The sequence below is a fragment of the Idiotropiscis lumnitzeri genome, chromosome 18, assembly GCF_059441095.1.
Source record: "Idiotropiscis lumnitzeri isolate Australia: NSW breed Sydney's pygmy pipehorse chromosome 18, RoL_Ilum_1.0, whole genome shotgun sequence".
Lineage (NCBI taxonomy): Eukaryota > Metazoa > Chordata > Actinopteri > Syngnathiformes > Syngnathidae > Idiotropiscis > Idiotropiscis lumnitzeri.
Genome location: NC_142408.1, coordinates 10,162,640 through 10,268,819, shown reverse-complemented (window position 1 = coordinate 10,268,819; position 106,180 = coordinate 10,162,640). Strand labels below are relative to the sequence as shown.

The 106,180-nt window shown below is 39.8% G+C and overlaps 1 protein-coding gene across 1 annotated transcript; it reads left to right on the top strand.

The window, feature by feature from the left end:
- The first annotated feature begins 36,605 nt into the window (after positions 1-36,605).
- On the top strand, positions 36,606-104,495 carry LOC148319459 (matrix metalloproteinase-17-like). Its single transcript, XM_088281904.1, has 10 exons — positions 36,606-37,125; positions 72,831-72,963; positions 74,109-74,244; positions 85,657-85,943; positions 94,753-94,929; positions 95,355-95,457; positions 97,378-97,460; positions 99,175-99,327; positions 99,431-99,688; positions 101,804-104,495. The coding sequence occupies exons 1-10, from the start codon at positions 37,042-37,044 to the stop codon at positions 102,127-102,129; spliced, it is 1,740 nt and encodes a 579-aa protein (XP_088138030.1). The 5' UTR covers positions 36,606-37,041; the 3' UTR covers positions 102,130-104,495.
- Positions 104,496-106,180: the final 1,685 nt, after the last annotated feature.

Below are 106,180 nucleotides of genomic sequence, written 5' to 3'. Positions count from 1 at the left end.
TGAAAACTCATTCATTCTCTTTGGCTTGTCCGGGGGCGGGTCGTCTTAAACATGGCATCCCAGACTTCTCTCGCCCCGCCACTTTGGAGAAATACCCGAAACACCTGACTAGGGAGATCGTCCAGCTGGAATCCTGACAAGATGCCCGAGCCACCTCATCTAAAAATAATCCAATTTGACGCATCGCCTGAAAACTCGTTTTTCTTCTCCCTAAAGACTTCCGGGTGCATTCAGTATTTGAATGTTCTTTGTGGACTGCCGTGATATGTTTAAAACCTCAATTCTCTTCTTTTTCGCAAGCCCAATGTGTTGTTGAGCTTCAGCAGCAAGTGATCTTTATTAAAACAGCAGCCCCAACATTCAGCTCATGTTTGACCTTTTCACAACAACCCGTGGAAGATTGCAGCTCAATTGTTTGACACCTGAAGATACCTCATCCTTGAAATTGTTGGGTTCCAAGTTCCAAAATGAATGTTCGATCTGTCTGTGGTGGAAAGAAAAGTGCCCGGTTTCGACCATACTTGTTAGCAAAATCAATTGCATCACAAGGTGGCTATGTATTGCGAGCACAAGGTTATTTAAAAAGTTTGTGTCCATGTTGAGCCAGAGAAATTGCTTTTCTTTTTGTAGGCAAAATATGCTGCTTTACCTGTTTGTGACACTATTTATTTGCTTTTTTTTTTTTTAGATCGAACTCAGACGTGATGTTGATTTACTGTTTCACCAAAGCTTTTAGAGCAAAGTTCACTTCTAACAAGGTCAAAATTAAATTACAGCCGAGCATATCAAGTCGTACATCATAATTTAAAGCACTTAAGGGCAAACTTCAGACCTTTAATTGTTTAGTTAATATGCACATATTACACCATTAAAAAACATGTTTACAAATTGTTGGGGCGGAACAAAAACTGTAAATATTATTCGTTTTTAAATGAGATGATCCACATAATATGAATGTGACATGACGGAGCTCGAAGTGTAGCATCCTGGTGAAAAGCAATAGTCTGTGAGTCTCCTCTGGATAAATAAGGTGAATGTTATTGGTTCTTTTTTTTTTATCCTGCTTCTTCTGACCAGAGAGAATTGTGACTCCAGTCAAACATTCTCATATTACACTGTTGGCCTTGGCTGTAATAATGACACTTATGGTGCCCAGATGATGTGGTTGTCCTCAGGACTCTCTGCTGAGCTGCTCAATATCCTGGCTGGTATTAGTCTTATAAAACTGGTTGCACCTTAGGCATTGTGTGAGGTAATGGAGAAGACGGAATGAGACTTTTCGAGAGCCGAATTGAAAGGGACTGAGTTGGGGAAAACAGCTTTTATTTTGGCCGAATATCCATTTAAATGGATTTGACAGATGCCTCTTAGTGGCCACCCGGAGGCATCAAAGGCTGCCGTTGCAGCCTACTATTGGGAAGCTCCTCAAAATTTAAGCTTAAACTACTTTATTATTTCTTGCCGTTATTTATTAATATTCCTGCATCGATATTTCAAATGCAAAAAAAAAAAAAATTTTCTTCGAAAGCTTTCAGAAGAATTGTCAATGTGATTAAGATTCTCAATGCTTGCATTTTCATCTTCTGTTTGAAGTGTGTGCAGATTTGTGCCAAGCCCTTTCTGGGATGAATTGATTGATTGTTTTATCTTATTTTTTTCAAATCAACAATAATTAAATAACACTGAACTTCTTTACACACATGTATGTGTGTGTGTTTATTACGATCCATTTCAATTATTTGGTGGGGTATTTAGATAATCATCATTTTATTAATACGATCATGGGGAACTGAAGGTGCCATAATTAAATAAATAAATACACCATGAAGTGTTTAATTAAAATTAATTAATTGTTCCATTTATTACTTAAATGTGGAATTAACGACATCCATTCATGTCCTAAGTTGAATTATCACTGAGTATATGTAAAAAAAAATATCTAATTATTTCTGTATTTAATTAATTATGCATGTATTCAATTAATTATGTATTTAGTTATTTCATGGTCCCACGCTGCAGCGTTTCATAAATTAATTGTAGCAGTCAAACTCGCCCATCAAAGTTAGTGGGCGGGGCTAAACACTGACTAACTCACACCTTGTCTAAACCGTTTCTTTGGTCTTAAGTAGTTGCAAACATGGCAGCTACAAGAATGGAGGACTTTCATGAGCTCCCTCGATTGAGCGGTCGTGGCTTGTATTTAGTTGTTATGCTTGAGTATTCAAACCAATGTAGAGGTGAATAGTGTCATTCACTGTATCGGAGTATTTTCACTCGACACTCGGTTGGCATCAAGCCATTATTCTGGAATTGATTTGCCTTGACCTGATGAGCAGCCCAACCAATCAGGTGTTAGGACCTGCCCACCATACCTTGATGGGCGAGTTTGACTGATAAAATTAATTCATGAAACACTGCAACGCAGGGACCATGAAAAATTAAATACATGCATGAATAATTAATTATATACGTATATATTTTTAAAAAAAAAAGTTTTTTTTACAAAAAATCATTGGCAATTTAATTAATTACACATGTATTTAATTCTATATTTAAATAATAAATGAAACATTGAATTAATTAATCACAATTTTAATTAATCATTTCATGGTGTACTGATTTAATTATTTAATTTTGGCACTTTCAGTACTCCATATATGACAGGTTCCAAAATAAGGGGTAAAACAAGACCCTTAGAAATGTATTCTCGTAATGTTTTGCTGCGTAGCTGGCTGCAGTCGTCCTCAAGCTATTTTCTGTCAACATTTACAAGCCGCTCAGCTACGCAAACATGGTTCGAGCTGAGAAATCCAACTCTTGGTCACTATCCAGATGTCGTCCGGTGGAGCGTCTCCTGCAAGTTGACATCGTTGTCACTCAGCGAGGATTGATGCCTTGAATGTCATCCTTCCCTTCCCACCCACAGAGCTTTTCATTTCCCCAAAGCCACTTACGGATAAGGGAAGTGGGAGCCGGCGGCTTTGCTTACCTGATGCATGAAGCAATCCCCAGCACTGCTGATGCCTTTAGTTGCCACCAAAGTGGGATCCTTCCTTCCTGCTGCGAGGGCACAGCTGTTACTTCCTGAGGTGTGGATTGGCAATGCGGGTGTCCTTGCATGCTGCACCAAAGTCACTTTCTTTTGGGAGAGATGTAGGATAACTTTGGTTTAGGTTGCCTGCTGATTTGATCATGTTTGCCGATGATTCACCAAAATGCACCCGAACTTTAACAGGGCTTACTGAGCTCACTTGGAACACTTTGAGGACACTGAGATTCCCTCAGCCTTTTTAGCCTCCGGACTTGCCCATGCGTCAGTGGTGTTTTTTTTTATTTGTTATTTTTTTCAAATAAATTACTACATGAAAAGTATTTGTGGGGAAGGCAACCCCAAAAAAATTTAGCAAAAATATGTTCTATGCGCCTTCACCAGTTTTAAACATGGCATTCTGATTTACATACAGAATATTAGTTAAGCCGTAAAATCCACCTGTTTTTAGCACTGTCTGTGGGCGGCCATTTTAAATTAATCTTAAATTGAGAAAATTAAGAAATAAATTATATGCCAACCGTATTCATTGTTTTTTTTTTTTTTATCAGCTTCCGACAAGATGCTTTGCTGCTCCACTCAACATAAAAATGACAAGTCAAAAGGGCACACCAAAAATAAATAAAAAGCAAAATCTTCTATGGGAAGGATTTCCTGATTGTTATGAGTATTAGCGAGAGAGAGAGAGATTCTCTCTAATAGCGTTATTTTCAACCGTTTAACTGCAAGTACGAGCTCAAAATAAAATCCTTAGCGCTGAGAACCACCATTATGACTAACCGTAAGCTATCGTACAATATTCGTGTTTTATCCCTAAAACGTGGATTTAATCTCATTTTCAAACCAACAGACCATTATGCGGCAAAAAAAAAAAATGCCCCAAGATTCCAACCTTTTATATTCCGCCTTTGTCACGCGCTTATGGATGAACCTCTCTGTCTTATCATGCTCTCTAGATCCTCTGACTCTTGTCCCCTTTTTCTCTTTTTGTTGCCGCCACCGCCCCCTCGTTTCTGATTATTTGTTTCTGTGTGGAACTTTGACTTTCCTGTACCGTCGCATCATTCACTCCCTTAGTCTCGCTCCTTTTGTATTCCAACAGCAGACGCATTCCAATCCATCTCGCCGTGATTTATTGCTGCGGCGCTTTCTTTATCTTAAAGTTTCTTGTTACAGTCCCAGCCCGATACCAAGCTGCTGTGAATTTTTTGTTGTCGTTCTCCTTATCATCTTCTCCCCCTCTCCCAGAGATGGACAATGTGGGGGAATACTTTGGTTTTTGCCAAGGTGAGAATACGGCAGAAAGATAAACAGCTGCAATGTTGTTGCGGTTTGAAGCCCACGTCCATCCTGCTACTCTCTGATTTGGTCTCTTGGCTTCTTCTCACAGCCGCAGCCATCCCCATTTCCCCCCTGCTCTCCACTCTAGGAAGGACATCCATTGTTCCCCGACAGCGTAAAATCCTTCATATCCATCCCCTTAGGTTCTAAACTCCGGAACACCGCTCTCCAAACAAAAGCCTCTGGAATAACTGTGACGTTGGAATAGAAACAGGCAGCTCTTCTGTAATTGGTAAAACCTCTAATGAGCCAAACTGAATGGCTGACCACGGGCCTCGGAGCCTAACGCCCCGTCGTCGGTATTGTCTTTCTCGTCTGGTGGCTTTGGATCGGACCAGACTGACATTGTCTGTGCGTGTCCGTTAATGGACGAGGATATTCATTTGGGCGAGCGGGTCTTTCCCGCAGTGCCCAGCCAATCCTTTGGTCTTGCCTTGTTTGTATTCACGCTAAATTCATCCATCTTCAATGCTTTTATCCTGTTCAAGGTGACAAAGAGTTGGAGTGTTTCCCAGCTGATTTTGGGCACAAGGCAAGACTACGTTTTGGTTTGGACTATGCACTGGTCAGTCGTCACAAGGTACTTATAGAGACTAACAATATTTCACAGTCACTTAGTGTGATGTGAACCACCAGTGCTGGGCTCAAGGATAAATGTTTGCATCGGTTACACCTGTGCACCCAACTTTTTGTCTTTGGTGCACCTGCACAAAAGTTGGGTGCACCCAAATTTGGATTTAATCACAGTTTTATTAGCTCATTTTTTTATTTAAACTTTATATTTATACATATATATATATATATATATATATATATATATATATATATATACTTTTTTTACTAACTTTTTATTTAAACATTAAATCAAATGTATTTGGTTAAAAATGTCACTTAAAAAAATGGATTTAAGCAAATTGTAATTTTTTGGTACAGAAGCACAGAGAGTCACGCATACCTTTCTCTCCCACCCCTCGAAAGGCTGGTCGCACCGGTGCAACCTCTTATTATTTTTAGGCGGCATACCGTTGAGAAATTACTGTGCCTGAGCACCTAAATTGGTTTCAGTCAAGAGCCCTGCAGTGGCTTTCGATGTAATATTTGCGATGCTAAATCATGTGTACAGCCTTGTTACCTCCAAACACTACAGTTCAGATCACTTACATAGCATCCAGTTTTTTTTATTTATTTATTTATTTATTTATTATTGTCGGTATTTCTGTTTTTTTTTCTCAGAAATTATACACGCAACCAAAATGTACCAACACCTTTATGGAAGGTTGAGGCCAAACATGAAATATCGTATGTATCGCGTGCTTTTTTTTTTTTTTTTGTCCAAGGGAGAATTAAAGAAAATTATAATAATTGCTCGTCAATGTGGTGACTCGTGGTTGTCTTATTACCTTCTTGATTGACAGTTCAGCAGCTGTTAACAAGTGAATAGACTTTAATTATAGAAATTTCCTCGCTCCCCATTTTCCAAGCCGGCTCCTTTTTTATTTTTTTTTTTTTGCTCGGTCACGACCGACATTGGAAGCTGGCTGTGTTGTATACCTCTTGGTCCTCAAAGATCGCAAAGATATTGTCCCCCATTGTTTCACTACCCTGTGTGTGTCTCTTTGTGCGTGTGCCGCTGCTGCGCATGACACAGTAAGTACATTCTTGACGCCAATTGGCCGAAATTCTCAGCTCGCGTTCAGTCCGGCCGCAGCATGAGACATGAATTGAATTGGAAGCGAATCGGCGCTTCCCTGTGGGAATTAAAAGGGAAAGAGGAAAAAATGCAATTCAGAGAGAATGTAAAGCAAACGTCGGTACACAGCGCCGTATCGTATTGCAATCCATTACTGAGAGATTACGGAAATAGCCTTATTTGTATTTCATTCAAACAGGTGGCTATTACCTGACTGCTGTGTTTTCAGAAAGGCTCGGCGTATATTTTGATGTTTTATGAGCATGCAGCAGTGAGAGTCAATAGCAGCTTTCCCTGCCACCTACGTGGCAGCAAAGCAATAAGAGAATTGTGACATCGACCGCCCTCTGTGTGCTCAATATCCAGAGTGGATTTTTTTTCTTTTTTACTTCTGTAACTGTCAGCAGATGTCGACCTGCTTCACTTCCTGCTGTCCATTTAAGGCCTCGCCAACTCAAAGCTTTTGTTACCTTTATTTTCAAGTGTGGTGTAAAGTTCCTCTCCTATCCGTCCACGTATGATTTCCCTTTTCCATAGCTGTTATTGTGATTTTTTTTTTCTTTCTTAGAAACAGAGCTGGGCACTTGACCCTTTTTATTCCCCCATTTTTTGTCCGCGATCTCTGTCCCGTTCCGGCCTCGACCCTCCAGCCTTATTTATAACTATAGTTGGCCCCCAAGCCCGTGATTGACGCCGCCGTGGGAGAGATGCTAACGGGAGAGGTTTTCATTTATTTTTTTATTTATACTATAATAATATAAAAATCCGCTTAGCATATTATTCTCCTTCTTCTTTCTTCTTCTCCATGAACGTGCCCAATGCAAGTAAATTCGCACACTTGGTGTTGTGGTTGGACTGCCCAGCTCTGCTTAGAAATTACTTTTTTCCAGTTCTTGATTCATATGGAGGTGAACAAATAGACGGGTAAAAATCAAAGTATTGATTCAGGTCCGGTACTTCAAATTAAATAATCAAATTAAATGCTGTCAATTATATAAAAAAATAGGGGGGCTGGTTTTCAATTTAGCGGTGCTTGAGCACCCCCGTAAATAGGCTTAGATTCACCCATGCTTTGCATCATTTCCTCAGAATAAAAAAAAAAAAATGTAACGAGCGCATTTTGACAAAGTAATGGCCAGAAAGTACAGATACCTGAAGATCTACTTAAGTACAGTCACCATTTGTGTTTCGTTACGGCTCATAACTTGAGATATGGCAACACTTGTTGCTCTGAAAATTTGTTTTCGTGTTGGCAGAGATCATTTTCAAAACACCATTGAGGGGGCTGGAGATTTATTTTATTTGTCAAATTCTGGAATTACGTCACCATGTGGACCTAAAGCGATGATGATGTCTGCAGTCAAAATATTGTCGTCGTAGCTCCTCATGAGACCTCCTTAGAGTGAGGCGAAGTATTATCAGTGCCCCGCAGCAAGAGCAGTGTTTTATATGAGCAGGACCGCTGAGACTTGAACCGCCATGGTGGCGCTTAATTAGAGCGCCAGACCAAAAGGAAGCGTCTCGTGTTCCTTGTTAAACATGCCGAAAGCCATACGAACAGCGACTCTGAGGGTCGGCGGGTCTCAAGCTGGTGGTGACGCCTGCTGATGAACTGTCTGCAGATTCTTCGACCTAAAAATTAGATCATGTCTGCATTCTCGTCAAGCACTTGCTTATCAAGAGGAATCCATAAGTGGGATTGTCAGGCAAGCAAACAAACGAGTCCTAGAAAATTAATTACCGGCAACTGATTCTGAAGAACCGGTTTTCGATTCCCATCCCTTGTTGTCATGGTAATAAAAACATCTGTATTGTGCCTGGGTTCCGTAGTCCAGAAGGCAGGGTTACCAGTTGCTTAGATTCATGGGGGATTACCGCCCCCCCAAAACGAGCTAAATTTTGAGAGGCTGAAAAAAAACAAGCACTTTTTGAATTCGTGCCTAATCTAAGAAACATATATGTTCCATTATAACCTTTTACCAATTCATTTATTTTCAAATGTGTCATTCAAATGGAAAATGAATTAAAATAATCTAAAACTGAAAAATAACATGACTCTACCATAATAGTGATAATAATTATATTGCATTTAATGAGAGTGATCTTGCATCATGTTCAGCTTCTGCTCTATATTCTTATCTTTATATGGTCGATTTAGAATCAGAGTCAGTCCTTTTTTGCCACCTTTTTTGTACTCTGTATAAAACGAGATTGGAGAGTTCCCCTATCCAGTGCAATATAACACATAATTTAATTAAATATATTAAATAATTTAATTAAAGATTAAATAATTAAATAAAAAATAAATATGAAATTAAATAAATAAAACGCTGATGTCTCAAATGATGTCCTTCAACCAGAAGCTTTGAATTGCAACGTTTTTATTTTGCCCAGCAAAATTCTCTCCATCCAAATTTAGCACTGACCGTTAATTTCTCCTCCATAACAAAGGTGATACCACAGTCGTCACTGTTTCATCAGTGTGCCAGTCGCGGTGTCGTGAAGTGAGAATAAACTGCCCAAATATATGCATCGCGATGTTGATATTTCACTTTCATCAATGTTTATCTAGCAAAAGAGTTTGAAGAAGAATCATAAATGCAGTATTTCATTATTTAAATCGCAGCGCTGTCTTTTTACAGGCTGTGTTTGACCAGCGTGATGGAGTGCACGGTGAGGTCAGGTGAATGTGCCAGACACAAGCAAATCATTGAGAGAATAGTACGGCGGGTTTGATCTTGCTTCTCCTGAAGGATGTTGAAAATATATTTTTCTTTTTTTTTTTCCTTCCCTCTCAAGACAAAATTGAATTATAACTCAATTTTCTGCTGACCTGTAACATCGTTAATATTCCCCTGAGATTTGTTAGGGATTTTTTTATTAAACTTTTTTGGGGCTGTTGTAAATATCTGTTTATATCCTCAGGCTGCTGTAAAGTGTTGTATATTCCCCCAGAATCGGTTGATGGAATAGATTAAAACTTGACTAACGTTCAAGATGATCTTTCTGAAGTTGTGCGTTTAAAAAAAAAAAAAAAATTCCATCCATGTGTCATCGTGCTCGTCTTTATTTGATTTGCTGGTAAATTGGATCTTATCCTAGACGACTGGCGGGATGCACCCTGGACTGGTTGCCAGCCACTTGCCGTAGTTACCAATGATAATAACTGGTCAACATATTTTTACAAAATATTTTCATCAGAAGTGCAAGTATTTTTTTTCGAGATGAATTCATCACCCAGTTTTCATAATGCTAATATAATTACAATACTATAATGTGGAATTTATTTGGTAATATTTATGAATTAAGGAATAGTTTCAGCAAAAGGTGGATTTTCTTTTTTGAATCCTCATAGCTATAAATTATAACTCATGGTAAAATATGTACTGTGCATGCTATTGTTGGTTAAACTTCAAAACAAAAAATTAAAATATCAAAAACATGATTCACTAGAAAAAAAAATAGATACAAGCGATTTTCAAATTTCGTGGCACTTAAAAGGCATCTCTGCTTAGAATTTGCTGTTGACCAGTGTAATTTGACAGTTTACGACAGGTTTCTTTTGTCTTCCCTAAGATTATGGAAGTTTTCAGCCTTGTCCCCAAATTGCAGGCTGAGAGTCGCTGCTGTGATTCAAGTGGTAAGGTTTCATTTCCACGGACGCGTCTGAAGCGAAGCTGACTGATCAGTTCATCACAGACAGAGCAGAGACGAGTGGTCAATCACGAGCCGTTGTGAGAGATCTCCATAGGCCTTGTGATTGTGAATGCACGTCATCAGTGAGTCTCCTCCACCTGACGAGTGGCCAGTCAAAGTGCGTGCGTGTGAAGCGTTCAACTGAAAGTCTACGAGGGTTCTTGAGGAGCTGGAGGGAGTGTTGAAGTAATACGATTGGAGAGGATGAACAAATTGTTTCAAAGGGGACACGGGGGCACCATCCCTCTCGAGTACGAATTTCATTTAATCGAGGGCTGAGAGCTTAACATTTGCAGGAGCCCGCCTGATTGTGACAGAAATCTCCAAGTGCGGTTACACTTTCAGGAAACAACCAGGGATTCGAAAAATTGGGTGCCTACCAAAGGCGAGTTCACAGCTTTGTTGAAATGGTCTGCAATCTCTTTAAGCTCATTTCCTGGGGTGAGTACCAATTAAACTGTCTTTAAGTTACACCTAGTCTTCATGAACGGACAGAAATGGCTTTGAGGTGGTTTCTGAAGCAAATTGGAGGTCATGAAGTCTTGTTGACATGCCATGAATCACACCAAGTTGGAGCCTGCCAACCTAGATTAAGTCCTATATGGGGAGTATGTAACCATTCATGAGTAAATTCCAGTACCTGTAAGAGTCAACTTAAACATTTATCTGGAAGTCAGTCGATCATGTGTAAGCATTTGTTGACTGTTTTGAAGCAAAGCGAGCAACATAAAGTGGACTACTTGACTTGATTCAGTCTAGTTAGCCGTCCTAGCATGTTAGCAATTTAAAGTTGAGCTGCATCCATGCAAACCTGTGGGCAACTCACCCTGAATACAACACGAGCGTCAAGTTTAGAATATTCACTGAGTCGCTCATTCCAAGTATCGTCCGTACTTTAAAAGCAAGGGCATTTGGTTAGACTAAATACCATCCCTACCTGCTAGCTAGCTAGCTAGTAGCTGTCCGTCAGGAAACAGAAATTCAACTGCCAAACCATTTAAAAGTGATCATATCCTAACAAAACTCTAACTTTAAGGTGAAACAATAAGATTCAACTAAGTATTGTTTTTTTTTTTTTTAAATCACCAGTTTGTTGTAGTTTTCCCAAAAGATTTAGTATACAATGCAATACATTTTTATTTATATCGCGCATGTAACATAGTTTGCCAGAAAACAGGCCTCTGTTACTTTGGCCAAGTAATCTAGGTTACATGTTACACTCGAGACTGATGAGAAATCGGGAAGTTCCCAAAGTGAGCTCTCGAGGGCCTAGCTCAAAGCGTTATGGTACAACAATCAAAAGGAACATGACTCTCGGCAGTCTTTTTTATTTATTTGTCTATTTTTTTTTATATATTACGTGTATGAATGGCATGAAAAGATTTGTTTCCCCTTTATTGCATCGTCAATATCCCACATAATACTACAGGGACCCGATTGGATCATCCCGTTTCCAAGCACAATCCCCCAATGAGACCTGTGATGTGTTCATGTATTGCAGATACTCTTCGACTCAGTCATCTCAGTGGAATATCGAGCAAACTGCTTCTTTTGCAGTCCTGTATGGAGCTCGGGTAGACTGTAAAGTTTTACCATGGTCACCATTTTGGTTGAATGCCCCATACATGAAGTTCTGATTTGGGATCATTTAATTTGACTGTTAAAGTGCGGCCACTGAGCTGTCCGTTGTGGTGTTTTCTAACACACAAACTCTCATCTTCAGGGAGGGGACAATTGTTTTCACCTAACCGAAGCAGCTCATCGTTGGCTCCGGTTGCTGACAGCCAAAAGTTTGTAATCATTTTCACTTTTAACAGCAAATCCAATCAAACGATGATGAACACATTACAAATGTTGTGTTCAAGGTGAATTGGTTAAATAATGCTGTTGTATAAATTGTCTTATAAACGCTTTTATGAAAAGAGGAAGCTGTTCGAATTGAGCATTAAATTAAGTTTTTTATGTTGTTGTTGAGAGGCCCTTGGAAAGATGACTACATTGTTTTTAACGTCGATCTTCTCATGTGTCGTCCTTACAATGCCCTTGCAAATGAGACTGCTTAATAGCGCGTATGACAATGGCTCTTATCCGCTCTGTATCGGGGGGGGCAGTATCCACAAGTCAGATACTACCACAATCGAGGAGTCGCCCAATCCTTTATGCTGATCCCATCGGTGTTTGAGTTTAACCCTAATTGACGATGTGCTCAGTTGCCCCAGGAACCCCCCCCCCCCGTTACCCCTCCCCTTCTATTACTCACTTAAGCAGCTTCTACTGAGCTGGAAATGATGCCTCTTTCTCCCCGGTGTCCCGCAGTCATCTTTTAAAGGATCACTTTAGAGGGAATAACCCTCAATGACTTCTTCATTGATCAGCGCATTGGACGGGTGGGAGTCGACAGATCGATGCATTTTAGAAAATGAAGAGGTGCTTGTTGTGTTTACTGCTGAGGTCAAATGAAATGCTCACACTTATTAATGATAGTGCACTTACTCAAAGGCAAGCATGAGACCTTTGCTTTTATTCATGCCTTGTGTCAGTAGGCCAACCTTTATATTTAGGCCCGAGCACCAAGCGCTGCCCTCATAGGAGAGCTGACGTATGAGTCGCCCCACTAATTTTTTGCAAATGTGTATTTGGACCATTATGTTTGGATTTTAGGGGTTCCGACATCCACTTTTAAAGACCAAGTGTAAAGGAAACTTGACCAACCGTATTTTGAGTAATAAATCAATTTTATAAAGCCTCAGGTTGTTATTTTTAACACAAACATCCATAGCGACACCCTAACAACGAAAATGCTTTTGTTCGTCAATCTCCGGTATTCTTCGTGAATGACGTCATTCGCAGAACGACGAGTCTCCAGTCGCCATTGTACTGCATTGTTGATTGTCTGGTGAGCTGCTCAACTGCCATTGTTGTTGCTTTATTCTACGAAATGCCTCGACGTTGTGTGGTGATGCATTGTTCACATTTTGGGAAGCATTTGTTTGAGTGGCCCAAAACCCCAAAATAAGTCCAATTGTTCTAGAAAATAGAGGAGAATTCAAGCCAGTGTCGATGAGTGTTTTTTGCCACAAGCACTTTGAAGATATGTTTTTTTCAACAGTTTTGCTTATGACAAAGGGTTTGCAAAAAGCTAAGTCTGATTACAATCCATTATGAAAAATGTGGTGTGTTGCGTGTATTGTGACAGGTCGTGTGTGACTGACGGCTGTGTTCTGGAACATAACCCCCCTATCTTCCAAACACTGGTATGATGCTAAATTCGTGGGATGCAAAATCAATGCTAAAAATTCAATGTAGTTGGAAAAAAATGTTTTTTTATCTCACTACTAAAACAAACCAAAGTTTAGGACACAGTACCATGGAACTCCCTACTAGAAATTAGAAACAAGTTTAAAAATTTCCCTTTTTTGTGGACTAACTGAGTGACAATTCACACCCAAAATCCCCGTTCCCTAATCGTGCTGACTTTCTTGAGCCAATCGAAAGCAGTGGTAGTCAGGGCAACAAATATGTGACGTATCGCTAACTCAGCATTTTGCTTCTTTAAGCCAGAACAAGAATTTACAGCAGTAAAAAGCGCAATAAAGAACCATGATTATAAATGTAAGAAAATTAATTATTGTTAAGGTCAGCCATTTTAAACAAAATTTTAAAACTTTTCTGCAGTTAGAATCGGAATTTTCATCAAACCAGAACTCGTTCGCTGTTGTCAACGCGTTCAGAAATTCACCCTGATGCCCAAGCACCGCTCGGAGAGTGTTTGTGTTCAGAGAGGCAGAGCACGCTCCCCCCTTCCATTAATTTTCCGACACAGCATATGTTGTGAAGCTCATGCTTGAATTGTTTGCGTCTGTACTGCTGGACTCCACCGCTCCTTTTTTGGAGCACTCTGACTAACCGGATGGCACGTTTGGTCAGAATGAATCAGTTATTTCCAAACGCACCAACGACATGAAAAGGGTGATTGTATGTACTAGTTCCGGCTCTGCTGCTTTTGTTCTGGGCTTTTTTGTTTTTTCTTCTTCTTTATGATGCATTATTTGACAGGTATGCCTTATATTCCAGAGCGACTAATTGTCCAAAAAATACAATAATAGGGTGATTACATAAATAGTGACAGTAAAGAATTTGCCCTCATTCTTGCAGCAGCAGGTAAAACTAAAAGGACTTAATCAAGAGTAGATTAGCCCAATATGGGGTGCTCCCGTTGCGGGCAATATCTGCAAAGTGCAATCAACGGCCTGCGTATTTGCAGTCAAAGTCAAGTAGTTTACAAGCCCGCCATCACGACATTGACGCGTAGCACAAATCAAAGAACTCGTCCTGTCTAGCAGGCTGCAACTCATCTCCGGATTAAAGGCTTAAGGGCTCAAAGGTTGTGTGTTTGCGCTTGATAGCATGTTTTGACTACGTGTGCTACTATCCCTGCGCTTGTGCCAAGCTTGCACTCGTCAGATCTGACTATCACGTCCATATTTTATTGTCAAAGAACAGATTAGGGAAGTCTTTTGGAGCAGTTGATTCAGTTTTTCTGCTAGTGTTGTTGTATATGGCACACTGCTCTCACCGCTAGTGAGGCTAAACTGGGGCTGAGACCTTGCATATCTATTATTCACAAAAGCATGTGGTGGCAGCTGTTTCCGAGCTCATTATTTGGCAGTCATTGCGATACTAATTCAATTTGTATTTATTTATTTGTTATATAAGCAGCACGGTGGGGCTAGTGGTTAGCATGTCTGCCTCACAGGTTTTTGTCAGGTACTCCGCTGTCCTCCGACTTTGAAGACTCCAAATTGTCCATAGGTGTTAAAGTTAGCTTGAATGTGATAGTTAGCGGCTCAAGCTCACATGTGACCCTTACGAAAAGTTGAAAAGACGCGACATATATATGGTGCTGCTTTGTAATAATCATTAAACGGGGCGCATTTTCTGTAAAAGGTTGTTTGTAAATCCTATCGCTGTTTTAACTCATTTGAATGACAACACATCTTGTGCATCACAAATAATCACTCTATGGCTTCTGATTGCCTGTTGTTTTACGAACGAGCCGATGCTTAGACTTAGTTAACTGCAGTATATAGCACACACATTGCTCATCTTCTGCATCTGTAACTTCATTTACAAGTCCAATAAGTCTGATTATTTTCAAATTAAATATTCATTTAGTCATGAAAATGCCACTGGCAATAACGCCAACTACCATAAATGTGCTGAGGACATGTGAGGGGATAAAAAAAAAAAAATAAATCACACACAAGGTTAACTAAAATTCAACACAGCAATAAAAGGACAAGGAGAGTAATAATGCAGCCAGACACATAATCATTAATTTATGTCAATACAGATGAAAATTTGTTCACAAATTAATAGAATTTTAGAATGTAACCACAACTTGACCGAAAATAAATAACACAATGCTATTTCATTTGGTCGTGACACAGTGGTACCTGTGACACGCGTCTATCGCCTTAAACAGTTTTGAAGCTTGACAACAGTTCACCCGAGGCAACTTTAAAAGCCTACTGTACTTTCTTTGACGTGTACCGACCAAGCCGAGAGTCAAACAAACCATCCCCATCATCCATTTGCAAGACAGCCACTCCAACCCTTGAGCGAATTCGCTGCCCCGCTGGGTATTTAATCACATTCGGGGAATATCATGTCATTGAGTGACTTTCCTTATCTGCCGTCAAAAAGGGGGAATCCTGTCTTACCTTTGTGTTAGCCAGTCATACTCTCGACAGGCCTACAAGGGAGTATGACCCCAATTACCTAAAAATGTTGGGGGCAGATTCATTGGCGCATACCAATAGGGAAAGAGTGACATCAGGAAAGTAGAAAGGCCACTTCATGGAAAAAATCTCAATTATTACTTTTTTTTTTTTTTTTTTATGCAATTCCACTTGCGCTTTGGCATCCTTCACATCTGGTCACGTGTCCTATATGGCAGGGTAATTAATGTAAAAAGCCCCAATCGTGCCCTCCTCCCATCCTCTTGAGTCACTTGTGGTGCTCCACGCCTTTTCCAGTTTCTACTGAAAGAAAGCATTACATAATCAAATCAGTGAAGTCATAAATCAAACACTTCCTCGTCCTTTGGGGCGGCTCAACCAAAAAGATTTAAAAAAAAAAGTCCAATGAGAGGATGTGGACGCTTACATTTGTTAACACATTTGCGGCAAAGCCATTTTGTAATATGTTGAAATATGTTTGTGTACGTGCGAGCCGCATGTTGGCAGCCTGGTGCGTGTTTTAGTCTTTGACACAACTGCGCAGAGGCCAGGCCCATTAACCAGATTAATTCTAGAGATTGGACGGATGTGAAAGGATGGACACACACAGAGAGGAAAGAGAGGATGTTTCAAAGAGGAATAAAAAAAAAAAAAAAAAAAAAAAAAAACTTGCAGACGGACTCAACTGAGAAGCAAATTTCCTGTTGTGATATTCATTAACATTTTCAAGAAAAACTCTTTTTTGTGGTCGCTTTTTTGTTTTGAATGGTTATAATGACAAAACATGAAAACTCCTTGTCATGAGCTTTCAAATGTATTTTGTTACAAATTGATTTTTGTTACAGTTTCCTTCCAAGTGCTGTATTCAGAAATTTTAAAGGTCTTTAGTTTGCTAAAATGAGTGTAGGTAAAGATATTTTTGGCACTTTTATATTTTTTTCCGTATACATTATGAATGTTTGTTTATTATAAGGGTGGTCTGGACACATGCAGCTAGGTGATAAAGAAAAAAAAGGAAAAACTTTTTAGGATTCTGTGGTGTTTCTCAGCCCCTGTATCCTTTATGTTATTAGCAAAGGCAGAACAAGAAGAAAACATTTTCTTTAATGAAATGAAATGAAAACAAAAATGAAGAAACAAAAGAAAAATGAAACGACATTTACAAAAACTAACTGTTGCAAACTGAAATTATAGCAAAAATATAAATTCATAACCTACATGAGCTTTGGGGATTAATTTTTCTCAGTATTGCTGTTCGTCCATTCCGAAGAAGGAAGGTCAAACTATTGTTTGAGTTTTATAATTTACCTAATTACACAATACATGGTGACCTTTTTATTTATTTATTTTTTATCTTGCACTCATTCAAATACTCCAAAACATATTGGAGGGGGGCTAATAAATCTAAGAAAAAATAAACTACAACAAAGCATTTAAAAAATTAAATACTGAGAGAAAAAAAACAAACCTGATCTAAAAATGAATTAATACCAACTAAAATTAATAAACAAAAGTTTTTTGGGGGGATATAGTTTCATTGCATCTTTACAAATCTAGAAACACTCTATAAAACATTTGTTATTGTAATTATTATTAATAGCCTAATAGCAATCAGGATTGTCGCAGCCAAACAGGAGAATAACACGGGCTGTGTGATTTCTTAATTTTAGTATGTACTGCTGGCTGAAGAAAAAAAAAATGGATGGTGTGCCATAAATAGCTTGGGCACTCCTGGTCTAGCTCATTTGCCACTAAAAACTAATCATCTGAGCCACTCTTTACATAATATTTTCCCACCGAGTTTGTAGGTGATTAGATAAAAATGGCATCATAAGTCATTTTGGTTTGTGAGTTTAATAAGCAGTGGAGATGGGTGAGCAGGCGGCACAGTGGAATAACAGTTAGCAGGTCTGTCTCAAAATCAGGAGCTCCGAGAATGCGCGTGAATGGTTGCTCGTCTACTTGTCGACGAATGTACGCCCCAAATGACAACAGGCAATATAGAAAATAGATGTTTGAGATTTTTCTGATGTTGTCATCATATGAGGTCATACAGTTCTTTCTTTCCGAGTGAATTTATTTATTAATTAATTAATTTATTTTTTACCATGTTCATGGTTAACTTCGATCTGAGGTTGGCACCAAAATCGAACGAGCCAAACTTATACCTAACTATGTATCCAGTAAGTTTTAAAACGGTTCAAAGAGACTAATTGGGCTCTATTTTTGGGACCAGCACAAGTCTAACTCCATGTAGGTGCAAGCGAGACTTTGTTTTGGTATTTTGACAGACACAGGCTTGATGCAGTCAAAATGGGCATTTTGCGCTGTTGTGGGTGTGAACACAGCCAAGTTGTAGCCACTAGGAGCGACTCGTCTCATTCCCTTCAGAAACGAGAGCTTCTGTCGCACACCTCATGAGATGGCGGAACGAGAAACTGATTTGTTGGAGTCCTTGCAGGAAGTCGAAGCATGCAAAGTAGCCTATGTTTATAAGAAACCTCAAGCAGACCTCAGTGGGTGGGTAACCCTATCGTATGTGTCCATAGATCATAAAAGTAATAATATAACATTGAAGTCATTGATATCTGTAATGAATGAGAGTAGTCAATGCACGCTGTTGTAAAAGCTATGAATGAAATATGATGGCATCTACCACACATATCCGCGGAGTTCATAATCTGTCTGCCTGCAAAAGTCATATGACACCACTTGCGCCAACATTTAAATCTTGACATCATGATCATCTTGAATACTGCTCAGGGAACATCTTTTACAATGCGGTAAAACGCCACCATTTATCTTGCCAACTTGCAATCGACTGGCGCCCAGTGTACCCTAGCCCAAAGTCACCTGAGCCCGACTTCAGCTCACCCGTGACCCAAATGAGAACAGGCCCTATGGAAAACGGCTGCATGGATCGATGGACGCTATCTTGCCTTCGCTTGCACTTTGGTGAGATAAAAATGCAAAAAGGGAATACTTGCAGGTAGATGACAGAGGAAGATTAAAAAGGAAGACGGACGAGAGGCAGGCAAGTGAAGGGATATGGATATGGATCTTCTGCAAGATAATGGCCCCCCCTCTCCTCCATTGCTCACTGAAGGGCACATAAGTGTCTGTGGCCAAGCATGCCGCGCAGTCTGGGCGGCTCAGGCAATTTCATGGCGCTCAAGAAGACGATGATAATCCAGTTAAATTGAAAAATGCGAATGTCTATGGATCCGCGTTCATCCCGTAATTAATCCTTTCATACATTGGTACGCCCTGATACTTTATACGATTAGGATTGACTGGAAGAAATACTCGACCGAGCGATGCTCCTTGATGGCTTCCAGGGATGGACGCCTTTATTGTGCATTGCAGTGCACTTCAGCGACATTTCTCCACGAATAAATCAGCACTTTTGTAGGAGCTCTGGTTTTAATGGAACACTTTGATAGGAAGTAGACTGGTAAAACAGCACCTGAACTCCGATTAAATTAAGACGAGGGTTGATCAAACAGAACCAACGTAAAATATAATTGTAGAGAAACAGTTGGCGCCCAATATTTTTCAATTGCTTTCCCTCTTAGCCTCGCACGAGCGCTTTGTGAGCGAAGCGTGTAATGGACATTCTGTTCATGGTTCAGCATTTTGGGAAATGTGCTTGTATGAGCCCGTGCTCCTTGCAGTGAGACGTAACGATCAATACCACTCAAACTAAAGTAAGGTTAGATGAACTTGCTTTCAGAACTCCAAGTAGGCAGAAAATAGTGTTTTTTGTTTTCTCCCTCAGTCCTATAGACGAAATATGTCATGACCTCTCAATGCGTACTCTATTGTTTGGTTCAATGACTGGAACATTATTGTCCTTCAAAATCTTAAGAGTTTCATTGAGAGTGTCAAGATGGTCCATGTTTCACTAACAAGCACCATTTATATATATATATATATATATATATATATATATTTCAATTTATTATTATATACATTTCAATTTACAAGCATTAGCTTGACTTACCGATTTTATCTACCTCCAGTGGGTACACCCGCACCACTCACCCATAAATGACACGTCGAACGCGGCCAGAGAAGTCCATCCATTCATCTATCTTATTTTCTGCACCGCATAATCTCACCAGGGTCATGCACAGTTGACATACAACTCGGACAGAGTGGAATTCGAACAGCTGACCCTTCGGTGACCTCTTGAGTCATTTTAATGTAACTTAATAAAATGTTCCCTTTTTTTTCAATTTTCAAATTCTACTTACTAATTACAATAAAATGCCAAGGCTACACAATAGCTGGTTATTAAAAAAATCAATTTGCTCTTTGTAAAAAGAAAATAAATTCATATTTAAACAATTGAGTTGCATGGCCCATTTGGAAAAAAAAATTGCCCACCCTTGACCTGCAGTATGGGAGCGTTTGATTAGCTTGCTTACTTCGCACAGTTCTCTCCAACAGCATTCTGTTGCGCAATCGTTTTTGCACTACAGACCGCTATCACGCAAGGATATATTTTAAAGGACCATCAAAACTGGCGCAGCAACACAGAGATATCTGTTTCATCGGCGGCCCTCCGGCAACATTTTCGGCTGCCGTCTCACGGCAATTTTAGCCGTTGGCCAATCTAGTCAAGGCAGTCTCCACAATGGTTCTTCATGAGCTACAAGTTCTCACTGAGTTTTTGTTTTGAAATTGGCCACCGGAAGCAAACGTTATGGCGGCTGACTTGACTTGGAATTGAGGTTGGCCTGACCACAGTCAAGCTGCAATATTGTGAGTGCGCAAAAGCAGGGTGTCAGACTTGAACTGGAGCGTAATATTTAATTTCCGGTGCTCATGCGCACCAACGCACCACTTATGTGCACCCCCAATCATAAAAAATGTTGCATTGTACCGGGCACTAGTTGTAGTCGGATTCACTTCTTAATCTTACTTTACAGCAAAATGTAGGTATTCCTTTCTTGGCCTATGTCAGATTCTTGCTGGAACACAAACGGAAAAAAAAAGTCATTAGAATAAATGCTCCTCACAGTAAATGATAAAAACATAAATTAGTTATTACATGTTTTACTACTTTGAATCTCAGGTATTTTCCAAGAAAAAACTTTCAACACAAGACTCTTAAAGTTTTTAGGTGGTGATGATCTCAGAACAGAAACCTTTGGCTGGAATACTCACTGTGTCTCGACACTCATTTAGCTCAGAAGAAAAAAAAACAAAAAACATTTTGTCGATTTACGAGGACCAACAACTCCTTCAAACAGAAGCTGTTCGGAGATTGCAGGTGGATTATGTTACACTAAATCCAAGAGGTGACATTTTGAAGGTCTGGCTCTTTGGAGGGCTGTGTTTATCTTTCCGATGGCTTCTTGAGGGACATTGTGTGTGCTGTAGGTCTCCTGTCAGAGGATATTTGGAGCCCCTTGAAGTGGCATCTACTTCAAATGCCTGAAATAGAATTAATGCCCAATGTACAAATGAAAATTAAAAGATAAAAAGACCAAATAAACACTTCTTAATATGCCGTTTTATCAACAAATACTGAGATCACATAAGGTGCTTATTATCTGAATATTGTAACACAATTAATGAAAATCCTTGCCTTAATTAGGATTAATCTGCATATGAAAAAACATACTAAAACTGCAGACAATGGAGACATTCACGTCTTTAAGTCATGAATATTCAAGTGGAATAATGACCCTAATTCCTGAGTATAAACAGTCACAGTTGGCGCAGCACGTGACCATTAAGACAAGCATGGAGATGGGGACAAAGGAAATAAATAGATTCCAATGTTGTGGACACTAAATTGTGCATGGCAGCTCAAGTGCAATTTGTTAGGCACTCAGGGATGTTGAAGCATGAGGAGAAGGATTTCTGGCTTCAATGCAAAACTCGACATTTGCTGCAAAATGTCCCAATGCATGAATCACTCTAGCACGGCACACACATGAAGATAATTCCTCTTTACGACCAAAATCAGCAAATTATCTGTTGGCTTTTAAGATTATCCTGACAGGTTTTCTCATGGTGTGGCGTGAGTTAAGCGGAAAACGGTCAGGGCCAATGAGAGTAAATATTTTAGGCCTTGTAAAGTGGGAAAATAAATATATATATATATATATATTAACTCAGTTAACTCAATTTGGTTTACTTCAAAAATAATTTGCATACTTTGCAACTATTGTGCCATATTAGCTGAACAAAACACTGTGTTTAAGTTACCACTAGGCCTTGGAAACCAACACTGCTGGAGTGTGGCGCTTGTGGGCAGTTTTGAGAAATGTTTCGAAAATAACTGTCTGCAAAGATGTCTCCATTTAGATCGTATTCAAGAATCCAAGAAAGCTATTAGAACAGTCTTTGAATTTAATATACTTCATATTTTGTGATTTTGCATCAATTCCAAGATATTATTCAAGTAAATATCTGTTATAAGCTTCGCAAAAAAATAATAGTTGAAAAATGGGAGTAATCATGATTTATCATGGAATTTTTTGTGATTAATCAGTTAAAATAATTAATCACGTCGCAGCACTAATATATATAACTGTTAACTAATATATATAAGGTAACTGTTTTTATTGTATACTAAATGTATTCATGCGGGGTATCCAAATTGAGGTCACCCATACTTCATTGGGAAGAGGCGCGTGATATAAATGCAAATCATACGTACATCATTTTTAAATGAAGATGCTCACTAAATAAATTCAGCACACAAAAAAAAATAACAGTAGATGTTGTCAAAGATATAGACTCCACAAAGAAAGTCTTCTTGGCTACAGGAGGATTTCTGTTCTGCGACAATTAACCCCCAAAATATATGATTTTTTATTTATTTATTTTTTGCTCTTCCTTTATTCCCTCCAAGTAGCCTGGAACAGTTACATTCACTGAGCACAAACACATAAACAAGCACAATTTATTGTTTGGACCAAATGGAGACAAGAAAGATTCATTTATCAGGCCAAATGGATTCAAGGCACGATGGCAGCTCGGAGTTTCAGCATAGTGTAGCTATGGGCTGCAGAGAAACACCACACTGTGCCGTTCACCTATAATTTGATGCGGTCATGTCATGTTGCGTGCGGATATAACATTCATCACATCCTACCATACCTCTAACCTCCTCGATCAGAGATATTTTTTTAAAAAATAAAATAAAATAAACTACTGTTTGTGTTCTGACATCAGAACTGCAATCTTTTGTGACGAGTACAGCTGTGAAATGAAATTGATTTGACCTTAGATTCTTTTGTCAGACATCTGAAATCAATAATAACAATTATTGGCAACTTACTACTAATTGGTGCATCAGGAGCGACCCCCCACACATGCCTTTTAGAAATATCAAGACATTGCCTTTTTTTTTTTCTTTTTTTAAGTGCAAGCACCCACAGCCATTGCAGCTGTGTGCATTCGTATAATGACTGTCGGTATCAGCACGACAGCAGCGGTTGATTTCAACTCAAATGGCTGTGGGGAGTGATGTCAGGTGTTAAATGTCACACCGGCCTTACACTAAACCAGTGATTCCCGACCGGTGTGCAGCGGCACACTCGTGGGATTAACAGGTGTGCTCCGGTGACATTTTACTTCTCAAATAGGTCAGAAAAGTTTGATTTGTATACTACCAAAAAAGTCATATGAAATTGTTCATCAGTTCTTTCGTAGGTTGACAAATGCTCTTTCACTTGATGACTTTTACCATTCTTACAACAGAAGAAAATTGAGATGTGCTCCTTAATATTTCTGTATATTCACATTTTTATTTGGTGGTGTGCTGTGAAATGTTGTTGTGCAATGAAGAGTGGGAAACTGCACTAGAGGCTTCCTGACACTTTTACATGCCAGTTGTCGTCAATCCCGCATCACGGTAGTACAGGCAGCAAGTTGGACAACAAAAGCATTATAGGGTGTCCTCAATTTTCAACGGAGTGCCGTCCCTGCACTAATGATGATCTAAATCAATCAAATAAATATATGGCACAATTACAATGGACTATTTAGTGTTTCGCAAAAATAATGCACCTTTCATCACGCTGTATTTATTTATTTATTTATTTTTAAATAGGCCTATTAATTGATATTGTGCCCAATAATAATAAACTCCATAAACTAAGGTAAGTGTGGAGTACTTGTGTGTGACTCCTGAGGTACGCCACTTGAACGGCGACCGTGCTTGACACTTTTGTCTTATCATCATCGCAATGCCTCTGCTAACTGTGCTGCCGACTTTCTTTGCGTGTACATTGGGAATAAAAGTCCTGTTCGATACATATGCATTCTTGAATTTTTTTTTTCCCCGCATCTGCTACAGAATTTGCATGTACAGCACTGACGGTCTCCACACCCTTGCTGCGACCCTCACCATCTGCCTATGAGAACAAACAAGTGTTACACATAGCATAGTTTTGCCCAATTTCCAACGTATACAAATTCAAGTATGGGTGGAAGGTGGTGAATTTTGCACCACATCACAAATCCCTTGAATCTTTGCTGCATTGAGTGGGAGTGTTCCTTACCTCGTTTCTCCTCGGCGTGCTGTGTGACGTTTATCCTTTCATGGTCCAAATGTTCCCTTTTCAATGCCTGTGGCTGAAAGGTGTTCTACACAGCCAAGTATTCATGGAGGCAAGATACTGTTGTGCAACCATCTTGACATTTCGGTGGGAGGCGGATGTTGAAGCTTGACAGCAAAAAGAAGCAACGCGATGCTCTTATACTCAGGTGTACCTGCACCGTACTTGCCAGTGTGTAGACCAGGTCGTCTGAAACGTGAAATGATCTTTTTGATGCAAATGTTCCCTCGCGATCACCTCATTGTGAGTCCTCGGCTTCCTGTCAATTAGTCAGTAATTAACAGATATTCAGGTGGGGGCAACTAACCGCGCATTAGATATGCATGAGCTTTGTTCTCAATTTCACTTGAGCTTCTTTTAATTGAATCTGATGACAATTGTACGTGCTACTGTAAGCAAGGCGAAAAAAAAAAAGTCGTAATTGCTAATAGATTTTGCTCATGATTGTGCCAATCTTGAAAACCGGTAGCTTTTCATATGAAAAGATAGTGGAGCACCAGTCCAGCTTCTCATGTAATTGTCGAATGAGCGTTATGAGAGCATGTAAACGACAATGGCTCGAGTCGAGGTAGACTGCTAGACAAGTGGTTAGGATGTCGAATTCACAATCGAGAGATTCTAGGTTCTGAGCATCTGACAGTTCCTGGCCAAGAAGATCATTGCTATGTTGGTCCAAGCTCTCTATTCAACTCAACCTAATTTTTTTTTCCTCTTCTTTGTCTCACGCTGACCCATTTTGAAGGCGTGACTGACATCCAGATGGCCGTGACGGCGAAGCAGTTGAGGATGCCAGAAGAATCAATAAAGGAGTGTATGATGGCGTGTCAGTGATGCTGGCAAAGTGCGTTCAAGCCCTGGGGCAAGGAGAAAACTTGTTTGGATTTGGAAGTCTTTTGTGACATCAGTCCTGGAACCTTTTTGTCACACCTTGTATGTGGCTTTAATGAGGCCTAGCGCAATAGAAGATGGATGGATAGATCTGATGGCAGACAGTTGCCAATGTTGTAATGTCCTGCTCATGGTAATTAAAATATAATGGCATATGAGTTTAATTGACTTCCACTTGGTTTTTGATAATCGCTACAAAGAGACATTGATGCCTCTTTTTTGTCATATTTTTTTTTTAATATATATATTCAAGTACCCTCGTACAATGTGATTCTTCAAAGAAGTCAGTCATCCAGATTTGGACGCGCTGTGGCAGCTTGCGGATAACATAATGGAGACTCAAGTTCTTTCTTTTCTCCCCATCAGCACTTGCGGGGCTGCCAAAGGAAGAATGAAGCCTTAAATGCCACTTGCAAAAGTGTCAAGAGTTTAAAACATTTGGCATTGTAACATCAGCTCCAAGTAAGTAATTGGCTGTGCCTTATGGGCACTCTTAAAAAAAGTTATCCCTCAGGTTCTGTTCTACTTTGCTGTCGCTCTCATTTTGGGAAAATTTCACTCAGTGTTATGGCGGTGTCACATTGTCTCCATGTTTTCCATTCTGCAAAAAATGTTTTAGAGAGAAACTGTAAGATGACTCTGGTAGTATTATGACCAGAGTTTAAAAAAGAAGGGGAATACGATATAATCAATATAATCAAATGTAGTGCATTTTTTACTCATTTTCTAGTGTGCTTTTTTTCCTCATTAGATACAAAATACAGTATACAGTATAAAATAGTGAATACAAAAAGTCTTCACTTATTTCCTCTCTCCCGTAAATAAATACACACCATGGCTGGGTATCGTGAACTTGGCGATACGATGCATACCTCGACACACATGTCACAATATGATATATATATATATATATATATATATATATAGGTATAAGTCCTAGTTTATCAAGTGGCAGTCAGAATTGTAATGAAATAAATAAGAGACCGGCCATATACATAAACATTAAAAAAAATAATAAATAAATAAATGAAAACACATTTGCTTCAATTTATTTTCCTCGTATTTGTTTTCCTTTTCAAGATGCTTCTAATAGTGGTGTGACTTTGGTTCATGCCTTCTGACAATCGCGTGCCCCACCACAAGTGAGTTCTGTGGCTTGCGTCAGGATGCTTATTAAGTGGGATGACTACGTATTAACCTCACTGTTTCATTGCTACTAGCTAATATTAAAGCCTTTAATGGGACTCCTTGGGGTGCTTCCACGGCCTAATTCTGTCTGCTTCACACAACACGTGGACTCTTTTGGTGTCATGATCCATGCACCAAGACATTTTTGACATCTAACTAGCCAGCCTTTAAGAGAACTACTTTTTCAAGCCAGAGAAATGGCACGAGACTCACTAAAACATTTCTGAATTGAGTTTTTGTGGCTGTGAAAATATCCACTATGTAGGTTAGAAAATATCTCATTGTTTTTTTGTTTTTTTAAATCCACATTTTATTTTGTAGGATGATGACGTTTTAGCCCAAGCTCCATCAAATCAACCAAACAAAACAAATAATACCCCGTTGCCAAATTGGTTTCGTTTTTGAATCGGTCCACCTTTGCAACCCCATTTAGCAGAGGCGTGCATCCACACAATTAAAGCTTATTGACATACGGTTAAAAGCAATTTCCAAGTATTATGAAATGTCACTGTTGGGATTTATTGGTCCCTCAGCACCAAATAATGCCACATTGTCGCAGGTACTATTTTGTATTCCCAATGTTATTTTGAAAGAGGCCCTGAAATAATTTCTCTGGACAGAGCTTAGAAAATTGTTCTGAACTTCAGCGCATTATCAGTCATTCTCTGCAGAGGATAAAGAATATATTGTATACCTGTGATGCTTCAAGAGGCAAAACATGGCAGCATGATGCTTTTCATTAGCCTGTCTATGGTGTTTGCCATCATGTGTTAGCATTAAGCTAGTTTTTTGGGTTGATTTAAATATGCACTGTCTTTGCTTTATGTTTTTCTTGACAGTAAACTTTAGTTGGGATTGCCAATAAAAATTTCAGTTCACGGCCACCATACAGTGCTTGTATTTCGAGTCACTAGTATCTCAAGGCACCACTCTATTATAATATTAACAATTGGGTAATTATATTATCGTAGATAATTGAAAACAGTTTCACAGTGTTGTAGGAATGCAATTTTGTGCATCGTACTCAATTTGGCCCTGCAAATTACAGTGCCTTTATCCATCTGTCTTTGAATTTGCTCGGAATTTCCCCGATGCTTACTGTTCTCACGAAGCCAATCCGAAGAAGGTTCGTCGGTCCAACAAGAATCCAACTGATCCCTGCTATCAAAAGACCAAATCCTTTTAATCAGAGCTCATTAACCGCACTTTTCTCTCCGCTGCCGCCGACAAAATGAGCGAGTGTGCCTGATTAAAAGAAAAGTAGAGGGAGAAAAAAAATTATGGCGCTCATTGCCCGCCGAATGAAAAGCAGTCACCTGCCGTTTCACTGTGGGAAATTGGAGGAGAATTGAAAATGATTCAGTGATGAATGATTGCGACGACACACCAGCAGTTCCTGTTAAGATGCAATAGCGTTGATCTAAATCATTGATGGCTCTCACTGATATGACCTACGTAAAGGGCCTGCTGATGCCACCAGCTGAGCATGCTTTCCATTAACAGTCTCAAAACGTCTTTTACACTTCTCACTGACAGTAACACACACCATGTTCACGCAAAAATGACGGAACGATGGATGGCAATCTTGGCATCAAAGCCTATAGTAGTGTCCAGAAATTACAGTAGGCATGGAAAATTACAGTGCAGTGGAAGCTCGAATACCGCTAATGCGTCACAATTTAGGATGCAAGCAAGCCTCTAAAATTGTTTGACAAGTCTGCCGTAAATGAAAGCCTCAGCATTGATTGTCAGTGAGCCATAACGGAGACATATTGCAATTGTGCTGTGATTCTTTATCATCTGTGTATTTGCACCAAAGAACTTTTATTAAAGTCCCTGTACAGTGAAAATAAAAATGTCTTGTTAATTTGAAACACCACAGAAGAGTGTTGTAAACAAGCGTTTGAATAAGTAAAAAAGAAATACATTGCCACAAATATAAAATGAGGCTCCAAAATTGTGAAAAACAGAGACCTATGTTTGTACACCTAGCATGTGCCTTCACAACCTCGTATGTGTGAGCCTCGTAAATATATTAGCTTAAAAATAACTCACGACTGGCACCATCAACTAGTTAGCTAACTGTAGTACAGGGGTGGGATGGATGGAGTGTTTTGGTCACCTCACCTCATCGAAGAAAAAAAATACATTTCATTTTAAATGAAAATGAACAAAGGCATTATTACAACAAAATATCTGTCTTAGACACACCACAGTATTTAGAAAATAAAAAATGAACAAGGTTTATTCATTTATTTTTTTTCAAGTTCGGCGGACCGGATTAAAACGTTCAATGGGCCGCATGTGGCCCCCGGGCCGTAGTTTGCCCACACCTGCTATAGTACATGCTGTAGTGCTAGAAATGGACCCTAAAATAAAAACAACGCAATTCAACCAAATAGCTGTGCTGGAATGAAGGCGTTGAGTACAGTGGGGGACGGCCGAGTTAGGACAGAAAAGCCCAAGTACGAATCTGGGCCAACAAAAGATGACTACGGGCGTGAGGCACCCTGGACAGTCGTCATTAAGTTTTAGCGCTTGTTGCTAGGCGGAATTCATGGGGCGTAATCATTTATACTCTACGGCAAAGTCAGACATGGAGATAATCCTGCAGTTGAATCACGATCCTGATAAAATATAGGATCTTCCCATTAAGGCTTAATATCCGCTGGCGATTGCGGAGCTGCCCGTGTGCCATTCGTGGAGCAACCGTAGTATATTTTCATTCATGCTCACAAAGAGAACACAACTAATGTACTTTTTATTTTTTCAAAGTATCATTTTAAAAGCGAATGCACTTGGTCGAGAAAGATGTCCATGCAGGTTTAAAACGCCGGAGACAGTCATCGGTCTCTTTGTACCAAGCCACGCTGCACTGAACGTACGATTCGAGACGTCAACATCGATATAATCCCAAAATCTATTTCTTCCATTTTAGCCGTTCAAACTGGAAACAAAAGGGACAGTTCCAACCGTTCCAGTCACGGAGAGGGAGCAGTAAATAACGGAAAAACATTCATCTTTTATATTTGCTTAATCATTTGGATCCAGGCGGCTATTACTCGGTGCAATTTAGCTGCCATGAAGCATAAAGTACCTTCAAGAATACAAGCAGTGTCCCTTTTTTTTTTTTCTTCCATTTTAAGTGTGCATAATAGTGTTGCCACGGGTGTAGCCATTATTTCAAAAGTCAGGACAAATTGTACAGGAGCAAGCCTGCTTTTATGAGCAAATGATCATTCCTGTCGCATTCAAATGCTCCTCTTCATAGTTTCCAAAGAACTAAATAATCAAACTGTCAAACTCTGGTTAAAGTAAAACTTAATAACAGTAAAGCAGGAAGCGCTATATAATTAAATGTCCAGTGGCAAAACTGAACACTCACACACACACACGCACACGCAAAAACATCCATTCTCTGGATGGATTATTATATTACAGCATTAAAAGTGTAGTTTTATTATCATGATTTAATAAAAAAGTGTAAATGTGGTGTTTATGTTTGTTGCGATGCTGAGCCACTGAATTGTTTCGGTGAGATCCGATATGTGTTACTACAATTTATAATGCAGCCTAAATATGGAAAAACAAAGAGATCCAAATACAAAGGAGACAGCGCTTCACTTCCACATTTCCATTTTTTTTTTCAATAAATACTTGTTATGAAAGTGTTCTTGTTTTGAACGAATGAAAAATTAAACCCGGCCAACTTCTTATTGATTCGGAAAGATTTACAAAATGACTGTAATGAGGAAAATAGCTTGGTTGTTGCTAGGCATAATTTTTCCCTCCACTAAAAATTGGCTACCGTTTAGAAATACAAATTATATTCCAGGCTAGTTGAACAGGGGGCTGATTTTCCGTCAGCGTTACAATGTGAGACAACGTATTGATGTCCACTTCAAAGGCATCATCCAGCCTGGATGGTCCTTGTTCCAATATCAAGCTCAATTTATCTATCCTTTATTTCAGGAAAATGACATTCGATTGCATTTTCTATTTTAGCAATTTGTTTTGGAACAACAAATATCCATGCCTGGCTGCCGGTTGCCTCCTGACAAAACTTTTGAGTAGCTAAATGTCTGAAATATAACCAGTCGGGGTTCGTGTGCGCATTCTTACTCTTGTCCGCAAGATTGGCATGATATTTTTGATTTTTTGGAGGTGATCATATGAACTCACGTATGATGTCAATAAATCCAAACTTTTATACTTTTAAAGGTTGAAGTGGACAAGAGTAGTAACGGACATTTGGTGATGCATTTTAGTGCCGATGTCATTTTGACATGCATATAAGTGCTAATGTTAACATCAATCAAGTGTCCCTTTAAGGTTGGTACACCAGTTGAGATACTTTAATAGATACACATTAATACACTCTCCCCTCGATAATTTTTATTTTCTAAAACAAACCTGCCGTGGACCACTAGTGCGCTTTCGAGAACCCTTTGAAATGGATGGTAATGGAATGGAAAGTGTTGTACATTGCACTCCAATGTGGCACTTTTTTTTTCGACCTGCATAATTTCATCCTCTTTGTCGGAGGGGAGTGGTGAGGGGGCGTCCATGACGGCAATAGCAGCCAACATAACATATATCTTTGCGTGTGTAATTGTGTCAGTTAAATGAAAATTGTTGTTTATTGTTCTGCTCTATTCTATTCACTGTGATCAGTTCCGGGCTTACAGTTGTAGGATTTGCAGTTTTCAAAAGTGAATTTGTCTTGACCCATGAGAGGTCTTTTTAATTTCTCCTGGGATGGACTTATTTAATTTTTTCCACTTCATGGAAGAAAGGAGAAATCTTTTCAATTTAAAAAAAAAAAAAACCCAACGGACTTTTCTTTAAATTAATATGCTGCTCTACTGGGGTAAAATTTGCCCCCAAATTTCTCCTTCTTATGAATATGTGACTGGGGCCCACACTTTCCATTATCAGGCCTAAATTGAGCCTGATTCCCCCCTTCTGATCAAAGACTATAAATATCAGATGTCTCAAAAAGATAATCCTGTTGTGACTTGGTAATTGTGACTTAAAACGCCATGCTGCCCAATTAGAAAGCAATCTAAATTTTAAGCTGATCCGTTGTTTGTGTCCAGCAATAAGTGGTTTTCAGTTTTAGAACGTGTCTCCCAAGTCATTCACTATGGTCAAAATTTTTCAACCGCAATGCCATTAGCAGATATTTCAGAGGGCTGGAGACTTGTGATTGTTGGTGAAGATATTGTGTGTGTAACGCGCTGTGTTGGTCATCTTGAGTAAACAACACAAAGTAGTAAGAACATCCATGCCCATTTTTTGATGTGGGTCTTGAAATCGACTAAGATGCTTAGTCTTTTAATTAATATGTGTGCCATTGCCCAAGCTCCCTCATTAAGCAGTGAAGTTGTGCTCAGAATCTTGACTATTTCTTATGAGGCCGTTTGCTAATTCCGATTTACACTTATCAGAGTTAACGTGCCAAAAAAGTGATCTACTGATGTGTTGTTAAAACCTTTAATCTTTCAAACAGTCTGCGTCTCTTTGAGCCAAACGTAACATCTCGTAACCAACATTTCAATCCCTTTAAAATTCCTCCTTTTGGTGCATGCACAGTTGCTGACGTTAACCCGTGGCAAGATACTTAGATTCATTTGCATATCAATGGAATGACATTTAATCAGAATGTTTCTTGTTAGAAGAAAAAACAGCAGGCTATTTAAACCAAACCACCACCACAATTAGTTCTAATTACGATGTACTTCATCCCTATAGTTAAAAAAAAAAAACAAAGTGAAAGTGTTTTGTTGACAAGATTTATGTTAAGAACAACACAGGTGGGAGATACACGTAATAATAGTTGCACATATGAGTTGTGTGGGAGTTGGCAAAACGTTTTGTAAGGGATGATTAAGTTTACTGGAAGTAACACATTTAAAGATGTATCAAAGTAATACACAGGATCAAGACATATAGTAAGGTTTGCTCTATATAGCTAGCTAGCTAGCTAGCTATCTGCCTCTCCCACTGTCTCTAGCTGTTTGTCTGTACAAATATTGGATGCCTGATATGTGGATGGTCGTAATTTATTGGTCGGAAACGTAGAAACAAGCTTCCTTGTTGATGATAATGCATAAATAATAAATAATGAACTCGGAAAGAAAACCATTCTTGATGAGATGCTAACAAGTCAGTAAGGCCAGGAAGCGACTGTTTATTATTTCTCGTATCATCTTGGAATTTAGTGTTCATGTCACTGAAGGGAATCACATTTTTTTTTTTAATTTAAAGGTTTCCTCAGCATGGAGGTAAAGGGTCGCACATTCAAGAAATGCTGTAGACCCGACACTTGGATACCAACAAACCTCTGGCTATTATAGAGATGGCATCCCTTTTCTTGAGCACCACTTATGTGCTCTTTTTACAAGATACAGAAAGTGGCTGAGCACTACGGCCTTGAGATTCTGATCATCTTAAAGAAGTTTGACTTTGACCTTAATACATTTACTCTAAAAGGGGAAAATGAATAATATAACTATATTCTTGTCACACACATTAATCCTCTTGCATATAACATGATAATATTTGACACTTAAGAAAGATACTTGGCAGCATTGATTTATCAAAAGCAATTTGACATGGGGAGGGCTTGAGGTCTGCTTGATAGTGAGCAACACCAGTTCAATGGAGATCTGCTTCCTTTTTAATTATGATGGAAATTATATATTGTTACAAACAAAAGTGAAACAGATCTATTTCATTTCTACAACAACATTGACGTGTATATTATGGGATTGTCAATTGCTCCATTCTTGTTGTCCAATACTGGGATCTTTCAGTCTAATTCAGTTCTCAGCAAGGTTTGAGTCTGGGGGTTGTGAAACGGGTGAGGAGAGTCAATAGCGTCACTTAGTGTCATCCAGGAAGTTGACACACGAAGCTACAGAGGCCAACACATGAACCAGGAAGGAGCCAATGGCCAACTGCATGAGCAATCTGCTTGGACATTTATTTGTGTCGCACTTTTCTATCGTCCGGATCATCAACGTGCTTTTACTGTCTCCTTATTCATCTGCTAATGACACAGTGTCAGGGAGTTCTGCTTACGACCGATATCCTTTCATTTCGGAGGCCAGCAGGCTACTCGTGTGACGCAGCATGGTCATGAAGACATGTCTGTTGTGTAGGGTTAACGCGCCAACGTGAGCCTCAAAACATTATTTGCCAAAGGTAGTCTTTGCCTTTCCGTTAAATGGTTGCCAAAAAACACTTCTGTCTGTGCTTATTCTATCATTGTTTCAAAGTTTCTGTCAGACGTCAATTCACCAGCGAATTCCGTCGGTACTGACAGACTGGCCACCACACTCATTTACATGCCCAACTCTGGAAATATATATATTTTGATACCTGGAACATATCTGGAAATTCGCCAATGGCTAGGTGCCCAGGCCTTACATGTTGGGCCTTATGCCAAAGTCTTGGATGGCTGCTTTCATACGATGGCTCGAGGTTAATTTGTAGGGCTTTGGCAGTGTTCCTCCTCTATCAAGGAGTTGATAGGAGTCTTGCTGCTGGGTCTTGGCCCTCCCCCTCTCGTGATGCAATGGCCTGTTTCCTGGTATTTCTTCCACACTTATTAAAATGTGCTGGGAGATACTGTTGTTAACCTTCTCGCCTTGGTACTTCTGGAAATGCTTACCATGAGCGATTGTACAACCTGACGAATGTTTGCCCGTTGCTGATACCACTTCTTCTTGCCCCTTGACATATATATTTTTTTCCAATATTGTACTCTCAAGTGACACCATTTAGATAAACGTAACACAGCGTAAGTAGAAAAACACAGTTGGAATCGGATATCTTAAGATGAGCATCAGGCTTCTTCCGATTGTGCATAAAAATACGTCACGTATCGGATGGCTGTCTGTGCAAGCTTGCGAACAACACAAATGAAGTCATTAAAAAAAATGATTGATTAAAGGAGTGCCCATCATTGAATTAGTCAGCCAGAGGAATAATGTGGAGGTTATTCTTATTTAAATCCGTGGGGGGAAGAGTCAGCCTAGGCCAACTAAATTGTATGTAAAAAAAAACTAAAATAAAATAAAATAAAATGTTTATTTTTTTTTTTTATTGCATTATTGCTTACTTGCATATTGACGCTTGTGGAGAAAGTTACTTGCATGTAATTTGGGGCTTCTGCCCATGCTGGTTCTTCTATGTTTAAAAAGATCCGTATGGGATAAGTGCCACTTGAAATGTTTCTCGAAATAGATGCTAAGTGACTAAATAAATGTGATACAGGCAATAAATCCAAACTGGGCATTTGGACCTGCAAAGTGTATCTCGCCTCATTCCCTGCGTGCGCCCACTGCTGGCCTGCTTTCAAGCCGTGCGCAGCATCACTATAAGGATTCTTCATTTGAATGTGTGAAGCGCAATGATGTTCCAGAGCAGCAGGCTAATTGTCTCAAATATGATGAGATTCTTTTTAGGAATTCCAACCATGGAGTAGTCTTTTTGCCCACACCCTGGAGCGTGTACAGTACCAGTGATGAATTCTTATCTTCTGGTCAGCACCACTGAAACTAATAAGAATTCCAAGGTTTTGTGAGATTGTATTTCCGGATGGTAGATAATTGCCACATTGAGGGCTTGAACTTCATTCTTCCACTTGAGTGACTTTGTTTGTCATTAAGCTACCACATTGGCTTTGTTTTCAAATAAGGAAATGAAAAGCGGGTAATTCTAACAATAGATTTTTAATTGGCTCGAAACTTAATTCCACCTTTTTTTTCAAATGAGGACTAAATGCACAGGATCACAATTATGAGACAGCAAAACTCCCCGAATGACGGAAGGAACTGGCGAATAATAAACCTAATGAAAAACCCAATTCTCCTCAATCAACATAATGGAAATGTGTATGTTGTTAATTCGTCTATAATTCCGCAACAAATACCATTATCTGTTGTTTGTGCTTTGAGAAATAAATTACAGTTGAGTCATTTGCAGTATGTAGAGATCTTTATTGAAACATAAAATTGTGTCACATTATTAGTGCAATCGGTCAGTAATGTTTTGTTTGAAGAAATGTTATGTTCTAATTATATTTATTTATGGGGCTTAGGATGGGCTCACTAATGACAGCCTAAACTCTAAAGGGTGCTCTGAATTTTCACCACTCTCGCGCAGCTGTTTAAATAAAGTACACACCATTCAATTGTAGCCAAGAGGAAATGAAAGCAACACCCTTCAGAGTAAAAGTGCAACATTTGAAGTAGTTGACATGGGTGGCAACCATTTAGTTGCAGCAGATGATTTACTGCCTTTTATTTTATTTAAATAATTACTTGCCTCACAAACATCTCGTATTTTCATGTCTGCTTTGTTGCTTGTCCAAGCAGAATGGTGGATCTGGACAGAAAGGCCAACTTCAAATTAAAAGCTTCCTAAATGCGTGAATCATGCCATGCAATGCTTTTATTTTGAAGTTGACGACATTTTGACTTAATGCATGTAGTGCAGGATAAACAATAGTTTCAGTGGCTGGCTTGACTTTGAGGTTTGACTGGCGGCTGGCCTGATCGCTAATTTAATAATAATGATACCAATTTTAATTATTAGGTTTAGGTTCCCTCTAAGTTGGAGTCAGCACTTATTTGCCACCATTTAAAATGCCTGTAATTAAGCACCAATAAAGTTCCAGTGTTCTATTTAGCTTTTCCTGACTGATTTCTTTTTTTAATTTTTTTCCCCTTTCTATTAGAGGACTGAAGGTTTTGTGATCAGATTGACTGCTATGTCAAACTTTTCACAATTCCATCCACCATGTCTAAGGCCATAGTATCCATTGAAGAAAAACAACCCCAAATTATGTTTCCGCTACAACCTTGCTTCACTATAAGTACTTGAAGTATAGATGGCGCCAGAAAAGGATGTTTTTTAGTAGATTGTTTTGGTTATGTACTACTGTCATGACAAAAAGTGTTGTTTTTTTTTTTTTGTTTTTTTTTTGTTTTGTTTTTTGCGCAAGATGTCTAATGCCCTTTTCCGCCTCCTAAACAGTGATGTCCCATCCAGAATGTGTGTGTGTGTGTGTGTGTTTTTAAACAAAACAAACAATAACAGAAACAGAATGTGGTCCTTGAGGGCAACCTGAATTAAAGGAGCTCCTGGGGAAAAATACTACTAAAAACATAAAGCATTTTATTTATTTTAATTGATCATCAAGATGCAAAACACACCATTAACCACAATTGAACTCTTCAGATTTTGTGTTACAGTAACATTCTATGAAATGACTTTTACTTCATCCAAAGTATCTGATAAGTTCATTTTACTCACATGGCTTTCAAGATACTTCTACGTCCACCTGAGTGTGCCGTGGGCTGTGCTTTTATTTTGACAGCCTCTCCCGGAAGCTGGCTGCGTTGACGCTAACCGTCGGTGTTCTGATCGGCGTGTACTGTGCAGCTGCTTACTTACTTGGAACAGAGCTGCCTGAAGCCACTCCGGTCATGAGGGGAGCACAACAGCACGTCTCTCGTTGGATCTTTACCCTGGCCGGAATATTCCTTTAATTTTTGCGCCATTAGTTAAAGCGTCGAGTCAGATCATATAAACAGGTGTGATGCATGACACCTGTTTAATGTCTTCAATGTGTTTGCGTTCCATAGTGAGGTAGACTTTTTTTTTTTTTTTTTTTTTTTTGCGCGCGCGTGTGTGGACATTTTACACTATTGTAGCGTGACTTTTTTTCCTTGTTCTTATTATTTTTCATCTCACTGGATGCTATTTCCCGGGTAGCAGCATCAACCGGCTTTGAAGGGCGTCAATTTTTTTCTCTCGATTTTTACCAAGTGGACGAGGAATATATGTGCGGAGATGTTGCTTCTGGTGCCCATTCTGTGGCTGCTGCCTCTGAGCCGAGCGGCTCCCCCGCAGACCGAGAGGGAGGACACGGGGGTGGTAAGTTACTTACTACGGATGACTCCCCCCCCCCCGCCCCCCTCCCAAACCAGCAATCTGCTAAAATCCTTACCGAATTCGTGAAGCCATCTCAAAATTTCCCCAAAAACTGTTCCCCCTTATATGGTACTCGTTGTGAATGGCCCTTGAGGGCCACTATTTTCGATGTTTTTGGCCATGTGGGAGGAAACCAGAGATTCGAACCCAGAACCTCATAAATGCGAGGCGGCCACCCACTCCGCCACCGCTCCGCACGAGCAGTTCATTTGATAAATAAATGAATGCGAAGGGATTTGTCCAGCTTTCCTGACAGCATCCCGTGCTGATAACGAGAGGAGCTCACTGTCACAGGCGTGAGCCCAACAGGCATGAGAGATTATTACATCAAGGCTTTTCTCACTCATGCAAATTGCAAAGGGAACTTCCCGTTTGACTGCTGCTGAAGCTAAACGTCAAGTGAATGACTTATCCGCTGTAACAAAGCGTATTAAGTGTCTTTTAAATCCGTAAATACTGACGTAAGCATCATGCAGGTGCACGCAGTCAAGGACGGCTTTGGGAAGTAAGATTTTAACTTGCAAATCTCAAACGCGTCACCTCTCATCTTTCTCTACTGGAATTGTAGCAATGGAGAGGTTCTACAGGTACTTCAGGTTCCCTCCATTTTTTAAAAAGCATGAAGGTGATTGAAGGGACTCGAATGCTTTTAAGTCGCATCTGATGATAGAGAATAAAATAATCTCTTAACGTGACTGGCGACCAGTCCCGGGCGCTGACAGCCTTAAATCAACGCCTGAAGTCACCTGGTATAGACTCGAGAAATTAAAAGGATGCAGATATTAAAAGCTTATCGCTTACAGAGGTTATTCTGTGAAATTTGACCACGATTGGCAGCAGTCAAATTATCAAACATTTATCAGATGGATTTTTCACTTTTGTTGACAAGCACAATGAGTATTGCATCTCTAAAGTTCCAGATGTAATAATTCTCAGTTTCCAGCAGACACACCTCACTGGGTCAATGTTGTTTTCGCTGTCTTGGAACTATTTTCCAATTCCAGTTTAAAAATGCAGAAGCTTTTGCCTTTGTTTAATGACTCCGACACCATTGGCCAAACCGATACAAAACACTGAAACAATATTTCCTTTGAGTATTCAACTGAACTGAGTTGCACCCTGTTAGCAAAAACGCTCATATTGTTCTGGGGTTTTTTTTGTGTGTGAGTGTCTTATATGTAACCATATTACACCAGACTGTTGATGATAAATAATGTGATACTCTCTAGTTTCGGCCAAATGTTAAATTGTGAAAGAGACATGAAAGTGTCACCCTGCGTGCTTGTCCCCGTCTCGTGGTTGGCTTTTTTTTAATTTTTCCTCTGTAGGGCCGTTGGAGTTGTTTGTCAAACTCAGTCTGGAAGAAAGAACCAACATGGTTGAAGATAGTCTGTCTTCTTTGAATGCATTTGATTTATAAGAGACCACTGAAAAATTGTTTGTGAAGTAAAAGTAAAGAAATGAATTAATTAGGGAATGCTCATCTTTTTTTGACCCTTGAACCCTGATTTTTCATAATTGCATGTACGCTGAAAGAAATGGCATAGAATCAAGTTTATATCGTGAAAAAGCAAATTGTACCCAATGTTGCATCATGCTAAATGGATCCATACCAAGGTTGGAATATTTTGGCATTTTATTTGATTTCTTTTTTTTTCATTTTGTCTTTTGTTTATTTTTTTTGTTTTGTTTTGTTTTTGGAGTTGGTTTGTCAGTTCTTATTTATCTGAAAATGTTTTTAGTTTAATATAGTTTTTAATTAGTTATAGTATTAGTTTTAGTATTATTTTCTTTACAAAATACATGGATTATTTTTTTATTGCAAGGTTTAAAAAAAAAAAAAAAAAAGCCAAAAGGTCAAGAAAATTTGTGTAAAAGTAAAATGATCTACAATTCTCAAGCAACTGTTTGAAATAAATACTTTTAAAGCTCATTTCCGATGTTAATTGGCGATGAAAATGAATGACTTATGAATTATTAGAGCAAAAAGCTCTAGCAGTTGTTCATTTTAGTCACGTAAGTTGAAGTTTCATTTAGTTTTTGTATTTTAAAATCATTTTCGTTCCTGTTTCGTTTCTTTTTCAGTTTGAGGTCTTTCATTCATTTTCGTGAACTATAATATAACTTTGATCCCAATTCAATCTGCCTCATTCGGAATGCTCAAACGTCCGATTTTGTTTGAGTTCCAATTTATATAACCGCCGCCATCTTCAACTTGACAGGTTCTATCCGACGAATTAGCCTCTGCTTCGGTCTCGCTGGTCATTTCACTCCCCGCCTTGTGTGCTTTGGCAACCTCATCTCTCAGCATTCGCTCGCCACTGCAATTTCAAGTTCATTAGCGACAGGGAACATAATTTAACACAGACAAACAATCAGTGTGAGCACCCTGGATGTTGATGAGTTGCTCGCATGTTGTCACTGAGGTGCCTGAGAGAGTTGGAAGGACGTTGCCGTACTTTTCCGGATCGCAGCGGATGTAGGTGGGCGTCGTAACAACCGATGAATATGAAAGGCACTTCACCAAATAACGATTCCATCATTTGTTTCATTACTCCCTTATAATATGTTTGGACACCCACGTTCTGATCTTAGTGTCCATAACAACCACACGCCGCACACTCCTCCTCAGCCGTATTATTGCTGTGCTCTTATCCTCCGTGATTTACTGAGCAGCTGCACCGCGCCGATGTGCAGTTTCAGCACTTGAGTCATAACATCTAAAAACACAATACGCTTTTGCTTTTGTGCTCATCGGGTTATTTTGCCCAGGAGGACTTTTTCCTTCCCCCCTCCCTCACCCCTCTCCCACCTCCACTTCCTTCTCCCTCTGAAGTATATTGTAACTGACGAGCTTCCCAAAGGATCTGCAAACCTGAATGAGCGACGCTCTCCTGTTGACACACGCGCGAGAATGACGCAGCAAGATTAAGGGGACGAAATGACATTATATGGAAACTGTAGGAATGAAGCTTTAATAGTCATGTTTGGCTACATCTCAGTTACGGGGGAAATGAGCAAAATCAGTTCATTGAATGAGTAATTTTGACTGTCTGGATACTGAGCAGATTTATTGGACCATTTGTGTCGGTGGAGTATCTCGTAGCACTCTGAGCTGATGTTATGAGCTTTTTGGGACAACGTTGCAACTAAGTTACTCACTCAACTTGGTCAAAAGAAACAATTCCACTCTATTAATGTAATTCACGACAATTTTTGATTTGATTATGACGTGTTCTTCATTCTTCTTCGATCCGTGCGACTGTTCAGAGCGGATTTATAGTTAGGTAACGTCGACTCCTTTTAAAGTTTGCTCGATGATGACTTATTTTTAATGCTGCGCAACTTATTGGTCTCCATGTCGTCAATGATGACATAAGCCGGACACCTCGCTGAGAAGTTAGGATGCAGTCTGTCATGTGGAAGCGCTTCATCTAAAATCGCACTGTGCGGCTCTTTCTTCAATTATTCTCTGTCATGCTTCTAGCTGTGAAAAAAAAAAAAAGCAGTGACCTTCGACTTGTTTGCCAGTCGTCAGTTCTCCGAATTCTCTCCACCGACACATTCCGTTTCTTATGGAAGCTTCATAATGAAAGACAGTTGACATTTTAAAGTAAAATCATTGTCAAGCTGCAATAGTAGCACATATTTTGGTTTGAAGTGGAAAATGGCAAAATTGCTTCTTGCAGAGAGTTTGTATTCATCGATACAGTTGGGGGTGAGGTGCCTTGCTCAAGGTCACCGCCACCTTTCTTTGGAATGATATTAGCATCACTTTGACAAGCTGTTAAGTTTGAATAAATTTCCCTGTCTACACCAGTCCCAAAGCCAAGTTCCTATAGAATGAACTTTTGCTGCCCCAGTTAATGACCACATTTCACTTTTGGGATTATATTACATGCCCTTTTTTGCATTAAAAAAAGTAAAAAAAAAATGGAAGTAGATGGATATTGTGTGACTTGTAAATTGTATTATGTTGTCACGTGTCTATATGGACGCCTATTAGCTAATTAGCTAATTTAGTCAACTGCATTTATTTGTCATTGAGCTACAGACTTGGAGTTTCAACTACGTGCCAAAAGGTTATTAATCGTTGCAGTATTGCCATCAGAATGCAAATGTACTTTACGGCTATCTTAAAGAATATGTTCAATCTTAGGTGTGTTCATCTTCCATGAGCAGATCTCCTTCTATGCCAGGGGTGGCAAACTCATTTTTATTGCGGACCACATTGTAGCTATGGAGGGCCGTTATGACTGTGAACCCCCAAAAATGTGTGATTGCCGCATATTACACAAGAAATTGATAAATAGCTACTTTTGAAATAATGAATATTACAGTTAGATACTTTAAAATAGGGGTTTGGTAACCCAAAAAAAAAAAAAAAAGGGTTGGAATACCTGAACAACACAATTTGCATTTTTGGTGTCTTGGCAAGAATCGTGAAGTTGACGCGCATTATTTGCTTTCTCGGGCCACACAAAATGATGTGACGGGCCAGATCTGGCCCTCGGGCCTTGAGTTTGACACCTGTGTTTTACATGCTATGATTCTGTCTTTCCATTATTTTTTTTTTCTTTCTTTCCATTTATCATTTTACAAAGAGAACTAGCGCCTGAGCCTTGGGGGAAGATTGCTTTAATTGCACAACAATCAACATATCAATCTGACTTTTTACCGCATTCAAAATTAATTGAGTTGTATACAGATAATCCCACCCACCTCTCTAAAAACATTCGAACTTTACAACTTTACATTCTCAATGAGTCATTTGGCAACTGATTATGGTCAATTGGTTGCAAGTAAAGTATCCAGCTCTCTTACATCGGGTGAATTATTTCCACTGTCTTCAGAACCAATGAGTAGCTCTCATTCATGGTATTAATCTTCAAGTCAACACCGGTTCAGGCAGCAATGCTTCAACTCTATTTATGGAGCGGGGGTTGCAAAATCAAATATGTTCTTTCGCTTCCATTTAGCTTTTGTTTCCAAATGGCACAACAGGGAAATCATTTCATTCTGACAAGTTTCTGTACAACCGCTGTCATCTCCCTGACACTGCTTGTCTGAATTGTTGCGAAAATCACCAGTTTTTATATCCATTTTTGAAAACACTTCCACTCCTTCTACCTCGTGCTCTTCACGTAGGAGGCATTCTTATACCAGCCCCTCATGGTCTCTCTGATTACACCCAAAGGCCCGAGGATAGAGGGGGGCTCAGCGAGAAAATTGGATGCAGTGAAAGTCCAGGAGAAGTACCGAGCAGGGATTGGTGTTCTGAAATAACAAAGGGTCAAGAAAAAATGTAATATGCAAAATGATGAAGGAGCAAAAGATCCATCCAAGAAGTGGCAAATACACTGGGAAAAAGAATTGGTGTTGAATTTATTCAGTTTTATTTCATCAAGTGGTTGCACAAAATAAAATCATCTGGATCCATTTTTAAAGTGAATATGCAGTCTACTTAAAAAAAAAAAAAATGGAGCTGAATCCAGATGATTTTATTTCATGCAGCCACATGACCAAATAAAATGGAGTCAATTCAACCCAAACTGTTTTTCCGTGTACAAAATTGTCTTGTCTTCTCAGACTTAGGCATTCATTGGATGGTTTATATACAGAGCAACGTGACAAGAGTACAACGCAGCAAGAATTCAGAATATTCTTTTGTTTATTATTTATTTATTTTTTTTAATGCTTCTAGCTTTACTAGAATAAAACTATAACTTGACTAGAACTACTTTTTCATTCAGGACTCGTTAGGATGCTTTTAGCTTCTGCTGTCCCACATCCAACTGATGTGTTGACATTGGTTTGTTTGACTGAAATGCACCACAGGACAGATATTATCAAATCAAATCAAATTTTTATTTATATAGCACTTTTCATACATAAAAAAAAAGCAGCTCAAAGTGCTGTACAATAAAAACATCCCAATTATTACAAAAAACGAAAGGGTCCGCGTGGGTTGATATGATAAGAGCAGGTCGGATACATAGGATGGCCCAAGATATTTCAAAACTAATAGAAGCACCTTAAAATCAATTTTGAAACACACGGGTAGCAAATGCAGCGATTTTAAAACTAGTGTAATATGTGCCCGCCCTCTATTCCTCGTCAGCACGCATGCGGCTGAATTCTGAAGTCGTTGTAAACTGGAAATACTCTTTTTAGTAAGACCAGCGAGCAGGGCATTACAATAATCGAAATGACAGGAAACAAAAGCATAGATCAGCCCAACTGTGTTAGCCTGAGAGAGAAACGGGCGGACTCTGGCTATATTCTTAAGGAGATAACAACCAATCTTGCTTACATTTTTAATACGAGGAATCCGAGGCAAAAATGACGCCCAGGTTCTTCACACATTGTGAGGGTTTAAAATCTTTTTGGTAAAAGTTTCTTTCTCCGACCTTCAGGACCAATAACTAAAACCTCTGATTTGTCACGATTGTGCGGTAGGAAATTCTCTTTGGGGGAAGGCGATTATTTCAGGAGCGAAAAACATAAATTGTTGATTTCTCCATAAAGATATCTCCTTCTCACGCACTGAACGAAGCATTGGAACAATATCTTTTCTTCAAATGTGAGTTTGAAAGCATTTGGAAGATTTTATTTTTCAATAAGGGTCATCGTAGTACTTTGGGAAGTGACTGATGTAAGTATTTGCCCATCACTCCTCGTCAAAAGTGAGTCAGGGACTCAAGACTGGGCTTGAAAGTGTCTCATTTCACTCTGTGAATGTTCAGCTTGAGGTGAATAAAAAGCCATCTGCATTGACAGATACAGGCTCGAATCTCGACACAAACTTCAGTTGTGCATGAACAACATAATGGAAGAAGAATTGAAGCAAATGAGGGAATCTTTACAATTTGAAAAGACGGATGACTTCTTCAAAGGGGAAGTCAACCCCAAAAATTTCTAGACAAGAATATGTTCTATGCAGGCCTGCCATTCGAAAAATGGCATTCGAATTAATATTCCGGTTGTGAAATAGGGGTTAAGCGGAAAAATCCACCTTTTTTTCTAGGGAGCGGCCATTTTGTCACTTGCTGGCGACTGGAAATGACATCAAGTTTCCTCAGGGCTCAGATAACGACCAATCTCTGGACAACGAACGAAAACAGGTGAGACTTGAGCCCTGAGGAAACTTGATGTCATTTTTGGGCGACAGAACGTGACAAAATGGCCGCTCCATGAGATGGCTAAAACCGGGTATTTTGCTGCTTAACTTTTATTCGACAAACGCAATATTAATCAGAATGCCATGTTTAGACTAGTGAGGTATTATTGCAAGGAATTTAGGTGGGTTGAAAAAAAAAAGTTGTCAAATTAAGGTCTTCCTGCAATTTACGGTTGAGAGAAATAGTAAATGTATAGTATAGTAAATCACAATACATAATACTGATACAATCTTTGTTTTATTTTCTAAAAGGATTTATTTGCCTGTGCAGTTTCACCGTGAGCGATGACTGAATTATTCATACACGCTGATTAGGTTAAGGTTTTATGTCTGATGTCGTGCAAGTAATGTAATGTTCGTAAAGTTTTGTTAAGAAAGGAAATTGAGCGGTTTTACCCTCTTCCTATGTCATGTGCGTCATGACAGATTTGGAAGTCCTCAGATTTTAATCAGGCCTCTTTCAAATGTGAGATAATCCGATATTTGACATTTGTGACAAATAAAAAATCTCATGACAGCCTAATTTTCAGCGAAAGCATAAACCAGGGCTCTTCAATCCTGTTCCACGAGGTCCGCTATCCTGTCCGTTTTTCATCTCTTCCCACTGCGTCAAATGTGATTTAAATGATCAGATAATCATCAAAGTCTGCAAATGTTGGATCACGATCCTGATCATATGAATCACTGTCAGATGGAAAACTGGCAGGACAGCAAACCTCAAGGAACAGGATTGAAGATCGCAAGCATAGACCATTCCCTCTGAACTGCATATGATTTCTCAATTCTCCCATTTCATGACTTATGGCAACTGCGGTTTGGAAACAAGCTGGCACACTCTCAGCCTCCATCCTGAAATAATCGCCCCCAAATCAACTCCATGTGTCCATCCTATTTTAAGCGAGGCCCACCTCCACGCGGTCATAGGCAAGACGAGGGCCACCGCCGCCATTCAGAGAACCTGATCTTGTAATTACAGATGTTGCTCGAGGTCCGCCGCCCGCGCGTTCGCATTCAAGTCAAACAGTCCGGTGGGCCCACCGAGCGAACCGAATCAAACCACAAAGCAGCGACACGGCGACTTTCGAAGTTTGCCTTTGGAGACGCGTCAAATCGTAATAAATTCAAAGCATGTTTGGATAAAGAAAAGCACTGTTGCCCCGAGTAACGCGCATAGCCGATTTCATCTCTGACATTGTTATAGGAGTGATGGGCACCCGAGGCTTGCGGCTTGCTGCTTAACTCAAATTAAAAGACACACACCCTGCTTCCTCCAATCCAAAGAAATGTGTTTGGGAATTCATTTTTAACCACTTGTGCTCTGACAATGTGAACGTGTTTGTGTTTCTGGCTGAGAAGAAGAAAGCAGGAGAAAGTCGTCGAAAAATAATTGACATTCGGGAGGCACGTAAGGCTCTCAGTATGTGGATATGTTTGTGTTTCTATCTGAAAAGAAGAAAGCGGGAGAAAGTTGTCGAGAAATAATTGGCAGGCGTTTGCTGTTTGTCTCTTAATGACACCATATTCACTGAAAATGGGCCAGGGTCTTTTTTTTTTTTTTTTTTTTGCCCTGCGAGTAATTTGTGTTGGTTATTATATTTGCGTTGTCCGTGTCCTGAGCCACTGGGTGCGCGGCACAGGTTTTTGAATTGCTCCTGACTTTTTGGATGGACAACATAATAAGAAATACTCATTGACGAATATAACGAGTAAAACAATGTAATCAAGGCATAAAAGCAGACACAGAAAGGGAAAAAAAAATCAGAATACAAACCACATCAATGGCTTTTTAGACTCTCAATTTTATCTTTATGTGCTTGTCTTAAGTTTTGGCTAATGTGTTGGTTTTTTTTTTGTTTTGTTTTGGGGTTTTTTGCCCCCCCCGCCCCAGCCTCTTCAATGAAAACAGTCAAAATAGATTTGCTCTTGTTTTACTAGAAGAGCATAATGATCCCACATCAACAATGAACGACCTTGAAGAGGCCAGAAATTAATGTCTCCTTTCATCGTGTCAGAGTTTCCGCTATTTTAGGAGAACATTCTCGCTGGAGGGAGCAACCCTCCATAACTTGTTGCTAGCCGTCTCTCTCGAGACCTTCTCTTTGGGTTTGGCTTGGGTTGCATATTTCAACCCCCCCCCCCCCAAAAGAAAAAAAAAAAAGAAAAAGAGTCTGAAGCGTTTACCTTATACAACCTCAAGCCTTTAGGTAATTTGTTCAGGCCAATATCGAGACACGTTAATGTCACCTCAAGTACTCGCATTAACAGCCATTTAGGTCTTGTGTTGTTTTGTAATTTCAAACAGATGCCGACGAGGCATTTTAGTTTGCATACTAACTCCTTCCTCACGTAAGTTGCACTTTAGCAACTCGCCATTCCCCTGGCTACATTCTACCACAGTGGTGTCGTACATACGGCCCACGGGCCAGTTCAGGCCCACAAACGGGTTTAATCCGGCCCGCGAGAAGATTTAGTAAGGTGTAAAATAAGTATGGCCCAATTGAATAAAGAGCGGTCGTTAGTTGCACACAAGTAAGATACATCTGCAAAATTAATTCAATGGACTTTTATCATAGCCTCACCATTACCGTTTTAATATGTTTGGTAAACTTCAATGTGGCGGTCATTCTGTAAACCTCTCGTTCAAAATGTTATTCTTGATATTTACAAGCAATGCTCAGATGAATACAGCAAGTTGAACAATGAATTTGCCTGGATCTAATTTAAAACACAAATAAAGTCATGGTTTTATTGGGAAAAAAACTGTATGACATAAATTGGTTAAATATGACATATTCAACTACTGGAAACACCAGGACAGCATGGAAATAGTGATAATCTGCGTAATATTGTTTTATGTTATAAATCATGATTTTACTGGTCCGGCCCACTCGGTAATAGATTTTCCCCCATGTGGCCCCCATGTTGACTGTGAGAAGATATTCTTCACTTCTGGCACGGAAATCAGATCTGTCTGACAATAGCTTGAAAATGTCATTCAACATAAAAGCAACTGGCAGTGTGGAATCATTTCATATGAGAAACTGAGAATTTTGAATGTTTACCGATGCTAATCATCAGCTCTTTATCCTTTACTCAACTGTGCTTGTTGGCAAAAATCATGCTTGCAAGGAAATATGATCCAACTCCTACTGAAGGTTTTCCTTTGTGCATTCCTAATTTAATTGTTGTCCGAATTGAAGCGATAACTAACATTGGTCGACAGCTGCCAATATATTTCCTCCCATTGAGAGTTGCTTAGAAGGTTTAGATTCGGGACCTGGCTGGATTTACAACAATGGGCGACAGAAGCTCTTGGTGTTTTGAACAGCAACCAAACTGTAATCATTTGGATCTAAATTGATTTGTGCGTTGGGGCTCAAAAAAGAAAGAAAGAAAAAAACATACATCAGAGACCTCCCAAAGCGCCAGCTGCCAGCCAAAGCCAAGTCTATACATCTCTGAGTCGATTTATCTTCTGCACCATGATAAAATGGTGTTCAGAGAGGGAGGAGCGATTCTGACACAGTTTATTAGCTGATGATTAACAGCCAATCTGTTCAATGTCGTTCTACCAAGAACCACTTTAATGCCTTCTGACCAAAAGGTTGCAATGTATATGTACAGTTATTTCTTTTAACTATATTTATTTGAATGTATTTGATTGTGCTGGGATGAACAAATTCATCAGACCACCTGTAATAATACAGTTATAATAATAATAACAAGCAAATACCATCCAGCATCCTGAAATGCTTTAATGTGAACTCTTTCAATATCAGAAAACTCCACCCTGTTAACTTAATTTGGAGTTGTTTTATTTTTTTCACAATTAAATATGGTCAACTTTAGTTTGTGAGTTAATACCTGTCTATCAAAAATATGTGCTCCACATTTTATTTAACAGTCAATTGGAAATATCATGAAGAACAATAATTGCATTTAACATTTAAGAGTGTAATTTCACCAATTTTAATACACTATTAGTGTATTAACTATTCTAGAAACATAAAATATGATTTTGGTCGTTACCAAAAAAGCTTTTAATTGAGGCCAGCTGTCGCAGAAACCTTCCATTGTGAGGTGATCTAATGATTTTGTAAAGCACAAAGCCCAATCGGTGTCAAGTTGACTGACACCGAGTTTCATTATAGTATGTAAACACATCACTTGAAATAACCACATTTTTTTTTATACAGTGAAAGCACAGGAAGCACAGATGACCAAAACTAGGTCATGGTAACATCAAATATTTCTGCAATATGCCCACCATCCACTTTACATATCCACCTGGAGACCAAGGAGGTTTTCTACACCAGTCAGGCAACCATCAAGCATGCATTAAGTCAGCACAGTTTTCCTTTTGAAAATGTTCACATTGTTGCAATATTTGACCTTCTTATATGGTCTCAATACAATGTGCATATTTTTTTTTTTAAATAAATCTACGAGTCGGTTTCTTCATCAATGTTCCCAGGAAATATGTAGTTATTATGATATGTCAAGGTAGAATGACAGCATTATTTTCCTTTTAGTAGGCCACAGATTCACGCAGAAATAGAAAATGTAGCTCACTGTCTCCGATGACTAAATCAATTCAGATGGGGGTGGCTAGGACTGGGACCTGATTTTATTTTCGATGTGGGCATTTTTTTTTTTTTTCTGCAAAAAAAATCCTTGGCTCCGACAGCCCATGTGTTATTGACGGCTGCTTTGACACATTAATTATTAGGGGCACAGTGCTGATGTCATAGTGAGTGTTCTAGCAGAACCTGTACCAGAATGCGCTCCGTCTGCTCAGGGAACATCAGCAGCAGGAGACAGTGGAAATGACAAGAACAGCAGCTGTTAACATATGTAGGAACATTGTAACTTGAGAGTTCCCCCACTGGGTCTGGAATTTATTTTTTTTTTTTTCCACTGATGTTTTTGCTAATATTTTCAAATCGATGCTTTGGTAAATACATTTATTGGTCAGTTCATGTCAGAGATCATTTCATCGTCTTTGGCGTCAAGCATCTCTGTCTAACACGTCCACGGCCACTATTTTAGAGGACGACATTCTGTTTTTTTTTTTTTTTTGTCCAGAACTTATTGTGTTCAAATGAAAAATATGTGTTGCAACACAAAACGTTGGCAAGCGATTGATTTTTGCCGTGGTTTTGTATTAAACGTACGGATTCAATGCTAACCGTTATCTTGTCTTGAAGCTAATGTTAGCCAAAATTAGCTGTTTTAGCTAACTTTAGCCAAGTTGTCTAATATTCCATGTCATGAAGTGAAAGCGTTTTCGCACACAATTGGGCGATGAAAGGTGTTGGAATTGTTGAGGGATCGTGGTTGTTTGTGATGGTCAATTTTTCATTGTGTCCTTTCTTTGTCCCTGCATCCACGTTCTCAATACTCCGTCAACTTTTTGGCCTGCAGCACATCTGAGGAAACTGGATGATTTAGAATATAGCTGAATTGAACTGATTAGGTTTATCAAGAGAAAAAAAAACAACAGCTTCGTCTACCAGTCATTTTCTTTCAAGTACTTTCAAATATTCGGGGTGAGCAGCTCTCCACAAAAGACAATTCGATGCAGTTTTCGATATGTGGGGTGAGAAACGATTCTAGGACGGTTCCATTTGAAAGTGTAACAATTCGATTTGGCTCGGCTCAGTGGGATTGCAATTTGATTCGATATGGTGCCACTCAGTTTGAGAAGGTATGATGTAATTACGTTTTTTGATTTTTATATGCACTATTTCCTTGTAAGATACATCTCTCCTATAAACGCCGATTTATTCATTTTAAGTAAAACCCGATTTTCTCTCGATCCCGATCTTTCACATGGCCGCCTAACCAATTCCGATCACATGAAACTATCACCTTTTGGTCATCTAATTGCACAATTTATCTGACAAAGATACTCTGTACTCGCTTCACCTTCCATCTGTGTGTGATAGCAGTGTAACCGAGCTGCAATTATATTATTTAGATTATCCAACGCGTCTCTATTGTTCAAAGGGTTGCTGAGGTTAACAAAAACATTCTGCTAATTATTTAGTTTTTCCGCGCTAGCAGCTCGTGGTGTTATTAGACTTTGTCAGTGTGATAGCAAACATTCATTGCATTAAAGCACCTCAGGGCAAAACAGCAAACATGCTCAGATATCTCTTCATCTTTTTTTTTTTTTAATTTTCATTTCATCACCGCTTAATGTCAAGAAGTCATCTCAGAGCCTCATCTTGCACTTTCTTTGGTTTAAAAAAGGGCAAGTAAAAGAAAAGTATTGCTGGATAAAATTGATGATGTCATTGCACAAGTTCAGGCACGCATGTGGCGAGCACGTCTGGCCACGGCACGGTTTGAGAGGCTCTGGTTTCTAATCTCGGCCTGCCTTTGCGGCGTACGCGTGCTCTCCTCGTGCTTGTCTGGGTTTTCCCCGGATAATTGATTGCCCATGAGTGTGATTTAGAGTTAAACTTTTCTTTTGTGAGTGTGTGTGTGTGTGTGTGTGTGTGTGTGTGTGTGTGATTGACTGGTTTCCAGTTCAGGATGTGCCCTGCCTCTCTTGTATTTTTCCAGTGGGTCCTTTCACATGTTGAAACACCCATAAATCTTAATAAGCCCTCGTGGGATGGTGTTTTTTCACGGCAGATAATTTGTCATGCTTCGGATTTTGTTGTAGATAACCACTTTTTTTTTTTTTTTTTTGCTAACTATTCTAATAATTGGTCACTGCATTTCCTGATTCGCAATGGAGGGAGCATGCCTTTCCGAGCTCATGGATGAAGTCTCACAACACCCGTTTCCTTCAAAGCCACCGAGGACTGCCGAGTTTGAACTTTGACCCCAATCCCCCGGCTGCCGCCGCCGTGTCGGATCGCAAGACAAGCAAACTCCCTCTGCAGCTCATTTTGCCCGATTTAACTCTCCATTCTTTACTCTTGAAGTCAGCCGTTCTCCCGCTATGAGGCTCGCTATTGCAGGTGCGCTTGAAGGCTGTTTGCGAATCGCTTGATCCACAGTGACGGTGTCGTTTTGTTGCACTGCTCTTATTGCTGTAGGTCCAGTCAAGCTTCTCTCACCTTCCCTTCCTAATTAAATCGCATGGATCTTGACAGCTCGTGTCTTCCTGCAGGCACAGACACACACACGCACACCCCCACGCCACCTTTTTTGCCCCCCCTGCTTCTCGTCTTTGTCAGACAACTTTTCACTGATGTCACGATGGCTGCTCCTCACCTACCGTTTGTGTTCTTTTTACAGCCTGCAGCTGTGGGTGACTCTAAATAAAACTTCAGTTTGTTTTGATGGCCTTTTTTTTTTTTTTTTAGGAACACTTTTCTAGTGCAGGTGATAAAAGTTTTGGTGTGCTTGAGGCTAGAAGTTTGTGAAGGCAAACAAGTCAAGCAAGTAAAGTTTGAAAGCCTTGTAGTGATGCTGATTACTTTTGATTTGTTTTTTTTTTGTTTGTTCTTGTCGTTTTGAGTCTTTAGGGTCCGGTTGAGGAGTGATTCTTTTTGAGGAAAAAAACGTAAATACAGCGCACTACTTAATGTACTGAATCCATGAGGTTGAACTCTAACCTTTGATGACCACAGAAGAGGATGATCATGATTCCATCCATCCATTTTCTATGCCATCGATCCAAATTCTGGGCCATCAAAAGATTTTGAGCCTACTATCCGGTAGTATTGTGTTCATTACGATATTGGAAACAGAAGTCCAGAAAAGTACATTAAAGGGGACATCACTCCTCTCCCCCACAAAAATTATTTACAATAAAATGTCACTAGTCGAAACATGACAATATGAGTTAAGCAGCAAAATTCATCCGTTTTTCGCCATCTCAGGGGGCGGCTATTTTCTCATTTCTGTTGCCTGAAAATGACATCACAGTTGCTCAAGGCTCAGATAACGACCAATCACGGCTCACCTGTTTTCTGAAACGGAGCCATGATTGGTCGTTATCCGATCAATGAGAATTTGTGATGTCATTTTCAGTCGACAGCAAGTAGATGCACAAAAACAGTTGGATTTTACCGTTAAACTCTGCTGCTTGATAAAGATAAAAGATAAAGATGTCCTTTATTAGTCCCACAATGGGGAAATTTGAACGTATTCTTGGAAGAAAAAAAAAACTTTTGTCGTTGGCTCCACCTTTAAATCAATTTGTTGATAGTTAACTTGATGAAGGAAAGTCGCGTTCCTAATATGCCATAATAATATGTACTACTTTTTTTTTCACCCCATTCCTCCGCATTCTTTCTTTTTCACTCCCCAATGAGCCCGACAGTTTCCTGTTATCCTGCTGTGCAGCTCAAACATAAACGATGCCTCTCTACTCCTTTCCACACACGACTTGAAACCAAACATTCAATTTTTTGGTTTGGCATGATAGCGTAAGTCACTCTCTAACCACTACATCTGTTCCCACAAAATGGAGTTGTCACGGTGCCGTCAAGCCGCCTCACAATGATTGCGCCGTAGCCTACAGTAGAAAAACGACAGCATTTTAAGTGGCGTTTAATCCTCTTGAATAGTTCATGTCGCGGTACAGTACAATATTTGAATCCGTACAATACCGATGTCATACATTTCCGAGTTGGACCGACATTTTTCGGGATTTGCACAAAAACAGCTGCTATGTTTGCAACAATGTATATATTGAGAGTCATCAGCTCAGTGAGCATCCAAAGCGTCATTAACCGTCGGGATGCGCGGATGCAAATAGTGGTGTCTCATTCCCGTCTGAGCCAGCCGACATGTCGTGTATAGCAAAATAAATGATGCTTTAGTAAAGCATCCTGTCACTTGTTCTGTCACCGTTTTTTTTTTTTTATAACTCACAAAGCAGTGTTGGATTTAGTTTGAATTTGTGAGGCAAGATTGTTAGAAAAGCATGCAGTTGGATGTGACTTGTCACTCATGACTTGTCACTCTAGAAAGTGTCAAATGTGTGCTATGTTCAAGACATTTGTGTGTTTTTGAAATGTATTTGTTTCAAATGAAACACCTTTTCTTCACAATAGCAACACGGCATGGGATTATCAAGGATCAGAAGCTTTTATATAAAAAGTGGCATTGCTTTCCTAATGAACCTCAAGAGAGCTTTTCTTTTCTTTCTTTTTTTTTTGTCTATCTATTAATACGAATGAGGATAAACGATGATAACCTTAGAACCAGAATTGGAACTTATTGCAATGTATCTGTTGCAGAGCAACAAAAGTGGGCCACGCTCCTTTGTAATTGCTCAGATCAGACTGTAGTGAGTTGTATTTAAGTATTGATGTGTGAAGTCCCCTCTCATAAGTTCATCTCACAACATATTGTTTTATTCTAATTAGGAATTCAATTTAGTTCGAAAGCACAATGCATGAAATAGTAATGCGAGGAGAGCTGCTACTCGTCCGTCGCGTTTAATCAGACGGTGAAGGCGCAATTAGTTTGTGCGTCATATTAGCAGTGATTCACACGTATATGAATATATTATATATATTAGTATATATATTGTGCAGTTAACGTTTTATGAAGGGAAAAAAAAAGATATTTATTGGATTTTATTGATATGAAAAAAAAAATAGCGACTCAGCATGAATTATCTAAAAATCCGAAGTTCCACTGAACTACAGTGAGAGTGGCTGAGTGCAATTAATAATTCAATGTGAACAGCAGGGTAAGACTTTGCCTTTGCCTTGGAAGGGATTATGTTCTTGAGACATGAAGGGGACGAGACACCGGAGGTTGTGATGCGGGCTGGCGTTCAAGGTAGAAATGTCAGGTTGGCTGCCGCTGTTATAATGCTGAGTGACGACTGAATACCAAAAACGTTCAGCGTTTCAGAGTGCACCATGCGTTGTCATTTTGGGATCTCCGTTTAAACACGCGACAGTATAGTATATAAAATAATGTACATCAGCATCAAACTCGAGTAAGCTTCGAAGTACAACTTTGCTTTGGGGTTATGGTGGAATTTCTTCCTGGCTCAGTTTTATAACGCAGGAGAGAAAGCTCAACTCAGGAAGCAGCCTCGGTAGAATACGTATGTGTTTATCATCTTTAAAACTAGGGGTGAAATGTCTTTAGAGTATCTCGACACATATTTTGCCCGACCTCTGTGTCCTTATAAATAACTCTCGTAACACGTAAATACCAATACAGGAAGCATATTCCTAAGATGGCGTGTATCTTATCTCATAAGGTCTTTTGAAATAACTACAAGGGAATCTAATTACCGTATTTTCCGGACTATAAGCTGCTACTTTTTTTCCTAGATTTTTGAACCGTGCGGCTAATACAACGCATGTTTTTTCTGTTGATTTTTCTTTCACCGGTAGGGGCGCTCTGTAGTTCAGAAAAATCTTTTTTTCTCTTGGGTCTGTTCTGTTTTTATTTAGCGGAGTTGGTGCCGTGTTAAAAGGCACTCTTTTAACAATCTGTTTATGTACCTTTTATGTGCATTCACAGTACAAAATCGTTCTGTACATTGTGTAAACAACCAATTTTTTTTCAACATACAAAGCTGCGACTTATAGCCTAGTGCCGCTAGTATATCGTTTTTGTTTTTGTTTTTCCCCAAAAGATCTGCTGCGGTTTATATACAGGTGCGTTTTATAGTTCGGAAATTACGGTATTTATTTTCATGATCAGCTGTATTAAAAATAAAAAAAATAAATAATAAAAAAAGAGAAAACGAAACATCCTCTCGTAAGTACACTTAAAAGCTAAGGATTATTTCCGGCAGAGGATTGCATATGTGATAGCAGTGCGAAACTGTCACGCAGCACTGCATCTGTGTGGGGGTGGGTGTGTGTGTGTGTGTGTGTGTGGCTCATAGGATGAACGCAAAGCAGGGACAGCGGGGCCGGTGTTACTCTATCCTAGTGTTTGTGACATTGGCCTGGTGCCGTGCCACATTCCCACCCACGGTGATGAGGAACTTCAAAGAACATGAAGACCCTGATTTGTCCTTTTTTTAAAATAAACACCGGTTACTCGTGCGTAGCCAAATTTAAACCACAAGCTATCAGTTTCAAAATCTTTAAATGATGTGTGACTTATTTATTTTTTAAGTATTGTTTCACGTTTTGAAGTGATTTTCCTTTGGCAGCTTCTTCGAGGATCCCGATAATGCAGCCCGTCTCCCTCCTAAGCTCGGATCATGAGAACAATGCACAAAGACCACCCTGCAAATCAATATTGTAATTATAGGATATTGCATTCATGCTGTGGATGTTGGCAAGTTATATAGCCCAATTATTCCACAACGTTAAATGCACTTTTGGTTTCCCTTTTATTACTAGACATTATAGATGGCCGTAATAATTGATTGAATTGATCATTAAGAATCGTGCATTTTTGATGAATCGTGTCTCTATAGAATTGCGGCAACACTCGGTGCGCTACTTGGTGGCAACCAGTAGAGAAACTGTTGCTTTCTCTGAACTAATTTGACTTCAAAAGAAGAAAAACATGGCGTCAATTAGCGGTGCGCGGGATATGCAGTAGACCAACCTCAACGCTTGCTGATCACCTCAGCACATCTGCCCAGTGTGAAAATCCAGTTATCACCCATCCTCTCACCTATCCTGGCTCCTGGTGAACTACCCATCGAGTAGTTGCTAGGTTCCAGCTACAAGCGGCGGCTGTCTAGCTAGCATGGCTAAACATCGTCCCTTTTTAGGGTACAAAGCTGCTCCTCTAACGCACTAATCCTTGACGAGTAAGATATATCTCTGTTTTCCTTAAAAGAGGACGATGAGTAGATTATCATGCATCACATCGAGCAGGAAGAGAGAGGAGAAGATGGAGGGTCCATGCTAACTAGTACAACTAAGCTAAAGTGCAATGTAGGATAGAGAAACGCCCAAGTAAGTTCTTAGGTGGTTTAGAAGCCAAAAAGTATATTCTTTCTACCTGGACTGGCAGTGAGCAATAAAATGTGACTATATTGAATCGATCTTCTTGTGGAAATATGTTGTGACTTCTTTTGTCCTGCCGTGTTAAAATGACACCGTATGAGTGATATTAAACGTTTTTCATGGGCTGCATTAACCATGGCGAGATACTTGTCCTTTGTGGTCCATATTTATCATGATCCTTCCATTCTGGATGGGCCCATGATATCATCTTCCTTCTTGCATGTACAATGAGGTACAAGGATTTTCATTTTTTTATTTTTGGAGAACTTCCGCCTTTCACCGAAGCACCAGTGAGGGCTGAAAATAAGCAGGGGTGGAAGAGGTTAGCTTCCGTGGGCAGCTGGGGCTTTGGCAGAAGGTCAAATTGTCCTTCACTTGGAATGGAAACTCTGTGACTCCCAGCGGGTAGACCATCAGGTTTCCCTTTTTTCTTTTTTTCTTTTTTTAAATTTTGCACCGGGGGGATAGAGTGGGGTCAAGTCCTTAGTTATGTCACTGTGGGGTTATTTGTTTTCTTGTTGCGTGCAGCTTTCTCTAATGCAATTTTTAGTTGATTATTATTCTACGAAAGTTTAAAAAGAAAAAATAAGACGGTTTATGTTCATAATTTTAATTTGGTCTACTACAAATTTTTTATTTATTTATTTATTTTTTATTTTTTTTTAAAGCATTCACAGCAAGTTTTTTTTCCTCCCAAGAAAAAGTTCCCCAGAAAAACTCAAACGTGAAGTAACAACTGACAACATGGTTGGACAATGTCTTTGTGTGACGAAACTGTCTTTTCTTTTGCCATTTGCTTTTTGTCAACACATTTCCACGGGCCACTTTGGACCAGGCCACGCAGATGAAAGGAAAAAGAGAACCTGCAGTACTTCTGATTTCTTTTTTATTTAAGTCTAAAAAGTCCACAAATGTTATGGACTTGAATGAACCGGATCATGAAAAGAAGACTGAGAACCATTGGACTAAACAACTAACTGGGTCAACGTTAAACGTACGCTCCATAGACTCACACCCTCACCTAATGGCATTGGATGAATCGGATCACATTGCAATATGTTTATTTCTGTGATCTCATTTGCCTCCGTGAACATCCTTCACTCCCGATAATAGGATTGAACAATCGGCTTGCTCCATTAAACAGACACCTCCGGGTCACTTCGGGTTGAAGATCAAGAAGAGAAAGCCTGCCTTTCTCATTTCTTCCCGCCTTCGCCCCCGTCTCTTGTTGTCTCCTGCAGCGCTTCAGCCAACAGACAGGAGCCGCGTCTCGGCTCTCCGTCGAACCAGCTGTCTCTAAACCGGGGATTAAATGATTCATTTACCAGCCGCATTTTAATCCTCTCTGTCACACACTTGCTCTGAGACACTGAGACGCACGCACACGCACTTTGTGGCTTCACGTGGGCTCACAAAATTCAATTATGGTGGATGCATGTGTGATTAAACAATGCCCGGGCACAATCGGCGGAGCCTCGGTGTGAAAGTGAGCACAGCCGGTAACTTTACGACAAGGCAGTCGTGTTCCATTGTAGGCTCGTTTGATGGAAGTGCTTGTCTGATGAGGAGATTGAGTGACGCAGCAGGCAGGGAGGGTGTGCCATCTGTTTGAAGCGGAGTGCCTTTCAAATGGAGCAGATGACAATTATTGCATATCAGGGACGGTCAATATAATCAAAACCTTCGCCGAATCGAATAATTACCCAACTTATTTTAACTGTAACTAATATCAATTTTAAAAAATTAGTCATTGTTATTGGTTAAAAAAAAAAGTTTACTTCTGTGCAGCATCTCAGTAATCCAAGCAAGGCAATCGGTAAAGATTGAATTCAGGCAACTGGATTTTTCTGTTCAAAATGCGACTTAAACTATTACAATAGTAGGATCGTTTCAAATGTTTATAATTCTTCAATCAGTTCCCCAAAATATATTTCAGCAAATGTTTTGCAGTAGATTAAAAAACAGTGAAACATATGAGGTCCAAAATGTAAAAAAATGCTACAATATATTTCCAATTTTGTTTTGATTATGAATATTTTTCCCCGATTAGAACACAATCCATCTGTGTGAGAGGATTATTTTACAAGTTATTTATGAAAATCCCATTTTTTAAAACATTAACAGACAAAAGGACTCAGCTTGAACTTTTATGTACATTCTTTTTTTAATGCTGATCCTTTGTCTCAAAATGACGATATAAATCCAAAGAAAAAGCAAAATATCTTCCGAGTTTTTCCTTTGATTCTTACTGACGTGAGAGAGGTCTCACGCCGTATGAGGACTTTTTTTTTTTTCCCTAAAAATATTTGATATGATATCAAATTGTCTGACCTCACGGCCCTTAGACTTAACGGATCCTCTGTAATGGGCTTCTTACATCTGAGCCACCCGCATTCTGACTCTAGAACCCTTTTGGCAAACGAATCGCACGCCACAAGTGAGTAAACGCATGCTTATATTTCTTTAACTGGCTTTTGGTACACACGAAACATTTCAGCTCCAACATTGGAGACGGAACAGAAGAGTCGATTTGCTGACTTAAGTTGATGAAGTCGTAGCCTCTCCCAAACCATAAAACATCCCTCACCAACGTCACATTTTCCCCTCTGTTGTCTGTTGAAATTTCCACAGACACGCTTTTGAAGTCTGCTGCTGAGTGATGCGAAATGCCGCATTTTGCTCTTAACAGCCTGCACAACTGAATTGGATTAAATCCAATCATTTTAACAATAACGTAAATAAAAGGCTAGCACATTTTCCATGACATACAATATTTTAAGTTTTACATGTGACGTAACACGGCAGGTATAGAATAACCGATTCCTGGTTCATGATTTTTACCCGTTCATTCTACCACCCAGGCTCCAGATAACTGTGAGAAGGGATGCAAGAAGATAATCCCCTCTCATATCGACCGAAATGCCTCCCCAGCCTCATTCATGGCTTCTTTCTGTTGGGTTAAACTCATGAGCTTTCCAATGTGCCATCCTGTGTGGCCCGCCGCTATCCCAAGGCCAAGGATACTTCATAGCTTTAACCCCCTTGTTGAAGGAGGGGAAAATGCTAATAACATTTAGAACAAAAGGGGCGGGGGAAGAATGATGGCTCTTTTCACCACAGGAGGAAATTTTACTTTTATGTGGTCCTCGGGGCCACATGCTCGCAAGCCACATATAGTAAGCGGCAGCCAGCCGTGCTCCACCACAGGGTAATTCTGCTGTATATGAAGTCTGCTAAATGTCTTAAGATGAAAGAAAGCGCTCCGGCCTTCCAGATGGAAAAGCTTTGTGGTGCACTGTTGAAAGGTTAAGACACACTTAAAACACTCCACATAACACCCAGGAATCCTCATTTCGGCTTTCCCTCTTAATCAACGGCAACGCTTTAAATAAGGGGCATTCTTTCTTATCCCTGAGACTGACAGATGTGACTTAGCAAAAAAAAAAAAGAGAAAAAAACTGGCACTGCTGACAAACTAACTTGTAAATTAATGAGCGTATAAGAGAAAGGATATATATATTTATTTTGTTTTTGGTGCATTTGCGTTACAGTATGCTCCTTGCAGTGGGGAGCAATTAAGCATTTTTTATTATAGTTTTTTTTCTTTATTTTATAATCAATCTAAGCTTCAACATCTTTGTGTGATTTCACCGGAGCTACTTATGATTGCATCACATCAACAAGAAGGTGAAACATAGATTTGCAAATAAAGTGAATAGCTGAGTAAACACAAACCAAAGAAAATTGCTGCTGGCCTTCGGGGGACAAATGAGCTACATACAGCTCTGCATATTATGGAGCAGTATTTGCAAATATTTGCACATTTTCACATGCAGATATTTTAGCATTTATTGAGGTAGGTATTCACAAGCCATGGGATGAATGCTAATCACCAAATCAGTCGAGCCTCGCAAAATGTTAATTTCCAAACTAATTACTTTCACTGTCTCCTGAACTAATTATTTCGATTTGTCCAAAATGTAGTCATCTTGGTTTGCGTGGCATATACTGTAATTAAGTTAATTCAGTGAAATGTTAAAATAGGATGAAAAATAATAAATATAATGGCACAAGAGAATATTGATATTCGTCATGTAAATCATTTAGGCAGTGACAAATATTGGACCATGTAAACATCGTTAGCATCATTCAATGATCTCTTCTTGTCTGATTAATGAATTATGAAAAACATTTCTACCCTTTTAATTTACCCTTGCTGACACATTTCCAAGGCACTTGGAGTGTTTAAAATAAGCAGCAAATGTATTTCTAAAGCACTTTAAGACAAGCACTGCGATTTCCAAAATGCTGTACATGGAGCAAAAGTAAGTCAAGTCAAATAATAAAAATGGGTTTTAAAATGCGTTGTAAAGATATGAAGTGAGGCGGCTTGCCTAACGTTTCGCGGGAGGTCAAAGAAAGACAACAGAAAAGGCTTGATCCCCTCGGAGCCTTCGCTTGGTCCTCGGTACCTTTACGAGTGTCTGCTTAAGCAGTGAAGGGTTGCCACAGTAGGAGTTACGTGTTCCTTCTTACGAGGAAAGCAGCAGCATTTTGGAGCAACTGGAGACACTTGATGGAGGATTGGCTGCCTCCAAAATAAAGTGCATTCCAACAATCCAGCCGATATGGCATAAATAACTCTTTTAAAGTGCTGTTGAGAAAGAAGATACTTTACTTTAGCCAGATACATACGGTGGAAAAGCAACTGCATTTGACAACAGCATAAATTACTTACAGCGAAAGATATGGGTGTGACTGCAACAGGGCTGTAAAACTTTGAGTTGACAATTTAATCAAACGTGCTTAGCTAGCCGCTAAGCTAAAATCTTTGCTTTCTAACGCAATGGCTAATGCACACATGGCTGCATTGAATATATCTATTTCTACACAAAGTAGCTTCAAGCGCAGCTGTGATGAAAGAAGGATCATCAGACACAATTACATGTTCGCAAATATACACACACACTCTCATATAATAGTAAGCTAGCAACCTATGTTAGCAAAGGACCCTTCAAAATTAGACAGGTGTGCGGACACGTTAGCGGAAACGAGCAAATGAATTTTTATTACTTTTTCTTCCATAGTAAGTATTGTAGTTGTATCCGAGCTGAAAGACAAACTCACTTTGATAAAAAAAAGGGTTTTTGCTCCATGTTTCCATGTGGCTTGCCCTGTCCATCCACACTTATCATACTTTCAAGAGAGATTGTCTCTCTATTCTATTCTTATTCTCTTCACACACGCATATACACACACACACACGCACATGCAAATGGAGCGAAGAAACATCTCCGATTTAACCTGACCTTGGGGTCAATCATACGGTTTGTCGTTAGTGAAATGTATGCACACAACTGAACATTTGAGTTCTGCCTCGACAAATGGTTTCACACAAGTGGGATCTGGGCCAAAAAAAAAAAAAAAGTATTCCCACTTTTACTAAAAAGAAAGTGCCTTTAGCGCAATCCAAGTTGTTAGCAGCATCTACAGATTAAATTATTCCAACATCGCTATATATGAAAAAAAAAAATTCTTTAGCAACCGTATCCTAACTGCACGCCTCAGAGAGTTGTTGACATTTACTTTCTGGCCTCCCACTTGAAATGAAGTCAGCCCCTTTGTGAGAAGGGATTATGTTCAAAGTTGGGGTGTAGGTCATCCCATTGCAAGTATAGCGCCTAAATTGTGCCTTTTACTGCCAAGGACAATTTATAACGAACAGAAATTGTTTTGTAAAGTGGAGCGCAGCAGTATTATGTTTGTATGGTTGAATGTACTTTCAAAGTTAAGAAGGAACTTTATCTATAGGGTACTCTTACACAACAACCTATGGGAGCATTTTTTTTTTTTTTTATGACGGAATCATTCTTGATCATCTTGTTAAAGCATTATTATGCATGGGTTTCCCATTCGCAGCCTTTTTATCTGGCGTTGCACCGGTATAACTAACCAACTCGAGTGCCAGTACAAGTTCAACATTTATACTGAGTGCTGAATATTGCCATTTCCTGATTTTTTTTTTTAATTTATTTTTATTAAATATTGTTAAAATACTCCAAACCTTGCTTGAAATTTTAATATGAGCAACATGTCATAACGGACATTTGAACACCCAACCGCACGTCTGTGCTGCTTCTTGAGATGGTATCAGTTCGTGGTATCGCAGCATTTAAAAAAAAAAAAAAAAAAAATGTCCCATCAATACCGATACATGACAGCGTTTGCTCAAAGTAACCATTTTGCTAAACTCATGTTACGAAGTGATGTTGGTTGCGAAATGAGTGACTTTATTTAGCTGCAAACCAAGCGCACTTGAGCAAGGCGATGGGGAACCCAAAAATGAGGGATCAAAATTTGAAAAATAAAAATGTATTACACCAAATACGGGAATATTAATGATCCATTCATCTGTCATTTGTTTTTGTTTTGTTTTTTTTGCAACTGTGGCATATTGATGGCTGTGAATGTGCTAAAATCCAATTTTGAGGCATTTTAGAAACATGCGAATGAAATTATGCTTTACTTCTTTAGACAGCAAACTAATTCTGAGTGAATAAACTCCATTTTGTCTCATTTGCTTCTGTACACAATTAATCAATAATAACTTCCACATTATTTCCCAAATTAGTCACAATTAGTTGAATCGTGGATTATGCCCATCGCGAGACTTTCTGTTGTATGGAAAGTGATCAGAATTTGATCCTGATTTGATGCACCAACTTCCCTCTGAACCTCCCCTGAACGCCACTAAATGCCAAAATAGCGGAATGCAGAACTCCAGTGAAGATTAGTAGAACCAACTGAAAAATTATTTCTCAAACAATTGCAACTGACAGTCAGACGACCAATGTCCAAGGTAGCCACAGGTCATGACCTGAATTTATAGTAAATATCGCATTTTGGACTTGCTCACGGGAAATGTCTCCATATCTTCACATTCAAGACTTGGACTCTTACTTAGCATCACACAGAAAAGGCTCGTGAGCTATCATCAAACTGCTTTTTGATCGGAAGCCCTGCTCTATATTGCTCTTCCGCTTCTTTTGCCTTGTTGTTTTCCATCTCCTCACTCACGCTGCACAGGTGAGCCCAAATCCTCAATCGGGAATCGCATTCTTCCCTAATGGTCTGCTTGGGCGCTCATTTATATCTCTCCTCAACTCCTCATTTAAGCACGCGAGCTGTCATTGCGGGGTATATCATCCTCGTGGAATACTTTTACGTAAACACTGCCCCGGAATAAACTGCTGATAGAAAATAGAAAGCCATTCAAGCAGCTTTAAATAATGATCGAGGCGCTGCTGCCGCTGCATCCTCTTCTAGGGTGCTGATGGAATGGATGGCAGTTTTCAGATGTCTTTTTTATTTTTTTCGGGTTTGGTTGCTTGGTTGTCTTAATACTCATATTCTGAGTTGCATCACCTGAATGAGCATTGGCCATCTATTCAAATGTAACATGGAAACTCTCATTTATCATGTCCAAGCTACACAAGTGCTTAATAATGGATTCATACTTATACAACTGATTTTCGATTGGTCATGTCTTAAAGGAGTTGATGCAAGTGTAGCGCCGCGCTTCGCTGAGGGCAGCAGAGTCACTGTTGAATTTAGCAATTGAGTTAAACGGTTTCGCTTATTGCCTGAGGATTAAAATATGATGTATTTTAAGGGAAGTTGATCTTAACCTTGTGTAAATAAAATAAGATAGTATTTAAATAAAGAACACTTTTTTCTTGCTATTCTGAACACTACTCAATATTGTACATTGGTCGTAAAAATGTATTCTCGAATTTGTCGTTAAGAGATAGAGAAGTAAAGGGCTTTGAAGTCACGTCAATACTTTAAAGGGGAAGTCAACCCCCCAAAAATTATTTGCAATAATATGTTCTATGCACCTTAACAAGTCTGAAAACAATATTCTCATTAATATTGCGTGAGCTCGATATGAGTTAAGCAGCCAAATCCACCGATTTTTCTCATGGGGCAGCCATTTTGTCACTTCAGTCGCCTGAAAATGACATCACCGTTGCTGAGGGCTCAGATAACAACCAATCACAGCTCACCCGTTTTCTGAGGCTGTGCCATGATTGGTCGTTATCTGGTGATGTCATGATGACAGCAAGAGACAAAATGGCCGCCCCAGATTTTACTGCTTAACTCATATTCCGCAAAAGCAATATTAATCGGAGGGCCATGTTTCGACTAGTGGGCCTGAATAGAACAAAATCTTGAAAAGAAAATTTTCAATAAGACTTCCCCTTTAAATAGGACGCCTTTATATTAGTGAAAGAGAAGTCGTGGAGCCCCCGGTCTCTTGGTGACTCATGTCATGTCATTAAGAGCGAGTTTAAAGGCTCTTGCAGCTGTTCACGGAGGAAAACAGAGAGTTTTTGTGATGGAACATCTCACATAGAGGGAGGACAGAACAAGTTAGTTTCTAAGGAGACAAGGGAAGAGGCACGATGCACTTTGACCTTTGCGGGCAAGGGGGAGGATTTTTTTTTTTTTCTGACAGGATGTGTTGCTCTATGTTGGATGATTAACAAGGAGTGAGTCAAATACAAAATTAAATTTTCGCACGCTCACTTTTATTTTTTATTCTCACGAATCATTCACAACTTCCCATTGCAGCATGGCAGGGCTGCTTGGAAGTATCACAGAGGCATGGATCTGTCGGATTTGTCGATGCATAAAAAAATAAGTGATGGAAAGATAAAAAAAAAAAGCCAAGCTACACTCTAACCTGTAGGATCACAGCATTTTGAAGACAACTAATTTTATCTTCAAGATAATGTAGCATGAAATGGAATATATAAATCATTGGCCTACTGGATTCTCATGGACAATTTCTGCGTGAATGAATCGGAGGGCGGCTCGAAAAGCATAGCGATTATGTGCGCGCAATTGATTTGCAGCACTTTGGATCAAATAAAATGATTTTATTTTTCTTCTGCGACTTAAGTTTTGACTATAGGCATTTGATATCATTTGCTATACATTAGTCATGTTTACTGCTTGACAAATAAAGTGCTAATGCAGCTCAATGTCGCGGTTCAATTTTTTTTTGTTGCCCGTGTATAGTGTCATTTACAAAAAAAAAAACAACAATGCTTTCTCCTGGGTTGCAGATGTCCGTTTTATGTAATGTCATGCGATTTAATAAGCTTGCTATCCGCATGCACTGTGGGAGATGAGCCGCAGAGAGACAGCACTCGTGACGTTCCACTCTTGTGATTTCCCGATGCCCTTCGATGTCATTTTAATGGTCACCCATGTCGAGTTCAAACTCGAGCTGAAGTGAACCGCAAGCCAACCGAGACCACCTCTTCAGGTGGCCTCTGTACTCTGGCGTGTGATTTTTGTTCTTGGTGCACGTTAGACGTTGAATGGTGGCGTTCACATGGCGTTTTGAGCAACTGCACTATCGGAACGTTCGCAGCCATCGAGTTTGTCCTCACACTGAAGATAACAGGACAATCATAGAAGTATAATCTCACTGACTGATTTTCTGTCAAGAAATCCTCATCTTTGAATTTTCACTTGTGCCACTGGCAATTCGTTTTATATCCGAGGACGTATGTTGTTTATTAACTGCTTGGGAGCTTTATTTGTATTGAAAAAGGAAAAAAATACTACTCTGTTGGTGGAGAGACTCGGGTTACTGACTTTTGACAGAGATTAAATTGTTCACACTTCCAAGAAAAACGATATCCGTTCAAGGTTACTTGTACATAAATTTTTTTTTTTTTTGTATGCGTGTGTGTATGCCTTAGCTATACCGTACCTCAGGGTCTTTCTAGATAAAACGGCGGACAGTTTAATGAAGTCATTCTGGACTCTTATTGCAGCTTCATATTCCCAAGTGGAATGATTACTCCCCCAATTGTAACCACAGGAATGCATTGTATTGCTTATTATTAATATTGAAAGCCATTTTACCTTGAAAAGAAATTTAGAAATAGAAAAAAAAAAAATCAAAGGATACCAGAATCAATCCACCACCACCTGGAATAAAAAATCCAGAGTGTGGTAAATAAGTTATTACATGCTAGACAGCCACGACTTCGGGGTCTTTTGTGCATTTGTCCCGTATGCAGCCATTTGCTCACTGAGCCCGGCTCAAAACGGTTCACTGAGCCCGGCTCAAAACGGTTCATATTTTCACGTCAGCATACGCGGCGTATCCCCACTGCGGTAGATCTCTTCACAGCACTGAGTGAGTGCGACTTCGTTGCCGCAGTGTTTTACAGCGGCACCGTAAACGGCGTTGTTTAATTAAAAAGCGGATACCTTAAGTGAAGCAGTGAACGAGGCGCGTTCCATTTCCAACTATCGATGAGTGTTGATTCTTCTACATGGCCCTCGATCTTGTTAAGTTCACTTTTGTTACTTTTTAGTGCTGCTTCCTTTCATACATGAAAACAACTGCAGTGTATCAAAGCGTCTCATTGAGGGAACGTCGAATAAAAGAAGTAGTTAATCTAAAAGGAAAAATAATGAATGATATTAGAAAGACTCGGAGATATTGTGTCAAGCGTTTGGAGGTCAGTTACAAATGCAAGATTAATAACGTAAATATTAATTCTATCACTGCCTCCACAGAACCTGTTTTTTTTTTGTGTCTATGACTCACCCTCCTGTACGTCCATCCAAATTAATCTACTTGAAGGACCACCTGACGTGACTCATGTAGTTTCTTTCCACAGTTACTTGGCCACTCTGAATGGAAGGAAAACAAATTTATATATATATATATATATATATATATATATATATATATATATATATATATATAAATGGGATGAGAGGAGCTCACATAATGGCGTGATTGTATCCTCAAACGATTGTAGAAAACTTTTCCGTGTAATTACAGATTAGGGTCAAATTGATTCTGTTCTGGGCTGCTGGTCCAATTTGTTCAAATAATGAAACCATTTTGGCAATAATGGCATTCAGTCTTATATTATGATTGACAAAAGTCGGGTATGTTTTTTTTTTCTCCCCTTGGTTATATAATCAAGTCAGTTGTACAACAACATTTTTTTTCCTGAGCATATCACTTACTGCTTGCATGCTTTAGCAGCCAGTGACCTCCCGTCATTCTATTTCCCCTCATCATCAACCTATGCATTACATTGTTACAAAATCATGCAGAGATTTTTTTTTTTACTCCTCCATACCATGTCATACTCATGTGCTTACATCTATTGTCTTTAAACCAGATTGTTCAACTCCTAGTATAAAATCTGCAAAGCCTTACCACCTAAGGAGTTTGTTGTTATTTGAGGAGGTTGTATAGTCATTGCACCACTGCACACGTTATTGTGTGTGAAATCATATTCTCTGTTTTAGTTCAACATTTACGAGGTTGTACAACTTGAGTTGAGACTCAAATAACCTCTCAAAGGATGGTTTTCACTTTATTTCCACAAGATGGGACTCATTATTTTGGGGGGGGTCTGTCTTTTTATGGGGCACACTACAAATAAAAGAAGCTTGTAGTCTTCAAAGTGTTGATGAATTAAAGCAAAAACTAAAATCCTCGTAAAATGACACAAAAAAAAAATGGTTTCAACAATCACATTTCAGTTGAACTACTCCCTCTTCTGGCACATTCATGCCTAATAAACTAATAAATAAATAATTTTTACACTCATGTAAACTATTTAATTTTACTAAATATAATTGTCAAAATGATTGGTGGGCATATTCATTGAACATGAATAATTTTCCAATTGTGTGGAATGTATTGCTTAATCACGTCTTGAACCATTCGAGGGCTCCGGCCACACAAAGCTCTACTATGGCAACTATAGAAGGCGGCATTCTTTTACTTATATCCCTTTCCACACTGCACTTTATTTATTTTTTTCGCAGTTCACCACAAGAAAGGGTGCAGGACAACACAAGGACCACGGCACCACGATGCAAGTCTGCCCATATTTGGCACTTGTTGCTAAATAATGATCAGCTAAAATTATGTGTTTAACACTCTTAACCACCCTGGTATACATCAAAGTACGTCATTTGTCTTGTGTCCACTCTTGACATTCGGACACGGCATTTTTTATTACCGTCCGAAACGAACAATTAATCCATGTTTCTCCCCACATATTCATTTGAGGTTGGGCAGGGGGGTGAATTAAATTTCACTCCCAACCTCCATTACCTCCCTTCTTGCACACTGTTGCTTTCTGTCATGAAACTACAAGTTGTTATTTAACGGTAGTCTCACCAAATGCACTTATAAGGTCGCTATTATTATTCACTAAAAAGTAATACAGCGCAAACCTTGGCAGTGTTACAGACAAATGGTCTATTTCCAAGAGCTTCACCCCTCCCCTTTCCCAAGTTAATCATGAGTGGTCCTTTCCGCTTGTGTAGATGAATAGAAACTGGATTTATTCATGCTTAAAGTATATCTTAACACCGGGGTGGGCAAACTTTTTGATTGACGGGCCACAATGGGTTCTAGAATTTGACAGAAGGAGCAGATGGATGGAGTGTTTTGGTTACCTCACCTCATCGGAGAAAAAAAATATATTTAATTTTAAATGAAAGTGAACAAAAATATTACAACAATATATATGTCTTTGAAAAACCACAGTATTTAGAAAACAAAACATGAACAAGGTTTATTATTTTAATTTTTTTCAAGTTCGGCAAACCGGATTAAAACGTTTAACGGGCCGGATGTGGCCCCCGGGCCGTAGTTTGCCCACGCCTGTCTTAACATGTACTTATTTTTTTAACATTTAGCAGAAAGAGTCACTGAGCAACAGGAGGCTATCTATATATGACTTTGGCCAGAAGGCAGACTTAACCTTGGAAACGTTGTGAATCATGTCCAGGGCACATAAAAAAAATAAATAAAATGAAATGATAAAAAAAACAACAATTTTTAGTCACATTTTCACAAGCACTGTGTGGGAAGTAAACACACTCTGACTGAACCACTACTACACCCTCAATGACTCAAAACATCACAAGCTTAGTAAAACTACCAGAATAATGGAAAAGTACAAAAGCATTTATCGCCGTGATCCAATAGCAGATCAGTCTTTTTTTCATCGTTGACACTGTTGAATTTTTTCCCTCTCAAATAACACTTTTGAATATATGTGCAACTCTTTGCTTGCCGTGCTCGTTGATTTTCTTTTCGATTATGCCCCGAGACACTTTGAAGATAAATGGAAGCAAGGTACACATTTCTCAGTCAAGCAAATTCCACGATCCGGTTGTTCCGACACAGGCTTAACTCGTGATGTTTCCTCAAGTGCGAGACCAACAAAACCAACGTGTTCGACATCATTTGCCGGCGTTGCGTCTCTGCTTCTGTACATCTAAATAATGCATGATTAAAGACGACGGCAGCCTCAGCCATCTGTGTCGGCCCACTCATGCCACACTTAATCACAGATTAAGACGGCAAATTTGCACAGGCGATCTTGGGTTCTTTCATCGCAATATGCAACATTTTCTGTTTCAGCGGACGATCGGGGCCTTGTATCCTGACGCCACATCGAATATCGCTAAACATCACCTTTTGTTTTCTAGGCGTCCTTCACATCAATAGAGATTACTTTAATTAAAGTGTGAGTCATCGTCAAATTGTTTTATTTGTGGATTAGGGATCATCATCTGGTACATTTAATTGATTGACAATGGTGATTAATGTTACTTTACTATTACAGTGATGTCTTGAGATGCAAGTTGAGCGATGCAAGCGACGGACTTGACAAATGCAGTGGTTTGGCAGAAAGAGGCTTCCAGATGTTAATTGCCAATCTAAATTGGGATTTATTGTGAAACTAAACGCAAAACGTTGTTTATGTAAAACCGCCTCGCAACTTTAGCCTTGAATAATCAGCGATCATAATGCTTAAGGAACCAGACTCATATTCACCAGCACATATTCTTTATCCTCTGTAAAGAAACACGAATATTCCTGAGGAGTTATTTGATATCTGTATCTCTGTTTTATATTGGCCTGAGTGCGCACACACCAGAAGGTGCTGCACAATATCCATTGAAATTGAAAGAGAAAAAAGTGACCCAGAGGAGTTTGAGATTTGCTGATTATTTTATTTAAATTTTTTTAAACAATCTATTATTATGGCCATCCTTTGCTGTAGCAAGTATAATATCTCACATTTAGCCGGTCTTGTGACAAAAACCCCGTTAATGATTTTATTAGTCACGCCACAGCAGGAGGAGCGACCAGCAAAAGGCACAGTGTGATGTAAAAAGCACCAGAAAGAATCCATTAAAACAAGAAAGAAGAAGAAGAAGCGGAAGGCTAATTGGGGCCAGTGATAATGACTCAAAAACAAACAATGTTCAATTGATACAGCAGCTGTGACAAATGAAAAGTCTACCATATGCCTTCACAAAGAGAATTCATTCAAATTTGTATTGATTGGATTTCGACAGAGCAGGTTGGTAAATGTCAAAATGGCGAAGAATGTGCGGCTCAAACCGAGGAATGGGCCTTTTATTAATTAAATCGCGACGTATCACAGGAGCAGGCTTGCAAAGTCGCAATGGATAATGACAGGATTCCATTTACCGTAGCTCCTTTTGTCCCAAAGGGCTGCCATGGCAAACCGACGACGCTTTTACCTTAATGGTGGCGAGCTCCGCCTTTTTATTTTGCTTCTTTTGTGGTGCTAATTCCAAAACGAGAACCAGCTTCAGTGTGAAGTGAAGACAAATATACACTTGATGTGGATTGTAACCTAGTATAGCATCCTTTCAATTCGGGAGTACTGCTTCCTGTCAGCTGTCAAACATAACTTTCTGACAGTTGCAGACGTAAGCAAAAGCATGGAAGGTGGCCAAGAGAATTAGAGGTACTCAAAGGCTGAATATTAATTCAAGATTAGAAATGTTGCTGTCAGTGGCAGAATAAACAGGAAGCTGATTTATTGCAATTCATAATAGCTGGCATACCTGCACTAAGATGCAAACCGTTTGCAAAATTGAAAGAGGCCAAGCATAACTAGGAAGATGATTTGTCAATTTGGAAATGTCTTCGCATGTGCGCTTCTAACAAACAACAACAAAATAAAAAATAAAAAATAATAATAAATTGCCTAGTGATGAATTGCGATAAGGGGCTTGGGCAGGTTTTAACACAAATGCAATTTCATGGCAAAATGAGTCCAGAAATATCACTGCGGCGGCTCATCAGCATAAACACAGCCTCAGCTGTTCCTCTCCTCCCACAAACATGAGCATTGAAAACCGTATTCAATGGCAATTTGCGGTTTGCGTTTGAATGTAGCCACCGGTCACGTCCATCTTTAACTGCTTACATCATCAGGATTGGTCGTTATGCTATCATCATTTGTTGCTTATTGAGCATGGCAGGTTTGTCCATAAAAGATGCACACAAACTGTTGGGACCTTTCCATCGACCTAATTTTAATGACTGTATTTAGTTATGCAAGATTCTTAATAATGTTTGTCTACTAATTGGTTCTGAAGGGCTACATGTCTTTCAAGCATGTTTGTTGTCTTGTGAGTTCCTTTTTGGGCGAGAGTGCTATTAGGCAACATTGGGGAGAAAATGGGTAACAACTTATTAAAACATTGCCAGATCGTTTTTTTTTTTTTTCTTCTTGGGTGAAGTGATGTCCAGTACGCAGGTGTGAATCCAAAATCAGGACGCTCAACCTCTTGGTGGTGATCTGCATTCTTAACTTCACATTCTACTACTATCACGATGCTTTTCAATGATCATTCCAATGGATTATTTATTTATTTATTTATTTATTTATTTATTTTTAACAATGGCCCATGGTAATAGTAATATTCATTTGCCGGTTGAATTGACAGCTGCACAAAGGCATGTCCATCCCTCATTGTAAATTACATTCATTTACAAAATTTACATTTTAGTTGTTTTAAGCTTTCTGTGTTTGTTGTTGTTTCTGCACCGGGCAACATTACGGGTTGCCACAGAAAGCTACACGCATCTTTTTTTTTTTTCCCCAAACTTTTTGCAGCATGCGACTGAAGCATGCACGCAAAATCTCTCAAAGAAGGAAAACCTCTGTTGAACTATTTGGCCATGATTCCAAAAAGTATGTTTGGTGCAAACTCAGCACAGTTAATCAAAAAAACACTTTGAAGCAAAGCAGTGCTGTGGGGTTGTGTTTCTTGAATTTGGGGCTGTGGTAATATGTGAGGGAATCAAACTGTTCCGAATAACAGTTAGCTTTGCGCAAAACATTAAGGCCCCCGCTAAGAAAGGAGATATGTCAGGGAAAGCCTCCTAAAACAACAGAACTTTATTTATTTATTATTTTGAGACAGTTAAATGTCAATAAGTGGGTGCTGACTCCCATTTAAACAGGACTGGTTAATTCTGAAAATAACAACGCCCAACAGATTGTTTAAACTTTTCCGTAGCATTAGTAGAAAAGTTATAAATGTGGTGACATTCATAGTGGTGGTCATTTTATCAATCCCTGGCATGTAGAATTTATATCCGCGTTAGATCCAATGACGGCCCGATACTGACTTTTCTTCCCCCCCCCCGTCCCTTCTAGGACTGGCTGAGCAAGTTTGGTTACCTCCCACCCCCAGATCCCGTGACTGGCCAGCTTCAGACCAAGGAGGCCCTGACGAAGGCCATCAAAGCCATGCAGAAGTTCGGAGGACTCAAGGAGACTGGCGTATTCGGTGTGTGCGTGTTTGTGTGTGTTTTATGCATGACTACAGCATGTGTCAACGGGTGTTGGATGTGAATGCAAATTTATAATCTCTCTTGAGATTGCGCTGAGGTGAATAAAACATTGTGGCAGTCTAAGAATGATAAGTGCACATCCCGCTCTCTCTCACAAACATGACGCCATAAATCTTCATACACTGTGTGCACTTGCCACTCGCAGACTCAAACACACACCGCTTTGTCCTATCTTACATGCATGAGTGTAGGGACCAGCGCGAGCCCGTCTGAAAGGTAATCATTCAAAGACGGTTCAAATATATTGTAATATAGAGACTCGTAATTTAATACGATTGCCCAAGTGATCACGCTGTATACGTTGCATGAATATAATTTTCTTTTTTTTTTTTTTAAAGATTTTGCATAAACAGTTAATCTAATCTTAATGGGGAAAATACATTAACTCATTCACTGCCTGTCTTGGTAAAATGAATGTACTTTTTTGGCTTTTATACCCGTCAATGGCAGTGAATGAGTCTAAAATATTTTGCAAGAACTCCAAAAAGGCAATCCAAAACAAAGGACTTGCTGTTCCACCCCTGTCCTGTAGGTAGCAGTAACATACAAATTGTTAGCACAAATGACCCCACGAAGCTAGCTGGAAAGCTTGACCTTCACTTATGTTGTTTTTTTTTGGTTTTTTTTGCTTATTAACTAACATCCGTATTGTAACATCTTACCTTGTGCTATTTATGCTTGTTGGAGGTAATTAACAAAATAATTCCTAGCTTTCAAAAACTTTGCAATCCACGCTCTCGCTATAATATCCTGACTGAGTTGCTGTACCTGTTTTCTTCCGCAGACACTCATTCAAAAAAAAAAATAATAATAAATAAGTCAACACGAAGCCGGTGTATAGCCAAGAAGTGATGGAAACATCTTTTTGATCAAAACACGATGAAATAAAATTTCCATCGGTTCCCACTAAAACCAGCTGCTATCGCTGTTAAAGACCTTGTGAATTGAATTAAAAGATTTCTAAAAAATACATATTTGAAGATTGCTGAAAACGGACAAAGACTGAGAACTTTGTCGGGGGTTTTAATCAAATCTACTTTTATGTACTTGCTTTATACTAAACACCTTTGTCTCTCCTCAGATCAAGCCACATTGGGACTCATGAAAACCCCCAGATGTTCTCTGCCAGATGTGCCTGTGGCTGAGGGGACAGCAGGCCGCAGGAGACGTAGCCTGAACACTCCGAACAAATGGACGAAGAGGCATCTATCTTGGAGGTATCAAACAATTAACGACATGAAGTCAAGGCCTTTGTCTGGCTTCAAAATTGCGCTTAAACGTGACGAAAATTTGAGTGACTCGACTATTTCATTCCATTGATACTTTGAAGTACATGCCGGTTCATTTTATAGTCTTTCTAATTGCATTACTGTAGTGGAGAGTTCGTTCTCAAGCCGGTCGCCTTTTCAATGTCCTTCCTTACTGCGGGACATCAACATGACTCTTAATTGGGGAAATCTTTTGCCTATATCGATTGATTTTTAGGACTGATGTTTGCTTAAGGGAAGTTGTGATACAAGCTTGAGAGACCTTTATGCAACACTGCTTTACACTACTTTCTAATGTGTCTTGGTAAAATGGTGTAAAAATTTGGAAAAATAAAAACTCCCAAACTTGACTGAGTTGAAATTTATTAAACAACTTTAGTGGTTTACAACATGTTAAAGCTTTTGTTTTGGACCTTAGAAAATAGACAACTTACTTTTAAACGCTCCTAGGCTCAGCTGCATGTCTTATAGCAACAACACAAACAAACTTTTTAGTAAGTTTACTATGGCAAATAGTTTTCTGTTGGTTGTGAGTTGTAGTAGACTGACTTTTATTCGAATTTCGGCAGAATCTGTTGCCTGTTGCCTCCTGCACTCGAAGTGAAAAAGTAAACAGGCGGCTTACTTATTGGCTGCAACCCACTGCATAAGGAACCAATCAGATGGTCATGTGGGTGGGCCAATCTCCTTCTGCAGGCAGGGCCACCAGCACAGCAGAGAAAGATAGAGCGAGCGAGAAGTGTGTTGCAAAAAGCCAAAATCATTTTTTTGTGTGTGCTGTCCCAAGTTATAAATGCAATGTTACCCAGGATGGGCTATCGTGATGAGGTAAATCAAGCAAAACCTTTTTTTTTTAAATTTTTTTTTTAATTTTCAGAGCGAGCCAATCAATCTTAGCTTTTTTTGATGGCCTCGCCGCTGCACGTGAAACCTCACTATCAACATCACTTTCAAGTTTTATTAAGGCGGCAAACAACTCTCACCACATTCATGTCATTTTGTGTCTTGGATAAAAGCACCGGTCTCGCAGTTCTGTGGGATGATGAGGTCACGGAAGACCGCATCAACCAAATTATAACAGGTCACCAATCCCTCTGCTGCCGTCAGATTTCTGACTACCAATGGCCAGTTACACCAAACTCCAGAAGAAGTTAAAAAAAATATCAATTAAATGCTGTAAAGCTTTGATTGGAACAAGGAACAAGACTGTACCGCCCCTTCTACGTAAAATGTGAGTGTTTGGAGAGAGTCCGCGCATTCAAGTTCCTGGGAGTACAGATCTCCGATGACCTCTCCTGGACACACAACACTACAGCAGTGATATTGTAGGTCCATCAGCATTTACACTTCCTGAGGGTCCTTAGGAAACACAACCTGGACAGCAAACTGCTGCTGGCCTTCTACTACACGTCCATCGAGGGCCTGCTGACTTCCTGTGTCTCTACCTGGTACAGCAGCTGCACTGAGGCAGACGGAGTGAGGCTCCAGAGGACAGTCAAAATAACGCAAAAGATTATTGGCTGCCCTCTCCGCTCCCTGTCGGACATCTACACCCCCCCGGTGACTCAGCAGAGCTCACAAGATCATCAAGGACAATATTCCCCCGAGTTCACACCTCTTTGACCTGTTGCCCTCTGGCAGGCACTACAGATGCATCAAAACAAAGACAACAGACTGGAAAGCAGTTTCTTCCCGAGAGTCATCTTCATGCGGAACTCTCGCACGCAACTACCCTTACTCTGTAGAACTGCCACAATGTGTTTTATTTATTTTATTTCACATTTATTTTTTTTAATCTTTAATTAATTTAATTGATATAATCAATTAAATTATTTTTTTTCTGCACTGGAGAGGGCAGCTCTCCAATCTTGTTGTACACTGAGTACAATGACAATAAAGGGCATTCTGATTCTGATTCCAAGAGTCTAACTTTATTAAACGTCTCTCTAAAAACAGCTGCAGATTGATACAAACAAAAATAATTGTTGATTTTTCTTTATATATCTCCGTTACTAGGCTCCTTTGAGGTGCTTGGGGCCTTATTAGCCCATTTTACACTGCCTGTAAAAGTATACATTTCCCCTGCTTTTCCCCATACCGCTGTTCTATATAAACAGCACTGATGCTGAAAGAAGAGAGGGATGAAGCCAAGTCAGAAATTTTAACAGAGGCGGGCAGACGCCTCTGTGTAATGCTATTCTGCAATGCCGGGAGCGGCGTGTGCATTTCAACATCCAGACCTGTTGAAAGCTGTTGTTGTTGTCCAACGCGTTTTAAATGTCACAGCAGAAACGATCGCTGACATCTAATTGCGGTGCTCTACGTGAATGAACAAATATCTTGCTTTGCTTGGTTCTGTGTAAAAGGCGCAGGAGAATCAATGTTGAATCTTCTACAGGGGTGGCGCGGGAATATTTATAAAAGGGGTTCATTCTGAGCTGCATTTAAAAAAAAAAAAAAAAAAAAAAAAAAAAAGCTCTATTTTATAGTTGGTCACATGATCAGTCACATTAATGAGCCTGTAAAAATAACTCCGAAATAGGTTTCTAAATATATCAGAAATATCTGAAGATTTTGGGGGACGTGACTAAAAGAGTTTCACATAACACAAAATGAAGTCTCCCCTTCCTTCACATCAGTGGTTATCCATTGAAATTCTGACAAGTAGTTACCTAGCTACCTACGTATTCTCACACTCCGAAAATGCATCGTCTCTTTTTTTGGGGCTTTAGAGCGCCTCGTTGTCAGTCATGAGTGCATGCACGCCGCACAGAGAAAAGCGAAATTGCAAGGATTTTTTGGGGGTCGGGGTTTAATGTTCATCGTGACAGCCAGAGTGCGCACTTGGGCTTCCGGTGGCTGGGCCACTTAAGAGTGCCACGTTGTTTGATGTGAGTGCACGCACCTCACAGAAAAAAGGAGAGTGAAGTTAAACCAATTTAAAATTCCGACGTGACAGTCAACATGTGGACAGGGAATTTGCACACGCTTGGCTGCTATAGAGTGCCTCATTGTCCGAACATGAAAAAAGCCCCACAAAGACCTGTTGGCATATATTCCAGCAACAGGAGGCTTTACGCTAAAATATTTTTGGGACTCAAACACTTTGGTTATGTGTTGGCATAATAAAGATGCTCGACAAAGCAGCATCCATTTTCCGGGCTTTTGAAGTGGTTTTTGATTGATCGTTGACAGTTGAGCGGAGGGTGGTTTCCACACATTCAGCGGACATGCCAGCAGCTTTTGAGAGCGGAGAGAACGGCTTTATTTTTTTTATTTTTACTCATAAAATATTGGGCTGGGTTCTTTGTCGTGTGTCCAAATTTATTAATTTTATCTTCACGAGGACTTGAACGTCAGCGTAGTCAGCATGTATCAGCACTTGAATCTGAACTGGGAAATTTGAACTGACATATCTTTGCCAATGATATGCAGAAGGGATGATCATGTTGACATTATGTGTCCTCGTGTTACCAGTTGTCTCAAATGTCTCCAGAGCAATTGCAATTTATTTTTTGGTTGGCAATATCTCAGTGACAGAAGGATGCATGGTAATCACTTTGCAAGCCTCTGTCTTGATGTCTCCTTAGTTTAGCTCCCTTTCTTCATTTATTCTACCAGAAGGCATGTCATTCAGCATTGACGGCGCTGTTATTCACACGTCGGCGCTCTTCCTTCATTTTGCACCGACTGTCCTTGTGGTATTTTGTGATTGCATTATGTGGTTTGGCACATGGTTTTGGAGCTTTTGTTCCCATTACTGGGGATTGCCTGCAAAAGCCCGGAGAGTTTTTTTGCCCTCCTGTTTTTGTTGTCTATATTGCATTGTTTCAGTTGGAAAAATAGGTCATTGACTTCACAAGTACCGATAATAACTATTCCTCTTTGTTAGTGGTTCTCGTGCTTGAATTTTGAAGTGCAGCAGGCAAGGTCGTCTTAGTTCAGCGGAGTGCGCTATTTCCTCAGGCGGCAGTTTGTTACCTGGGTTGTGGAAATTATACTTCTGCTACCGCTTCTGGAAGGGGCGATGTAGAGTGTCGATAATAATAAAAAAGAAAATCTTAAACATCAAGTATAATGTATAGTGTATATATTTGATGAATAAAGGTTAAGGTCGTTGTAACTTCATCTCCCAGTAACTTAATATATTCCCTCATACTGGTCAGAGTTGCATGTGTGGGAGAGAAATGATATGCATGAGTTTCTGGTTATCGTGTATGTTAGGTACAGTTTTATTTTTTTCGCTTGCAAAGCCCACCGATAATAGTTGATCCTATTATGCAAAGCATCAGGAGTAGAAAAAAATAAATAAATAAACTCCTGAACATTCTTCACACTTGACATATTTGCTTTAGATTTGTGACTGGAGTCGTCAGACCCGAGCCAATAATGCGAGATTTGAGACAAGATGCATTTCAGCCTTCCCTTTTTCTTTTTGCTGGCTCGACAGAGCTCCACTTGCAGTACTTTGTATTCATTCGTTTGAATTTTTGGAGTTCCCGGAAGAATATGCAGTGCGGCTTTCATCGTTAACAGAATGCATGAGGGTGCATTTTCAAACACGAGCAGCAACAAGCATGTAGCGCTTTACTGTTTTGAGTCGCTTTGAGCATGGCTGCAGTGGGCACGCAGCCCAGAGGGGCCGAGCCAATCTCCAAGGGAAGGATAAAGATAGAAGTCTAATCAATCAGCTGCATGTTAGGACAAGGAAAGTGGAAGAGTAAGCCATCACGCCTTTCTATCGCATCGGTATTGCACTCATTTGGAAATACTCACCCAAAAGCATTCTGAGACCTTGACCACTGCGGACAATGTCATTATTAAGTTTTCAAACAGCAACTCAGAGGTCATGCTTTTAAAATATATCTGTCAGTCTTGTGGAATGCTGTTTCAAAATCTGATGACAAATCTTAGATTAGGTCACAAATTAAAAATGAAAAAGAGGCTGTGATGGAGAGAATTTGATTCAGATGTCATTTTAGCATTTTTGAGCTCACTACCACTTTTCTGTTTGTTTGTTCGACACATTTCAGGTATTATGCAATTTGCAATCCAATGACAGCCTTTCCTAAACTTTGTAAAACCAAAGTCAGCGAAACGAAGCATGCTCTCTTTATCACTCGGCGTCAATTCTAGTGGGTTGTTGTTTTACTGCATTTACTTTATATGCACGCACGACATTTACTTTAATCTGATCCGTAGTAGATCTGTCACCAAATTTTACCGAAACTCCAATTTCACAACTGACATTCCCGCTTCCTCTGACAATCTAAAAACATGTTCATTGACGACTCTAAATTGTCCGTACGTGTGAATATGAGTGCGGATATATATTTTTGGCTGCCAACCAATCCACAGTCTAGCCCGCCCCTCACCCAAAATCATCTGGGATAGGCTCCAGCTCACCTTTGACCTTCACAAAGGCCAACGTTGGAGAAAATGGATGCACAATGAAGAAAGTCCATTTTCTATTTTGAATAGTGTTAGCAGTTCCAGCCTATTAGCCTCGGGGTCGCTGGGGAGATGCAAATTACTGCTCCAGGGTTAATTGCCAAGTTAATTGTGTCTAACTTGAACAGGGCGAAACTCTTTTCTTTCCACCGCGGTGCAGGGAGCAAGTTGACATCGGCGTCTGGCTGCATTTTCTGGCTGTGGTCTTTTGTATTTGCACAACTCCAGCTTGCTCACTTACTCGCTCACTCTTCAAAAGCACACGTGGGAGGAAGGAGGACACACACACACACACACACTTTATTGCTCTTTAATAAGGCCTAGATCCATCCATCCTTCCTCTTTTAATGCTGCTTATCCTGGTAAAGGTCTTCGGAGGCTGGTCCCAGCTGGACTTTTTTGGGGAGGAAAAAACAATATGTTACAGACGTAAGAGTTGCATATGTTCCTATAATATTTTGAACTTTCTGGATTAAAAAAAAAAAGTAGGCTTGAGAATTTACTTAAAACCTGCCAGGATGGCCGAGTGGCTGCCAGGATGGCCGAGTGGTCTAAGGTGCCGCGTTCAGGACCCAGTCTCCCCAGGAAACCTGAGTTCGAATCTCGAATTTCCCCATTGTGGGACTAATAAAGGGAATATTATTATTATTATTATTATTATTATTATTATTATTAGAAAGCCCATCATGCATCGCCTTGTCTTGACAGTTGTATTCCATTTGCTTCCACACTGGCTGTATAGTTAATAAAGATTTTACGAGGCTAATAGTTTTAGCTTGGGATAAACAAACTCATTCTACAATATTTCCCACGGGGAATATGATGTCAAGATTAGCACAATCAGCATCATAGAACGGATTGCATTTGTATGGAGGTTCAGCTAGAACGTATATGTGAAAAGCCGCAGTTGCACTAGAGAAATTCTTGCTTCTGTTTTTGGGAAAACTTTTCTTTTTATGAACGATTGTCAGAAAAGGTGCCAAAAGGATAAAGAATTACCACTTTCGCTGATGAATATTGTCGGGCAGCCTTAAGTGCATCCGGTTCTTGTGGAAGAGAAAACACACGAATAAATGGAGGGTTTTTCAGCGTGAAGACAATTTGATGCCGTTTTTAACCGTACTTCCAACGTGAATAACAGTGTTATGACAAGATTCGAAAATGGTCAAGATAATTCTTGTTTGAAGCAGGCTCGTGTGCAAGCAGAATGGATGTTGTGACATTAAGCCTCTTGTTGTTTACCGACTCTGCCCGCTTTCCTTGTCATCCGTCAGCAACAATGCGCGTTTCGTTTCTTCTTCTGTCAAAGCAAAAGATGCACGGTCTGCGCCGGACCGCCTGTTCAACAGCGTGTGTGCGTTTGTTAACGTAAGCACTTCTTTATGTTTGTGTTATGTTTGATTGATGTCGACTAGCCCGACAGCACGTTGTGTTCTCAGGTGTTATTGTGAGTCGACGAGGCGCTCTCAGTAAGATGTGTTCCTGTTGAACAGCCGCTGGGCTTCTTTAAACAGCGTTACAAAACTCTTACGCGTGCACTTTCGGTTCACCCTCAAACTTGGCTGGCTCACCAGCTTATTACTTTCCAGCTGCTTGTTTGTCACGGTCGTGAAATCTCAAGAAAGTAAACATTTATGTTGGGATTGCTCCGCCAACAGCTCGATCAGGCACCAGAAACTGGCAGTGTATACTGGATTAAAATTTGAGTCTTAGTTTTTTTTTTTTTTTTTTGATATTATGTGAAGGCTCCTTGTATATGCATTTTGCATTTTAGCCATGACATGATGAAGACTAAGGTTAGTAGTTCTGAGGTCTGGAGTTGGAATCTCAAGTCTGGCCTTGCCGTGTGGATGTGAGAGCAAAAATAATCCAAGTACATCCTTTTGAAGTGCATTTAAATCCATTTGGGACTCAATTGAGAGTAGACAAGTTAATTATTTCAGTATTGTATTCATACTATTTTTATGGTTTTTATTCGGTGATACCCGTGAGACTCTCCTAGGCCCGCCTTCTTTATCTTTGCTGTCGATCTCCTTTATTCTTCTTTTGGAATTAATTGTTTGGCAAACCAGCTCATGTATGCTTTATCTCCAACAATTGGGGCTCAACTCAAGAGTTTGTCATCAACTAAAAATATTTAATATAATTAAAAAAAAAATGCTTCTTTACTGGTTGCACAGGCGAAAGTAGATGGAAAATTTTTTACTCACTTTCTTTCAAATTTTAGGTGCTAGTTAGTATTTAGGGGGAGTCAGGAGCCGTGTAGAGTATTTTATTTAAATATTTTGGTTAAAACAATGACACAAAATTAGGGGCATTTCATAAGAATCGAATGAAATACAACACAATAATCCTTTTTAGTCAAACAATTGAGTTTTGTTTTTCTTTTACAGCAGAAATATCTGCAGTGGCCGCACAAAAAAATAAACAAATAAATAAATAATATTTTCTGCTAATCCCGGGAGCTGCAAATGCCTTTCGGCGAATGGCAGACTCCACCCCGTTCTTGTCACCAGTCAATCACAGTACACATACAAATCTTGACAGTCAACTCTTCGCATTCCCGCACATCCCAGTTTAAGTGGGAAGTGAGCACACGATGCCTGCGACACAAGTCCTGCATGTACATATTTACAACACCAAGCAACAAGAAGGATGCTGCAACTGTTCATGAATAATAAATGCTGTTAGTGCAGATGTGCACTATTTTTCATTCAATGACCTATTGAATTATTATGTCTAATAAAAATGTCAAATCTAAATGGTGTTGGAGTGAGCAGTGCAGTGAACTACTGGTTGGCAAGCTTGTCTGTCCACTGGTCCAGCGCTAACCCCTAGCTCCGATTCAGTTGGTACAATGTGATAGAAAATGGATGACAGGGAATGAGAACAAACTATGTACTCAGTACTATTAGTGCACCTCAAACGAAAATTCCTGCGTATAAGGCGAAAAAAAATCCAACACTGATTTATATTTCTTTCGGGCAATATACATAACTGCTGTTTTATAGTGTTTTATTTAATGCCCCTCCCTCTCGTAATGGTATGTCCCAGTAGCAGGTGGGAGGTTTCTGGTTATGTGATGCCAGAATGAGGAAATTCAGGCATGCTTGTACACACGCTGCGATCTCACGTCTCTTCTTACACAAACAATGATCTTTAAATAAACCTGCCGTTAGCATCTCACCCGCGGCGGCGTCATGCACTCAATTTTATCTTTTTTTTTTTTTTTTTGGTGAGGGCGGGGGATCGTTTGGAGGGGCCCCACAATTTTTTTGAATAAGGCGGCCGGAGGGCAGGGGACTGACCAGCAAAAAAGGGTCAAGTGCCCAGCTCTGGTAATTTGTCTTCAGACTTTTTTGTAAGGAAAAAGAAAATTAAATAAATAAGTGGCATAGACTTAACTAGGAAAATCTTGTTGGGGGTGGTTGTTGGGAGAACACAAAATCTCAAGTAGACTTTCTAGATCGAAATGTTGTCAATAATTGAAAATGTGAAATTTACAAACTGATCACACCCCCCCCCGCGTCGGGTGCATCAAGTAAATCCAATTTCTGCAAAGCACGGCAGGGAAATAACACCTGGCTCATTTGTTATGCACCTACAGTCACCTAATGTAAACACAAACATTTCCTTGGGACTCACCAACATCATCCCGGATGCAGGACAGCGGAGCTCTGCCCTTGGCCGACTTCACCACGATTGCCCCGCACGCACCACATGCACAATTTGGATACACGTAACTTTTTATTTACACTCCGAAGGCAATCACCCGCCCTCGTTCGTCCGAATTAGCTTTAATAAGCAGGTGAATTGTCTGCGGAAGATAAGCAATTTGCAACGACCTTGCAAAAGTGTGGAGCAGCAGTCAGGGGTGATTCTGCTCGCGGTGTGAATAAATGCACCATGTGGGCACATCTGTGTATGGAAATCAAGGCAAGAAAAGTTGTGAAAATTTCGCCGGAGAATGTGATCATGTTCCGAGGTGTCTTTATGAATGCATACCAATGAAGTGCAGCTCATTTTCAAACCTCCCTCGTGTTGTTGAGCTTGAGCGACTCATTCTGCCTGTGTGCTTTTTCACATGTTGACACGTTTGCTAATTGAGCATATAAATTAGTTGGACTAATCAACTCATCCGCATCACTAGGCGGGTTGAAAACACTTGGCAAGTGGATATCAGTGTGTGAACGATTAAAGTGTTTGGAAGGATCTTATTAGGAAGATTTGATATGATGTGGATGAAGAAAAATGGTGGCGCTTATAAAGCGGAACCAGTTTCCAGGATGACATAGTGTGAGGCCTCAGTTGAGTGAACATCAAAGGAGTATTTTGCTCCTCTTGTTGTTTTTGTGTTCCTCAGTACTTATTTAATAACCTAACTCATCAAGTGTAAGATTAAAGAGGATTTTGCATTTTCAAAACAGGTCGTAGGATTTGAATGTGGCCTAACTTTACTGAATGACAAATAAATCAGTCACGCGTTCTGTCTCTGATTGGTTGTTTTTCCACAGGCGCGGTGGTTTCTTAAAAATGTAATTAGAGGTACATGTTAGGGCCAGAGAGGGCTGATTGTTTTTTTGTTTTTTTTTAACCGATCATTTCAGGAGCGTGAGCTATAAACCCGTATGAGGACGATTACGATGAAATATTTGCTAATAACTACGTTAAATCTTCAATGTTTATCCTAAAATTGGCTTCCCTTAATTAGTATCCCGCCTAAGGTAAAAAATCCTGATGCTGTGCCTGCTGCTTGTTGTTGTGCAAAGCGAAAGTTACGGTCACTTCTGCTCTAGTTGCAGCTTCTTCGTTTTCTTCTTCTTTGTTGTCGTGTTCCCCACACTCCATTCTTCTTTGAAACCAGCGCGTCATCGCAAAAGTAAGCATGGATTAACTTTCGCTTTGCACAATAACATCAACAAGGACCTTTGGATAAAATGAAACGCGGAATTTTCGTTAATGTATGCTTTAAGACAAAAAACTTTTATTTTCCGATGTTTCGCCGTCCATGTCTTGCTGAGCAAGCCCTGCTTGCACATTTTATGAACCTAGCTGTTAACTAAACGGCTCATTTGAATAATGTTATGAGTTTCTGAGCAGAACGTTGTTCAAGAGTGCCGTTTGTTTATTTACGACTTTTATTAATCACGACACAAATACACTCAATGCTCTCATTGGTTGATCTCACGGCTGGCAACCAATCACGCGCCTTGTATGAGTGCCCGTGCGTATGTACAAAGCCTCTGAGTCAATTAATCTCTTCCAAGCAGCGCGTCTTTTCGCAATATGGCTGTATTTTTAATTTTTTTTTTTTTATTAATATTGTGGAAAAACCCGCGAAACACTAAAGCCGCGAAAAGTGCCAGGGATTACTGTACAAAGAAAATCTTGTGACACGCAATAAAGTAATGCAGCATAATGTTCTCGCGTAGCTACATGAATGAAAATAGTTGGAGCAACTTCCACAGTTGTACCTCGCTTCAAACCGCATGAAACAGAAAATAGAAATAGCTAATGTATTCTTTGAGAAACGATTTAAAAGAATTGAGAGATCTAAATCCCTTCTGGCAGGTGTATAGAAGTGTGACTTTGACACACACGCACACACAAACACACACACAAAAAAAACAAAAAAAAACGATCTGGTCACCTTCACGAGCGATCTCAGACGAGGAACCAGCTGCTCAAACTCTCAAGGATGAAAGGTCTGACATGAAGCGAGGGTGAAAGTCGCTATTAACACTTTGATATCGTCATCCGCTGAGGTTGAAATGGAAAATGATAGGTGGATTTCCACTACTCCCGAATACAAGCGTTTTCATTATTTAATGTTCAAAAACTGTCTTTCATCAATTGAGTTCGTACGTTTCATCTACATAATGTGCTTCCTGTGCCCTTGTCTCGTCTCAGAGTGAGGACGTTCCCGAAAGACTCGGCTTTACTGGGCAGGGACACCGTTCGAGCCCTCATGTATTACGCCTTGAAAGTCTGGAGTGACATCGCGCCGCTTAACTTCCACGAGGTGGCAGGAAGCGACGCCGACATCCAGATCGACTTCACTAAGGCCGACCACAATGACGGATATCCCTTTGACGGGCCCGGAGGCACGGTGGCCCACGCTTTTTTTCCTGGAGAGAGATTCACAGCTGGAGATACGCACTTCGATGATGATGAGGCTTGGACCTTCAGATCACCAGGTAGGCGGGGCCTTCTTTCTACTTGGCTGTTGGCTGACACACAGACACAATTGTTAAAGACGGTTAAAAAAAAAATAAATAAATAAAAAATAACGCACAAAATGACTTGGACTATTTGCATGAGTTGAAGACATTTTGCAGTTCAGAATTGATCAGAGCTGGGCATTTGACACTTTTTCTGACAGTTAGTCCCCCGCCCTACGGCCGCGACCCTCCGGCCTTATTCATAAAAATTCGAACCGTCGAATCCCGTTACACCCCCGCCCCGTAGAGGACCGGACCATTTTGCCTCCGGGACGGTCTGCCCATTTCTGGAATTGATCATTAAAAGTTGAATTGCAGTGGTTGTCCCAAATGGTTATGCGCCTTCTGCGGTTATCCAGTGAATATTATGGGGCTTTCTTTCTTAGTCCGTAAGCTACCTCTTTTTTCATCTGCATGTATGTATAAAGTATGATGAGGCCCGTTTTTTTTCCCCCCAGATCCAGAGCAGCTTGCAAAGTAAATCGTCTCTCGCCAAAACTCGAGCAGGCTTTTTTAAGGATTCAAGCTTTGCCTTTAGGCCCCTTCATGTCCCAGTCTCTTTAGTTAATATTTATTTATCATTATAATGTGAATTTAAAATTTAAATAGGTTCTCATATTGGAGAGCAGAGTTATGACAAAAAAAATTTCCCCCCCTGAAGCTTTATAAGGAGGTGTAAGGTCCTCTTTGTTCCTCCTAAAACAAACAATGCACTACATGACACCAGTCCTATTAAAACACTGGAGTTTAAAGAAATATGTTATATAAGATTGAACCAGCAATTTTATGATTAATAATCAATGAGAGCATTAGGAACTACTTTCATATATTTTTTTATTTTTATATTTATTAAATAAATATATACATACTGAGTACAATGACAATAAAGAGCATTCTGATTCTGATTCTGATTCTGATTACTTCTAACTAATACACCACCAGGCTTAAATTGTCAGACTTCATCAACACTTTTTGGTGTTGTTTAAGCAACGTGCTATTAACAATCAATAAAAAGTATTAGACAGCCGAATACAGATGTACCTAGTCGCTTTTGAATCACTTATTTTTTTTGTATTTTATTTGATACTTGTTTCACTCAACCGTTAACATGTCATTTTATTATCAATCGCTACTTCCACATTTCAAATGGAATTAATTGTATGGCGGCGTGTAAACTGGAATAATATAATGACTCTTGGGGGATACTCTTCATAGCATTACACTTACTGACACCCATCAAATAAGACACATATTCATATTTTCATAAAATGTTTGTCCAGTGACTGAAAACTCTCATAGCTGTCAAAATTATTATTCCGCTCGCATTCCGCTTAGCATCTGTCGGCCCTCAGACATTTTGTCAAACATAAAGCCTCTATGAAGATAAATGACATAGTACAGATTTTTATGCTTTGCTTCCACCCCCCCGTGGAGCGCTGGAGATGCAGCACGTGCCAACCAGAAGTGGAACTTTGAACAGCTTGCAGGCCCCAATCTCCTTCTTCTTTTTCCATGCCAACCTGATGATAAATTGCAATTAGATGTTTATTTAAATAGTGAGGATTAGCCGTAGAGAAGTCGATGGATGGATAATATCGTTGTTATTAAGGCCCAAACTGTCATTTTCTCTTCAAAGTCTTGTTCTTCTTTTACATTGGGAAGAAGTGTCTTTGGTGTCCCTATCACAATCACCCAGACATTATAAAAGGAGAATAATAAAACTCTGAGGTCTCATTTAAATGGTCAAACATTTGCTCACCTTGCAGTACAATGAGAAGTCTCTTAAAATATGACCGTCATTTTTTTTATTGGTTGAGTCTGATTTTTTTTGGGCACATCCCGCACTGCTCTGCTAAGTACAGTTTAGGTAATAAGTAATTCAATTATTCCAACGTTTTATTGTCCACAAGATGTTTGATTAAGCGAGTCATTTTGACCGCGTGTATTTTATTTTCGTGATCAGATGGAACAATTGGCGTGTGTCGTCGCAATTGCTGTCCGCTCTGTCATTATTAAAGTGAACTGCCCCTGAAAGAAACCCGCTGATGTTTTCAGTGACATGATGACCGGCATTCAGTCTCGCTTTAATGGAGGCTGCACCGTCTGGAGTTGGATGTGGTCATGATTAACATTGCCAATCTTTCACAGTGAAATATAAACTGCTATAAATAGCTTTCAAACTGTTGAAAACATATTTGTTAAATGTAAGTTCTCTGTGTGCTCATAAAATGCCAATATTGGCCAAAAAATGTCCACCAACAAGCACAGGCTCTCACGTTTTTTTTTTCTAGTCGCATTTACATTTTTTTTCTTGCAGTTAATGTATTAAAAAATAAATGAAAAAATGTGGGAGCACCTTGACCATTATGCATTAATAAAAGCATTATATGTACTTAATCCAATGAATATTCATGTCAATGTCTCCCATTTTCATGAGGTGTCATATGGCAATATTGACTCAGAGGGTCTGTAACTGTAAAATAAAATTGACTATCTTTGATCTTTTTTCTTACTGTGTATTATCACCTCAGCAAGCGACAGTTCAACATTTGGTCTTTTGTAGTACTGGTAAAAATAACGGCAACAATAAGGGCTAATAAAAGAAATAAGTTGACGTCATAGATTCACTCATTGCAAAAATTTAACCTGACTCAAAAATATTATTTTTTTTAGTAGCAGTAGTTGTAACTCTGTTGTTATGAGTACAAGAAAGGACTAGTGGTAATATCATTTTTTTTTCTTCAGGAGCTTGTTTTCCTTTGTACTGATGACATTATCTTGCGTGAGTATACTTTGACTTGGTCACAAGGGCTGAGTGTCGAACCGACAACCTTCGAGGTGGAAAACGATCACTCCGCCACCTGAGGCATGCGGCGTTGATGAGCTGGCATGGTATCGCAGGCGCGTAATGGAGTGCAGACTGTCATCACACGGCGTATCAGCTCATCAGTGCTGCATAGAGTCCGGAAACGAGATACTGAACCTGATGCCCTGGAGGTTAGGCATGAGAAGAACCTGTAAAATGTTGCAGTTCTAATGTTCTAATGATTAAAGCATAAACATGACAATTCAAGTCTACGGATGAGGTCATTTTTCTGCCTTGGCTCAGGTCTGCAGTTTTAAAGGGGAAGTCGACCCCCAAAAATCATTTGCAATAAAATGTTGTATTTGCCTTCACAAGTCGAAAGATGGCGTTCTGATTAATATTGCGTTTTGTGGAATATGATTTAAGCAGCAAAATCCACCCGATCCACCTGAAAATTACATCACAGTTGCTTGGGGCTTCTGATAATGACCAATCATGGCTCACCTGTTTTCAGAAGATGAGCCATGATTGGTCGTTCACGGAGCTCTGCGCAACTGTGATGTCATTTTAAGTCGGCAGAAGTGACAAAATGGCCGCCCCCTGACATGGCTAAAAAAATGCTGAACTCATATTCCACAAACACAATACTAATCAGAATGCCGTGTTTTGACTAGTGAAGACTAATACAACATTGCAAATAATTTTTGGGGGTTGACTTCCCCTTTAAGTGTTTGAAGTGTCCAAGTATTGCGGCTCGTTGGAGTTGACTTGCTTATTGGAAACAGGACAATTTAAAAAAAAAAAAAAAAGGGGTCAGAGAAATGTTCTTGGAAGTTGAACAATTTTTAAATATGATTATTAATGTGATGGGAAAATATACAACCCAAACAATCTTATCAATCTTTCCAGACGTCCATTTGTTTGAGGTTCGCTTGTACGCTTAGGAACGAAACGTACTGCTCTCCATTGATTATTCACATGCAATTGTGACTTAGCCAGACATTGCATGACCAATAAAGGCTTCGACATCCGTGCCGTTTGTGTCCCTATTTTGCCCTTTCCCAACAAAGGATGTCAAACGCTCTACCATCTTATATCTTATAAGATTTTCTTCAAAGCCCATCCCGATGTGTGAAATGTGTTGAATAAGTCCCGATGTCATGCAATCGACATGGATGCCGTAGCTTTTGCCAACGCAAGCCCGAGACAGGTTTACATATGAACTGAATTGAACTTTAGCTCACCTTTCCAAAGCCGCTTTGAAAAATGCATCCTTTTGCGTCAATCAAACGTTCCCCAGAATAATATGAGCAGTATCTTCTAAGAGCATGCTAACGCCCAGTGTGTCATGTTGACGTGTTTCAAACATTCTTTTCATCTCCAAACCAGACTGTTTGACTTTTCTTGTAAAGACAGATAATATGCAATATAAAAACATTACTTCCGAAATGGAGATAAATCCTGTGCCTTAAAGTGCTGTCTGCCCTTGCAAACCCACTCAAAGTTTCGGACCGTCTGCGCCAAGGATTTTAACAATCAAGACTATCTATTCCTTTCTAATTATGGCGTTCTAAATGTATTGCTTTATACAAAACTCGAAAGGGTATTAGTTAAACAGTTCACTGTTTAAGTATGGAGAGAGATATTCACATGTTGTAGAATAGATTTAGGTCATGACGCAGCATGAAAGCAGTCAAGAATAGCTCTCTGTAGAGGACAAACCCTCCACTAAGGCCGAGCCATGCTAAAAATGTCGTTTCGACTGTCGTGTAAAGCAATGTACTTTTCCGCTCTATAAGCTGCGGCTCCACTTGATGCATCTGATCGGGCACTGCGGCCTTTAGCCCCAATGCAAGTGGACTGTAACGGCATAAAGTTCAAAATCAATCCTCTCCCTCTCAATCAAAACATTGCTTTTTGTCTATACTTGGCGAACTTAATAAAATTACACATAGTGAATAAATATGCTTTACAACAGCAGCAAACTAATCCCCCCAAAATTCTGCATCTTAGTGCATAATGATTATATGCCGATCAAGATAAGCCCTTCCCGATTTGCATTTCCAACCACATTCATGAGCTGCGTTATTGGCTGTCTGACAGATGCCAGCCTTTATCTATCTCATTATGTTCCGTATATTCCCCGGCTAGTAGTCAGCTTATCTGTTTACCTTTAGAGTATGGTGAATTTATTATTTGCAAACAGCAAATAACACTGATAAGAGTACTCAAAGCAAATGTAAACGGCTATTATTCCCAAAAGTGTAAAGTGATGCACACTAAACAGCTGTTTGTTACAAATTGCCAATTTTTTAATTTTTTTTTCCTCAGTTTTTTTCTTGCTCTCCTCCATTTAGCATCCAATGCCTTTGGGGCAAACCGATCTAAATTACATACTGTCTTTGTCACTGTTGCAAACGAAGCAAGTCTTTCGTCTGTTACGTCACGTGTCTCTTGTTTAGCTCTGAAGGCCCTCGATCTGTTCTCTTAATTGAAGCATCATGTTTTAGAGCTGCCAACTTGCCGGGTGCGAGACGCTTCAAGTCCACACTCGATAAGAACAAAGGCAAAAGTGGCTTATTTGAGCATTTTCGACTGAGGAGGTGGAAAAGAAAACCGCTATGACAAAGCCGGAGAAATATCTTATTCCGCAAAATATTGCCATTTGATTTACAAAAGGAAAAATGACAATGTGTGTTAGAAAAGTGTACCCCAAAAAAAAAAATGTAAGCTTGGACCAGTCCAGTTTTAATCTAATCAAATTCATTATTGGTTTAACAGCGTCATGCTACTGTATAAGGAAAGAAATCTCAGTAAGTAATGCCAATGTGATTTTCTAAATAAAAGAAGCAAACCAACCAACGCCAATGCATTTATTTGTTCAATCACAAAGAACTGAAATTTATCTCCGAGTTAATGGATTCTATTATGTGAACTGACAGAGGTCCGTTTGAAGCCGTCAACTCGCGTTACTATGAAATGACAAGTTCACAACATTTTCCTGTAACATAATTCTCTTTGCCAGCAGCCACGCTCATCTTTTGTGTTTTCTTTCATCTCGACAACAGTTCTGAGCCTTTTTGTTTTCTACTAGTTTGAAGCTGATGAAAGCGCTGCTGTGTCTCCATCTTGGATGTTTGCTTTTAATTCTCTTGAATCAACACCATGCTGATGAACCAATCGGGTGTTTGTTTCCGATTCATTTTTTATCTGCTCCCTCAAATAAAATAAAATCACTTCAAGCTGTGCACAGTGAAATCTCTAATGTTGAACCTTTTTGGTTCCAGGGAGCATTTGACCCTTTGTTTGGATTTCAGAACATAATTTCCCGAAGGAAAGGAATATCTGATCCAGGATGAAACCGGCATTCAACATTGAATTGGTCATTTTTCTGTCACATTTTAACTCAAGATGAACATTTGACAAAATGTTCTACATCAACAATGGGGACAATTGGCACTAAATCAAGTTATTATTTTTGTATTTAATGGGCTGAAGAAATGAATCTTTAATGTGAATTCTTAATCAATTGATCTCTTCATTACACTAATACAAATGTGAAAATAGGTTAGCCGCTGTAAATATTTAAAGGAAAAGAAAACTTTCCTGACTTTAATTACATTGGCTTTATTTGGAGAACATCTCATTCTTTTTGTCTCACTTGGGACAGTTTTAGAAGGATTTTTTATTTTTTGTTATCATGTTGTTCTTATTAGGGTTGAGCTGGATCTTACCCCACCTGACTTTAAATGAGAGGAGCTAATACCTTCCAGTTTTTGTAATGTGTTTTCTCAGGAAAATAGCACTGTATAATTTGCTTAAAAAAACCAACAAATTAAACCGTGCGTGTTTTGGCCACCAGGGGGCAGCCTAATACTGTCATAAGATTTCTTGTATATGGTCTCCACTCTTCAGTAAACCAAAGAAATACTAGTTTTTCTTTTCAGAGGATAAAAAATATATGCCCTTAAGTACTCGCACATGTTTTGTTGCGCCACCGTTTGTGTTCAGATATCCGTTACTCAACTTCATGAATCCGAGGCTATTCGTTAGCCCGTCCATGAGTCATCTTCAACTGGGATTGTCTAACTATTGAGCCGGGAGGGTGAATATGATATTATTTATTTATTTATTTTTGGCCAAAAATGTTGGTTAGATTCCAAATTGTCCAACTTGTGGGACTTTAGAGGTTCCAATCGGGTCCCACACACCTATTGGTGTCTGTAGCGGAAAGTGCTGGAACGTCACAATGGTACAAGAATCAAATCCCATCAGAGGGTAGCCCTCGGCTCTAGTTGGCCTCCTTCTTATTCCCATCCAGCGCATGCTACCCGCAATCTCATTAAACTTGCCATCTGGGCTGCGGGCTATGTTTTGTAGCATTCTGTGCTAAATCCAAAGTTTACACAGTGTGTTTATCATGCGTCACTATAATTACTTTTCACAATAACGTATCAGGCCTTCAAAGGCTTCATTAGATTGGCGCATGTATAATAGGCTGTGTGATTCACTGCTATTGTTTGGGCTCGTGACTCCAACCTTTTTGCCGCCCTCGCTGCTTTTGTATTTCACGTCATCTGTACACATACTGTAAGATATTTTTTTTTTTTTTTTTTTCCAACCTTGGGAGGATTGAGAGTGTGATGACACACTTCCTACTTTGTGTTGTGTTCTCTTCCTTTCCATCCTCTTGTGTCTTGGTGCCTCAGTCTGCGTACTCCTGTGGATGACAGTCGCCTTCTAGAATTTGGCATCTTTGAATCCCCGGTGTTGTCGCAGGCACGAGTTCAGGTTACATATTTGTATTTTTCTATGCAGCACAAGAAGATCCACAGAATGAGCAAGTTAATGCTCACATTTCTGCATATTTTAATCTGTAGACTGAGCTATTGTCTTATTTAATGGAGCCTGACAAGGAGATTTTTTAGGTATTACCTTTTTTTTTTTTAATATGTATTTGAGCATTATTGGGAAATGCACTTTAATCGCCTGCAGCCCCTTTTTTTTTTTTTTTTTTTTTTTTAACGTGCCTCTCCGCACACCGCTTTTGATTGGCAGCCCCGGGGGCTGGTGCAGTATTACCATGTTTATCTCACTCCACCACATGGCCGACAGCACTCACAGCCACCGAAGCCTTCTCCCATGCCTCTCAACCTATAGGCTTCACTTGTAAAAAGGCATAAACATGCAAACAGTCGTCATCGTAGGTCTATAAAAGTCACAATACGCAAAGCGAAAAGTGGACCTCCTTATCATCGAACACAGAAGACTTATTAGTGGAACATCCGAAGTCTCAGCAAACTTTTAAGTAATTCTAATTTGAAATTAATGTTTCCCATAACGTTACAGGAGGGATTAATTTTACGCTAAGGCTGTTTGCAGTATGATGCTTTATTCACACTTATAAAGATGTTGGACACTGCGCGACAAAACTAAAATGAGTAAAACCATGCACCAAGTTGGGTTTTAGCAACGTTTTACAAGTCTCATTTTGCAATAAATAATGAAATCACAATTAATCGAATGATTATTTTGGCGGGGAACAAAACAAAAATTGTTTTGAATGTAAGCAATATTAAGACAAATTATTTTTTTAGTGATCATTTGTAACCTTTAAATAAACAATTAAATAAACAAGTCAAATATCCCAACTATTGTATTATACAGTGAAAAATAAAAATAACAATACTGTATATTATGATAGTTTTGTTGTGTTTTTACAATTATGCCAATATTGTGATTGTCGAGTGTAATAATCGTATTCGGAATTGACATTTGATGAATTGCACAGCTCTATATTGAGTGTGATTATCTGGTCATTTCATTGCTAACCATTAGCCATTACGCTGTTAAGTTGACTTGGCTATGTCATTCAAATTGGCCCGGCAATATCACAAAACCCAAAAAGTAAAAGCAATTGTATTTTTCCCCCCCAAAATGTATCTGAACTTGAAATGATACCAAATCTTTCTTCTTCAGACTCTCACGGGATGGACCTGTTTGCAGTCGCCGTCCACGAGTTCGGTCACGCCATCGGCCTCGTCCACACCTCAGCCATGGAGTCCATCATGAGACCGTACTACCAGGGTCCCGTCGGCGACCCTCTGAAGTACGACTTGCCTTACGAAGACAAGGTCCGCGTCTGGCAGCTCTATGGTACGTCTGTTATATGACAAAGACACAGCTGGATTGTGAAACGCTATTGATGAATGAAAACATGAATGAAGTTAGTTGGGTGTCTTTTGGGCTGTTTGACCTTATCACACACTTTGTTGATAGAGGCGGCATGCAGCATTAATGATAATGAACGTGAAAATGAAATTGCGTGAGTGGTGGGGAGTGAAGCTGGTTTTCGACTCAGCTCAGTTGGTTTTCCACTGAGTAGTCTTTTTATTCATAGAATGACACGGAATAGTTATTTCCATGGCTGTCGTTTAATTGACGGCTTTAGATATCTGGATGTACCGGATCAATGTGAGCTTCACATTTTCACTTCCTGAAGGTGTCTCAAAACTTTGTGCATGTAGTGTTGGGTATTGCTCGAATCAATTGTTCCACCGTTTCTTGAACGTTTTTCTCAGGTGTCAGGGACTCGGTGTCCCACACCACTCAACCCGGCAACCCCTCCCAGACAGCCGAACCTCCAGTGCTGCTGGACCTCCCAGAAAACAGATCGTCCGTCTTGTAAGTACATGATCCGCCTGCCTTTAATGCGACTTCACCGATGTCAAACGTGAAATGGCCTCGACCTTTTCATCATTGCTCCTCTTTTATTTTCCCTTAACATTTTCTGATGTGAAAAAACACACAAACGTACACACTCCTGATCCATTCTCTTTCAAGCACCCTCAGATATTACTCTCTGCCAACGGCCCTTGTGGAAGACGTCAGAGTAAAGGCCGATGACGGGAACAGAATCAGAATCAGAATGCCCTTTATTGTCATTGTGTACTACGAGATTGGAGAGCGCCCCTCTCCGGTGCCAAATATAATATATAATTTAATTAAATATATCAATTCAATTAACTCATTCGCTGCCAGCCGAGTAAACAATAATGAATCTTTGACGTCTTCAGCCGTCAATGGCAGTCAACGAGTTAATTAAATAATAAAAATTATAAAATAAAAATCAAATAAATAAAAATATGCCGACTGTGTACGAGTATAATACCCCACAAAGAGGAGCTCAATTCAACTCCTGAAACCGCCATGTTCATCTTTGCCGGAATAAATGATCCTCATCAGCTCAACATAAAAGCTCAAAAGTGAGGTGTTAAGCGATATGTTAGCGGTCCGCTGAGCATCAAAGGAGCGACTACGGTCGCTATTTTTCTTTTTTTTTTTTTTTTCCCTTCGGCCTTCTTTGCGACATCTATTCCAAACAAACAGCCCGTCTATAGAAAAGTGAGAATTGAATTGATCGCAATTTAACTATTCAAGGATGTTTTGCATCTCGTTCGAGCAGCCTTCATCGGTTCATGCACCAAAGCTAGATTGGCCGGTTCTAGCCTCACTTTTGGTGTGCAAGCCCAAGTTTGTGATCTCTAAATTCGAGTTTAAAGTTCATCCTGATTGCTTTGTTGTCTTTTACCGTACGTACAAATGTTAACAGTGTGGTCAGCCTTTCCTCCTAAGTCAGCTGAGATCGACGTTAGCTCCCTCATACAGAAGACCACTTGTTTTATATCAACATTTGTTTGAGCGTTAAGAATGTTACAGTGTTACTGCGTGTCGTCAAAAAATGTTTTATGCGGCCGTAGTTTGACCCTGGAATACATAAGTTATTTTTGAAAAATCCTAACAAATAGACGATCAATACTAGGAAGGTTATACATATAATCAGTGAATATGTGCAGGGCATGGCCACGGTTAGTATCCTTTCGAAAACCAACAAGTGGGGCGAGATAATGAGTCCCCTTTTCAACACGCGAACAATAATGCCTCGGGTTCTGTCGCGTTTTGATATGTTAATTATCAGTCAAAGCAGGATGAATCCTGTTCAATTTATTAGCCTCGATCGGAGTGAAGCATGTGAACTAATGTCGGTCTGAGGAAGTACACTGACAAAGACAGCAGGGTAAAAAGTGTGGAGTCTCTAAAAAAAAAAATCAACTGGTCCTCTCTATAATTAGCTTTTTCACACGTCGCCCGAGGTAGGGAAAGCCGCCTCTTTCATGAGTAAGGTCTCAATATTTGACCACTAGGCAGCAGTGTTGTGTCAACAGAGCTGTGAAAGGACGTTTGTTTATAACAGGCGAGCTGACCGCCACCGGCTCACAGTGGCAGCCCTGTGGGTCTGGAAGCTTCATCATTGGCAGGCCAACCACGTCACTACTTGAAATCACTTATTATCCCGGTGGATAAATGCACTCGTGGTGGGGGGGTAGCTGAGGGTCGAGCCTGTCAGCGTGAGAGCAGGTTGCTCAGTAGCCTATTTAATAATTGAAGCGGACACATCCACTCACATGCGTGCCTTTCTCACTACGTGACTGCAATTATTTCAGATTGTATCAAATTGTTGCTTCTAATTATTCTGTGCCCCCCCTCCCTTCTTCCTTTTTTTTTTTTTTTTAATCTCCTTCCTCCATTGTCCATCTCACACAGGCTGGTGCGAGACTCCCCCGACAGATGCGCTGGTCACTTTGATGCCGTGGCCCAAATACGAGGGGAGGCCTTCTTTTTCAAAGGTACTTAAACCTCAAAGGAGCGTGTCTACAAGCCAAGCAGACCGATGGGCCCCAAAGGATAATTGTGAGCGAAAGACAAAAAGTGAGGTGAAAGGAGAGAAATTGAAAGGAAGAGACAGGGTTGTGGGCACGGAGTGGGCGATCCAGCAATCAATAGAAAGCCAAGTGATGTGTTGCTCCCAGCACGCTCCTCACACACCATCACTGAATTTAACGCTCGAAACAAAATGCGCCAACAGGCGCAAGGCTGCCTGCCTCGCTCCAGATGCATTATCTGTTTCGTGGCGAACGTGTCTTTTCTTGCTCATTAGCTCGTGTGACTAATACAACTACAGACTAGCAAAGCCAAAATGTGTTTAACTCATTGACTACCATTGACGGATAAATACGTTAAAGATACATTTTTTTTACTTGGCTGGTAATGAATGAGTTAATAAGGTCATACCGCATTTTTGAACTGAAGTTTACTCGAATGCTAATATGCAACATTTCTGATGCTGAGCACAAATTGGGAGTGGGAATCACAGCGTAACTCGCGGCACATAGACGGTATACCCAATATCGCAACACAGTGGTTCTTGTATTGAATGAAAACTCTCTGGGCATTGTGACCTGCTCTCTGTTTAACTGTCCCAAAATATAATGCAAAATCCACCTTTAGTTTAAAAAAAAAAAAAGAAAGAAGAAGGGGTCTAATAAGGCCAGCAGAAACATATGAATTCAATGTTTTGAGTGCAATACAACTTTATTCATTTCAAAACAGCTGGAGCTATAACAAAGCACTTTCCATATGGCGTAATAGTAATTAGCGGAAAATTAGAACACAAATTAAAACACAATTTACAATAGACACCAGAAAAATAGCAAAACAGCGAGCGTCTCATGTTGACTCAAAAGCGAAAGAATAAAAATCGAACGAGTTTTAAAAGTGGACTGAGAGGGGTCTTGCCTAACATTCAATGGGAGCTCATTCCAAAGAGGACCGCCAACAGAAAAGGCGCAATCCCCTCTGAGGCTCCGTTTAGTCCTCTGCATTTGGTCTACAGACCTGAGACAGCCGGCAGGTGCGTAGTGGTGCCGGAGCTCGGAGAGGTACGCCGGGGCGAGGCCATTTAAAGATTTGCAGACGATCAGCAGTATCTTAACATGAACTCGAAAGTGCACTAGCCAGTGAAGAGAAGCCAAGATATGGGTTATGTGCTCCCTCTTCGGAGTCCAGTTAAAAGGCAAGCAGCAGCATTTTGGAGCATCTGGAAATGCTTGAGGGAGGATTGGCTGACTCCAAAATTAAGTGCATTAAAGTAATCTAGTAATCAGAATTTGTTGAATGGCAAATAATTATAAAAGGAAAATAAATGCATCAAATAAATTAGTGACTTGAGCAATATTGTAATTGCTATCATTCCAATCGCCCAGACAGAGGAGTGAAGATTATTGCATTTTTTTTCACGACTACTACACATTTTGCTTTGTGCGGAGCCACCAATCATTAGAACCAGGATGTAAAAAAATATATTATTTAATTGGTTCAGCTATGTAGCATCACTTATGGTCAGTGCACCTACTTGGACGGTCTGATTGAGATTCCACCCAGATACAAACCATGTTCTCACATGTTTACAATTGCTACGTCAGATTTATCCTAAGAATGATGGTCCGTGACAAGATGACATTCCAAGCAAACGCTGACTAGTTCCGTCGCTTTCTGCCATAGGGAAATACTTCTGGCGTCTAACGCGGGAGAAGAACCTGGTGTCTCTGCGTCCGGCTCAGATCCATCGATTCTGGAGAGGCCTTCCGCCCAGCGTCGACAGTGTGGACGCCATCTACGAGAGGCCTGGAGATCACAAAATTGTCTTTTTTAAAGGTGCGGCGCGGAATATTGGGATACACCCTGGACTGGTCAGCCACTCACAGGGCACATACTTGAGAGACAAACATTTTTTAATTTTTTTATGCATCCTCTCAAGGTCTTAAGTACTGGGTCTTTAAAGACAACATTGTTGAAGAGGGTTACCCGCGTCCAATCAGCGACTTTGGCCTACCTTTGGAGGGCGTGGACGCGGCTTTTGTGTGGCTTCACAACGAGAAGACCTACTTCTTCAAAGACAGCCGCTACTGGCGCTATGACGACCATCTGAGACGTATGGATCTGGGCTACCCAAAGGACAGCACGCTGTGGAAGGGGCTACCGCCGCATCTGGACGATGCCATGAGGTGGTCTGATGGTGAGTCGTAAAGGTGGCCTCCCAATTCACAATAGGCGCGTCAATGGATTCTAGGGAAGTATTACCATCACATTTAACTTCAATGTAATCCCACTTGAAATATGAAGTAAAGAGTGGACAAAGGTGGGGATAGTAAGAAGTAGTTGAGCTACAGAGACGGTTGATTTGTGACACGTCAGTGATGTGATGGTATCTTAAAGCGGAAGTCAACCCAAAAATGTCCCGGCATTTGTGGAATGTGCGGTCAGCAATAAAATCCCCCCGATTTTAGACATCTCAGGGGGCGGCCATTTTGCCAACAACCAATCACGGTTGAGCTGTTTTCTGAAGCTGAGCCATGATTGGTCGTTGTCTGAGCCCTGGGCAACTGCAATGTCACTTTCAGTCGACACAAAGGGACAAAATGAGTTGGCCCCCTCAACTCATATTTCATAAATTAAGTTTAGACTAGTAAAGATGCATAGAAGATATTGCAAAGATTTTTTTTAGGATTGACTTCCCCTTTAACACCTCCATCAAATGACAACGACATTTCCCCAAAATATTTCCCCTCACCCCGACATCTTGCGTTTGATTCAGAATCCTGAATGATTTGGCTTTCTATTGATCACACGTCAATTATTTTGTCCATCTGGTTCTTGTAGCATCAGTCGTGAATACAAAGCTACAAAGTTTGCAGACGTAATGAAGTAAGTCGAAGCATTTCGCGAGCCAACAACCTTTGCATTCTGTTCATGTGATTGATTCGTCTGCATTCGTCTGACAGGATTAACCTTTGATAGGGCAATTGTGGCCCTTCCACAACTGGCACGAAAACGACTAATTAGCAAGGAACTGCTCTCGGGCTCTTCAGCTTACTTTGGAACGGCGCTTCTGAGAAGTGAACCACATGTGAAGTTGCGCTCAGGTGTTCATCAGAGCATGCTGTGTCTAAATGTTTGCCAGTTGCAGTTTGCTAATGTTTTTCTCAAGGAAAGCGGGCCAAAAGAAAATTAAAAGGGATGAGACACCTGCAGCACAAGCGGAGGAGGGCGGTGTGGTTGTCGACAGTTTGTCACGGCTTGGGTTGCTGGTTGATAAATGTTTTATCATGATTACAGCTTGACCCCAAAACAAAGGAATTCACTTTTCATTATTTACGATGAGGAAAATGAATGGCGACCCAAATAACTGAACGGCTTGTAATATAGTTGAATGCTGGAAACGCATTCTGACCTTTCATGCGCCTGTACTTCCACAGACACTGTTTCTCAGCCTTTATTGATTCAAGGCACATATTTTACATCCTCAAAAAATCTCACGCACGCCTCCAAATGTAACAAACAGTGTCTACGAATGTTAATGTGCTTTGGGCTAGCGAGTGGGGGAGCATTTAATTATTCTATCTGTCATCACATGCCGCTGACATAGATGATCACAGATGGATTTGTAGTAAATAAATATAATTTTCAGACCAATTAAGTTAAATTAGATGATTTCCAACTGCAAACCTGATGATCTTAAACACCACACTGGTTGGGAATCATTGACTTGGACTACATCAGCGTACGCAAAAATTCATTTACACTCAGCCAGTTTGGCTAAGGGGAATTTGAGGCCAATGAAGGTGTTAATGTTCCTTCAGGTTGATACATGAGCATGGGGGTAAAGCGATAAATTAGGCAGTGAGGAGGTACTAATATGGAAGTAAATGGAGCATCGTCATGACAACGTGCACATTAATTACAGTGAAGTGTTATACGTTGAATTAATTCCGCTGAGGATAAAGAATATATGCCTGTGAGTCGTTCTATAGTCTGTCTACATATATTTTAGCACTAAAGCGTTATAATGACGCAACATCGATGCTATTTGTTAGCCCATCTATTGTGTTTTGACTTGTGTGATGGCATCAAACTAGCACACTGTACTAGAACTTGTCTTGTCATTGATGAAAATGTGACACTGCATTTCAGTGGTGATTATTCAGGTGGTTACTTGGAGATGATTTTGGTGGTGGCACTCGGTGGAAAAGGTTTGAGAACCTCTGCTTTCCAGCCATGTATTTGTGTATCGTATGCCCGAAGGCTGTTTTCCAGGAATTCCACTGAATCTGGCATTGTTTATCTCACGCAGGTTCATCTTACTTCTTCAAGGGTAAGGAGTACTGGCGCGTGCCGAACAGCGACATGGAGGTGGAGGCGGATTACCCCCGCCTCATCGCCAAGGACTGGCTGCTGTGCACCGACATGCAGTCGGACTCGCCGGGCGCGGAGGCCAAGAGCACCGAGAGCCGAGTCAACGTGCACCCTCGCCCGGACCACGCCGAGAACGGCTACGAGGTGTGCTCCTGCACTTCGGACAGCGCCTCGCCTCTCGGGGCTCGGCCTTCCCCGTCATTTGTGTGGCTGCTGCCGGTCCTCTGGACGCTGTTGCTGGCCCTCAGCCCTCTACCGCTATGATGCCAAAACACAGGAAGTACTTAAGACTCACTGGTAGATATCCGGCTTAATTCAACACGGAACATTCTCTTTATATGAGTACTAATTGCTGTACTTTTTGCTCTTGTTTCTCTCTTATTTATTTCTCAAGCCATTTGATGTTTCTCTAAAAGCCTTGCAGTATATATTGTGCATACTGTGCAGTTAGCATACAGGTGGACTTCAATCCATTCTTAATGACGAAGGTAGTTGATGCTTTAAGAATGAGACTACACAATTTTTTTTAGAGGAGCTCAGTAAAGACGTTAGTTACATTAAACAAGTTCATAGCAAGGAGGGACATTTAGAATGTAGACACACCAACTGTCAGTTTGACCTTTTTTCAAAAGACACAACCTGCGATTGCGAAATCCAATTAATGAAAGGCTACAGGGCTGAAGACAGGAAATTATATTGGACTTTTGGCTTTTCAGTGCCCCACCAGTTTCATTTAAAGATCACTAATAAAAAGTGTTATTCTCCTCTAGGTACAACGAGTTCTGCAAAGGCTCCACAAATTCAAATTTTATTCTAATGTTCCTAGTATTTCAATAGTGGACAAAGTATTGAAAACATAACACATCCATTTATAAATTAAATGTTTATAAGGGACCACCTCTGCCTAACTATGAAATATTTATATTTAATATAATATAATATAAATATATTATATAATATAATATAATAAGGGGGCATTATTTAAAATTGACAGTGTAAAAATTGCACCAACCAAATAATTATGATTCATTTACTGATTTTATCCATAATAGGAAAAATGTTGTGAACCAAAATGTTCAACATTGTTTCCCAATGTACAAGCAAATGTTTTATTGTGATTCAACACAAAGAATTAGTCTGCATTTTTGAAGGACCAAACAAATTGGACTGAATTTACTGTTGAGAAGTTGAAATACCAAGCATCGCGTGTTTGGGGGGGAAAAAAGGATCTAAACGATTAATCGATTGTCAAAGAATTGACTTGATATTTAATTAGTTTCGATTAATCAACTCAATCATTGCATTACTATAATCTTATTATGATAACCCATTCAAATAAATGTTGATCATAATATTAATACTAATTCTGGAACTCTAGGCAAGATTAATAATATTATATAGAGTAGTTCTATGGTTAAAAAAAAAGAATAATGGGCATAATTCACATTTATATGGTCTTAGTTGTTTTGTTTTGTTTAGTTTTTAAGACGACATATACCCGCTCCTTGCCACGTCGGGATGTGAAAAACCCTCAACGCACATGCAAGACTATCGTTGGCACTCCCTTAATTCCGCATAAGGACATTAAAGGCCTTCAATTACCCATATGAGAATATAAAAACCACACACTTGCCATAAAAGAATATTTGATAAATTGATTGACCTCAATCTCAAATGTACAACCAGCCTCGGCTCTTATGTTGCTCATACAAGGACATTAAAAGGCGTCCCTTCCATATGAGGAAATTGAAAGTTGTCAGTTGCCCATATACAAACATGCAAAGGTTTACGTGCCCATATAAGGACATTATAGCCTCTAAATTACCCTATGAATACATTAAACAGCCTCCATGTGCCTATATAAGAACATGAAGTCCTTCCCTTTGCCCATTTTGCAGCAAAAGGGCTCTCACGTTAACCATATAAGGACATTCTGACCTGAAAACGAAAAAAGAATGTGTTGATGAATTCCAGAAATTTGGGGGGAAAGTGCATCAGTTGAATTTAATTGCAATTTTTTTTCTCTCTGGCATGCTATATAAAACATCCCGGTTTACACATTCTGGTGCTGGCGACTGATTGTGTTTTGGCAAAAGTCATTTAGTTTTAGCTTATATGACAGGAGACGCTTCCAGAAAGCATGAACCGAGGCACATGGTGGAATTCAAAAATATTTTTGCTGATGTTTGGGAGCTGACTGTCACCCTGACATGTGTCTGACAGGCGGACGCATCCCTGGCATGTATTGGTGACATTGTTAACGTCACAGGCGTCACCGGGTAGACTCATAGCTCACGCTGAAGACAAACGAGTGACTTCTTTCGTCATTCCGACAGATGCGGCGTGAGATCCTCTGTGTCATCGTTCCTCTCTCTCGTTAGCACTTGCAACTTTTCTTTCACGGATCATTTTCACAGACACAAACAAGCAGAAGAAGCTCGGTTGTCTTTTTTTGAATGGTAACGGATGGCTCGTGTTTGCAAAGCTTTCTTCCCTTCACAGCTGAACTCTTTTTAAGACCACGAGCTTGCAACTGGAATTTCAATCGTTCCTAGTGGAGTGTATATTTCAAGGTGTGTTTTATAATGTAAGATATTTTTGTAAGAAAATAAATCTCACACTGTTTGGAGGATTATTGTTGAGACTTTTTCTTTTCGAGCAGTATTTTAAAATGTCAACAAGTTGAACCATAAACCATGTTGGACAGAAATATATATATATATATATATATATACTGTTAAATGTAAAAAATTACACATGTACTAACATTTTCTTAACTATAACATGTTCTCTGCGGCCCCACTAGTCCAAAAACGGTTTTCTAATTAAAATTTTGTTTGTAGCGTATGAATCAAGCAGAAAAATCCACCTTTTTGTATACAGTGGGTGGGCATTTTTCTTCGTACTGCCACTTGTTGTCAACTGAAAATGACATCACAGTGCCCAAGGCCTCAGTTTGCAAACATCACATGCTCCAAACAAGTGAGCCGTGAACGTACGTACCTGAGCCCTTAGACACTGTGATGTCATCATCAGTTGACAGCAAGTGGGAATTTTCAAGGCAAAATGATATTGTTAAAAATCCGCAAGCGCAATATTAATCAGAATAGTGTTGCTAGACTAGTGCGAGCGCATCGAACATATCATTGTGAAAACATTTCTGGACTTGACTTCCCCATTGAACATTTGAGTCAGTGTTGGAAAAAACACAATTAGTCAACTACTGGCTGTCGTAAATATAATAAACGCAGCTTTTTTCCGAGTTAAACATTTCATTATGATTGCCCTCAACATTCTCCCGTCGGTCACACCTTCCCAAACCAAGCTGTGACACCACCACTGTATAAGAGCATCAATTTCAGCCCACTTCTTGACACACTCGACTAGTGTTAATTAAGAAGCCTGACTCAGAGGTTGCAGCAGCTGGGATGAGACTCGGTGATTGAAAAAGCAGCAGGATACTTCCAGTTCACTTCCAGCATTGGTTTTCTGTGATTTTGGCAGCTAATTTAATTGAAAATAATTGCAGGAATTAAAAATGTATGCGTATTCACTGATAGGAACAGAACTACCAGACAAATCATTTAATTAGTGTCTTTGCCTTCTAAGTGTTTATCCTTATGTGCACTCAGAAGTCAAATAGCTACAATATGTTCCTTTTCTGCATAGGCAGTTTTCTCTATCTGGAGTCTAACTCGGCATTGTACCTTGAGGGGTTATTGTGTGCTGTCATAAAAGCATCCCAATTGATTTTAGCCTCCATCTGTTCCCCCTTAGACGACAACCTGAGTCGTTAAAGCAATTTTTAACCAATTTAAAACACCTTTCGGCATTACTGGCCTACATTTGGAATCATACCAGACGGTTGACAACTGTTTGCACTTTAAAATGTGAAAGTCCTCTCGATATGACTAACACAACATACCAGTATCCTTACCGACGATCACGGCTGCAATTCTCCACAATCCAGATGACTGTTGTAGTACCAAAGTTGACCTGCAGGAGGCAACATGGTGGCGCAGGGCTTTCAGACTCTCCGAACAATGCAGTTAGTTTCAGTTATCGGAGTAGCAGAACGGTGTTCCCCCGCTATTCGCGGGCGAGAAGAACATAGCCCAGCAGCGTATATGCAAAATTAAGTGATACGAGTAGTGAAAAAATAAGATGTCTTGTCTCCCTGTCCTGTCATTTTTTTAAACTTGTCATGATGAAAAGCGGGGAAAAATGCTCAAATTGGGCCTAAATACGGTTATATGCGTACCCCAATTCTGCTCAACATTGTAAAACTCAGGAGGACGTCGTGTTGTCTGCAATT

Excerpts from the sequence above, each read along its gene's own strand:
- LOC148319459 (XM_088281904.1), top strand. The coding sequence starts at position 37,042 with ATGTTGCTTCTGGTGCCCATTCTGTGGCTGCTGCCTCTGAGCCGAGCG. Across the intron at positions 72,964-74,108 it reads CAAGGAGACTGGCGTATTCG|ATCAAGCCACATTGGGACTC; the intron begins GTGTGTGCGTGT and ends GTCTCTCCTCAG. Across the intron at positions 97,461-99,174 it reads GGAGGCCTTCTTTTTCAAAG|GGAAATACTTCTGGCGTCTA; the intron begins GTACTTAAACCT and ends TTTCTGCCATAG.